The following is a 144,179-nucleotide window of genomic DNA, read 5'->3' as shown; positions in this document are numbered from 1 at the left end:
CCGTGTAGATTTCCAGGCAAGAATACTGGAGTGAGTTGCCATATCCTTTTCCAGGAGACCTTCCTAGATCAGGGATTGAATTATGTCTCCTGCATTGACAGGCAGATTCTTTACCACTGAGCCACCAGGGAAGCCCTTAACTCATTCTCAGTGACCCACCATCTTCTTTCAAAGACAGGTCTTCTTTCAAAAATGTCACAAAACATTTTTTTCATAATATATTCTAGAACTTTGCCATGATCAGTTTCATTATCGGTCTATACTTGGCAATATCTTTGCTCTGCCATATTTGCCTATCTTTTGCTTTCTAGCATCAATTTCTTTTCATAATTCTTTAGCCAGAACTGATACAGTTTCCATGATTAAGTGGATTCGAGAATATGGCTTCAGAAATACACAAGATCTAGAAAAAACACCCTGGGTCCTGCTTTCTTCGCTTCCCACCCCCTGAAACTTCCACCTGCCCCCATCAGCTCAAAGAACACACATGTCACTTCACAGACAACTCTCACAAAAGCTCCTCAGCTGCTCCCTCCTAACATTAAATGCATTCATGTGAAACCCAAACCAAGAGAATCTGGGCAAATTCTGTTACTTGGTTTTATCCATTGCCTGCCTTCCCAGTTTCGTGAGCTCCACTGCCTGGCTTTTAAATGGGGTCCACTCTGACTATTTTTAGGCATATGGGGCCAGGGCTGATTTTCTGAAGTTGTTTTCAGCACAATAGGGCATTCTCACTTCAAACAAACAAACAAAAAAAAAACCCATCATGCTTCTTCACCTGCTCAAAGATGCAGCCCCACCATCCGCATCTCCCTAAAAGCTTTCTGCAGCCCACTAAAAATATCCAGTGTTGACAGATGCAAGCTATCAATACAGAGACTCAAGATCCCAGGGTGAGAAGGGGCCAGAGGCGAAGTCTTGATAAACAGCTCAAATTGGCTCTTACTCCACAGGTGATGCCTAGTTTATCTGGGTAATTGTAAAGGGCATTTTACAGCAAATCAATTAAATGAAAATCTTTTAAACCCTTTTTAAATGGGGGACAAGGGGGAGGGTGGAAAGGGCCAACCTTTGTAAGCTAACAGGTGATTTTAATTGGAACCAGCAGTGTTATACCATGGTTTTGACCCATTCGGTAAAGGCAGAAAAAGAAATCAATAAATTTCCATCAGCATTTGCCCTCCTGGAGTCTTATAAGTAGAATGGAGACACGAACCCCAGTTAATGGCTTCATCAAGCACCTCACTGATTCTCTAACAGAATTAAATAGGTTGCAGGTCTCTCGCCATTGTCCTCTACCAGTGAGACTCAAAGACCCCAGTGGGCTGGGTGCTGCTCGGTGACACATCAGGGACCATCCTCCTCTTCATGAGCTCAGGGCCCCCTTCGCTCTGCCAGGCCCAGTCATGGCAGAACCTGCTAAAGCAGCCCTGTGTCAGGGATGTGACATCAACATTCTGACCCTTTATTAAAACCAAAATCCTGGAGTTCCAAATTTCACTCCTGGAAATATATCCATAGAGAATCTACCCGGCCGGACAGTTAGGGGTGTGACTTCAGTTACACATTAGCTGTGTAACCTTGGGTAAATTACTTACCCTCTCTAACCTGCCGTTTTTCTCATCTTTATAATGATAAAGTAATGATACCAGTCCCTTACCTCACTGGCTGTTCTGACATTATTATTGTATGATAATATACTGGGTTGGCCATAAAGTTCCTTCAGGCTAAAATGTTATGGAAAAACCCAAACGAACCTTTTGGCCAACTCAATACTTAAAAGTCCATGCAAAGATCTGAACAGGCAGAAAAATCAACACTGTCATCGATACACAGTAAGATTCACTACAATGAGACATGGCTTTATATCTATCAGATTGGCAAAACCCTCAAAGTTGGAGAGTATATTCTATTGATGAAGTTGTAGAGAAATAGGTACTCATCTGTTGTTACTGGGGACTCAAAAAGGCATCACTATATTATTAGAAGGAGATTTGTAAACATGTAGAAAAATATGTGCATTGACCCTTTGACCCAGAAATCTCACTACTAGGAATCTACCCTAAAGATACATTAGCAAACATTTCAAATGACTTACACAAAGTTCATCTTTGCAGTATTATTTGATGGTGTTATTTATTCACTAAATTGTGTCTGACTCTTGTGATCCTGTGGACTGTAGCCTGCCAGGATCCTCTGTCCATGGGATTTCCCAGGCGAGAATACTGGAGTGGGTTGCCATTTCCTTCTCCAGGGGATCTTCCTGACTCAGGGATTGAACCCTCATCTCCTGCACTGCAGGAGAATTCTTTTAGGCTGAACCACCAGGGAGGCCCTTACAGTACTACTTATCGTTACAAATGATCAGAAATGATTCAAATGTCTATTAATGCCTGGTTGAATAAGTATGGCACATGCATGCAATGGACTACAGAGAAGCTGTAAAGAGTAATGAGATAGATCTGTATATGCTGATGCAGAGAGAGCTTCAGGATAAACCAAGTGAAAAAAGCAAGATGTGGAACATATATATATATATATATATATGTGTGTGTGTGTGTGTGTGTATATATATAAATGCTACCTTTTGTGTGAAAAAAACTTTCCATTTACAAATTCCACTAGAAGTTTTTTGAGGGGAGACAGTATTGCATAGTGTTTAATATTATGGATATTAAAGAGCTAGTATTCTCATTTATAAAATGGGAATAAAGTGTATTACCTAAGGGAGAAGGCAATGGCACCCCACTCCACTACTCTTGCCTGGAAAATCCCATGGATGGAGGAGCCTGGTGGGCCGCAGTCCATGGGGTCGCTAAGAGTTGGACAAGACTCAGCGACTTCACTTTCACTTTTCACTTTCCTGCATTGGAGAAGGCAATGGCAACCCACTCCAGTGTTCTTGCCTGGAGAATCCCAGGGATGGGGGAGCCTCGTGGGCTGCCGTCTATGGGGTTGCACAGAGTCGGACACGACTGAAGCGACTTAGCAGCAGCAGTAGCAGTATTACCTAAGATTCCAGGGCAAACTAAAATAAAAAAGCACATACAGCCATCCCGCGGTATCTGTGTGAGACTGGTTCCAACACCCCCGTAGGTACCAAAATTCACGGATGCTCAAGTCTCTTATGAGCTTCCCTGATGGCCCACTGGATAAACAATCTGCCTGCAGTGCAGGGGACACAGGAGACTCGTGTTCAGTTCCTGAGTCGGGAAGATCCCCTGGAGAAGGAGGTGGTAACCTACTCCAGTGCTCTTGCCTGGAAAGTTCCATGGACAGAGACTTATGGGCTACATTCCAAAGGTCACAAAGAGTCGGACACGACTGATGACTAAGCACAGCACAGCAAGTCCCTTATATAGAATAGCCTAGTACAGCCGGCCCTCCACACCCGGGATGCAGAATCTCTGGCAAGGAAGGGCTGACTCAAACAGTGTTTAGCTTAGCTGGCAAACAGAAAGTGCTCAATAAATGTTTACTGCTAACAATAAACTGGGAACAGCTTTAAGCACAGGGACTTGCTCATCATCCATCTTGGTATCCTCAGCATATCCGAGGCGTTCAATAAGTGTTCACTGAATGAGTCACTATATCTGGGGGTCGGGGTGCACACACAAGGACTTCCAGCAATAGAGTCATTTGCTCAAGGTCACCAGGCCACATGGCCACTTCAAAGCAGAGCTTATCAATCTCTCCAGTGTGGGTTTCCCTTTAAGTTTCTTGCTTCTTGCGTGTTTAGATCGTACCTGACTGGGCATAAGTCTTGGAGAGAAAGATTCAATCAAGGTTCCAAGTCTGATTCCATTCCAGCCAGAGCTGAGTGTCTGTCTCTCCTTCTCCCTAGGCCTGCGACAATCTTGACAAATAGGCTTTTAAATTAAGTAGTGATTTGGAATGTAAGTGAGTGCATTTAAGATGATAAGAGATGGAGAGATCCTAATGGCTGAAATATTTGTCATATCACAAGTAAACGGAGTGTTTCGGGGAGTCACTAATATAACTAATTTCTCCAAACCCTCCTCTGCTCTGTGTGAGAAGATGAGGTCAGCGCAGGTTGAGCCAGCCGCAGTGAGCAGCTGTCGGGGGACTGAAGAGAATACTGATGGATGGCTGAGGGGGCCCGGACTGTTTTCCTTAGGAAACCAGAGCCCAATCGCTCAAATTAAGCTGCGGCTGCCCAACAACTAGCGGCAGGCTGCTGCAAATGAAAGGATGTGGGAATGATAGTGCAGCTCAGACAGCCGCCCCCAGAGAGCAGAGGTGCTGATGGTTTGGGCTCAGCCATGTGCTGTAGGGTCTGAAGGGCAGGTGGAAATAATTTCATGCAACTCCTTCCTCCTCACTCACACCCCCAACTCTTTTTTTAATTATGAAAATTTTCTTTTTTTTTTTTTTTTTTGGAAAGAAGAAAAGCTCTTTATTTGGGATATCAGCAATCTGGGAAGATAGTAAACTAGTATCTTAATACAGTCTTCAAGTTGCCAGTTAGGAAACAAAAATTTTGTACACAGTATCAACACATAGTATATAAGTGTCAAACCCAATCTCCCAATTCCTTCCACCCCTTCCCCCTTGGTATCCATATATTTGTTCTCTATGTCTGCGTCTCTATTTCTGCTTTGCAAATAAGGTCATCTGTACCGTTTTTCTAGATTTCACATATATGCATTCATATACAATATTTTGTTCTTCTGACTTACTTCATTCTGTATGACAGATTCTAGGTCCATCCGCGTCTCTGCAAATGTTCCAATTTCGTTCCTTTTTATGGCTGAGTAGTGTGTGTGTGTGTGTGTGTGTGTGTGTGTGTGTGTGTGTGTGTACACCATCCTGCTCTTGATTTTCCTCTGTTCTGCAAACCTCTTCTTGACTGCTCCGAGAGCCTGAGGTCTCAATACCTCCAAGACAGCCCATTTCAACCAGCATGCTCAGCAGAAACCAGCAGCACCCTTTACAGCAAGCAACCTTATTAACATCTACTGTGCTGTCGTGAACCCAAACATGGACAGCCCTGGTCAGTTAGGCTTGGCGCTTGGAGTGTTTAGGCTCTGAGCTCAGGTCTGAGTTCAGGTCTTGACCCTACCACCGAATTTGCTGTCATATCGTCAAGTATGAACCATGTTTCCTGACACTCTTCCAGTCTGTAAAAACGGGGATGACATCTCCCCCATGGACTTTCCCAACAGGAAGGGTTGGAAAAGAGAAAAGGTCATTTCACCTGAGCATCACATGAAAGATGTGCTCCACATTTAGATCCTGACATTATCTCAAAATGAACATACATTCAACTGCAGAGAAATGCTATCAAGAGGAAAATGTTCATCCTCCACTTTGAAGCTGATGTGTAATTTCTGTGCCACCTTCCGTGGCACATTCTAGAAGATTTTTAAAAATAAATTTTGTCTGGGCCAAGCACAGGGCATTGCATTTTTAAAAGCATTCATTTATTCTATGTTATAAAAATTTAAATATACCACAACTGTTATAATCTTGGTTTTTCATTTCTTAGTATCTGCAGAGCCTAAAAAAAAAAAATGGAAATGGTCCAGGCCTCTCTCTAAAAGGCTCTGTCATACCTGCTTATAAGATTACTGTTGTAGTCAAATAGGATTAATAATGTAAAATTAGTTAGTTATGCAAAGTCATATATATTATATGAGGTTTCTAGAAGAGTCATTCTTAGAAACAAAAAGTAGACTAGTATATCTATTTCCCAGGGGCTGGAGGGAGTGGGAAACAGGGAGCTATTCCTTCATGGACGCAGAGTTTCAGTTTTGTAAAGTGGAAAATTTCCGCAGGCTGGGTGCACAACACCAGGAATATACTTAACACTGCTGCACTGTACACTTCAAAACGGTTAAGATGGTAACATTTGTTATATGCATTTTATCCTAATTAAAAATATTTTAAATGTTAAAATCTTTTTAATGATTAATATAAATATTAGTTGTTGCTGCTACTATGATTACTAACAGTAATTACATACTCAGCCTCTCTTTAAATGCATCTTGGAGTAGCCACTCTGCACAGTGCCAGACACCAGGCAAGGCCCTGGGGAACCTTTAACTACAGGTAGTAAATGAATATAACATAGTACTTCTTGAGGTAGGTGACAGGAAGTTTATAAAAACATAATATGAATTAGCATCCACATGTTGGCAGGCTCGCCAAATGTGAATCCAGCCTAGAGTGGCAATCTGCGCTCCCTTCAGCATGGTAGGAGGGGAACGCTAGAACGTAGTCAGCTGTCCTAGACTCTTGTCTGGGCACTGCTGCTAGTCATAGCAACAGAGAGAAAATGGGCGAAAGTAGGAACTCAAGCCAGAAGTGTTTGGTCCAAAGCGTAGGTCTGAATTTACTATCTGCGTGACTTCGGTTGGGGCTTCTCAGGTGACGTTAGTGGTAAGGAACCTGCCTGCAATGCAGGAGACATAATGAGAGGCAGGTTTGATCCCTTGGTCAGGAAGATCCCCGGGAGGAGGGCATGGCAACCCGCTCCAGTATTCTAGCCTGGAGCATCCCATGGACAGAGGAGCCTGGCGGGCTACAGTCCATGGGGTCACAAAGAGTCGGGCACAACTGAAGCAACTTAGCACACACACACGCACGCACACACCATCTTGGTCAAATTACCTAACCTGTCTGTATCTTGGTTTCCCACCAGTACCTGCCAGAGAATGTTGTCATGGTTTAAATGAGCTATTTATCAAAGAGTTCAAAACAATGTCTTCCACACAGTAAATAATATATGTAAGTATTAAATGAAACTTTCTTGATAGTAGCTAAGTCAGGGTCCAGTGAAAAAAACAGAATCCACACTAGGGGTTTCAATGGAAGGAGTTTCCCATAAGAAACTGGATAAATAGGTATCAGATAACTGTCAAAGCTAAAAGGGGACTCTGAGGTAGCACAGATAATAACCTCATGAAAGGCTGGGACACAAACGGAAAAGGAGGGGCTACTGAAGCCTAGAGGCTTAGATGATTCCCCAGTAAGCCCAGGACTGAGACCTCTGAGGAAGGAAGCCTGGCTGTCGCTGGGACTCCATGAGCTTGGAGGAGAGTCCTGTGGACCTGAGACTGAGATGTCTGAGGGGGCAGTGTCACCCAGTGCTGACAACCTCTGAAGGGCCGTATTTGCCCTGGGAGGGCTGGAAAAAGCTGGATGCTAGAACCAATTGCTACTGTCACGGTGGAGGGCCGCTGCTGCATGACGCTATCAGTAATGGTGAACCAGACTGCACGTCCCTATCCTTCCTCCTGCTCCCCAGGCTCCCTTCCATGCCCCCTGACAGAACTTAACAGGATCCCAATGGCAAAGGAGAAATATGGTTTTCAGAGTCCCAGACCCTTCATCAAAAGGCAGAGTCTAAAAGGATGGGTTTGGCATTAGCGAAAATAACTTCATAACTGACATGCACATATGCATATTCAGTCACTCAGTCATGTTTGACTCTTTGCAACCCCATGGACTGTAGCCTGCCAGGCTCCTCTGTCCATGGGATTCTCCAGGCAAGAATATTGGAGTGGGTAGCCATTTCCTCCTCCTGGGGATCTTCCGAACCCAGGGATTGAAACTGTGTCTCTTATGTCTCCTGCACTGGCAAGCAGATTCTTTACTACTGCACCATGTGGGAAGCTCTCATAACTGACATTGCTTTCCGTTATTTCAACTCAGGAAGACTGAACATCAACATTTTAGGAATCCATGAACTAAAATGGACCGAAATGGGCAAATTTAATTCAGATGACCATTATATCTACTACTGTGGGCAAGAATCCCTTAGAAGAAATGGAGTAGCCCTCATAGTCAACAAAAGAGTCTGAAATACAGTACTTGGGTGCAATCTCAAAAACAACAGAATGATCTTGGTTCGCTTCCAAGGCAAACCATTCAATATCACAGTAATCCAAGTCTATGCCCCAAACACTAATGCCAAAGAAGCTAAAGTTGAACAGTTCTATGAAGTCCTACAAGACCTTCTAGAACTAACACCCAAAAAAGATGTTCTTTTCATCATAGGGGACTGGAATGCAAAAGTGGCAAGTTAAGAGATACCTGGAGTAACAGGCAAGTTTGGCCTTGGAGTACAAAACGAAGCAGGGCAAAGGCTAACAGAGTTTTGCCAAGAGAACGCACTGGTCATAGTAAACACCTTCTTCCAAGAACACAAGAAATGACTCTACACATAGACATTACCAGATGGTCAATACTGAAATGAGATTGATTATATTCTTTGAAGCAAAAGTTGGAGAAGTTCTATACAATCAGAAAAAACAAGGCCAGGAGCTGACTATGGCTCAGAGCATGAACTCCTTATTGCAAAATTCAGACTTAAATTGAAAAAAGTAGGGAAAATCACTAGGCCATTCAGGTATGACCTAAATTAAATCCATTATAATTATACAGTGCAAGTGACAAATAGATTCAAGGAATTAGATCTGACAGAGTCCCTGAAGAACTATGGATGGAGGTTCATAATATTGTACAGTCGGTGGTGATCAAAACCATCCCCAAGAAAAAGAAATGCAAAAAGGCAAAATGGTTGTCTGAGGAGGCCTTACAAATAGCTGAGAAAAGAGGAGAAGTGAAAGGCAAAGGAGAAAAGGAAAGTTATACCTATCTGAATGCAGAGTTCCAAAGAATAGCAAAGAAAGATAAGAAAGCCTTCCTAAGTGAACAATGCAAAGAAATAGAGGAAAACAATAGAATGGGAAAGACTAGAGGTCTCTTCAAGAAAATTAGAGATACCAAGGAAATATTTCATGCAAAGATGGGCACAATAAAGGACACAAACAGTATGAACCTAACAGAAGCAGAAGACATTAGAAGAGATGGCAAGAATACACAGAAGAAATGTACAAAAAAGATCTTAATGATCCAGACAACCATGATGGTGTGATCACTCACCTAGAGCCAGACATCTTGGAGTGCGAAGTCAAGTGGGCCTTAGGAAGCATCACTACGAACAAAGCTAGTGGAGGTCATGGAATTCCAGCTGAGCTATTTCAAATTCTAAAAGATGCTGCTGTACTCAGTATGTCAGCAAATATGGAAAACTCAGCAGTGGCCACAGGACTGGAGAAGGTCAGTTTTCATCCCAATCCCAAAGAAAGGCAATACCAAAAAATGTTCAAACTACCCCATAAATTGCACTCATTTCACATGCTAGCAAAGTAACACTCAAAATTCTCCAAGCTAGGCCTCAAGAATATGTGAATGGAGAACTTCCAGATGTTCAAGCTGGATTTAGAAAAGGCAGAGGAACCAGAGATCAAATTGCCAATATCCACTGGATCATAGAAAAAAACAACAGAATTCCAGAAAAACATCTACTTCTGCTTCATTGACTATGATAAGGCCTTTGACTGTGTGGATCACAACAAACTGTGGAAAAATGTTAGAGATGGGAATACCAGACCACCTTACCTGCCTCCTGTGAAACCTGTACGCAGGTCAAGAAGCAACAGTTAGAACTGGACATGGAACAACAAACTGGTTCAAAATTGGGAAAGGAGAATGTCAAGGCTGTATATTGTCATCTTGCTTATTTAACTTATATGCAGAGTATATCATGCGAAGTACCAGGCTGGATGAAGCACAAGATGTCACCAAGATTGCTGGGAGAAATATCAATAACCTCAGATATGCGGATGACACTACCCTTATGGCAGAAAGTGAAGAGGAACTAAAGAGCCTCGTGATGAAAGTGAAAGAGGAGAGTGAAAAAGTTGGCTTAAAACTCAACATTCAGAAAACTAAGACCATGGCATCCGGTCCCATCACTTCATGGCAAATAGATGGGGAAACAATGGAAACAGTGACAGACTTTATATTCTTGGGCTACAAAATCACTGCAAACAGTGACTTCAGCCATGAAATTAAAAGATGCTTGCTCCTTGGAAGAAAAGCTATGACCAATCTAGACAGAGTATTAAAAAGCAGAGACATCATTTTGCCAGCAAAGGTCCTTCTAGTCAAAGCTATGGTTTTTCCAGTAGTCATGTATGGATGTGAGAGTTGTACCATAAAGAAGACTGAGCATGGAAAAATTGATGCTTTTGAACTGTGGTGTTGGAGAAGACTCTTGAGAGTTCCTTAGATAGCAAGGAGATCAAGCCAGTCAATCCTGGAGGAAATCAATCCTGAATATTCATTGGAAGGAATCATGCTAAAGCTGAAGCTCCAATACTTTGGCCACCTGATGCAAAGAGCAGACTCACTAGAAAAGCCCCTGATGCTGGGAAAGTTGAGCGCAGGAGGAGAAGGGGACGACAGAGGATGAGATGGTTGGATGGCATCACCGACTCAACGAACATGAGTTTCAGCAAACTCCAGGAGACGGTTAGGGATAGGGAAGCCTGGAGTGCTGCAGTCCATGAGATTGCGAAGAGTTGGACATGACTGAGCAACTGAACAACAGCAGCAACTTCAGCTCAGCTACAGATGCCAGTTCTAACCTCCAGAGTAATCCAGAGTAATCCTGGAATATATTCACACTCTTCAACTATCAAGGGTATGTAGCCCTCAGATTCACTGCAATCCCTATCAAATTACCAATGGCCTTTTTCAACAGAACTAGAACAAAAAAATTTTTAACTTTTTAAATTAAACACAAAGACCCTGAATAGCCAAAGCAATCTTGAGAAAGAAAAATGGAGCTGGAGGAATCAGGCTCCCTGACTTCAGACCATACTATAAAGCTACAGTATAAAACAGTATGGTACAGGCCCAAAAACAGAAATACAGATAAATGGAACAGAACAGAAAGCCCAGAAATAAACCCATGCACCTATGGTCAATTAATCTATGATAAAGGAGGCAAGAACATACAGTGGAGAAAAGACAGTCTCTTCAATAAATGGTGCTGGGAGAACTGGACAGCTACATGTAAAAGAATGAAATTACAACGTAAGAGTCTCAACACCAGACTCACAAATAAACTCAAAGTGAATTAAAAACATATATGTAAGACCATATACTATAAAACCCTTAGAGGAAAACATAGGTAGAACACTTTTTGACATAAATCACAGCATGGTTCAAAAGGATGCAGGCACCCCAATATGCATAGCAGCACCATTCAAATCAGCAAAGACATGGAAGCAACCTAAACGTCCACCAACGGATGAATGGATAAAGACGTCGTACACACTTACAATGGAATATTACTCAGCCATGACAGAGAATAGAAATAATGCCATTTGCAGTAACACGAATGGCCCTGGAGATCATCATACGAAGTGAAGTAAGTCAGACAGAGAAAGACCAACATCATATAATATTACTTATATGTGGAATCTAATAAAACAAAATGATACAAATGAACTTATTTACAAAACAGAAACAGACTCTCACACTTACTAACTTATGGTAATCAAAAGAGAAAAAAGGAGGTAGGTATAAATGGGGATTGAGTTTGGGACTGACATATACATACTGCTACATTTAACACACATAACAAATAAGGACCTACTGTATAGCACAGGAAACTCCATTCAATATTGTATAATAACCTAAATGGGAAAAGAATCTGAAAAAGAAATATGTACAACTGAATCACTTTGCTGTACACCTGAAATTCACACCACATTGTATATCGACTGTAGTCCAATATAGAATAAAATTTTTTAAAAAATAAGTTTTTAAAAATTAAAAAAGAGGAGGAGGGTTCAGGATGGGGAACACATGTATACCTGTGGCGGATTCATTTTGATATTTGACAAAACCAATACAATATTGTAAAGTTTAAAAATAAAATAAAATTTAAAATATATATATATGTTTAAATACAAGTATTATTATATTAGTGGATCCACATTTAACCACTGAATTTTGTCATTAAAGTAAAAGTAAAAAAGTAATTTTTAAAATATTTTTAAAAAAATTAAAAAGAAGAGTAGGTAGCCTAGCCACCCCAAGCTTTCCTTTTCCAGCCTAACAGAGCCTTACACTGATTTCTTCACCGGGGGCTCCTTAAAACGGAGAGTCTCTGGCTCATTTCTGTGCCCCCTTGGAGTCAGCATACCACCACAAACACACCTGGTGCTTTCTTGGCATTGATGTGAGTTGTCAGATAGCTGTCAATGTTGGGAAATTCTTTGTATTGAGCCCAAACCAGCCTGTCCTCAAAGCAAGTGACCTGTGCAACTCAGGACACCACCTCTCCCACTTGAGGCTGTGGCATGATTACAGCGAGGACCCCCCGGAGGAGAACTCTCCATCCCACCACATGCGGAGGAGGGAAGGGGGTTGGGAGGCAAATGCAGAGTGTGGGTGGGTGTGTCCTTTGCAACTTCCCCCATCACCTGGCCTAGCTGCCCTCTCCTCCTCAGGTCACCTGAGACCTCTAGAGCATTAGCTCGTGGAGATCCTTATAAGAGCAGTGAGCTTTCAGGAGGGATCAATCTTTCCCAACTGCAGGGATACAGCATTGCCTGGCACTGTTCATGGTACACTCAGTATAGCATGAAGAGGAACCAAACCAGCTTGGGAGTCACCTGTGGTCATACTTCTGCCGTGTCACTTCCTATGTGACCTAGGCAAGCAACTTGGGCCTCATTTACTCAATGGAAAATTAGAGTCAATAATGGCACTGAACTCAGAGGGTTGTTAGTACTCATGACACATAATGAATGTTCAATATATATTAGCTATTTCTGAGCACTGGTTACTTGACATTGTACAGAGTGTCATTGGCTACCCTGTCATTTAAACCTTTACACACCTTGTGACTGGGTATATCACCTGCTTTTTACACTGAAAATAAACTGGCCATGTAGACAAGAAGAGGCTATGCCAGGGTTTTTGAAACCAAGGCTAACTCCAGAGCCAGGGCTTAGGGATGCTACTGCCCCCTAAAGAGCACTGGGGAAATTGGTAGGAAGTTTTTGTTGCTGCTGTGATTGGAGGCACTGTGGCTTTCAGTGAGGGTGGGGTGGGAGGTGGGTTTGATTCTTTGCAATACTAAGGTGGTCAGTTCTACACACCAAAGAAATTTCCTTCCACATTCCCAGTGATTTCTGAATGCCTCCTGGATATTCACATAGGTGAAAAAGCTTTCTATGATGTTGTATAAAAAAAAAAAACACAAAGTCTTTTTTAATTTAAAAATAAACTGAATTTTTCCTGAATGTAAATACCATGTAAAAGGAGATGTGAAATGGCCTTCTTTCAGTTAGGAAAATATAAAGATTTGGTCAGCATTTCAGAAGAGCCTGTCTTGACAGCCATGCATTGATGTCTGAAGCATCAAAACAGTGGGCTGAATTCTGCTTTCACAAGGACTCTGCAGAAGGCATAACCCCACAGTTATGCCTTCCGGTTTAACTGAACTTGAGCATCTATTAAAACACACATCGATTTATTGCAAACAGTTTTTCTTTCACTTTTTCAGATTTATAATTAGAGTATTAAATGGGATATTTTGGTTTCCTATGAATTTCATTCCAGAAGAGTAAAGAGGATATTGCAGAATATTTGTTATAAAAAAGAAGTTCAAGCTCTAATTGGGTTAGTAACTCCACTGCATTGTAGTATATGCTTTTCAAAGACTAATAGGATTTAAGTAATCGAGTTTCCACTCAAATTCACACCCTGTGTCTGAGATCATGCAAGATTTTCCTTTTGTTCGTTTCTAAGCCACAACTAGAAACTATGTCCCTTGATTCAACACATACACACTAGGTGCCTACCCCCTAAAAAGAGCATGTAGCAACTACCTCTAAGATAGGTATTAAGTGAGAAAACGGAATCTCCCAGAAGTCAGAAACAACTTTGGTACAACTTCCTAGAGGGAAATTACATTTTAAAGTAAGCATTTTCAGGGACTTCCCTGGTGGTCCAGTGGCGGAGACTCCACACTCCCAATCCAGGATGCCCAGGTTCAATCCCTGGTCAGGGAACTAGATACCATATGTCGCAACTAAGACCCAGCAGAGCCAAATAAATAAATTTTAAAAAAAGAAAAGAAAAGCATTTTCAGGAGGAAAACTTACTGAGGTTTGCACATGGGGAGAACATGCTATGCAGACCCCAGAGCTCTGACTCTGCTCCCTGATTCCCAGGGAAGGAGGGTCTAGAAAGAGTGGGGGAGGAATGTGAAAATGAAGAAGCCATAGTCCATACCTCAGAGGATCTCACTGTTGAGGAGAGAGCGAGCCAGACACACAGACAGCTCCAAAATGTGTGCAAAGTACTCTACTGCAGGTGCGGGATGATTAGGGAGCACTGACTGAGGGAGTCACCCACTTTGCCCAGAAGAATCTGGAGAGGGAATATTTCAGCTTTTGAAAAATGAATAGATCACCAGGTGGAGAGGAAGAAGGAAGCTATTCTAAGCCCACAAGTCCCATCTTGATGACTTTCTTCTCTCTTGGCCCATTCTCCCCAAGCTATCTCTGAAAACCACATCTTACAACACTTCCTGCTTTTAGTTTCCTTTATATTGAGAGCACCTGTGTTTCTTGCACTAGTCTTCTTCCTCCATCTTGGTCTCTGCTGGCAGTTTTACATTGGAAAGATCGCCATGCTCAAATTTACCCTTAATACAAGCATGATACCAAAACTCAATTCATTAAAGAATATCTATGAAAAACCCAAAGTTAAGATGTCCATTGACAGATGAATGAATAAAGAAGTAGTGGACATATACACAATGGAATGTTACTTAGCTATGAAAAGGAACACGTTTGAGTCAATTCATTCTAATGAAGTGAATGAACCTAGAGCCTATTATACAGAGTGAAGTAACTCAGAAAGAGAAAGATAAATATTGCATATTAACACCATACATATGCTATCTAGAAAGATGGTACTGATGATCCTATTTGCAGGGCAGCAAAGGCGATGCAGACATAAAGGATAGGCTTTTGGACATGGGCAGGTGAAGGAGAAGGTGGAATGATTTGAGAGAGTACATTGAAACATACATATTACCATATGTAAAATAGATAGCCAGTGGGAATTTGCTGTATGATACAGGGAACCCAATCTGGTGCTCTGTGACAACCCAGGGATGGGGAGGGAGACTCAAGAGAAAGGGGCTATATGTATACCTATGGCTGAATCATGTTGATATATGGCAGAAACCATCACAGCACTGTAATTACCCTCCAATTAAAAATAAAACTAAAAAAAAACTTCAAAGTTAGTATCATACTTAATGGTGAAATATTAAGTGCTTTCCTCCTAAGATCAGAAACAAGGCAAAGGATGTCCACTCTCACCATTCAACATTTTATTGGTGGTCTCAGTCAAAGCAATAAGGAAAGAAAAAGAAGTAAACTTTTCATACTGGAAAGGAAGAAATAAATCATCTTTCCTTGCAGATAACATGATTGCTTATGAAAAGGAAACCTTAAGAAACTTGGCAAAACCAGTACTGGAATTAATAAGTGAATTTAGCAAGATCACACAATATGTGGTCAACATTTGAGTTCCACTTTATCCTTGCAAAATAGAAGCAATTAATTGGAAAATGAAATTTTGAAACTATTCTATTTACAATAGCATTAAAAAATGTAAACAGAAATCAATTTAACAAAAGGCAAAAGATTTCTTCATTCTAAACTACAAAACATTGCTGACAGAAATCAAAGAAGACCTAAATAAATGACAAGACATGCCATGTTCATGGATTGGTATTTAGTAATATTGTTTAGATATCAGCTTTACCCAATTTAAACTTTAATCATTAAAATACCAAGATCCCCTGGAGAAGGAAATGGCAAACTCCAATAGTCTTCCTAGAAATCCCCATGGACAGAGAAGCCCGGCAGGCTACAGTCCATGGAGTTGCAAAGAGTTGAAGACCACTGAGCAGCTAAATAACAACATTAAAATACCAATTATAATATAAGAAGGCAATTTTTTAAAAAGAAGTGAGTTGATTTTTAAAATATACATGGAAAATAAAAAGATCTAGAAGAGTCAAAACAAACTTGAAAAAGAAGAACAAAGTTGGGGAACTTAGACTGCCTGATTTGAAGACTTGTTATGGAGCTATAGTAATCAGACTTAACACAAACTTAACCAAGTTTAACTATTCCAATTATCTATCACCACATAACAGATCACCCTAAAACAGTATCTTAAAACAATAGCAATCATTGATTTTGCACATGGTTGACTGGGCTCAGCTGACCAATTCTCACTCAGGGGCTCTCTGAATGAAGATATAGTGGTTGATGGCTGGGGCCGAGTCATCTCCAAGGCCGCTTAATTCACATGTCTGGTGCCCAGACTACGACCATGCAACACCTGGGGCTCCTCAAGCTTCTCTCATAGTAGTCTTTCCACTTGGTGGACTCAGGATCAGACTTCCTACAGGGCAGCTGAAGAGTCTACAGTGAATGTCCAGAAAACCAGGTGGAAGCAGCAGAAATTTAATAATCTAGACTTGGAAGTTACTCAGAGTTACCTGCTCCTACCTTCTATCCATTAGAAGTCTGGATAGCCAGCCTGCATTCATGAGAAGAATTAAGACTCCATACCCTGATGAAAGGAGTGCTCCGCCCTCAAAAAAACCCAAAAAAACTGCAGACATGTTTTAAAACCACCACATAAACCAAATAAGGGCCTGAAATAAAAGTCACTCTTGGCCTAAAAAAAAGTACGGTAGAAATAAGAAAGCATCTGATAAAATGATGAGAAATACCATCTGGGACTATTTGAGTTTCCTCAAGCTCCTGATGAGTTTCATCAGCAATGACAGGCAGGTAGAAGACAAGAACCAGGGTGAGAAAGGGACCTGTCCCCATCATACAAAGTATGGTCTTACTCTACTACATGAGGTCCTCACCCTTCTTGGACCTGCTCTCTCTCTTATCCCGGGGCCTCTCCAACATACTGCTCCACTGACTAGCGTGCCTCTTTCCTGTGGCTACCTCTGACTTATTCTTCGGGTTCACTTTAGGCTTTTACCCCTCCAGGAAGCCTCCCTGACCCCCAAGCCTGGGTCAAGGCCCCTCCTGTGGAGTGCCATAACTTCTTCTACTTTGCCGGTTTTCAAGGATCATTAGTGTCTTGTTGCTACTTATTTACTTATTGATACCTCTACTAGAGGTGAAGTTCCCTGAGAGCAGAAGGGAAGGTTGATGAACAACTTCAGTGAGGGCATGTAATTTTCCTGAGCTACAACAAGACTCAAAGCCACACAAGCAAGTGGCTGCTTTGTCCCGAGATGGCGTGCACCACCTAGGTCCTTGCACAGGCAGACTAAAGCCGGGCAGAGCAGGTCTGACGAGTGATTAGCTCCACTGTGTGAATAGCCGACAATGCAATCTGCTCAACCGTGGCCTCCCCTCCAGCCTCCCCAAATCAGCAACACCCCTTCCCAGCTCCTCTCTGAGAGTAGATCGACCTGCTTCCCACTAAAACCATAGACGCGATAATAGGAGGAAAAAAATAGGGTTGAGGGCAGGACAATTGGTGGCAACGAGATGAACACAGATTAATGATGTGGGCCTCGCCCTGGCCACCCCAGCCTGGGCTGGCGAAGGTTCATAGTTGATACCCATTAAAGAGCTTAATGAAATAATTATAATTCACACCCCAGAGTATCAAAGAATCAATACCGGGGAACTTTGGGCCACTCTGGGGGTGGCATCCCACCGGCTTCACAGTTCAGCACAGCAGGCAGAGCCAGTGGAAGTAAATGCAGTTGACACGGAAGTTGCATTAAAGGAGGGCAATAATAGATTAAAAGCTGCCGGGATCCTGGCGACTGACCGTCAATATCCTTTATCCCCTACCTCGCCCCAATTCTGCCCCCTCCATGCACTATTAGTCCAAATCGATGGGCTGTCAATTGACATCACCAGCTCCAGCATTAATGCGAGCTCACAAAAGAAGCCCGGCCCTGCATTATCACTCCTCTCGCTTCCAAATTACCACATAATGCAGGCCACGGGCAGCTTGTGACATGTTAACACTATACACGATTTGTTGGGATTGGACTAAATATTTCATGGCTAAAGATTTCATCAGAGACTTGATGACAGAAATAAACTGCTGCCCATGGGGAAATCACTGGAAATAACAGAATTAGGCGTTGGTGGGAAATCCAGAGGGACCAAGGGGTAAAAGGATGCAAGGGAACACTGTCCACAGCTGGTGGCCTCCGGTGCGCCTGCTTCTGAGAGAGAGACTGCAAAGAAAGGCCTTTCGGTTGGTCCCCCATAAGAACAGGTATTCAGATTTCAGCTGCTTTACTTTCTATTCTTGCACAAAAGCTGGGGAGGGGATTCCTCTTCTGTGATGACCGGGAATGTGACTGTCATGGGGTGAATCGTGTCCCCTTCACCCCAATTAAAAAAAAAAAAAAGGTTAAAAGTCCTAATCCCCACAACCTCGGAATGTGACCTCGTTTGGAAACAGTCATTACAGAGGTAATTGGTTAAAATGAGGTCACTATGGTGGGTCCTAACCCAGTATGACTGCTGTCCTTATTTAAAAAAAAAAAAGAATTTGGACACAGAAACAGACATGCACAGAGGGAAAAAGACGTGAAGACATACAGGGAGAAGACAGTCACGTGACTGGACGGATGCATCTTTAAGCCCAAGGATGCAGGCAGCCATCAAAAGCCAGAAGGGACGAGCCGGACCACTCCCTCCCTGAGTACTCGAGAGCATGGCACAGCCAACACCTTGATTTCCAACTGCTAGCCTCCAAAACTGTGACAATACATCTCTGTTAAGTTTTTGGTACTTTGTAGGGGTTTCGGGGGGCAGGGAAGTAGGATTTATTGCTAGGCATGCATGAGTAAGGAGGGGACAGCCCAAGGCTCTCATGCGTACAGGGCCTGCCCTCTGTCTAGAGGACCACGGCTGGGCGAGTATCTGACCCCCAGCCACAGGGGAAGAACCACTCTTTGGCCACCGCGTTTCCAAATTTATCCACATTAAACTTTGAAGATCCCCACTTCTGGGGACCTTCTGGCGTCCAGGGACCTTGAACTTGGCCCTGCGGAGGGCCTCAATCACATGCTTCTTGTTCTGCAGCTTGGTGCAGATGGACATCGTCACTTGGCCAACGTGGACCCTGGCCACTGTGCCCTGGGGCTTTCCAGAGGCACCGCACATACCTGTCTGGAGCCTGTCAGCTCCAGGACAGGACAGAACACCTTGTTGATGAGGATGATGTGGAAGGGTGGAGCTGTACTTGGATGTAAAAGCCACCTTTGCCACACCTTTTCACCACTTTTTGTACTTGTTGGCACAAATACGGGCAGCCTCCACGGTTTCGGAAGAGAGCTGCTCATACTCATCTGACCCCATGTGGCCACAGAGAGGGAACTCATCCAGTTTTGCCTTCTTCCGCACCATGTCAAAGATGCATCTCGGCATCAGGGACACCTTGGCAGAAGTGAGACTCTGGGTACGGCTTGCTCTTACGATACCGGTAACGCTGGGCAGGGCAGTGGCCCATGATGACACCAAGATCTTCAGTGGCGTGCCAAAGGGAGAGTTACAGATTTTTGATGTGGACCATTTTTAAAGTCTTTATTTGTTACAATATTGCTTCTGTTTTGTTTTTTGGCCATGAGGCATGTGGGATCTTAGCTCCTGACCAGGAATCAAATCACCGCACACCCTGCATTAGAAGGTAAAGTGTTTAACCACTGGACCACCAGGGAAGTCCCCTAAGTTTTTGGTACTCTGTTATGGCAGCCTTAGGAAATGTTAATATTATCTAACTAATAGTTAATAATACTAGCTGTCCTAACGCTTACTCTATGAGTCACAGAGCTAACCACTCTACATACACTGGCTCATTTAACCCTCCTAACAAGCCTAATGGTTAATGACTATAATCCCCATTTCATAGGTAAAGATACGCAGTTTCAGAAAGAATAATTTTGCCCAAGGTCACAAACCCAGTAAACGGCAGAGCAGGTCCCAGACAGACATGTAAGAAACACTAAATCAACAAAAAGATTTCCGGTGAATATTTGCAGGGTCTCTCAAGTGGTTACCTGCCTGCGGGCTTGCTTTCTTTCAGCCCACCAACCTAACTGTTTCAGCTCCTGGGTTTGGAATCTGTATCTGCTTGGTTTGAGAGTCCACAATGTCTCAAAGGGAAGTGTAGGCACTAGAAAACAACAGCACAGGGCTTCCTTGGTGGTCCAGGTCCAGCAGTCAAGATTCTGTACTTCCGCTGCAGGGGGTGTGGGTTTGATCACTGGTCAGGGAACCAATATCCTGCATGCCGCAGGTGTGGCCAAAAAAACAGCACAGGGCATTAGGGAAATGGGAGAGTATGGCAAAAGGGTCTAAACTTTCAGTCACAAGATAAGTAAGTTCGAGGATCTAATGTACACCCCCATGACATATATGTACTGAATACTTAGAAATTGCTAAGAGAGTAAATGTTTGTTTTTTTAATTGGAGTATAACTGCTTTACAATACTGTTAGTTTCTGCTGTATAATGAAGTGAATCAGCTCTCTATACACCTACATCCCCTCCCTCTTGAGCCTCCCCACTAGGTCACTGCAGAGCACTGAATTGAGCTCCTTGTGCTATACACAAACTTTCTATTTTATACATGGTAGTATATATATATTCCAATCCCAAAGAAAGGCAATGCGAAAGAACGCTCAAACTACCACACAATTGCACTCATCTCACACACTAGCAAAGTAATGCTGAAAATTCTCCAATCCAGGCTTCAACAGTACGTGAACTGTGAACTTCCAGATGTTCAAGCTGGATTTAGAAAAAACAGAGGAACCAGAGATCAAATTGCCAACATCCGTTGGATCATCAAAAATCAAGAGTTTCAGAAAAACATCTGCTTTATTGACTAGGCCAAAGCCTTTGACTGTGTGGATCACAACAAATTGTGGAAAATTCTTCAAGAGATGGGAATACCAGACCACCTGACCTGCCTCCTGAGAAATCTGTATGCAGGTCAGGAAGCAACAGTTAGAACTGGACATGGAACAACAGACTGGTTCCAAATAGGGAAAGGAAGGTATATTCCTTTCAAGGCTGTATATTGTCACCCTGCTTATTTAACTTACATGCAGAGTACATCATGAGAAATGCTGGGCTGGATGAAGCACAAGCTGGAATCAAGATTGCCAGGAGAAATATTAATAACCTCAGATATGCAGATGACACCACCCTTATGGCAGAAAGTGAAGAAGAACTAACAAGCCTCTTGATGAAAGTGAGAGAGTGAAAAGTTGGCTTAAAACTCAACCTTCAGAAAACTAAGATCATGGCATCTGATCCCATCACTTCATGGCAAATAGATGGGGAAACAATGGAAACAGTGACAGACTCTGTTTTTTGGGGCTCCAAAATCACTGCAGACGGTGACTGCAGCCATGAAATTAAAAGATGCTTGCTCTTTGGAAGGAAAGCTATGACCAACCTAGATAGCACATTAAAAAGCAGAGACATTATTTTGCCAACAAAGGTCCATCTAGTCAAGGCTATGGTTTTTCCAGTAGTCATGTACGGATGTGAGAGTTGGACTATAAAGAAAGCTGAGCACTAAAGAATTGATGGTTCTGAACTGTGGTGTTGGAGAAGACTCTTGAGAGTCCCTTGGACTACAAGGAGATCCAACCAGTCCATCCTAAAGGAAATCAGTCCTGAATATTCATCGGAAGGACTGATGCTGAAGCTGAAGCTCCAATACACTGGCCACCTGATGGGAAGAACTGACTCATTGGAAAAGACCCTGATGCTGAGAAAGACTGAAGGCAAGAGAAGGGGACGACAGATGAGATGGCTGGATGGCATCACTGACTTGATGGACATGAGTTTGAGTAAACTCCGGGAGTTGGCCATGGACAGGGAGGCCTGGCGTGCTGCAGTCCACAGGGTCGCAAAGAGTTGGACACAACTGAGAGACTGAACTGAGTGTATTTATGTCAATGTTACTCTCTCAATTTATCTTACTCTACCTTTCCCCCCAACCCATGTCCACATGTCCATTCAAGAGAGTAAATCATACATGTTCTCACCATAAACAAAAAGTAAATGGCAATTATGTAAAGTGATGAAGGTGCTAACTAACCTTACTGTGGTAATCACTTCACAATATGAGTATCAAACAAACACATTGCACCCCTTAAACTGACACAATATTATATGACAATTATGTCAGTGAAGCTGGGGATAAAAAGGAAAACCAACGCACAGCCAACATTACTTGGTTCCTTGAGAGTAAAAATCTTATATTCACATACATCCTCTTTCTCCCTCCCCCCACTTCCCCTCTTTGTGGAAGCCAGCTCTGCAACTTCTTCTCCAACCCCTTCCAAATTTTTAAGTGCTTTGTTGAAATACTGTCATATTTGTACCACACAATTAATTTATCTATTTAAAGTACGCAATTCAGTATTTTAGCATATTCATAGAATTATACAACTGTTGCCACAACTAATTAGAATGATCTCATCATTCCAAAACAAAACCCCATACCTGTCTGCAATAACTCTGCATCTCTCCCCAACTGTCCTTTCCCCCAGCGATAAGAAAGCACCTATTTCTACTTCCTATCTCAAAAGATTTACCTATTCTGGACATTTCATATAATCAAGGATCATCTACGTTAGAGCATGTATCAATACTTCATTCCTTCTTATAGCTGAGTAATATTCCATTGTGTGGATATACTGTTTTATTTATCCATTCATTAGTTGAAGGACATTTGGGTTATGGTCTTTTTTGAAGTATTGTGTGTGTGTAAGTGCTTGTGTGGATGTATATTTTAATTTCTCTTGGGTACATAACTGGTAGAATGCCTGGGTCATATGTTAATTAATTCTAAGTTTAACTTTTGAGGAACTGCCAGACTGTTTTGCAAACAGGTTGCTGCATTTTACATTCATATTAGCAGTGTATGAGGGTTCCAGTTCCTGTACATCCTTGCCAACTGTTCCTGTCCAGACATCCTAGTGAGTCTGAACTTCTCACTGAGGTTTCGATTTTCAGTTCTCTGATCACTAATGATATTGAGCATCTTTCCCTGTGCTTATTAGCTATTGTGTATCTTCTTTGGAGACATACCTATTTAGATCAGTTGTCCCCTGTAAACACTGGTTTCTCTCTTTTGAGTTTACAAGAGATTTTTTTGGTACATTTTGGATAGCAGTACTTTATTAGGTACAATAGAGCCTGTCTGTGATACAGGAGATGCCAGAAATATGGGTTCAATTCCTGGGTTGGGAGGATTCCCTGGAAGAGGGCATGGCAACCCACTCCAGTATTCTTGCCTAGAGAATCCCATGGACAGAGGAGCCTGGTGGGCTACAGCCCACAGGTCACAGTTAGACATGACTGAAGCAACTGAGCACATACACACACAAGTATTTTCCCCAATTCTGTGGGTTGCCTTTCTTCACTATATTGATAGTGTCATTTTAAGCACATTTTTAATTTTTTGAAGTCCAACATATCTGTTTTCTTTGGTTGCTTGTTGTTTTGTGTCTAATCCAAGGTCAAGAAGATCCACAGCCTTTTCCTTAGGGCCCTGGGGTTGGCTGCATCCTATGAACTATAGCCCAGCTTATTAGGACAGGCCTCAGTCTTCCTGGCAAGCCCTGACTGTCCTCATACTGCTCAGCACACTCACTCCCCGTATCACCCAGATCTCAGGGGCAATCTAAAGAGAGCAAGTGGTCCCTCAGGCCAAAGACTGACAGCTCTGTTACCGCCAAGTCTCCTTTGGCTAGAGCTGCTCCAGGCTTGATCGTTTCCTCACCTCATGCAGCCCTAATGCGGTTCCCCAGCTCTGCAACGAGCAACTGTAGCAAAGATTTGTAGGGAGCCTGAACCCAGCCAGCCTCTCACCACTCCAAGAGCCATGACCAAACCATCATAAAGCTCAAAGAGAACATATTCTACCACTCACCTCTTGGGTACCTGCCCCACCCCTTCTCATTTGCCATTACATGCTTATATAATGTACCAGACATTATACAGGAGAGTATAGATATTCTTACATTCATTCATTCATGAGCTTGAGTTTAGTGAGGAATTCAAACATTTCATACAGGTACTGAGTCAAAGGAGTCAGAGTCAAGGGTGATGAAGGAAATAACATTAACAGTTTAAACTTGGAAAAATGGACCATGAAAGGATCAGGAGAGACGATTTTTCTCTTCCCACGGAGACGCCCCTTTTTTCCCTGCATCCCTGTACATTTCAAAGCTCTGTATCTGACTTACCTGTCTCAAGTTACCCTAAAATCTCTACTTAAACCCATACACCTCATCAGGGCACCTGTTCAACTTACTCAGCTGGGAATGCTTTGCCTGGAATGTGAATGTGAACATTTGAGGTGGACTTCCTCAGCATTTGCTGTGCTTCCAGTTAGGCAACTTGTGAAACGAACAAAAAGCAGGAACCTAAGTGAAAATGTTCCAGCAGCCACCCTCAGCTGTCATTTTCTAAGTTGCCTACCGCCATCTAGTGGATAAAGATGTCCTTACAGCCATCCACAGACTACTGAAAGGAAAGCCCTCAACCTTTCTAGTCTGTCCCAATCAATCATCACTCCAGTCCACCTGGTTGTCGTTCAGTTGCCCAGCAGTGTCTGCAACCCCATGGACTGCAGCACACCAGGACTCCCTCTCCTTCACCAACTCCATTCCATCTTAATAGAACTGAAAAGGCTATTTTTTCTATGAAGGTATATTGTAAAGCAATATTGTTGAAGCAAATACCCAGTATTGTTGGAGCAAGGCATTGTTTGCAGGCATCATTTTCTTTATAATACATTTTAAGTACACAAAGACTGCAGTTAATATTTTGGGGCATAAATATATGGCTTTGGCTTTTAAAGACAAAAATTATTCTTTGATAGTTTAGAAGTACAATTACTGTTACTCAATTAGAATACTAAAAACACATTTCTAAACACAACCATAACATTGTTAAGTGTTAGTAAGTCCAGCTGAAATGAGGGTGTAACTCTTAAAAGTGGACATGGAGATTGAGGGACCCTGAACTTTTTCTTCTCTTCCCAAGTCAATGGCACCCTGTGCAAAATTTAAATGCCAGGCATCCAGAAGCATGACTCTTTATAACCACATTACAATAATCCACACAGAAGTTGCTTTGGTCATCCTGTAGACTTACACATGCACAGCCAGACGACCCAACCCTTGTTCTATGGTTGTTAAAAGATAATCAAATAAGGTAAGATTAAATGGAAACCACTTAACTTCATTTAAACTGAATGGAAAAAATGCTGTTCTTATGGCCGCCTTCTCCACATTTTTTCCTAAGCTGTGATAAACAACCTAATTCAGACACATTGCTAGTGTCTTCCCACAATAAGGATGCCGCCTTGTAACTGTCTTCATCTTGTGCATGGCAGTCTCTCCTGCTACTCTAGACATTTATAAGGCTGGAACACATCTTTAGCAGCTTCTGCCTCTACTGCTGTCAGGGCTTAGCCCACAGCAAATTAAAAAACACTATCGCAAAAGTGGAAGACAAAAATTGACTTCAGTCATTGGGTTTCTTAAAACCCAATTACTTAAACTTAATGCAAAAGTTGTCTCCAAGTTTGAACACCAAAGACTGGGGTGAGCGGGCAAACACCTAACAGTGAACTTTTTAAGTATGATGAACATTGGGACCAAAATCATTAAGTGCATCCCAAGTCTATTCAGTGCTATCTTTTTGCAACCCTACAGACTGTAGCATGTCAGATTTTCCAGGCAAAAATACTGGAGTGGGTTGCCATGCCTTCCTCCAGACCTTCCTGACCCAGAGATCATTCCTGCATCTCTCCATCTCCCGCACTGGCAGGCAGATTATGACTAGTGCCACTTGGGTATATAACTCCAACTTTTCTCAGATAACAAACTCCCTTGCTTTAAAAAAAAAAAAAATTCCTCAGTAAATGTGAAGCCCAGCTCTACACTGAGATGAGCCAGTGCCGCTACACTGGTATGCAAGAGCAGAGTTCTAGAATAAAGTCTACCCAATACTTAAATGCCTGACTGGCTCTCCTCACCCAGCGTAATTGAAGTTTACTCAACCTCTCTTAACTTCTCAAGAATCCTCATACGCATTCTTTTCAGACTAAATACAGAAAAATCTGTGCAACTAGCAAATAGTTAATCCCTAACTTCTGCCAAACCCTATTATACAAGCCCTGCAATAATGCATTATTTCCATCTGTGTAAAGGAAATAGTGCATTTTACTTCAGTCTCATTGAAGAAACATGTATTTTGTTCAACTTGTAGTAATGGCTACCACCAATAACCTTTCATTGTGCTAGGTCTTGTGTTTCACTATTACATTTCATTTCAAATTTTCTCACCAAGATCACATACAAAAGTATTCAGTGGTCTCAAAAAAAACCAAACCAAAAATCCAAAAATGCTCCACAGGGTTTGCACCAGGTCACCTTCATGACCTGATGAAAAAATGACTTTCACTGCTGGCTCAAAACTTCCTGGAGCAATGTCAAACATTAACACCTAAGTCACAAAATAGGCAATGCACTACTGTTATATTTTACTGAATTCTTTATCTTACTAAACTTCAAATGTTTTACCAATGACAGCCTACTAGCTATACCCACTAACCTGAAAATAAAACTGTTTACTTAATGTAGAAACATTATTTTGAAATCCAATCTATGTTGGTTGGGTCACTGAAGAACCAAAAGCTACACAAAGTAGAGACCTAAAGCAGCCTGGGGTTATTGGTCACTCTGCACTGTCGCTTCAGTGTCCGACTCTGTGCGACTCCACAGACGGCAACCCAACAGGCTTCCCTGTCCCTGGAATTCTCCAGGCAAGAACACTGGAGTGGGTTGCCATTTCCTTCTCCAATGCACGAAAGTGAAAAGTCAAAGTTGCTCAGTTGTGTCCCACCCTCAGCGACCCCATGGACTGAAGCTTGCCAGGCTCCTCAGTCCACGAGATTTTCCAGCCAAGAGTACTGGAGTGAGGTGCCACTGCCATGGTCACTCTGCTATGAGCTTAAACTGACTTTATAGACCACCATCCCTGGCCTAGTTTTCCCTAAATGACCACTAGGTGGCAGACTGTCGTTAAGCAGGAATCACAAGCACATGGATGGTGCTAGAACCCACCTGCCAATGCAGGAGACCTGAAAGACACAGGTTCCATCCCTGGGCCAGTTCAGATACTCTAGGAAGGGCACTTAAGTCAACCCACTACAGTACTCTTGCCTGCAAAATCCCATGGACAGAGGACTCCTAGTCCATCGGGTTGCAAATGTGGAACACATATTATCTCACAAAGATGACTTTACAGGATTCACACTGCCAGATGCAAGACCTCTGACCCATAGCCCAACACTCCTTTGATTCTGTCAACTCAAGATTAAACAGCCAAGGTATACTGAGGTCTTTGTTCCCAAGAAAGCTTACCTAAAGGCAGTCCAGTGTAATTAGGCTTGATAAGCACAACTATTCAGAATCCTCTTCTGCCTCTCAAGTTCCTGAGTTAACGTCTATTGATTTAAAACGAAATCAGAATTAGATGCCCAATTTACCAAACTTAATTACATGATGGGCAAAGGCCCTCACTATGCCAACCTCAACAGCCACCTTCACAGCACCCAATTCCTAAGCCTCAAGTTAGGAAACAGAAAAGCCTCTGCCAGTGGATTAACAGGGCTTCAGAGTAAGATGGTCTAGTTGCAGATTGTAACCTGTTATCCATTTCCTTGCCCAATTTTTGCCTCAATGTCTTCTGAACTGTTTCAGTCAACCACAAGATTTACCGAGTATTTCAGATACCTGTTCCCAACCTATGACCCTGCAAAGCATCAGTATCTACAGTTCAAACTACACAGTAGTAACATAGACTTAGCACTATCAAGAGTATAGTGATAGAAATGTTTTCCCACTTTACCTTAATTCAAAGCCTTTAAGCATTCACTTAGGTTGAACAATCTGACAACTAAGATACTATTATAATATTTAGCCAGAGAAATAATTCCCAAACCCAAACACTTAACTACCCTTGTAAGCAGAGTCAGACAATTTGATGGTGCCAATTTTAAATACAATTTTATTTAAGACATTGCATTTTTCCACTTACAATACAGTGCTTGTAAAGTGCAATGTTTTTCCATGTGCACACACATTCCATGTTCAAGTATCAAGAATGCCCAGTTTATTTACTATAGCAGCTCAACTTCGTAACTGCCACGGAATTTGCTACAATTTGGGTCCTTCCATGTTTTGTGTGGAACAATGCTAAATCTATGCCAGGCTGGCTTAATCAACCTCTTCAATGGTGGGCCCAGAGGAGGCACCACCTGATGGAGGAGCTCCACCACCAGGGAAGCCCCCAGGCATTCCTCCTGGCATTCCCCCAGGCATGCCTCCTGCACTCTGGTACAGCTTGGTAATGATGGGGTTGCAGACTTTTTCCAGCTCCTTCTGCTGATGTTCAAATTCTTCCTTCTCTGCAGTCTAAAGGGAAATAAAAAACATTCTATGACCATAAATTCTTTAAATGGAAGGTTAACTTTGATGCAATCAACCTGACACTATAAACAGCATTTAGGTTACATTGGAGGTCTTGGGTCACTCAGACATCCAAGGAAGGAATTGCCAACATCTAGGGTTCTGGTGGAAACCGCGAATGTTTTGGACCATTCATCATTGTGACCTCAATTTAAAAAACCAACCTAAGTTTTTGCTAAAGCCCTTAACACACAAAACCCCATACCCTGAAGTTTCTAGCAATAAATACAAACCTGGTTCTTATCCAGCCAGTTGATTATTTCATTACACTTGTCAAGAATCTTCTGTTTGTCTTCATCATTAATCTTGCCCTGAAGTTTCTCATCCTCAACAGTAGCTTTCATGTTGAAGGCGTAGGATTCAAGCGAATTCTTTGAAGACACCTTGTCCCGCTGCTTCTCATCTTCAGCTTTGTACTTCTCTGCTTCTTGAACCATGCGTTCAATGTCTTCCTTGCTCAAGCGGCCTGTAAGATTAACCAGTGTTTTAGGTGCAACCTTTTATGCAAGAATGAACAATTACCCTGCAACTCCATTTAGCGATTAAGTGTGATCTCTTGGCTAAATGCTCTTAAGGAAGATGAAACACCTGGAAAATAAAACTCAAATCCCCAACGTCTTAAAAAACTAGATCTCACTATACACAATATGCAGCCCAAACTCACCCTTGTCATTAGTGATGGTAATCTTGTTCTCTTTTCCTGTGCTCTTATCCACAGCAGAAACATTGAGGATGCCATTGGCATCAATATCAAAAGTGACTTCAATCTGAGGAACACCACGGGGGGCAGGAGGTATGCCCGTGAGTTCAAACTTGCCAAGCAGGTTGTTATCCTTGGTCATGGCACGCTCACCTTCATAAACCTATAGAAATTACATTCAGTATTACAGAAATTCTACAAAAACAGAGGGGAAAACTCAGGGTTTCTCTGCTAGCTTAAATTTATATAAGCTTGATTAGGCAAGACTGATCGCTCAGACATCCAAGGAAGGAGTTGGCCAACACAGGACTTCTGGTGGAAACTACGAATGGTTTTGGAATCCATCATCACAGCAGAACAAATCCTGCCCAATTTTACAGCAGCTCAAACTGAGCCAGCTTACCTGAATGAGCACACCAGGCTGGTTGTCAGAGTAGGTGGTGAAAGTCTGCGTCTGCTTGGTAGGAATGGTGGTATTGCGCTTGATGAGGACAGTCATGACTCCACCAGCAGTTTCAATTCCAAGGGAAAGAGGAGTGACATCCAACAGCAGCAAGTCTTGAACATTTTCAGATTTGTCTCCAGACAAAATGGCTGCCTGGACAGCTACATTAAAAAGAAAATTATTTTTTTAAAGAAAACCACAGTTGAACTCATTATCTTACTAACAATTCTCAATCGCTCAGACATCCAAGGAAGTTTTGCCATCATTAACTAAAGCTTTTGGTGGAAACTACGAATGTTTAAAAATCATTCATCACAGCGAAATTTAGCTTAGGCCTCGTAACTGCTGTTTAGCTAAAGAGATTACCTGCACCATATGCAACAGCCTCATCAGGGTTGATGCTCTTATTCAGTTCTTTCCCGTTGAAGAAGTCCTGGAGAAGTTTCTGAATCTTGGGGATACGGGTTGAGCCACCAACCAAGACAATATCATGAATCTGAGACTTGTCCAGTTTGGCATCCCTAAGGGCTTTCTCCACAGGGTCCAGGGTGCCACGGAACAAGTCAGCATTCAATTCTTCAAATCGGGCACGGGTAATAGAGGTATAGAAGTCGATTCCTTCATAGAGGGAATCAATCTCAATACTGGCCTGGGTGCTGGAAGAGAGAGTGCGCTTAGCACGCTCACAAGCAGTACGGAGGCGACGGACAGCCCTCTTGTTTTCACTGATATCCTTCTTGTGTTTACGCTTGAACTCTGCAATAAAATGGTTAACCATGCGGTTGTCAAAGTCTTCTCCACCCAAGTGGGTATCTCCAGCTGTAGATTTGACCTCAAAGATTCCATCCTCAATAGTGAGGATTGACACATCAAAAGTGCCACCACCTAAATCAAAGATCAGCACATTTCTTTCTGCTCCAACCTGCAAGTTAAAATACAAATCATTTGTTTTCATGTTTGTGATAAATCAGTTTTGACTCAGACATATATAGAACATATATGTACCTTTTTGTCTAAGCCATAGGCAATAGCAGCAGCAGTTGGCTCATTGATGATTCGAAGTACGTTGAGACCAGCAATAGTTCCAGCATCTTTGGTAGCCTGACGCTGAGAGTCATTAAAATAGGCAGGTACTGTGACGACAGCGTTGGTAACCGTCTAGCAAGAAAAAAGATTAAAACAAGTTGGATATGCAAAAATACATCTTCATCATTCTAGTTTTACCACTCACCCTTGAGTCAGCCAGAACCCCACACTACCAAGAAATCTGGTAACCTCCACATCCTCCTGCACTATGGTACTCACCTTCCCAAGGTAGGCTTCTGCGATTTCCTTCATCTTTGTCAGGACCATGGATGACACCTCCTCTGGGTAAAAACTCTTTGTCTCTCCCTTGTATTCTACTTGAACCTTAGGCCTGCCAGCATCATTCACCACCATGAAGGGCCAATGTTTCATATCAGACTGGACAACAGCATCATCAAATCTTCGTCCAATAAGTCGTTTGGCATCTATCAAAGATATCAAACACTGTTACCTTGGATTTCATTATACATCATCTTTTCACTAAGAACTTAAACTCACCTTCCTACTGACTAAATGCTGTCAATGCAAGTTCATACAACTAAATGGATTCAACTTCTGAGTAACCATGATACTACAATTAGATTTTGAAAGGATAATTAAGTTTCCTACAGGTTTATCTTTTCTTATTCTCAAGGATTTCATGGCCGCCTCACACTTAACAGCTTCTCAAATTACACACTGCCTAAATCCCTCAAATTCACAATACAATTAAGGCTTACCAAAAACCGTGTTGGTGGGATTCATTGCGACTTGGTTCTTTGCTGCATCACCGATTAACCGTTCGGTATCAGTAAAGGCGACATAGCTTGGGGTGGTTCGGTTCCCCTGATCATTGGCAATTATTTCCACCTTTCCGTGCTGGAAGACACCCACACAAGAATAGGTGGTGCCAAGATCAATGCCAACTGCAGGTCCTTTAGACATGGTTGCTAAAGGCGGAAAAAAGGGGGGTAAAAAACCGGATTAAACACCAAGACATTTACCAAGTCAACGCAAACTGGTACGACCACTCTGAAAATTCTACTTAGCACCTCACCCAAGAAACTCTGTCCTTGTCGGAAATAATCACGCGGGAGGATCACAGCAAGCGTGTAAAGCGCTGCAGTAAGGTTGCCTTGCCAACCGCGGAGGCCGCCGCAGACAGAAAAACCGGCAAGGAGGGTCTGTTCTGCGGCATAGCTGAACACGTGGTCCCGTGCCCCGGGCTGAACCTTAGCCCTGCCCCCTACCCGTACTCAAAGCCGCAAGGCCTGCAAATGCCCTGAAGCCCCCTCCCCCATCTTGGAGCCGCGCCAATGACGGCTTCCTCTTTTAAGAACACTGGATCTTAAAAGGAGGAAACAGAGCCGCCGACTCTTTAAGCCGCTGGCTCCACGCCCTGTAGACGAGTGCAGCCCCTTTCTCACCGCATGGCCTCCCACGCCGCCTTCCCTCCGTGCCCCGCTCCTCGGTCGCGATTGGACCCCTGGGCTGCCGCTTCCCCTCAACAAAGCCCCCCAATCCAGGCAAAAGAATTGCCAGACACCACCCCCCGCCTGAGATGTTCAGAAAGTCCCAGGCGGCCGCAAACCCATGCAGCCTGCAGAGACCTTTATGCTCCCGACAAACCATCGAAGGCTGAAATATGTAGGCCTTACTTACCAAAAGCGTAGGCCCGGCTCTGCTGAAAGAGTCAGCAATCTGGAATGCTGCCGGTGCGTCCAATGAGACCGGTTTCCGCCCGCCGCCCCGTCTCTTATACCCTGCCTCAGAACCTTCCAGAAGGAGCCCGCCCCTGCCGGTGCCCATCATATCTCCCTCAGCCAATGGGGGCGCGGCCACATCCGCAAGACCCAATGACGAACCCGGTTCTACCGCTCGGGCCTGCCTCTCCTGGCCGCAGCCCGCCCCGCCTCCCGATGACGCACTCACCGCAGCGTTCTGGAACTTTCATTCTCGCCCCCGCTCTCCGAATGGCCCCGGGGAAAGGGAGGGTGGGGCCGACGGAGCCCGCGCGCGGGAGTCCTCAGTCACCCCTGGCGGAGGGCTGCGGGGGGGGGAGGAAGGGCGCGTCTGCCGCGCATGCGTCCCCAGAAAGCTCAGGCGGGAGGGACGGAAAGAGAGGGAGGAAGCGGGGCGGGCCAATCTGGAACCAGCCAATAACAGCAGCGCGACCCGCAATCCTGCCCATGCGGAACCCCAGGAGCTAGAGCTCAGGGCCTGCGGGGAGGGGTCCGGCCGCGGGAGCCGGGGAGAGAAGACGGAAGTGGAGCGAGGACAAAATGGCGGCTAAGGTTGCGCCCCTCCCCCACAATTCTCTTGCCCGACTCCCACCCTGGCCTTATAGGTGATTTTCTAGGACCTCCCGGAGGCCACGCACCCACATAGCCAGCGCGGCTCTAGTCTAGAGCTGATCCAGAGCGGCGGAGTCGAACGTTCCTACCCCAGGGCGCTGGGAGGGTAATTTGTCCAGTGGCACCCAGATGTAGGGATGGAAGAAGCCGGCCAGCCGCCGTGGCGGAAAGAAGGGAGGTTTGGGGGTCTCGCCTCTGCGCAGGGTGCGACAGGTTAGCCGGACAGGCCCCTAGCACCTCATGTCATGGAAACTGGAGGCCGGCTGACCCCCACGCAGAGATTGGGGGGGGGGGCGGGTTCGACTTCTCAACCTCCGGGGTGGGATGCTGTGTCGACCCTCAGCGAAATAGATGGCCAAACTCGGTTTTTGGAGCGCTGATGCCTCCGCCGCCCCTAATCTCCCGCCGAAAATAGATGGGGCTTCTTGGCTTGGCCCCTCCTCCACCGGCCCGGGTCCCCGCACTTTTCAGTTTTGTGTTTTTAAAGAAAAACTAGGGAGTTCTTCGGAGAAGGCAATGGCAACCCACTCCAGTACTCTTGCCTGGAAAATCCCATGGGCGGAGGAGCCTGGTGGGCTGCAGTCCATGGGGTCGCTAAGAGTCGGACACGACTGAGCGACTTCACTTTCATGCATTGGAGAAGGAAATGGCAACCCACTCCAGTGTTCTTGCCTGGAGAATCCCAGGGACGGGGGAGCCTGGTGGGCTGCCGTCTGTGGGGTCGCACAGAGTCGGACACGACTGAAGCGACTTAGCAGCAGCAGCAGGAAGTTCTTTCCTTGTAAATGATCCAGGCGTTAGGAACCTGGCTTCCGGTAGCCCGATGTCCTTGTGTTTAGACTTCCTGAGCCTCCTGTTCTCAGTAATATGAGGTAATACATTTCCTGCCTTGACTTTCGTCAAAAACTAACCGAGCGACCTGGCAGAGAGGCGTTGAAAATGTTACTGAACGAGTGGAGTGCGTAAAACAGGGTACCTAGAATTTCAAATTGTGGTGCATGGCGTGGTGTTCGGGGCCTTGTTAAGCCTTTCTCACCACGTTGAATGCTTTCCAGTGTGCTCTTTCAAACAGACTGTAGTGTTCCTGTTTAGTAGATGAATGGGCACAAATAGGTGAAAGGGGTTTTTAAGAGTACCTAGCAGAACTTTCAGTAGTGTGGCTGGAATTAGAAACGTCTCCAGACTGAGAGAGAAGCTGACAGAAAGGGGTTACCGTTCCCTTGTCAAAGCCAGTAAAGCCTAGAGACAGAGTCGAATATTGGATCAAAGGATTTTCTTTCTGTATTTGCCTTCTGGAGGGAAATGTGGGCTTGAGTCCATGGAGCTACACACCTAATTTCTCGCCATTTTTCAAGGAGCTCGTTTTATATGATGCTTTCATGGGGTACAATGTGCTTTCATTTGTTATTTCATTATCATCAAGACAGTTCTCTGAGACATAGCATTCATTCCTGTGTTGGGAGAGAAATGAGGTTTAGAGATGTTACTTGTGGGAAGTTAAGCAGCTGGCTGAGCTAGAGTAGCCTAGCTGTTAATTCCAGATTCTTTGGTGTTTTAAAATTAGTTATTTCCTTCCTGGAAACTCATGTAACTCGAACTGCAGAAAGCGAAAGATGTGTGCTGAGGCAGGCTTTTTTCAATTTTCTTTATCATCTGCAGACTTCCTCTCCCCACCCAACTTATCAAGTACAATGTGAACCACACCCTACGTTTTGCAAGTTTTTAAACTTAGCTCTGAACTACCTACAATATATGAAGCAGTGGAAAGTAGAACGAAGGCTCAAATACACGGGTTTGGGGAACTGCACCTAATAGCAGTGATTGCAGAAAGCTGAGCAGATAAGCTTCCTTTATGGTCTCTGGTCACTTTCAGAACATGTTCTAGGATTCAAAGACTCTTCTTTTTAACTAGAATTTATCTTGTATTTAAAGTTCAGATTATGATAAATGCCCTGTCTCCACCTCTTTTAAATGCACAAGGTTTTAAGGGCTACAGTACTGGAATCTGAACCCTAGGGCTTCTGGCTGGGAAAGAGGGTCATGATTTACATTTTTTGAGTGCCTGTCACAGGCCAAGCATTCTAAGGGCTTTGCATATATTACCTCATTTAATTTGGTAACTTTTTCCCCCAGATTTGTTTGAACCCGTTAGTGTGTACTTTTTTATTGGTACTTCACCTTGGCATAAAATATTGCTTAATAAATATTATTTGTTATTTTGATTAAGTCCTTAATGGCAGAAACTGTTATGAACTTTGTCATCCCTTTGTATGTCCAGGACTACTTAGTATCTTGCCTTGTGAGAAAAAAGTGCTTGATATATTTGTGACTAAAATCAATAAATAATACATCATATGCAGTCTGAGTTTTTTTCTTCACTTGGCAGCAAGCTAATAAATAAATCTCCAGTGCAGATTATATGAGCTTCAGCCTCTCCTGTAGTGTCACCTTCACTTATTTATTTTTAAATTGCTGACACAGATGCATCTGTAATAAATATTTGGTTTTTGTGATCAAACACAGTCCCATTGACAAGGCAACTTGAAGTTAAAATTGAAATATAAACAGCTTAACACCAGAAATCAGACAAAATTATGTCTTTTTGCAATGGCAGTTTTGAAATTCTTTTTATACAGTGTAACAAGAAAGGCATCACTTCATTATTTTACAATTTTAAGTTTAGTGTATATATATTTTATTGAAATGGCTATTCTCTAAACATCCAGATCATTCCATCTGTATCTTCTTTCTACAAATACCTTTTCTTCTACCATCTATTTTATCCTTTTTTGTTTTTTATTAAAGAATCAAATGTATTTGACTTGCAAGGTTAATGGAATATGGTTTGACACAAGTAATGGTTCAAACTTTATTTTAACCCCAGAGCCTGTCATATCTGAACCCAAAAGCCTGACTGAAAGAGAAGCAAGCACACCATCACTATTAAGACTTCAGTATCTCATCTCAGAATCTTCAATTTCTAGAATTTCTGATTTCAGGTAATAATTTGTGGCATTTCTGTAGATCTCCAGTGTGAACAGATTTCCAAAATACAAATATTCAACTAGTATTTTAGTCTTCTAATAACTAACCTGTTTAAACCTTTTCATGCAAAGGGGACTGACTCCTGCCTGTGGAGGCATAGGCAGGAAACCTTAGGTTCAAAGGTAATAAATAATGATAAGAGCAAATTGCTAGTGATGGCACTGCCGCAGCTGCCACAGAATACTCAGTTTGGCTCAGATACTCCTGGAATGAGAATTCTCTGAATTACACAGCAGAATTGATATGTTGCCTGGACACCACACAACTAGAAGAATAAGTTGGTGAAGTAAATAAGAAATTTATATCTTACAAGGAGGCAGTGTTAGTATAAGAAGCATTCCAAATATGCTAACCCTCTTAAACTAATGGCAGACATTCTTTGCTTCCTCAGTGTCTCATTTCCCAACTTTTTTTTGGCGGAGCTGTGCTGCTTGTGGGCTCTTAGTTCCCTGACCAGGGACTGAATCAGCACCCTTGGCAGTGAAAGCATAGAGCCCTAACCACTAGACTGCAGGCAATTGCCCCCAACTTTTTTTTTAGAGGAAGACAAAACTCAAAATGAAACTTTCAGTCAAGGGTAAAACCTGCTTCTTAAAGGACTTTAGAAATGCATTTATAGTATGTGATAATTAGAGGTAAAAATGAAAACAAAAAACGGGACAAAATCCTAGGTCAACTTTTCCCCTTTAAGCACCTGATTCCCATTTTAGAAACAGGGCTTTCGTCGGGACTTTCCTGGTGGTCCAGTGGTTAAGACTCCTTGCTCACAGTGCAGGGGGTACAGATTTGATCCCTGGTTGGGGAACTTAGATTCCCAAAACAAACAGGGATTTCATCACCACATTTAGCACTACTTTTCCTTTCTCATAGCCTGCTGCCTTTTTAACAATGTTTAATTAATTACTTTTGGCTGCCCCACTCACCTATCAGGACTGTAGTTCCCTGACCAGTGACTGAAACTGCACCCTTAGCAGTGAAAGCAGAGTCCTAACCACTGCCCTGCCAGGGACTTCTTGGCCTTTTAATAATAATAAACATTTTGTTCTACCAATGGTGACCTGTTGACATTTGCTTTAGAGTTTGAAGGGCTATTTCAGGTTTGGCATTCTTGCTAAACAATGAATTGTAGGATGAATTTGACTAGCAGAGTAGTCAAAACTATTAAAAAAGCAAGTTATTGTATGGGAGGCTGCTTTCTTTTTATTTCGCAGACCCCACCTTTCTTCTCCCATGAGTCAGCTCTTGTGAGAGCTATCCTGGTGAATCATTTCCGCAAATCTTTCCAAAATGCTGACAATATTTAACAGGCACTAACCCTGATCCCCCCGCCACCCACTAGTTATCCTCACCATCTCTTGCCTAAATGTTCATTTCCTTTCCTTCCAGCCTAGAGCTAGGCTTCCTTACAGGCTAAACTGAGAAAGTACTGAATTTCTGTCTGTCTCAGCCTCTCAGGAGGGAATGTTATGATGTCCATGCAGTGCCACCAGAAAATGTTGGCAATCCCTGATCTGTTTGATTATTTAAGGCCTAGAATCAATACAAGTCCCACGTTCACATCCTCCTGAAAGGAAAGAAGTGGAGGAAACTCCTAAGTTTGGTGCAATACTGAACTTCTGATATCACTCCTTGACATACTAAGAGAAAACTGATGTAATCTCCCTTTCTGGTCTAGTCAGTCTTGAAATTCTGACTTCATATGTTCACAGAAAGAAGAGACTGTAATGGTTTGTTGGATGATCTTCCAGCATCCTGAAAAGACCTTTTCTCTCAAAGATTTCCATCTAAGGAGACTGTTAAATGTTAAAACACCTATTTTCTTGCTCCACAGATACCCAGCAGAAAATCCTTAGAGACATCCACTTTGAGGGAAAATCCACAATTATTCCAGCATATATTTCTGATATTTGTCAGTGGCCCTCTGAACATCAAAATGGAAAGTTATTCACAGTCCCTCATTACACGTTTTGAACTCCTTTTTTATTTCTTTTATGGTTCAATATAAGTAGGAAGATTGATAGTGGATTATTGGTATTCAACCAATAAGTCGTGGAAAAGTTCAATCATTCTCCATCTCCCACTATTTCAACTCCTCTTGAAATACCCAAATTTTGTGGTAAATGAAGTCAAGTCAGGATAGAAGAGATGTGTTTCCTTTTTTGGAGTTTCTCATGGTGCAAATAGGTGTAATATAAGGCTGTAGGTTCTGCTTGACTCTGAATAGTCATAATAATCCAGTAGGTTTGCAGAAATGCATAGAAAATTTATGAATAACACCTCGTTTCTTGACAATGGTGAGTCAACGTGATACAAAACTGCAAGTGAGAAGTTCTAAGTGTGTTCATTTCCCCTTTCCCCAACTCTTTCACCATGGCTCCCGGTCCCCAAACACCCAGATTTGGGCCCCCATTTCCCACCCACCCTGGTCTAAAGGCACAGTGAGGTGCCTTTTTGGAGATGATCAGCTTACATCCTTTTCCTCGTTTGGTGTCATGTAAGAAAAGTGTTCATTTGAATCTGTTCCGTGCAGTGGTTGCTGCTACTTAAATGACCCCTTATTGGGCTCGAGGAGGGTCGTGTGGCTGGTGATTGAGAGTTGATGACCAGAAGAGCCCTGACGCCTGGGAAAAGCTGGCGAGTCAAGTCCACTCTAACTCAAACAGTTTGGAAGGCTCTGCTCTGGCTGGGGATCGTGCTGGGGGTGTTTTCTGCTTTGGTCAGGGTAGCATGGGGGGCTTTCTTTGGTTCAGAACTTCTGGCCTCGGGCCCCACCGGGCCGTAGGTGTGGGCGGCCAGCCCCTGCCGCCGCGCCGCCTCGGCGCATGGGGTCCGCTGGCTGCGGGAGCCGCTGTTGGCGGTGGAGCGCGTGGAGGAGGAGCCGGAGCGAGAGCTTCGAGAGCCCGAGGAAGAGGAGCTGGGCTTCACCAGGCGGGCCTTCGGGGCTTCCGCATCTTCTCTGAAGGGGAAAAACACCGAAGATAGATTTTAGGATCACAGGATTGTGAAAGCTTCCGCTCTGGCTGAGGCTTTCGGAGGCTGCCCCATCCATCAACTCCTCAAGCTGGAAACCTGGAGTTACCACTTAAGGAAATACGGACTCCCCCTGCGTCCTGAGCCCTCTCGTGGGCGCAGGCGGATGTGCATCCCCAAGGTCAACCCTGTGACTGGGGCGCGGGGTGGGGGGGACCAGGCACGCCCCACCGGGTGTTCACATAGCACTCCCCTCGACTTGGAGTCGGTCTGTGGAAACTCTTTAAAGGCCCATGGATGAGCTAGGCCCATTCTTTACTGTATAGCTTTTATAAGTGGAAGGTAATCAGAAGTAGTGTAAAGTTTATCTATTAAGTCTCTGTTGCAGATAGTTTCACAAGACAGTCAAGGTCAACTGTCCTTCTTCCCCTGGGCTGCAAGTCCTTACCTACCGGAATAATCCTTGTAACAGATTCAAGGTTATGAGGAAATGGGACAGTTTGGTTGGCTGGGCATTATGGAGCTGGCCCTAGAAAGGTAGCCTAGGTGAGGAAGGGGATTCTGTGGGAAGTTTACCGAATTTCATTTGGTCTCTCTTCTTCCTCATATCTCTTTTTGTCTTTCCTTCGGATCAACAGCCACACCAAGAGGAAAATCAGCAGGGCTCCGGCCACCATACCTGTCACTGCTCCTGCAATCATGCCCACGCTCTGTACATCTGTTTTCTCGGAAACAAAGCAAAACCAAACATAAGCTATGCAATGCATAGACTTAAAATACATAAAGCTCTGGATGAGTATTTCCAGATCTTCATATATGTCTCCCTGAGTTCCCCATTTACCCTCTCTGGGTGTGTATGACTGTCCCTCCTGATATCGATGGGGAGCAGGAGAGCCACCCTAAAATATGCCTTGTTGACATTAGGATTATTTGGGGCTGATTAGGTTTTTAAATATTTGTTGTTTATTTGGTGGTGCCGGATCCCAGTTGCAGCATGCAGAATCTATTAAATAGTTCCCTCACCAGGGATAGAACCTGTGCCCCCTGCATTGGGAGCACAGAGTCTTAGCCACTGGGCCTCCAGGGAAGTCCCTAAGCTGATTATTTTTGAGCAACAGCAGACATCAGAGAAGCTCTGAAAACAGTAGAAGTTATCCTCTGTAAGGGAAATTTGCATTTATAAAGGAAACCTCCATTTGGTTCCCTCCTGGATAAAAAATTTCTTTAGGGGGCCGTAAAATTCACACATACTTGTAAATTTAGAGTGAGCTGCAACTGTTGAATAGTCCTTGGCAACTACTGAATTTATTTCAGTGATAACCATGTCCTTCTGGAGATGAAGCTTTTGACCATACTCTTACCTGCGATTAAAAATGTTTTACACTGAACCACAGTGCGCGGGCAAAACCACAGCAACACTTTGGGTACTTACACTGTACGGTCACTCGCACCACACAGCTCTCCTTCCCAGCCTCATTGCCTGCTGTGCACTGGTAGAGCCCAGAGGAGGACATGGTGAGATTCTGCAGCAGGACACGTCCAGGGTGGTTGTAGTCTACACAAGCAGAAAGATGACCGTGATCCCCCAGTGACAGGTCTATATTTATTGCTTACTTTATTGTGTCACTGACCTAAGATCCTATGATACCGTTTGCTAAGGATGAGGTGATAGAATGGATCCAGAATGTGGGAAGAAAGGTGGTGAACATTCTTTTAAACTGCAGTGCACCCTCAAAAGTCACAAAAGATTCTGAACATTTAAGGGATACTAAACACAATAATTTTCCACAGTTTATTGTGATCCACACAGTCAAAGGCTTTGGCATAGTCAATAAAGCAGAAATAGATGTTTTTCTGGAACTCTCTTGCTTTTTCCATGATCAGCAGATGTTGGCAATTTGATCTCTGGTTCTCCTGCCTTTTCTAAATCCAGCTTGAACATCTGGAAGTTCACAGTTCACATATTGCTGAAGCCTGGCTTGGAGAATTTTGAGCATTATTTTACTAGCGTGTGAGATGAGTGCAATTGTGTGGTAGTTTGAGCATTCTTTGGCATTGCCTTTCTTTGGGATTGGAATGAAAACTGACCTTTTCCAGTCCTGTGGCCACAGCTGAGTTTTCCAAATTTGCTGGCATATTGAGTGCAGCACTTTCACAGCATCATCTTTCAGGATTTGAAATAGCTCAATTGGGATTCTATCACCTCCACTAGCTTTGTTGGTAGTGTTGCTTTCTAAGGTCCACTTGACTTCACATTCCAGGATTCTGGCTCTAGGTGAGTGATCACACCATCGTGATTATCTGGGTCATGAAGATCTTTTTTGTACAGTTCTTCTGTGTATTCTTGCCACCTCTTCTTAATATCTTCTGCTTCTGTTAGGTCCATACCATTTCTGTCCTTTATCAAGCCCATCTTTGCATGAAGTGTTCCCTTGGAATCTCTGATTTTCTTGAAGAGGTCTCTAGTCTTTCCCATTCTGTTGTTTTCCTCTATTTCTTTGCATTGATCACTGAGGAAGGCTTTCTTATCTCTCCTTGCTAATCTTTGGAACTCTGCATTCAAATGCTTATATCTTTCCTTTTCTCCTTTGCTTTTCGCTTCTCTTCTTTTCACAGCTATTTGTAAGGCCTCCTCAGACAGCCATTTTGCTTTTTTGCATTTCTTTTCCATGAGGATAGTCTTGATCCCTGTCTCCTGTACAATGTCACGAACCTCCGTCCATAGTTCTTCAGGTACTCTGTCTATCAGATCTAGTCCCTTAAATCTATTTCTTGCTTCCACTGTATAATCATAAGGGATTTGATTTAGGTCATACCTGAATGGTCTAGTGGTTTTCTCTACTTTCTTCAATTTAAGTCTGAATTTGGCAATAAGGAGCCATAGTCAGCACCTGGTCTTGTTTTTGCTGACTGTATAGAGCTTCTCCATCTTTGGCTGCAAAGAATACACTCAATCTGATTTTGGTGTTGACCGTCTGGTGATGTCCACATGTAGAGTCTTCTCTTGTGTTGTTGGAAGAGGGTGTTTGCTATGACCAGTGCATTCTCTTGGCAAAACTCTATTAGCCTTTGCCCTGCTTCATTACATACTCCAAGGCCAAATTTGCCTGTTACTCCAGGTGTTTCTTGACTTCCTACTTTTGCATTCCAGTCCCCTATAATGAAAAGGACATCTGTTTTGGGTGTTGTAGGAAACTTCTGAAAGAGACGGGAATACCAGACCACCTGACCTGCCTCTTGAGAAACCTATATGCAGGTCAGAAAGCAACAGTTAGAACTAGACATGGAACAACAGACTGGTTCCAAATAGGAAAAGGAGTACGTCAAAGCTGTGTATTGTCACCCTGCTTATTTAACTTCTATGCAGAGTACATCATGAGAAACGCTGGGCTGGAAGAAGCACAAGCTGGAATCAAGATTGCCGGGAGAAATATCAATAACCTCAGATATGCAGATGACACCACCCTTATGGCAGAAAGTGAAGAGGAACTAAAAAGCCTCTTGATGAAAGTGAAAGAGGAGAGTGAAAAAGTTGGCTTAAAGCTCAACATTCTTAGAAAACTAAGATCATGGCATCTGGTCCCATCACTTCATGGGAAATAGATGGGGAAACAGTGGAAACAGTGTCAGACTTTATTTTTCTGGGCTCCAAAGTCAGTGCAGATGGTAATTGCAGCAATGGAATTAAAAGACGCTTACTCCTTGGAAGGAAAGTTATGACCAACCTAGATAGCATATTCAAAAGGAGAGACATTACTTTGCCAACAAAGGTTCATCTAGTCATGGCTATGGTTTTTCCAGTGGTCATGTATGGATATGAGAGTTGGACTGTGAAGAAAGCTGAGCACCGAAGAATTGATGCTTTTGAACTGTGGTGCTGGAGAAGACTCTTGAGAGTCCCTTGGACTGCAAGGAGATCCAACCAGTCCATCCTAAAGGAGACAAGTCCTGGGTGTTCATTGGAAGGACTGATGCTAAAGCTCAAACTCCAATACTTTGGCCACCTGATGCGAAGAGTTGACTCATTGGAAAAGACCCTGATGCTGGGAGGGATTGGGGGCAGGAGGAGAAGGGGACAACAGAGGATGAGATGGCTGGATGGCATCACCAACTCGATGGACATGAGTTTGAGTGAACTCCGGGAGTTGGTGATGGACAGGGAGGACTGGCGTGCGATTCATGGGGTTGCAAAGAGTCGGACAGGACTGAGTGACTGAACTGAACTGAAACACAATAATTAGAATAGATTTATAGAGTACATTTATTCTTAATCTCCTTACCACTTTTATTTTTGCCATTTAGGGAAAGAAAAGACATATTTTTCTGTTCCCAGTTAAGTGTGAAAAATAGAAACAGTGAGGTTCAGTAGTGTATTCAAGATCCTTGTGAGGTGCTCACCAAACCAGATTCAGAATTCATTGAGAGAAGACTGACTGGCCTGTTGTCTCCATGGACCAGTAAAAAAGATGACTTACCAATCTTAGATTTGGGAGGCAGACGTTCATCCTCTCCCTCCTTCTCCTGGACTCGCTGCCAGGAATACACAATGGGCTCTGTGCCAGAGGATGACTCACACTGCAAAGTCAGGTCGCTTCCTTCTGTCAGCTCTCCTTCCAATTCACACTTGGGCTTTGATGGTCTCACTGGCAAAAAAAAAAAAAGAAGTCAAAGATCCCCTGACACCCGTGAACAATATCCTGTTGACTTGTTTTTCCTCATATGGTCAACTTTTGAGTGTGAATTTAACATTAATAGTCCTTTGTTACCTCGCCATGCTTTACATCTCACTCCCCAAAATATACCCACTTCCATCCCCTGCACACATACACACCCAATTCCAGCTGTTTCCAGTGGTGCTGATGTAATTTAGAGAGGTTGCCTCGGAAACGCCCTCATCACTTCTCAAAGAAAAAAATGTTTTGGTCTTTTTTCCTAATTCCTAGGGCCCTACTTGGACTCGGTGGGACTCACTGAGGGCCCAGGAATCTGCATTATTTTGGGGGTGGCCATGCTGCCAGGCTTGTGGGATCTTAGTTCCCTGACCAGGATTGAACATGCTCGGAGTCCTAACCACTGGACCAATGGAGAATTCCCAAAAACCTTTTATAATTGGAAATTTTAGAAAAGTTGAGTGTGATTTTCCTTTTTTTTTTTTAATATTTATATATTTGGCTGTGCTGGGTCTTAGTTGCGGCACATAGGATTTAGTTCCCTGACCAGGGATCAAAGCCAGGCCCCTGCACTGGGAGCAAGAAGTCTTAACCACTGGACCATCAGGAAAGTGCCAGTGTGATTTGATTAACACTGAAACAGGGACAGAAGTTCATGAACTTGGAAGCAATTAAGAAGAAGTTAGGAACTCTTGCTGTGTCATAAAACAAATGAATGGATTTGAATCAGATCTGAGAGATTTGCTTCACTAGGAGGATACTACTTAAACTTGAGAGGACATTAACTTTTGTAATGAGCTACCTCAGTGGCTCAGCGGATAAGGAATCTGCCTGCAACACAGGAGACACAGGAGATGTAGGTTTAATTCCTGGGTCAGGAAGATCCTCTGGAGGAGGAAATGGCAACCCACTCCAGTATTCTTGCCTAAAAAATCCCAAGGACAGAGGAGCCTGGCGGGTTACAGTGCGTGGGGTCACAAAGAATCAGGTACAACTGAATGACTAAGCATAGCACAATGAGCTACCATGGAAAATTGATTCTCTTCTATCATTATGGCTAAAATACAAAACATACACACTTTTCCCCAGGGAACTGGACTAGGTGATGTCTGTACAATATGATATATTGGGGGCTTCCCTGGTGGCTCAGTGGTAAAGAATCCTCCTAACAATGCAAGAGGCATGGCTTCACCTGATCCGGGAAGATCCCACATGCCTCAGATCAACAAGCCGTGTGCCACAACTACTGAGCCTGTGCTCTAGAACCCAGGAGCGGCAGGTACTGAAGCCCTCGTGCCCTAGAGTCCGTGCTCTACAGCAAAAGAAGGCACTGCAATGAGAAGGCCGCACACCGAAACTAGAGAGTAGCCCCTATTCGCTGCAACTGTAGAAAAATCCACAGAGCAACAAAGACCCAGCACAGCCAAAAATAAACAAAGAAAATTATTTTTAAAAAGTATGAAGTATTGAAGATGTTTCGTACCACTGTGATACATTTGCCTATCCCTTGTTAATAAGATATAGGTACTTACTGGGGCACTCTGTCTTACCTAAAACTTTTAAGATGACGTAGCTCCACACATAGCGGCCTGAGTTCTTCACCTTGCAGGTGTACCGGCCCTCATCACTGGGCTTCAGAGGCTCAATCTGCAGGGAGGCATCTCCTGCCAGGAAATTGGAAGCGAAGGCCACTCGGCCCTTCTGTTCCTCAGTCAAGTTATTGTAGACGTGATGGCTGGAGTAAGTGATCACCTGTGGGACAGACAGAGGCAGATTCACGCTTTGTGGCTCTCAGCCTCCCCTCCTGCTGCGGGCAAGATGAGGAAAGGAAGTGGAGCAGAGCAGTCAAGCCCGGGGCTGAGTCCAGGAGACCTCTGCTCTAGACAAAATTAAATACACTGTGTTTGTCTAGGCCTTCCTTCTCCTGAGAATAACAGCTCCTCATAATTTGTGTAGCCTTTTAACAAGTAGTAATTGTTCCATTAAATGCTCAGAACATTTCCATTTTAGAGGTAAGGAATTTTATTTTTAAAATTTCATATGTATTTTTTTTATTGAAGTATAATTCATTTACAATATCATGTTAGTTTCAGGTAGTACAGCACAGTGATTTTATATAATACATAAATTTAATATATAGATTTATATAATATATATATTCAGTGATTTTATATATATAATTATATATATTATATCTATTTTATATATAATTGTGTGTGTGTGTTCAGTCGCTTCAGTCATGTTCGACTCTGTGTGATGCTATGGACTGTAGCCCACCATGCTCTTCTGTCCATGGGGATTCTCCAGGCAAGAGTACTGGAGTGGGTTGCCATGCCCTCCTCCAGGGGGTCTTCCCGACCCAGGATCGAACCCAGGTCTCTTATGTCTCCTGCATCGGCAGGCAGGTGTTTACCACTAGCACCACCTGGGAAGCCCATATTTTATATATATAAAATATATATTTGTATAACTTAATAAATATATATAGTGTGGGCTTATATATATGATATACTTATATATATATAAAATCTCCTTCAGATCTCCCTGTAGGTTATTACAAAATATTCAGTATAGTTCCCTGTGCAGTAAGGGATTTTAAATTTGAATTCCAAACTCTAGTTCTCACAGTGGAGCCCAGGAAAGAAGAAAATGCACAGAATGGTCTCCAGAGTTGATTCTGAGGGACGTGGAGAGAAGGGAAGCTAGGGAGGGGAGGAGTCTTACCTTTCCCCCGCATACCTTTCTTCTGCACTTTGCATTTCCTACTTCACTAAATCCCATGCATTTCCACTTGCACGTGATCTGGTCAAGGTACAGACACTCCTTGCGCTGAGTGCTTTTACATCTAGTTTATTTCTCACACAGTGTTTCCAAGCAGGCGTCATCTGTCCCCATTTCACAGGCAGGTAGCAGAACCAGGGTTTGAACGTGGCCATCTGAAGCCATCCTGTTCACTGTTCTGGTTACCATGGTTACCTCTCCTTTCCCCACCCGCATTCATCTCACTGCTCATAAACTGCTCTTCCAGAAAGTTTGGAAATGAGGGAGAAAATGTGAAACAAAAAGATGTGTTTGCCTTTATGAAAGTTCAGAGTCCAGCTGAAGTTAAGGAATAGAAGTTAATGTTACAGTCCAGATCTGATACTGAGGGAATCATTGGTGACTTTCCTTCTTTTTGACTTCACTGTGGATTAGTAAGAGTAAGCTAGGTGGGAAGAAACTGTGTCTTTTCTTTCCATAAAATACACATGTGCTTCATGTCATTGTTTTCACTGCTAGAGAGACCAAACTTTAGATTTCCCCGACAGAAAAAAATAATCATGATTTTCCCTGAATTTTCATCTGCCTGCATCATGACCCGTACGAGGGCTTCCCTTGTAGCTCAGTCAGTAAAGAGTCTGCCTGCAATTCAGGAGACCTGGGTTGGATTCCTGGGTCAGGAAGATTTCCCCTGGAGAAGGAAATGGCAACCTACTCCAGTATTCTTGCCTAGAGAATCCCATGGACAGAGGAGCCTGGCAGGCTACAGTCCATGGGCTCACAAGAGTCGGACACGACTGAGTGAAGAAGCACACAGCATCATGACCTGTAGTTCTTGAAACTTTTCCTGGTTCTGTTATCCATCACCTCCTGGCTTGTTTTTATTGCTGGTTTTTTTTTTTTTTTTTTTTAAGCCAAGCTGTGCAGCATGTGGGATCTTAGGCCTCTAACCAGGGATCAAACCCATGCCCCCTGCATTGAGAGCACGAAGTCTTAACCACTGTACCACCAGGGGAGTCCCCATCACCTCCTACTAATCACAAAAACCATGCTGATCTTGTCTTCCAAGACTGATAACTTCAGTTATCCCTTGCTGCCACTTAGCAATCATATTCCTAAACGTACTTGATTTAAACATCAGCAAACATTTATGGAATGACTGTTCCCCACCAGGTCAGGAGGAGGCTATTCAGATGAAATAAAACTCTCTTCTGATCTTCAAGTAATTTATAATCTAGTGGGATTAACAAGGATAGAAGTGTACACATAGAAAAAGGAATGACTAACTTGAAATAGTATCAAGAGAGAATGTTCCCAGAAAAGTCGGTGGCATTTGAGTTAGGCTTTGAAAGATGAGTAGGCCAAGTAAGAGATGAGAGAGGCAGGACAAAGATTGCCAGAGGGAGCATTCCAGACACATGGAACAGCACTTAAAAAAAAAAAAAAAAAAGCAAGCACATGGGAGTCCCCTAGCACATTTCTGGCTTCAGCTGTTCTAAACTGTTTCACTCTAAGCCCTAACCCTGTTGTTAATCACGTGACACTCTGCAGCTCAGGAAATGCCTTCCTGAAAAGACCAGGAGCCATCCAATCAAATGGCCATAAATTCTCTCACCATTATGTTAGAACGGTTCAGCATCATCCATTTTGCCCTTACCACATCTCTGAAAAAAAAGTGTTTTCTCCTTTCTCTGTATGTTCTTTTTCTTCACCAAATATTTACTGAGTGCCCACATCAGGTACTTTGCCAGGCTCTGGAAAACAATCATGAATAAGATATAGTTCCTACCCCGAGGGCCTCACGGTCTTTTGAGGGACAAAATGCTGGAGAATCAAATAAAAGAAAATTAAGGTAACAGATAATATGACTTAAAATGTTTTCAGTATTTGATTTTGTCCCCTCACTTCAACCAATACAACTATTGTGATAATTCTGACATCTTTCTATCGCTAACACATTTTTTAAAAATATGTATTTTTATTTATTTCTTTGGCTGTACCAGGTCTTAGCTGCAGCATGTGAACACTCAGCTGTGGCATGTGGGATCCAGTTCCCTGATCAGGGATCCAACCTGGGCCCCCTATATTGGGAGCGTGGAGGCTTAGCCACTGGATCACAGGGAAGTCCGGACACCAACACATTTTTGAGCTCCATTTATATACTTCCAGCTGTCTGGCCACTATAAATGTCTGTCCTCTCCAAACTACCCTACATAATAATGTATTAATAAGCTTTTTGTTGTTGTTTAGTCACTCAGTCATGTCCAACTCTTTGCAACCCCTTGGACTACAGTCCGCCAGACTCTTCTGCCTGTGGGGATTCTCTGGGCAAGAATACTGGAGTGGGTTGCCATTCTCTCCTCCTGGGGATCTTCCCGACTCAGGGATCGAACCCACGTCTCCTGCTTGGCAGGCAGATTCTTTACCGCTGAGCCCCCTGGGAAGCCCCAAATAATCCCTATTTATTCATTATTTTAAACCCCAAGGTAATGTTAAGTTTCCTTATGAAACCTTCCCTGATATGACACAAGGTTAGAATGGTCTCTGCTGTCATCCATAGCATGTCTTGGCACCATTTTTATGGGAGGAAAAATTGTGAAAGTCAAGATGCTAGGCAGACAGTTTGCTGGACCCCTTTCTGTAATTCTGGGCATTGTCTGGGAGATCCTTCAGGCCATTCTGATTTTATTTATTTATTTAATTTAAGAATAAGTGTATTATTTATTTAGTTTTGCCTGTGCTGGGTCTTTGTTGCTATGTGGGCTCTAACTCTAGTTGTGGAGTGAGGGCTGCCCTCCAGTTGCTTCCCATTGTGAATGCCTTCTCTTGATGCAGAGCCTGGCCTCTAGGGTGCTCAGCCTTCAGTAGTTGTGGCTCTCCAGCTCTAGAGCACGGGCTCAGTAGTTGTGGCGCACGGGCCCAGTTGCTCCTCAGCATGTGGGATCTTTCCAGCCCAGGAGTCAAACCCGTATCTCCTGCACTGGCAGGTGGATTCTTTACCACTGAGCCACCAGGGAAGCCTCATACTGATTTTATGTATGTCTGTTGTCCAGTTTTGCAACCCTGCAAACTTTTATTTAATAAACACTAATTGAAACATACTCTACACTTGGCATTATTCTAGAGATGATAACAATACAAAGAAATGAGTTTTATAATTTTGGGGACCAGGACATGCCACCTCCAAATATGTCACTTTGTATATGCATAAGGATTAATTTCAGCTGAAGGCACTTGAGTTCCTGAAATCCTTTATTTGCCTAAAACAGGGCCTCCCCAAAGAATCTGAGTGTCCCTAAATCCCCTTTCCCAGGGCAACTCTAGTCTTCCCTTCTGGGAGAGCAGAGGTGGACATCTCACTCAGACGATATCACAAACCAGCATATCTCCCATCTGTTCTTCTAAGTGTTCATTTGCTCCTCCATAAGTGCCCTTTCTACTCCTCCCTTCCCCTACTAAATTAGGTAAACATACCGAGCCCTAGTTCTAACCACCTCTTTCAGTTACTCATCACTGGGTATGCCCAGGTGTTATTTACACAATACTATTTGTTTTTTCTTGTTAACCTGCGTTTTTTCAGTCTGACAGTGCCCCAGCCTGAACACTTAGGTGAGGAGAGGGAAAAAGATAATTTTTCCTGCCCTAGTTTTCCCCGGTGCCTCAGCAGTAAAGAATTTGCCCACAATGTGGGAGATGCCGGTTCAGTCCCTGGGTGGGGAAGATCCCTGGAGGAGGAAATGGCAACCCACTCCAGTATTCTTGCCTGGGAAACCCCATGGACAGAGGAGCCTGGCGGGCTACAGTCCTTGAGGTCGCAAAAGAGTCAATCACACCTTAGTGACTAAACAACAACAGTTTTAAGGACAACTTTCTCTTTTTTCAAAAAAAAAAAGCTAAAATCATGATGCTCGTATATAAAGAGAATAAACACATATCAAAAAGTTTAACTCATTCATTCATGATGGAACCAGAAAGCTGTCACAAACAAGTTCAAAGGAGAATTGGACTAAAGAGATTTACATTCTCCTTTGGACAAAATTCATTTACATCTCTATAAACAGGAACCATCTGCATCCTATGGATGGGAAACTTGGCATCACTATCAGCATTCCACAAGGTAATTTCTATTTCTACAGAAGTTAATACATGAGGAAAATTAGACCTTAATTCATCTCCAGAAAACTTGGACTCTAAGCATAAAGCTGACGTTCAGGAGACACTTCCCTATGGTGTATTACAGGGAAGGGGCAGGTTTTCAGGCTAGGGCAGGGAGAATTCACTTCAGTATGACAATAAAGGGAATTAGATCCCCTGAAGGCTGTTTCCTGTTTCGGTGCATTCCCTGTCCGCCTACAGCTGCTTCCCTTAGGGTGTGGTCTCCAGGTTCAACGTGCTGAGTCTCTACATTAGAGAATCTGAAAGGCTACTGAGAACAGCACCGTGGGACTGTCTCCTTCTTGTTGGAATGAGGGTGGAGGAGGAATCGGGACAGCTTCATTAGGACAGCACCATCCAGCTTCTCCCTAAGGCTGAGGCGAACTCTGCAAAGACCTTTTAAAGCAAACTGGGAGAATTCCCTGGCGGTCCAGAGGTTAAGGCTCCAAGTTTCCACGGCAGAAGACATGGGCTTGATCCCTGCTTGGGGAACTAAGATCCTGCAAGCCAAGCAGCAAAGCCAAAAAAGCATAAAGCAAGTTGGCAAGCATGGCCAGGTAGAGAATATTTAGGAGAGTGAAGAGAGGGTAGGAGGAAGAAGAGTTGCATCCATGGGTAGGGCTGGGCCTGTGACAAGAGACTCAGTGAGTCACTGGTGAACTCAGGGTGGCCACAGACCTGGAGGAGGCCATGGAGCACTGGGGCAGGGAACTGCCTACAGGAGAGCTAATTTTCATTCTCACTCCAGGAGAGGCTGTCTCCCCACCCCAACCCCACAGCTTACCCCCTAGGGAGGGGTCTCCTGAACACTGTCTTCAAGCTGAGGAACCTTCTGGAAAGTATGGGAACTGCATGATTTCCATCAAAAGTCTGGTATTTACTCCCAGGCAGAGGTTTTATCTTGAATGCCTACATTCTTTTCCACAGAAGCTGCAAGCCATGGGGGTGGGGCAGAGGGCTTTAACTCTGGGAAGCTTGGGTTCAGATCTGAACTCTGAAATCCATCTTGGGCAAAGCCTTGACTGTTGAAAGTCTGAAAGGTTTAGAATCCAAGTTTTCTAGAGATGGAGGTCTAATTTTCTTCACGCATTAAAAGAACTATTGTAACAATCCTTACCTTATCGACCTCCCAGGCTTATAACAAGATTTAAATTTAAAAGACAGTTTTTGAGCAAGGGCACAGTTCCTTCTGACGATGATCATTTAGATTTATAGCACAAATTGGGCTTCCCTGGTGGCTCAGATGGTAAAGAATCTACCTGCAATGCAGGAGCCACAGGTTCGATCCCTGGGTCGGGAAGATCCCCTGGAGAAGGAAATGGCAACCCACTCCAGTATTCTTGCCTGGGAAACCCCATGGACAGAGGAGCCTGGCGGGCTATAACCCCACCAGTGGTTAAGAATCTGCCTGCCAATGCAGGGAACATGGGTTCGATCCCCGGTCTGGGAAGATTCCACATGTCTGGGAGCAACTAAGCCTGTGTGCCACAACTACTGAGCCTGGGCTCTAGAGCCCAAGTGCTGCAACTACTGAAGATGTGCGCCTAGAGCCTGTGGTCCGCAACAAAGAAGCCACTGCACTGAGAAGCCCATGCATCACAACAAAGAGTAACCCCCAGTCGTCTCAACTAGAGAAAGCCTGCGTACAGCCATGAAGACCCAGTGTAACCAAAAGTTAAAAAAAAAAAATCTGATTGCTTATGATCCCCTGCTGCTGCTGCTGCTGCTAAGTCGCTTCAGTTGTGTCCGACTCTGTGCAATCCCATAGACGGCAGCCCACCAGGTTTCCCCATCCCTGGGGTTCTCCAGGCAATAACACTGGAGTAGGTTGCCATTTCCTTCTCCCCCAAAAAATGCGTGAAAGTGAAAAGTGAAAGTGAAGTTGCTCAGTCGTGTCTGACTCTTAGTGACCCCATGGACTGCAGCCTACCAGGCTCCTCCGTCCTAATTTTGAAAAATGCTATACCAGGGACAGTGATGGAGAAAGCTGGCTGGGAAGTCAGTAGTCTTCTGTACTCAAAAGGGAGCTCCTCCACTTGCTGTGTGTCTTGGTTCAGCTAATGAACTTGGCTAATCCCTAAGGTCTCCAGCTGTCACACGGGGACAAGCTACTTCACAGGATTTTGGGCGGAATGAGATAGTAAGCCCTCATGATCATTTTTATCAGATGGATTCTGGGTTCTAGGAAGCCCCTAAGGTTTCCAAGTTTTTCAGCCCATGCATTCTATTCATTTGTATAGGGAAACTCCCCTGGCTAAAAACCTCCACTGGTTCCCTCACCTGTGGTCTGTTTCAAGCTGTGGTCCACAGCTTGACCCTCTGAATGTGGCCCCTAAGGCCACTGCAGGCTGGACCACATCTGAGCTTTGGCCCCTGCCCTCAGATCTCTGAATAGCCTAATCCCCAAACTCGAGTCCTGTGCTCTGAACAGTGTCCTCTGATGTGTCTTTGTCTTGGATCATAAAGTTTTCTCCTTCTGAAATGCGTTTCCTTTTATTTTAATCTAAACACCACCTCTACAGGTCTCAAGATCAAGCATGAGGGTCACCTTCTGTGTATACGGGCTTTTCTGGTGTATTGCTTTTCCCTCCCTTTCCCCTAGTTCCTATCATATAAGTCATGTATATATCAGATCAGATCAGATCAGTCGCTCAGTCGTGTCCGACTCTTTGTGACCCCATGAATCGCAGCACGCCAGGCCTCCCTGTCCATCACCAACTCCCAGAGTTCACTCAGACTCACGTCCATCGAGTCAGTGATGCCATCCAGCCATCTCATCCTCTGTCGTCCCCTTCTCCTCTTGCCCCCAATCCCTCCCAGCATCAGAGTCTTTTCCAATGAGTCAACTCTTCGCATGAGGTGGCCAAAGTACTAGAGTTTCAGCTTTAGCATCAGTCCTTCCAAGGAAATCCCAGGGCTGATCTCCTTCAGAATGGACTGGTTGGATCTCCTTACAGTCCAAAGGACTCTCAAGAGTCTTCTCCAACACCACAGTTCAAAAGCATCAATTCTTTGGCACTCAGCCTTCTTCACAGTCCAACTCTCACATCCATATATGACCACAGGAAAAACCATAGCCTTGACTAGACAGACCTTTGTTGGCAAAGTAATGTCTCTGCTTTTGAATATGCTATCTAGGTTGGTCATAACTTTCCTTCCAAGGAGTAAGCGTCTTTTAATTCCATGGCTGCAATTACCATCTGCACTGACTTTGGAGCCCAAAAAAATAAAGTCTGACACCGTTTCCACTGTTTCCCCATGTATTTCCCATAAAGTGATGGGACCGGATGCCATGATCTTCGTTTTCTGAATGTTGAGCTTTAAGCCAACTTTTTCACTCTCCTCTTTCACTTTCATCAAGAGGCTTTTTAGTTCCTCTTCACTTTCTGCCATAAGGGTGGTGTCATCTGCATATCTGAGGTTATTGATATTTCTCCTGGCAATCTTGATTCCAGCTTGTGTTTCTTCCAGTCCAGCATTTCTCATGATGTACTCTGCATATAAGTTAAATAAACAGGGTGACAATATACAGCCTTGACAGCCTTTTCCTATTTGGAACCATTCTGTTGTTCCATGTCCAGTTCTAACTGTTGCTTCCTGACCTGCATACAAATTTCTCAAGAGGCAGGTCAGGTGGTCTGATATTCCCATCTCTTTCAGAATTTTCCACAGTTTCTTGTGATCCACACAGTCAAAGGCTTTGGCATAGTCAATAAAGCAGAAATAGACGTTTTTCTGGAACTCTCTTGCTTTTTCCATGATCAGCGGATGTTGGCAATTTGATCTCTGGTTCCTCTGCCTTTTCTAAAACCAGCTTGAACATCAGGAAGTTCATGGTTCACATATTGCTGAAGCCTGGCTTGGAGAATTTTGAGCATTATTTAACTAGCATGTGAGATGAGTGCAATTGTGCAGTAGTTTGAGCATTCTTTGGCATTGCCTTTCTTTGGGATTGGAATGAAAACTGAACTTTTCCAGTCTTGTGGCCACTGCTGAGTTTTCCAACTTTGCTGGCATATTGAGTGCAGCACTTTCACAGCATCATCTTTCAGGATTTGGAATAGCTCAACTGGAATTCTATCACCTCCACTAGCTTTGTTCGTAGTGATGCTTTCTAAGGCCCACTTGACTTCACATTCCAGGATGTCTGGCTCTAGGACAGTGATCACACCATCGTGATTATCTGGGTCATTACATATATATATGACATATAGGCTTCCCCAGTGGCTCAGCAGTAAAGAATCCACCTGCAATGCAGGAGCCACAGGAGACTCAGGTTCGATCCCTGGGTCAGGAAGATCCCCTGGAGGAGAGTATGGCAACCCACTCCAGTGTTCTTGCCTGGAGAATCTCATGGACTGAGGACCCTGGCAGGCTACAGTCCATAGGGTCACAAAGAGTCGGACATGAATGAAGCGACTGAGCACAAATATATATTTGATCACAAACTGCAGCATATGGGATCTTCCACAACCGGGGCTTGAATCCATGCCCCCTGCAGTGGGAGCATTGATTCTTAACCACTGGACTACTGGGGAAGTTCCTGTCCTAATATTAAATGAAGAAAAAAGAGATAACTACAGGTAAATATTTAACATCTTTGGAAAGCAGAGTGTATACAACTTCAAAATAACCTTAATATAATTAAATGACCCTTATTTAATACGAGAATTTCAAAACACTTTTGACAGGGTTGGGGTTCAGCTACAGCCTTGCAATTTGGCTTTTTTCTCCCCCCAGACATACCTTGAATATTAGATGCTTGAGTGCCTCTGTTTTATTTTGTTTTTAAGTCTAAGGAACGTAATGCTGAGACTAAGCCAAGGGTCAATGGGAGTGTGATGGGGGAACAGTGAATATAAATCTAATTCTTCTGCAAACAGATTAAATATATGAATTGCAGCTGTTGTGGGACTGTGTCTCATGACATTCCTGGTGTCCTGCTCCGGATGTGTTTTTAGGGAGACGAGGCAGGACAATTTGTTAGGACTCAGATGGAACAGATGGATCAGCTCAACCTTCTGGCAGTTGCTCTGCTGCGCCAGGTCCTACGTAGCAGTTGTGAAATTGCCCTGAAGGAGATGGATGTAAGTCCCTCTCTCTGTATTTTAGATCAAGATTTTTCTTGCTCAAAGCCAAAGAGAAAGGGGAAAGGGTAAAAGAGTGGCCAAGATAGTTGGCATGGAAAATTGAGCATCTCTGTCCTAATTATTCCATCTGAAAAATACAGGAGAAAAGTGTGTTGTGAGTTCCTGACTCTTCTTCTGAGCACTCTTACTTTGGAAATTCAACCAAGTTTCCATCCTAGAACCAGGAGGAATGTTCCAGAATCCTAGTGACCCTACTGTCTAGGCTGAAATTCAAATATTCCTGAGGCTGCCTGCTGCTGCTGCTGCTGCTGCTAAGTTGCTTCAGTCGTGTCCGACTCTGTGCAACCCCATAGACGGCAGCCCACCAGGCTCCCCCGTCCCTGGGATCCTCCAGGCAAGAACACTGGAGTGGGTTGCCATTTCCTTCTCCAATGCGTGAAAGTGAAAAGTGAAAGTGAAGTCGCTCAGTCGTGTCCGACTCTTAGTGACCCCATGGACTGCAGCCCACCAGGCTCCTCCATCCATGGGATTCTCCAGGCAAGAGTACTGGAGTGGGGCGCCATTGCCTTCTCCCACCCCTAAATGTTTCCTGCATATCTGAGGGTCCTAGACAAGGGGGATGCAACATTTCTGCTCAGATTAAAGAGCAAAGCTGACCTTGGGATCTAGGTCATTGGCTAGCCTATTTTAAGCACCTCATCCAGGTCTTCTCTGGCAGTTCAGTGGTTAGGACCTCGAGCTTCCACTGCAGGGGGCACGGGTTTGATCTCTCATTGGGGAACTAAGATCCCATAAGCTGAGAGGCATGATGGAAGGAAAAGAAAAACAAGCAACACATCTGTTCCAACCCTTCCTGTATTTTCTTTCTCAGTTCCCCTCACTCTCACTCCCAATACCCTGGCAATTAACCAGCTCAGGAAGCTTCACCCATTGCTTGGCATCCCAGCCACCCACGACTGTACTTTAAACCCTTATTGTATAGCTGGAAACTATTCAACGAATCTTGATTCTTCTACTTGCTAAATTGCTTCAGTCGTGTCTGACTCTGCGACCCCATAGACGGCAGCCCACCAGGCTCCCCCGTCCCTGGGATTCTCCAGGCAAGAACACTGGAGTGGGTTGCCATTTCCTTCTCCATTCTTCTACTTGAGTCCTCTTTAAATCAGTGTGCCTCACAGAGTGCCAGAGTGCTTGCTCTAAGATGCAAAGATGCCCTTTTCACTCTGAAAATCCTTCAAGCACACCATGACGTTATAAGAAGAATTCTCAGCTCCCTGGTATGATAGACAAGACCTTTCAGTTTCTGGTCCTGCAACCCCACAAGCTGAAACTTGCATTCTGTTTGGATCAGCCACTTAGAAGTTCCCAGAATGGGCCCGCCTATGTCTTTGCTCTTGTGATTTCCTGAGGGCAGTGCCTTCTATAAACATGCAAATCAACTGTGCCTTCTTACCAGAAGCACACCTCGACCTCTCCCCAAGGACTCTCAGTCAGCGGCTCCTCCTCTGCTTTCCTCTAGAACATTCTGCTTATCTCAGTCTTGATATGTATCTCTTCAAGTAGCTCCTTTATGAGAGAGTGTGTGTGTACACTGGAAATCCAATATTTGTTAAATTTAACTAAATCAATTTTATAAAATATTGATTTATTTACGTGGCTGCTTCAGGTTCTTAGTTTCAGCATGCAGCATTTCTTTAGTTGTGGCACTGGGGATCTTTAGTTGCAGCATGTGGGATCTAGTTCCCTGACTAGGAATGGAACCCGGGCCCCCTGCCTTGGGAGGGCAGAGTCTTAGCCACTGGACCAACAGGGAGGTCCCAACTAAATTGATTTTTAATCTTTCAGAACTTCCGATAGTGCCAAGCTTTTTCCAGCATCAGGGTCTTTGCATAATTAATCTGCTGGAATAATTTTTCTCCCCATGTTTTCCTTATTTCCAATATAGCAGCACTAATTGTCTAATTTCTAATTATTTATGAAGACAACACAGCTAGTGCTTAATAGTTTAGCTACCAATATCAGAGTGCTCAATTTCAAAAATGGGTGACTTTGGGACTTCCCTGGTGGCCCAGCGGCTAAGACTCTGAGCTCCCAGTGTAGGGGGCCCAGGTTCGATCCCTGGTCAGGGAGCTAGATCCCACATGCTACAACTAAGACCCAGAGTGGCCAAATAAATAAATAAAATTTAAAAAAAAATGGGTGACTTTAAGCAATTTTCCCACTTTGTGTATGTACATGCCTCAGTTCCTTATCTGTAAAATGGTACCAATAACCCCGGTTATGAGCAGTAAGTTAAATGAGACAATATGTGCTAAACAGATTTGTGCCTGGCCTGCAGCTGGTATTTATTGTTCTGTACTTAAATTTTTTAAAAAAAATTATTAAATGTCATTTTATTTAAGCTCCTAGAAGGCAGAGATTCTGATTTTTTCTTCACTGCTATACCCCAGCGCCTACCATGGAATACAGTAAGTGCAAAATAAATTCATGCCATCTGGACTTCCCTGGTGGTTCAGTGGTTAAGATTACAGGCTCCCAGTGCAGGAAGCATGGGTTCAACCCAATGGTGGAGGAACTAAGATCCCTCATGCCACATGGCTCGGCGGGGGCGGGGCGGGGGTAAAAAAAAAAATCGTGCCTTCTGAATGAGTGAATAAACTGCAATCCTTTCTTTAGAGCATTCACTGAAGATAAGTAGGGAGCTGTGCCTGCTTATTAGGGTGAGGACAGAAGCTGTATCAGTGACCTTCTTTATTTTATTTAGTTTTTGGCTGCACCCCATTGCACCTTAGTTCCTGGACTCGGGATTGAACCCGAAGCCCCTGCATTGGAAGGGGGAGTCTTAACCATTGGACCACCAGGCAAGTCCCTCAGAAGCCTTTTTAAATCAATCCTTATATCCACCTGGCTATAAAACCAAGTAACTTTTTTTTCCTTTAGTTTAAATGAAACCACTTGGGTGAAAGTTAGACAAAAATGTCATTCTTGGATTTTATTAGAGGAACATGGGCACTTATTCATTCAGAACTGAGAGTATCAGGTCTAGGACTGACTATGAAACTGCTGGAATAAACATGCTCAGGTTAAGGTGACCTTGCTCTGGAGAGAACAGACTGAGTCTTGGGATGGTGCACTAGGAGAAGAGAATGACAAGCATATCAAAATAACAAGGTGATGTAGGCAGCTCTGTAAGCAAGTTCAATTCCAACTGTGATTTTGAATTTTATTTTCAGTGAAAACCTTAGCTTCCCTCTGCATAAACCACCTTATAAAATTAGTAGCATAGACATCGGAGAGGAAAGGACAACTTTATCCTTTTTAGTAGGGAACGAAGTAAAGTTCTGAAAAAGAAGGAAAGTCTAAAATCAGCTTCCGTAGGATGTAGTTTGTTTTTTTAACCACGAAACTTTCAACAAAGAGTTTTAAAAATAAGTCAATAGAGGGGAAGGGTGGAGAGAGGAATAGTTAGCGGGTTTGGGATGGGCATGTACACCTTGTTAAATTTAATATAGTTAACCAACAAGACCTACTGTATAGCACAGGGAAATCTGCTCAATAGTCTGAAACAGCGTAATTGGGAAAAGAATTTGAAAAAGAATAGATACATGTGTATGGATAACTGAATCACTTCATTGTACACCTGAATCTAATACATTATTGTTAATCAACTGTACTCCAATATAATATAAAAGTTTAAGAATCTATAAATAAATAAAACACTTGTGTAAAAAAATACAACAAAATAAAAGCCAGCCTATGATGTTGGGGGAAAAAAAAGTCAATGGGTAAAGGCTGTTAATTCAATCTCTGGACTGGGAAGATCCCTTGGAGTAAGAAATGGCAACCCACTTCATGGACAGAGGATTCTGGTGGGCTTCAGTCCAATGGGGTCACAAAGAGTTAGATACAACTGAGCACGCACAAACATGCCCAAAGGCTACTGAAGAACAGTTATGCCAGAAAACCTAGGCTGAGCCAAGGTGCAGTGGTCGAGTGCAGCCAAGGCAGAAAGGATGGTAACAGAAGATCACCTAGTCCTCATTCTCTAATGAATGTCATGCCAGGAGGTCATCAGGAGCAGAGTGTGACAAATCTGTTTATGCTGCCAGTTCAGTTCAGTCGCTCAGTTGTGTCTGACTCTTTGCAACCCCATGGACTGCAGCATGCCAGGACTCCCTGTGCATCACCAGCTCCCGGAGCTTACTCAAACTCATGTGCATTGAGTCAGTGATGCTATCCAACCATCTCATCCTCTGTCACCGCCTTCTCCTCCTGCCCTCACTCTTTCCCAGCATCAGAGTCTTTTCAGAAAAGTCAGTTCTTCACATCAGGTGACCAAAGTATTGGAGTTTCAGCTTCAGCATCAGTCCTTCCAATGAATATTTAGGACTGATTTCCTTTAGGATGGACTGGTTGGATCTCCTTGCTGTCCAAGGGACTCTTAAGAGTCTTCCAGGTGTGGTTCTGGCCCACTAGACTATGCGATCCGGAGAAGGCAATGGCACCCCACTCCAGTACTCTTGCCTGGAAAATCCCATGGATGGAGGAGCCTGGTAGGCTGCAGTCCATGGGGTTGCTAAGAGTCGGACACGACTGAACGACTTCACTTTCACTTTTCACGTTCATGCAATGGAGAAGGAAATGGCAGCCCACTCCAGTGTTCTTGCCTGGAGAATCCCAGGGACGGGGGAGCCTGGTGGGCTGCCATCTATGGGGTCGAACAGAGTCGGACACGACTGAAGTGACTTAGCAGCAGCACCAGCAGACTATGCAATCAAGCTACTGCATCCTTGTCCCTCTCATAGGAAAGACGCCACTAGTGTAGATACTCTTCTTGGGCAAATGATAGATTCTTGTAGTTCTTGCTCACCCCCAAACAGAATTAGGGTTAGGGTTAGGTTTATACTGCTAGAAGCTTATAAAAACCAACGGGCCATCCTGGTGACCCTTCCAAACCTCAGCACTGCAGACCCAGGGCCAGCTCCTTATTTCCCAACTGTAGAATCAGTATCAGTTCTTTTGCTCATCCAATTATACGTTTTAACCGTTTCCATTCACCTCCTCTTTGTTTCTCTGTATTCTATGTTGTTTATCACTTTGCACAATCGTAGAGTTCAGAAGTCATGACCATGCAAAGTTTAAGCACCAGCAGGTGGTGATGGTTTCAGAGGAGGAAGAGGAGCAGACTTCTCAGGACAGGTATGGTTCTGGCCCACTAGGCTAGGCGATCAAGCTACTGCATCCTTGCCCCCTCATAGGAAAGATGCTACTAGTGTAGATTCCCTCCTTGGAAAAATGATAGATTCTTGTAGCTGTTGCTTGCCCCCAAACAGAATCTCTTATCCCCACAACCCAGTACCCTTTCTTGTTATAGTATTGTATCTAGAGTTTTCCAACTGTAAACCAGATCAAAAAGCAATTCTAGAACTTTCTTACACAGTGAGGAAAATGCAGGACTAAGGCAAGGTCGGGGGAGGACAAGGGAAAAGGAGGCAGGACTCCAGTCAGACACACACTCACCACTTTTTGGTTCCCTTCACGATCGGTGAGCAGCCATTCGATATCCAGGGTGTCTTTTTCTGGGAGCCCCAGTTGATGGTGACAGGGCAGAGTGACCTTCTCCTCTGCCACTTTCTTGATCTCAGTGTGAGTCCCCAAGGTTCCAACGTAGTAGGAGACTGGAAGAGGAAAACCTCCAATGAGTCGTGCAGAAACCGGACAACAGGGTGCAGGAAACAAATACTACAACTAATCATTACTGGACGTTTCTGTGGGCAAGAAGCACATCAAGGTGTTGGAGGAACCCTGGTCCAGAAGTACTGGAAGTCCCTGGTCTCACACTGGCTCCTCCATTAACTGAATTCATCATATCTTCCATACGCCCCCAAATTACACTCCTGGTAATGCCCACCTTTCCTACCCGCCAGGGTTTTTAGAAACAATGAAATCACTCAAGTTAAAAACAGCTTTGTTTTTTGACCTTTCTCTCCCCTGCTAACAAAGGCTTCTGAAAGAACGGAAACTAGCAAGGAGGACAGGGCTAGCCTCCTCCCAGCACAGGCTCCAGATACGGTTCACTCCTCAGAGCCTTGAAGTCTGGCCGCCCTCACAAAACTCTCAGGAAGTGCGGCCGTTCCTCCAGGAGCAAGCGGGCTCTTGGGCAGCCCCTGCTCCCTTAAGGGACACACAGTCTCCTACTCCCCCAGCTTCCATCTTCATTCTCCATAGTTTCATATCATATGGCTGCAAAATAGGAAGCAGCACTTTCTACCCAAAGCAAAATCCAAGTGACCACATTTGGATCCTGTCCCTTCATCCGTCCAATATTCCTTTGGCCAATAGGAATTCAGTTCTACTTTCTTTAACTTTCATCTTTTCCCAGAAATGGTATTGTGTCAGCAACGAATTTTTTTTGTTTTTTGGCTGGGTAGCTTGTAGGATCTCAGTTCCCTGACCAGGAATGGAAGGAACCAAGGCCCCCAGCAGTGGAAGTGTGGAGTCCAAACTGCTAGATCACCAGGAATTCCATCAACTTGCCCAGTATCACACAGCTAGGAAGTGTCAGCACAAGGCTCTACCCAGATCTGTCCCCTGAGAAGCTCACTTTAACAGCCATGCTAAACTACTTATGCCCTTGCTTTTATGTGGCTTCCTGAGTGTCTGGTTCTCCCAGTTGCCTCTAAGCACCTTGAGATTAAGTTCCATTACCACTGCATGCCCAGAGCACTCAGTCAGGGTCTCACATGCTGCAGATGCTCAATAATATGTATTGGATGGATTTGAATCTAACCCATGCACTGAGTTTACTAATGAGAAAACTGAGGTCTGGGGATAAAGGGGTTGGCCCAAGGTCCTACAACTCATTTAGTGGCAGAACTAACCCATATAAAACCCATCCTCCTTCAGTTCCCATAAAGCTGAGCCGGTTTTCCCTGTACTAAGCTAATACCGGTTTGCCCTGTACTCAGTTAATACCGGTTTGCCCTGTACTAAGCTAAGTTTCTATGGAGGAGCTCTGGCTTCCATCTCTGATCACTTCCCACTGGACAGGACAGTGTTCAGATGAAGCACCCCTGGCAAAGCTAGAGAACCCAGCACCAATTTGGTGCATACAGTAGGCACTCAATATATATTGAATAATTAAATGCAAAGAATCAGCTAGGAGAGTTGCTGATTTGAGCCACTAGAGGGAATCAGAGGCTCAGATTTGGTTGATGTCCTCAAAGGAAAGGAACACAGTAGTGGGTGGTGTGCTTTGCCAGAGCACCAAGTTCTATTTATACCACACCCAGAATTAACACAGCAGTGCAGGGCCAGGCCACTCCGTGAATCACAGATGGTTTTACCAAGGCAAGGAGCCTCAGGATCAGGGTGCATGCACCTCTAGTCTTCCCTGAACCTCAGGTCCCTAGAATCCCTGCAGAATTCTCAGGTACTTCTGTGCTTTTAAACTCAAACTCCTGAAGTCTACATGCAAAGTGCCTGGGCTCTCCTTACAACCTCCAGGCTTGGCAATGCTCATGGGGGCTGCTGAATATGTGTCTGCTGCTTGGCAGGTGAGCAAGAAGGGCAATTTAACCCCCAGGGGCCAGCCTTGGGTTCCCTAGGCACTGAAGGGTTCACTTTTCATTGAGAAAGACCTTGCTGCTGCTGCTGCTGCTTAATCATTCACTCATGTCCAACTCTTTGCAGCTCATGGACTATAGCCTGCCAGGCTCCTCTGTCCATGGGATTTCCCAGGCAAGAATTCTGGAGTGGGTTGCCATTTCCTTCTCCAGGAGATCTTCCTAACCTAGGAATCAAACTCAAGTCTCCTGCTTGGCAGGCAGATTCTTTACCACTGAGTCACCTGGGAAGCTGGAGAAAGACTTGTTCAGTGACTAAGTTGTGTCTGACTCTTTGTGACCCCGTGGACTGCAGCATGCCAGGCTTCTCTGTTCTTCCCCATCTCCCAGAGTTTGCTCAAACTCATGTCCATTGGGTCAGTGATGCCATCCAACCATCTCATCCTCTGTTGTCCCCATCTCTTCCTGCCCTCAATCTTTCCCAGCATCAGGGTCTTTTCCAATGAGTTGGCTCTTTGCATCAAGTGGCCAAAGTATTGGAGCTTCAGTTTCAGCATCAGTCTTTCCAATGAGTATTCAGGGTTGATTTCTTTTAGGACTGCCTGATTCTATCTCCTTGTAGTTGAAGGGACTCTCAAGAGTCTTCTCCAGCACCACAATTCAAAAGCATCAATTCTTTGGGGCTCAGCATTCTTTATGGTCCAACTCTTACATCTGTACATGACTGCTAGAAAAACCATAGCTTTGACTCTACAGACATTTGTCAGTAAAGCAATGTCTCTGCTTTTTAATATGCTGTCTACATTTCTCATAAAACATTCATAGTTGAAGTCTTTCTAAAAAAGAATTGGCGTTGTTTTAGTGGTCAAATAGACACCTTGGATGACCCTTTCATGGAGGCTCACTTAGTCCAAATAAGTGAGACCTATAATTTTTGTGCACTGACTTTCCCTCACATATTGAGGCCCAATTTTCGGATCAGACTGTCAGTTCGAGCAGATGTGGCAGGATCGAGAATCCTGGCTGAGTTTTTTAAGATGGCTCCTTCCCCTAGGGCTACTGGTAACCTAGCTTGCTTTTATGGAGGCAGAAAGACAAATGGCCCAGAGTAACTTTTTCAAAAAATATATTTATTTCTATTTATTTATGTATTTTAATGGGCTTCCCAGGTGGTGCAGTGGTAAACAATCCACCTGCCAAATGCAGGAGATGCAAGAAACATGGGTTAAGAACCCTGCATTGGGAAAATCCCTTGGAGGAGGAAAAGGCAACTCACCCCAGTATTCTTGCCTGGAGAATGCCATGGACAGGAGCCTGGTGGGCTACAGTACTGCTGCTGCTGCTGCTAAGTCACTTCAGTCGTGTCCGACTCTGTGCGACCCCATAGACGGCAGCCCACCAGGCTCCCCTGTCCCTGGGATTCTCCAGGCAAGAACACTGGAGTGGGTTGCCATTTCCTTCTCCAATGCATGAAAGTGAAAAGTGAAAGGGAAGTTGCTCAGTTGCGTCCGACCCTCAGCGACCCCATGGACTGCAGCCTTCCAGGCTCCTCCATCCATGGGATTTTCCAGGCAAGAGTACTGGAGTGGGGTGCCGTTGCCTTCTCCGGGGCTACAGTACAAGCAGTCACAAAGAGCTGGACACGACTGAGCACAGCACACAATTTATTTGGCTGTGCTGGGTTTTAGTTGTGGCCTTTGAACTCTTAGTTGTGGCGCGTGGGATCTGGTTTCCTGATCAGGGATCAAACCAAGGTCCCCTGCACTGGAAGGGCAGAGTCTTAGCCACGATTCCACCAAAGAAGTCTGCCCAGGGTAACTTTTAATAGAAACTAGGATCTGCATATAACATATCTTATTTCTCTCTTATTTCCCTAGCAGAGAATTTTCTCCTTCTCAAATATTTACTGAATGCCTATGAGGCACAAGTTGCCCAGGGTCTGCTATTCCCTCCAAAGAATGGATCCTCTAGTGCTGCCATCATTAACTCTGACACCCCACATTCCCCCAGGGCCCCTAGGAGAGGCCATCGTGCTTTCTGGGTCCTGTTTTAGAACTGAGTTGTTGATTATCAGGCTGTGTAGACATACTGTTTACAAGTAACATAGACAGCCATAGCAGTTACTGTCTGAAGTCACGTGCAGGAGCTGCGCCATTGCCACTATTTAATGTGCAGTGGGGCACCCGTGAAGGGCGATGGAGGGGTGCAAGCACCCGCCTTCTACTCAGTGGTTACTCTCTTTTCAATGGACCTGTTCAATTTCCTAAGTGGGAGGAAAGTTTCCTTGTGTTTTGCTTTACAGAGAATACTCGAGAAGGCCTCAGGAAAACCAAAATCATCATGTCATTCAGAAAAATAAAAAGGATTTTGGAAATTTTGTTTTTTAAAATAATGTATTTTTGGCTGTGCTGGGTCTTCACTGCTTCGCTCAGACTTTCTCTAGTTGTGGAGAGAAATGGCAGCTACTCTCTGGTTGTGGTCCGCGGGCTTCTCATTGCTCTGGCTTCTCTTGTTTCACAGCACGGACTCAGTCTCTGTGTGGACTTCAGTAGTTGTGGCTCATGGGCTTAGCTCATCCTTGGTATCTGGAATCTTCCCTTCATTGGCAGGCAGATTCTTATCCACTGTGCCACCAGGGAAGTCCAGATTTTGGAAATTTTAAACTTCTCTTATAGATCAAGAAATCAAGGCTTGGAGAAAAGTGACTCACCCAAAGGCTTTCCAATTTCTAGACTAATATATATGTAAAATTCTGTAGGTGTAGGGGTGTGTGTGTGTGTGTGCATGCGCAGGAATGTATTTTCCAGACTGTTTCTGGAACACTGTATGTAGTTCAAGATTTAATAGAAAGACCATGAGTTTGGAATCAGATAGATGTAGTGTGGACTTAATTTGCTCTAAGACCAATTAATTCCCTGACTTCTCTGAGTCTTTTCTCTGAATGAGTATAAAAACATCAATCATGAAAGATGATTATAAGGATTATTAAGATGTATATAAAGAGGAGAGTGAAAAAGTTGGCTTAAAGCTCAACATTCAGAAAACTAAGATCATGGCATCTGGTCCCATCATTTCATGGGAAATAGATGCAGAAACAGTGGAAACAGGGGCTGACTTTATTTTGGGGGGCTCCAAAATCACTACAGATTGTGATTGCAACCATGAAATTAAAAGATGCTTACTCCTTGGAAGACAAGTTATGACCAACCTAGATAGCATATTCAAAAACAGAGACATTACTTTGCCAACAAAGGTCTGGCTAGTCAAGGCTATGGTTTTTCCTGTGGTCATGTATGGATGTGAGAGTTGGACTGTGAAGAAAGCTGAGCGCCAAAGAATTGATGCTTTTGAACCGTGGTGTTGGAGAAGGCTCTTGAGAGTCCCTTGGACTGCAAGGAGATCCAACCAGTCCATTCTAAAGGAGATTGGTCCTGGGTGTTCATTGGAAGGACTGATGCTAAAGCTCAAACTCCAATACTTTGGCCACCTCATACAAAGAGTTGACTCATTGGAAAAGACTCTGATGCTGGCAGGGATTGGAAGCAGGAGGAGAAGGGGACGACAGAGGATTAGATGGCTGGATGGCATCACCAACTCAATGGATGTAAGTTTGAGTGAACTCCGGGGGTTGGTGATGGACAGGGAGGCCTGGTGTGCTGCGATTCATGGGGTCGCAAAGAGTCGGACACGACTGAGCGACTGAACTGAACTGAACTGAAAGTGTCTGACACTGGCACAGGATATACAGTACATACTCAACAAATGGTCATTATTAATAGTTGTACACACCGTACGAAAAGGAAAACGAGAAAAACATGCTAAGGAGGTAAAGCAGAATTGTGAGGAGTTTGAAAGTCATTTTGCTAGATGGCTTAACGCTTGGCCATATCTGTTCACTCTCTCTCCATACATATGTATGTATATGTACAGATGGGCTTCCCAGGTGGTGCTAGTGGTGAAGAACCCGGCTGCCAATGCAGGGGATGCTGGAGACAGATCCCTGAGTTGGGAAGATCCCCTGGAGAAGGAAATGGCAACCCACTCCAGTATTTTTGCCTGGAGAATCCCATGGACAGAGGAGCCTGGTGGTTTGCAGTCCATAGGATCTCAAAGAGTAGGACATGACTGAAGCGACTTAGCATGCATGCACACTAGTCTTTATTTTTTTGGTGGAGGGGAGAGGGGTGCTTCCCTGTTGGTTCAGATGGTGAAGAATCTGCCTGCAATGCAGGAGACCCGGAATCGATATATATATATTCAGTTATATTTTGTCACATATTTTTGCTGCTATATTTCAACATCATGATCACACCCAGGAAAAGTAACCACATTGCGTGATTACTGGAAAATCAATCATTTCTGACCAGAGTGGTTAAGGAAGACTCCGAGGAGTAAGTGAGACTAAGCTAGTTCTGGAGACAGACAGGTTTTTCCTGCAGACATGAGGGAAGGCGGAGAGCGCCCTGACTGGGGAGCAGCTGCAGTGGAGGCAGAGGCAGCCCCTCCCCCACCCCATCAGCCCCTCAGGCGCCCTGGCTGTAAACCAGGGGAGTTTTCTATTTTGCCTTCCCATACAAGCCTGACCCCAGAATCTCTCCAGCCAACAGCCTTTATGAGGTCTTTGGAAAAGGAAAGCCAAATTCACTCTGAGCTGCTAAATGATTCATTTCGCTGTCTTCTCAGAGACAAACGTATATTTGATATTTAGAAAAAGACTGGAGCTGAAGGAACACAGCTGTGGTTATCAGTGGAATTTCAGGCATCTGGGAATCAGTGTGGTGCCTGTTATCTTTTCCCCCAAGGAGGTGAATATTTGTTCCTGAAATCCTAAAATGAATGATGTAGGTGCAAGGACCGAGGTGGAAGCCTTGGCTTCAGTGCTGGTGGCGGCGGTGGGTCGGGGGAGGCAGGGGGTGTATAGAGCTTCCTCCTGATTTCCAATCTGAGGATTGGTTTTAGAGGAGGTGAAGGAAGGGCAAAGCAGGGAGAAAGATGGAATAAAGGAGGAGGAGGGGGGAGAGTGGGACAGAGGAGGGGGGGAGGAGGAGGAGGGGAGAGGGGAGGGAGGGAGTCAGATTAGACAAAGAGGAGAAGAGAGGGGGAAAAGGGAGAGATGCTGATAGAAGATAGTTGAAGAAGTTTCCAGACTAAACACAGGCTGATTAAAAACTATGAACTCACCTCCCTTCCCCTCTGTGAAAAACTGTCTCAATATGTACTTCATGTGTATTTATCCACATTAAAAAATCATAAGGCGCTTTTCACCTAACAGGTAGAAAAGAGATACAAAAGACGATAACAGTTTCTCCTCCTCCTCAAACCATTTGAAAGCTAATGATTAATAATACTTTACATTTATTTAGCAATTAACACTTAAGTCAGCCTGTCCAACTGCATTTTTTCATGTGAGCCCTAGGAGCACATGAAAGCTCATGTTATCACCTCTGTTTCAGAGAAGAGAAACTGGAAGACCACACAGCTGAGGCCACATGGCTGATGGGTAGCCCTTCAGCGACATGGGCCTACCTCCAATGTTTTCTAATCTCTTTTCTGAATCAAAGCTTCTACCTTGAAATTGGTTGGAAACACAGAGATCATGTTTATTAAATGTGGATGGCACAGAGCAGGTAGCAGAACTAAATCTGAGTAGACACATTAAGATATACAATTATCTGGGACTTCCCTGGTGGTCCAGTGGCTAAGACTCTGTGCTCCCAATGCAGGGGACCCGAGTTCAAAATCTGGTTAGGGAACTAGGTCCCACATGCCACACCTAGGAGCTCACACGCCACAGCCAGACATCCCGCAAATTAAGATAGAAGATTGTGCTGCAACCAAGACCTGGCACAGCCAAATAAATAAATATATTTTTAAAAGATATAATTATCTTGCTAGCTGAGATTCTGAGGCAAAAGCAAGATGAAATTTAATAGCAACAATTGTTAAAAGTTATAGCCAGGCAAAAGTACAGGGTTGGGAAAGATCTGGAGGACCTGGCGGGTTACAAGATTTATACTGACCAGTAGTATGATACAATTGCTGAAAAATCCCAATGAGCTTGGGCTGCGTTAAAAGAGGTTTAATGTCCTAAGGCATAACCACTTCATTGTTTTCTATCCTAGACAAAGGAGCACATCCAGACATCTGTGTTCAGTTCTAGAAGCTGCACATGGGAGCGATGCTCACAACAAAGCTGGCATCCAGGGTTGTAACTGGGAGATGGTGGGTTCTAAAAACACGTCATATGAGGAATAGTCGACAATTATCGGTGAAAAGTGGGCAGGATGGAACTTACTGAGTGTTGTTCCAGAGAGCAGAATTAGGTCCAGATGGTGATTCAACCATAAAAGGATAAACTGGGAGATCTCCAACACCTCTTTCCAGTTCTGAAATGATATGATTCTCTTACAAAGGATTTATTCCATTTTGGTTTTATATATATATATATATATATATATATATATATATATATATATATTTTTGTTGTTGTTTGTTTTTTAAATTGTAGTGGGCTTCCCAAGTGGCTCAGTGGTAAAGAATCTGCCTGCCAAGCAGGAGGGTTTGATCCCTGGGTTGGGAAGATCCCCTGGAGAAGAAAATGGCAACCGACTCCAGTATTCTTGCTTGTTAAATCCCATGGAGAGAGAAGCCTGGCAGGCTTCTCCATGGGGTCGCAAAGAGTCGGACAAGATTGAGTGACTAAACCACCGCCACCACCAGAGTTGAATTACAATGTTGTGTTCATCACTGCTACACAGGAAAATGACTCAGTTATACACACATACATTTTTTTTCATACTCTTTTCCATTATGGTTTATCACAGGATATTGAGTATAGTTCCCTGTGCTGTACACTAGGACCATATTGTTTATCCATACTTTGGCTTAATATGCTGATAGACATTCTAACAGTTAATCCCTGCCTGACGGAAGAACAAGCTGTTATCATTTAATGCATTTTCCATTCTTGGAGTCACTTGAGTGGGGGTGTATCAGGAGCTATGAAAGGAATTCTTCTATGTGGATGTTAAACCCAATATTTCATGTTTCTCCTAACATTCTATGAATATTTATCCAGTACTTGGTATAGTCAAGACATGGTCCTAATATACAAATTGTAAGAACAGAGGTATACTATTCGCTGTCAGTATATTTTGTCATCATCAATCAGCTCTTACACAATGCATACAAATAGTCTAATTTTGTTCCACTGTATATTATTTGTAAAGATCATTGAAGGGCTATTTGATAGAACTAAAAGGAACTGGCCCCATGCAACTAGTTGTGGATATTTTAATCCACAAGGGGGCAGAATTTACTTAGGATTAGCCATGCCTCATATTAGTAAAATGGATTATTAACACTGATAAAGAATTATATATTACCTTGGATTTAAGTACCTGGCTGCCATTTGTGGTTGTATGCTAACTTTCAAACTGTACGCATTTAGTTTCCAGGGGTCATGGGAAAAAAATCCGTTAAATAAATAGAAACACTTTTTAAAATAACTTAAGGCTGAAATGGATGTTTATTTTGTCTGAGACCAAAAAAACTTATTTTCATCGCAGAATTTCTTATGAAACAAGTTGATTACTCAGGTGTTGTGAACTGAGTCGATAAAGAAAGGTAGGGACTTCCCTGGTAGTCCAGTGGTTAAGACTCCGAGCTTCCAATGCAGGATGCCCAGGTTCCATCCCTGGTCAGGGAACTAGATTCCACATGCTGCAACTGAGTGTTCACATGGTACTAAAGATCCTGCCTGCTGCAATAAAGATCAAAGATTCCAAGTGCTGCAACTAAGACCTGGTACAGCAAATAAATAAATAGATGGCATCACCGACTCAATGCACATGAGTTTGCACAAACTCAGGGAGATAGTAGATGACAGGGAAGCCTGGTGTGCTGCAGTCCATGGGGTTGCAAAGAGTTGGATGTGATTGAGTGACTGAAAAACAACAAAAAAAGAAAGGCAAAGAGTGAAGGAATAAATATCCATTCGAGGTATTTTAGAGGGGAGGAATTAGCAGAAGAATCCTTAGGGTCCTTTTAATCTTGATGTTTAGCTTTTGTTCTAGGCCAGTAATTTACTGAATTACAAAACCCTGGAATGGGCTGGTTCTCTGCAATGTAGAATCTCAAACTTGAGAAGGCCCAGAAGGTCATTTTGATTATTATCTTACCTTCAGGTAAATTTCATATTTAAAACTAATCTGCTAAAACATATCAAATTGTTCATAGTCTCTTATTATCACTAAATCTGAAACCACAGCAAAACTGTTACCCGATCCTGACAGGTTTGTTACTGTGTGTATGCCTAGTTGTGTCGACTCTTTGCAACCCCATGGAGTGTAGCTCACCAGGCTCCTCTGTCCAGTAGATTTCCCAGGCAAGAATCCTGCAGTGGGTTGCCATTTCCTTCTCCAGGGCATCTTCCCAACCCAGGGATCGAAGCTTCGTCTCCTGCATTGGCAGGTGGATTCTTTACCACTAGCGCCACCTGGGAAGCCCACTGTAGTTTTAAAATATATTGAGTGACAAATTTGTACTATAATTTTGTTGGTTTCATGGCTCTTCTGTCTGTCCCTAGAGAGGGTGGTGGAGGGTGAAACAGATGAAGTTCAGGACAGTCATCTTCTCTTTGTCATTAGCTTTGATGGGAAGGTGGAGGATGAAGGATAAAGTCAAAGGCTGAACTGAGGCTTTAACTTATTAGTGGATTTTAATTATCAACATAATCTCAAAATGCCATGAACCCCTAAAAATTGATTGCTGCTCTCTCAATAGCCAGTCTGTATCTATTTTTAATTTCCCCTCTCTGGTTGAATCTCTGCTGAAGGTGATAAAAGATTTAGGTTTAGAAAGAGACTTAGCTTTTGGAATGAGATAGAAGCTATAAATAGGCATGTCAATGAAATAGGTTAGTTCTTGGAGTGTCAGCATCAAAGGCATACATTCTCATCTGATCTGCATACAGACATGGGCAGGCTTGTAGGGGTCTCTAGACAGGTTCGTGTATTTGTATTTTCCTGCATATGTGAACACAAATACACGCGTGGAACATGTACAAGCAAGCATACTACTGAGAACAGAATTCTGAGGAATAACTGGGGTCTGTCCGAGTCCAGAGTGATCCCTGGGTTTGTAGCCTTCCCCTGACCCGGATAAACCATTACTCTCAGATAGCCAGCCCCCAGGTGCAGGACAGTGGTAGAGCTCACATGCTGGTATGTGATACTAGTGACCAGCGTGTGAGACCTCACCAGGACTGAGGGTCCACAGTGATGGTCCGATCTGCCAAACACTGAGGTCAGCTTGGCAACTCATTTCCTAAGCAGTCAGATTGCCGTTCCCAGTCTTTGGAATGTCATTACCTATCAATCAGAGCTGCTCAAAGTCCAGCCTATTCTTCAGGCCCAAGTTCAATATTCAATATTTCCTTTCCTTCTTTTTTTTTTTTCAATGTTCTTGTTTTTGGCCATGCCCCATGCAGGATCTTAGTTACCTGACCAAGAATTGAACCTGTATCTGTGCCCCCTGCATTGGGAAAGCAGAGTCTCAACCACTGGACCACCATATGAAGCCATCCCTGATCACCTTGGTGATCTTCCTCTTTTAAATTCTTGGAGCACATTCTGACCCTCACCTTCATGTTTATCACACATTGCCTTGAGATAGATTTGTTGGGTGCTTGTATTGTTTCTCTGTTATTGGGGTGTCTGCATAGACAAAAAGACAATGTCATTCATTTTTGTAGCCTGACACCACTTAGGGTGGGAACAGGAGGGCAGCTCATATTCGTCCAACAACTATCCACTCCTGGTTACCACTGTCATCTTAAAAAATACTCACAACCTAAAAGCTGAGTGCATGCGTGCTCAGAGCCACCTGAGAAGCCCTTAAAAACTGAGTTATGTTTTAATCTGTGGGAATTTTTAGGACTTCAAGCCCTGAAGACAGCATCACAAGTAACTCTGAGAGAACTGCTCTGAGGAGGCAAGGGGAGGAGCCAGGTTATACAGAAGTTTTCCTGCAAAGGGCAGGTAGTTTGAACATCAAAAGATTATTGTTAATTAAAGGAAGCCAGTATCCCAAGTTAAGGAATTTGGTGCTTTTCTGTGTATAGGAAGATGCAAGAGTCTGGGCGCACTGAAATCATTCCTTTCATACGCATCTCAGCTTTCCTAGGCCAGTATCTCCTATTTTTCACATCCTGAGCTCCCTTAGGGCTCACCCTGGGGCGAGGCCACAGCCTACTGGCTGTTAGATTGCAGATATTATTCTCCTTCCTGAGTGCCCTGAGGGCTTACCAGCTCACACTGGAGGGCGGGAATCCCTGATGACTGTGACATCCTTGTTTATTGATATGGCAGGAAATATTTCATTTCTCACCCACCTCTGTGTGCCAACTATTCTGTTAATGTTGTTGTTAGTTTGTGACACCCAGAATCTGAACCATCCTGGATAAGGTGTTAGTTTAAGGAAATGCTATAGACATCAGTTGGAGAAGGAAATGGCAACCCACTCCAGTATTCTTGCCTGGGAAATTCCATGGACAGAGAAGCCTGGAGGGCTACAGTCTACGCAGTAGCAAAGAGTCAGACACGACTGAGCGAATAAGCACAAGAATACTATCAATGCTCAGAGTGGTGCCAGACCTTGCTGCAAATGCTTTTGTATTTGCTTGAAGAGAGACAGCACGGCATAATGAAAAGTGCATAGGTTTGGTCTGAATCAGTCAGTCAGTTCAGTCACTCAGTCATAACCAACTCTTTGTGACCCCATGGACTGCAGCACACCAGGCCTCCCTGCCCATCACCAACTCCCAGAGTTTACTCAAACTCATGTCCATCGAGTTGGTAATGCCATCCAACCATCTCATCCTCTGTCATCCCCTTCTCCTCCTGCCTTCAATCTTTCCCAGCATCCCAGTTTTCCAATGAGTCGGTTCTTTACATCACGTGGCCAAAGTATTGAAGTTTCAGCTTCAGCATCAGTCTTTCCAATGAATAGTCAGGACTGATTTCCTTTAGGATGGACTGGTTGGATCTCCTTGCAGTCCAAGGGACTCTCAAGAGTCTTCTCCAACACCACAGTTCAAAAGCATCAATTCTTTGGTGCTTAGCTTTCTTTATAGTTCAACTGTCACATCCATACATGACTACTGGAAAAACCATAGCTTTGACCAGACGGACCTTTGTTGGCAAAGTAATGTCTCTGCTTTTTAGTATGCTGTCTAGGCTTATCATAACTTTTCTTCCAAGGAGCAAGCGTTTTTTAATTTCATGGCTGCAGTCACCATCTGCAGTGATTTTGGAGCCCCCAAAGATAAAGTCTGTCACTGTTTCCATTGTTTCCCCATCTATTTGCCATGAAGTGATGGGACTGGATGCCATGATCTTAGTTTTCCAAATATTGAATTTTAAGCCAACTTGTTCACTCTCCTTTTTCCCTTTATCTTTATCCTTTCTTTTCTTTCCCTCTATCCTTTTCTTTCCTTTTATCCTTTTTCTCCTTTTTCCCTTTGTTTTTCCCTTTATGATAAAGAGGCTCTTTATCTTATGATATATTATATTATATAATATATTATATATTATATTATAATATATATATTATATATATTATATCATATTATATTTATATTATTATAAACAATTTGATATTAACAGACCTGTCAAGATCGTGTAACTGATTTTGCTGTGGTTTCAGTAGGCTTCGGGGGTGACTCAACTGGTAAAGAACCTGCCTGCCAATGCAGGATTCACAAGAGACAAAGGGTCCAGCCCACACTCAAGCATAAGGGAATACTAGGAGGCAGGAATTCTCGGGATAATCTTAGAGGCTGCCAACCACATCCTTTAATAATAAAGTTTAAAAATTTATATATTAGCTTCTTCTGCCTCCCCACTCACAATGATAATCACTATCATAGAACTAAAAATACTTTCACAAGTTTTTTTTGCAAACACAGTATCCCTAGGAGTTGGTTATGATATGAATTCTTTATTTTGTTTTATAGAAATGCAATAATTAGCTCAACAGTATGACTTTTATGTTTGCATAGCACTTTTTAGATTTCACAATTCTTTCCCATACATATTTTGAGTTTTATTATGCAGAATAAGTAGTTTTTAGTATTAGCTTATCTAAAAGTACTCTGCAAATGATAAAATGCTTTATAATATTAACAATAGTAACATTCATTGAGTGCTTACTATATGCTAGTTACTGTATAAGGAATATATATATAACATATGTGTGTATATATATATATACATATTATATGTAGTATATTTATATTCCAGTAGTCATGTGAGAGTTGGACCATAAAGAAAGTTGAGTGCCAAAGAACTGATGGTTGCAAATTGTTGTGCTGGAGAAGACTTTTGAGAGTCCCTTCAACTGCAAGAAGACCAAACCAGTCAGTCCTAAAAGAAATCAACCCTGAATATTCATTGGAAGGACTGATGCTTAAGATCCAACATTTTGGCCACCTGATTCGAAGTGCTGAAAAGAAAGTGAAAGTGAAGTCGCTCAGTCATGTCCGACTCTTTGCGACCCCATGGACTGTAGCCCACCAGGCTCCTCCATCCATGGAATTTTCCAGTCAAGAGTACTGGAGTGGGTTGCCATTTCCTTCTCCAGGGAATCTTCCTGACCCAGGGATCGAACCCAGCTCTCCTGCATTGAAGACAGATGCTTTACTGTGTGAGCCACCAGGAGCTGACTCATTGGAAAAGACCCTGATGCTGGGAAAGATTGAAGGTAAAAGGAGAAGGGAGCAGCAGAAGATGAGATGGTTAGATAGCAGCACCATCAATGGACATGAGTTTGAGCAAACTCTGGGAGATAGTGGACAGGATAGCCTGGTGTGCTGCAGTCCAAGAGTCAGACACGACTTAGTGACTGAACAACAACAAAATATGAATAAATTCATTTAATCACTTAACCCTGTGAAACAGGGTTTGCCTCATCTCAGGTCAGGTAATTTGCTAAGACCTCAGAGCTAATAATGTCAATTCAGTCTGACTTCAGACCGTCTATGCTCTACAAATGATATAAACTATACTCTTCAAATCATTCTGGTAATACATTTTCCTGGAATAGGTCATGGAGAAATTTTTAGAGAAGCTGTGCCATCCTAATGTCAAGGAGGAAAAAAAAAATCTTCAGTTAAAATGTGAAAGACAGTAATTCCCCTCAAACACTATTTGTATCTAACATTTAAGGATACAGTCTTTCTTCAAGAGGCTGATGCTATTGACCTATTAACATTTGGATAAATTGTCTTAATACACCCTTAGTAATATGTTCATTCATTCATAGTATTCATTTAACACAGACTTTTTAAAAGGGTTTAAACATAATTAGCATATCAGATAAGTTCTTAAGGACTGCAATAAGCTTTAATATGCTTCCTACATCAAATGTGTGAACAGAACTATAATCAGGCTTAGCTCAAGCTTCACAAGAAACATCTCAGAGCTTCTCTTCTCCCAGAGACAGAGAATGGCAATTAGAAATGCGGACCTTGCTCTGCATGCTGCTTAATGATGGTATGCAGCCAAATCAGCTAAATCAGACTTCAGTTTATCATGTTAAGGTGGCAGGAAGAGACCCAGCATGGCAATTTGGCTCCCTGCACCCAGGATACATCCCTGCAGAAAATGGCAGGTCTCAGCAAGGGAGGATTTACAATGCCAAAGAATTTCCCCTAATTTTACTTCCTTCCTGTCACTTACCCACACCCAAATGACTCAAATGACTGCTTCATGCTCATTTATCCTTTCATTCAATCATGTATTTATTCCAATGACCTAATGATGAGTCTTGCCTTTGGCTTGCCAGAGGATTGCCTTCCAGAGAATTTTTGCATGTTCATCATGCAGCAAATAGGTTCTGGTGGACCTCCCTTTCTCCCTGCCTACTTCATGTTTACAAGAAAGACGTAGAGAACTGGAAATCACCCAAGGGCTTTTGGTGGTTCCCAAATCTAATTAATTATTGGCATTACTTAAGTGATTTTTTGGTTCTAAACTTTTTGGAATAAGGTGATATAAGCATATGGTAAAGATTCAAAGAGAACAAAATGGTCTACTGAGAAAGGTGTCTCCCCTACACCTGGCCCTCAGTTTCTCTCCAACAGGGAACACTTGCTACCAGTTGCTGTGCACTCAGTATCTCACACCTGACTCCTGGATTGGCTGCTATGAAATATTAGGTTGGATACAGTTTTCACTCAAATTCCAGAAGACATTGCTCCACTGACTTCTAGTTTACAGAGTTACTATTAAGAAGTCTGCTGCTATTTAGTTGCTAAGTCTGATGCCAACTTTAATTTTTATCTTTCATAAATGACCTCTTCCCCCTGCCCCCGGATGTTTTTAGGGTCCTATCTTCATCCCTGGAGTTGGAAAATTTTGCTAAGATGGGTTTGGGGTTGTAGGTCTTCCTCCCCCTTCAACCCCATTCATTTATGGCTAGTAATCTGAAAGCTCATTTCATTTAAATGTCAAGAAATGTTATTAGACTACTTAAATATATAATCATATAATTCCTTCCATTTTCACTTCTTCCTCTTTGTATGCATATATGTTAGATATTGGATTTCCTGGGTTGATCCTCTCATTTTCTTATCTTTTTCTCATATTGTTTGAGTTGCTCAAGAGTTTTTGTGTTTTTGACTGCACAGCATGGTTTCCGGGATCTTAGTTTCTCACCAGGGATGGAATCTGCACCCCCTACAGTGGACCTTAATCCCTGGACCGTCAGGGAACTCCCCCCAACGTTTTTTTTTTTTTTTCCCCCCAAAGGATCTCTTAGATATTGTTAAAATCAGCAATTCAAATACTTTTAGTACACACTCCTTTCTGGTTGATAACCTCAGCCTCTCTGGGCCTCACTTTTTTCGTCTATAAAATGGGGGAAATAATTGTACCTCACTCATGGGCATTGGAGAAGGCAATGGCACCCCACGCCATTACTCTTGCCTGGAAAATCCCATTGATGGAGGAGCCTGGTGGGCTACAGTCCATGGGGTCGCTAAGAGTCAGACACGACTGAGTGACTTCACTTTCACTTTTCACTTTCATGCATTGGAGAAGGAAATGGCAACCCAGTCCAGTGTTCTTGCCTCGAGAATCCCAGGGACAGGGGAGCCTGGTGGGCTGCTGTCTATGGGGCTGCACAGAGTCGGACACAACTGAAGTGACTTAGCAGCAGTAGCAGCATGGGCATTAAATGAGGATTAAAAGCATGTTATGAGGATTCAGTGCAGTTCAGTTCAGTTCAGTCCCTCAGTCGTGTCCGACTGTTTGCGACCCCATGAATCGCAGCACGCCAGGCCTCCCTGTTCATCACCAACTCCTGGAGTTCACTCAAACTCACGTTCCCTTTTCCTCCTGCCCCCAATCCCTCCCAGCATCAGAGTCTTTTCCAATGAGTCAACTCTTCGCATGAGGTGGCCAAAGTACTGGAGTTTCAGCTTTAGCATCATTCCTTCCAAAGAACACCCAGGGGGCTGATCTCCTTTAGAATGGACTGGTTGGATCTCCTTGAGGATTAAGTTAATTTAAATACATACCAGGTACAGAGCAAATGTTCAATAAATATTGCTATTATTATCATTCATCTGTTCCTTTTGCCTAACATTCCTCAATTTCTTCCCTTATGTCCCTTAGGATATTGATCATAGGGTTCCTTGCAGAGTCTCTGTTTCTGTTTGTTTTCCGCTTACTTTTCTCAAGTGTGCCATATTGGAGGGAGAGATACAAAAAAGCTCTTTGGAAGGATCGAGAGTGAGCAGGGCTTTTTGCACCACAGATTTCTCTGCGCGCTTTTTCATCCTGGGATTCCCAAATGTCAGTGTTCAGAGGCTTTTTCTCTGTAGCTCTTCTCTTTCTCCGAAGAATTCTCAAGTCACCCATCCATTAGTGGGAGGCGGGTAATGGCTGCCAGTGATCTCTAAGCTGGGGGCCGGAGTGGGGGTGGGGGCCAGGAGAGTCCCATTCAGAATGCAAATCCAACAGCCTCAGACAAGAGGGCTCCAGACCGGGACTTTGGGAAGCCCCGTGTTTCCAGTTTGGCCCTTTGCTCTCTTCTGGGTCTGATGTCTCTAGGTTTGGTCCGCCAGACTCCCTTCTCCTGTGGGGTGGGGTGAATTGGGGCGTTTCTGCAGAGGGTCCGGGAGGAGACATGTAGGTCTTTTAAAACAGATTGTCACCTGAGGCCCAGCTTTAACAACATGCCCCAGTTCATCTTTTTGCTGCACTTGAGGACCTGCTTTCAGCTCCTGAGCCTTTCCTCTGTGAGCAGCGCATTTCAGTCCCTGGGACATGGTGAAGCAGTTCTCTCCTCGTCCGCTTCCCTTCATCCAAACGTTTGTCGACATTTCTCTTTCCCCTCAATTTCCTCCCATGTTCTCTAGTCCTTGGTGGATTTGCAGCCCTTTTATTCCTTCACTTCCATCTTAATGGGATTGCAAAACACCTGTGTTCAACCCAGTACGTGACAGGGGGTGGAGAGCAGGCATTGTCTTCGATGTCCTAGATACTGTCTCTGCTCCCTGTTTGAGAACAATTAACATCTTGAGAGTCCCTTGGACTGCAAGAAGATCCAACCAGTCCATTCTAAAGGACATCAGCCCTGGGTTTTCTTTGGAAGGAATGATGCTAAAGCTGAAACTCCAGTAATTTGGCCACCTCATGCGAAGAGTTGACTCATTGGAAAAGACTCTGATGCTGGGAGGGATTAGGGGTAGGAGGAGAAGGGGATGACAGAGGATGAGATGGCTGGATGGCATAACCGACTCAATGGACGTGAGTTTGAGTGAACTCTGGGAGATGGTGATGGACAGGGAGGCCTGGCGTGCTGCGATTCATGGGGTCGCAAAGAGTCGGACACGACTGAGCGACTGAACTGAACTGAACTGAACAACTTGATAACACGTGTGGCTTTCTATCCTCTCACTTCTCCTGTTCAACAGGTAGTCATCTTTGCAGGGTGAGCTCCACAGCTGTGACACTGCCCCGTAGGACAGTCTTTCAGGACCAGAGCTGTATCTTCTTGTCCTCAGGTTGCTCACAGCCCTGCTGGAAAGCATTTCTGCTGCAACCTCCTTTGTTCAGCCGATAGGAAAGGAGAAAGGACGGTTCTGTCTTCTCCATAGGAACTTGCCTGAGAGCAGGGTACCAGAAAGATGTGAAAGCAAGTCTCATCTGGAGTGAGGAAACTGTGATCACTTGGCTAGTTGTGACCTATGGAACCCAGAGAGAAAAAGTGTGTGGGATTTTTTTTTTTAATGTCTTGTCTTCTCTCTCCTTCCTTTCTTCCCTCCTTCCTGTTCACCAGAATGTTGTATTTCAGCTATGTTGGCTCAGATTGGGGAAAAATGAATCAAGGTTTTGAGAACACATTGAAGCAGTCCAGAAACCCTGGGGACCGAGCCATCCTGCCCTGTTCTGCCCAGCACCCATTTTCATCCACCCTCACCTCTTTTGCTGCATCTGCAGCTTAGAAACCCTACAAAAGAGCGATGTCTTCCTAGGAAAAATATTTGTTTAAATAAAGCTTTCATTTTCTCTGTGGTCTTTAAAAGCCACTGTGGTTCTTAGTCCCGGAATCAGCTTTTCTGGGCATATTACTGGCCTCCAACTGTGATTTGAGGGCATGAACTCTACAGAATTCTAGTAGAGATCTGCAGATTTTTGTCCAGGAGAAATTGGTGGTGAGTCCTGTGAGGAGCTGCGTGGGACATGCAAGCAGATTTCCTTGACTGCTAGCTCCTGGATCAACGAGGGAACCAACAGTGTGAACATGAATTATGTCCCCGCTGCACACTGGGATTCTATGAGAAATATGAGAGGAGGATTAACACAGGATTCCTGATTCCTGTGCTCACAAAGGACCCAATATAGTTGTAAGTGGTGTGACAGAATGAGAATACTATGCTGCTGCTGCTGCTGCTAAGTCACTTCAGTTGTGTCTGACTCTGTGCGACCTCATAGACAGCAGCCCACCAGGCTCCTCCATCCCTGGGATTCTCCAGGCAGGAATACTGGAGTGGGTTGCCATTTCCTTCTCCAACGCATGCATGCATGCATGCTAAGTTGCCTCAGTCGTGTCTGACTCTGTGTGACGCTATGGACAGCAGCCCACTAGGCTCCTCCATCCACAGGATTTTCCAGGCAAGAATACTGGAGTGGGCTGCCATTTATGAGACATACAAAATGGGCAAATCCTGTGAAATTTCAGGAGCTCAGAGGAAATGGTAAAGACCCAGGGATGATGACAACCTGTGGAGGAAGTAATCCCTGTGGTCTGAGTGGTCACAGCATTTCAGTAGGTAGGATGGGTGACCGGTAGACAGGAACTTTGCCGGGCAGACTGTTGGGAGTGGGGCTGGATGTTTTGGCAGGAATGACATAATCACTCAAGCTTGCAAGGGAAAGACAAGAGGAGCAGTGAGGGGGAAGCAAATCACTCGAGGTGAGATTCAGGATACAGAAGCTTCTAGAGAAATACTATTTAAACAGGTCCTAAGAGAACAGCTCTAATTTTTCTTTTGGTTGTTTTTAGTGTAACAATAGTCTTGGTTTTTTATCTACAGTTTTCCCACCTGATCTGATTTACCATTCTTTGAGATTAATTCAGAAGCAGATGGAGAATTAATTTTGTGAGCGCCCCACTCTGCCAACCCCTTTTGAATCTCCAGGCTTTTGGTGGGTGGGCTATAGTGTCACCAATGGGTTTCCCTGGTGGTGCAGATGATAAAGAATCTGCCTACAACATAGGAGACCCGGGTTTGATCCCTGGGTCAGGAAGATCCCCTGGAGAATGGAATGGCAACCCATTCTAGAATTCTTACCTGGAGTATTCCATGGACAGAAGAGCCTGGTGGGCTACAGTCCATGGGGTTGCAAAGAATTGGACATGACTGAGTGACTAACACTTTCAGTGTCACAGATGAGTAAATCTAGATAAAAAGGAATTTAGATATATTTCCTTCAGCACACAGGCCTATCTGGCAGCAGAGGCCTAAGGCTTTTCTGGCTTGTGTCTCTGAGATTATCTAATAGGCATCTGTCCATGTCACGTTTTAGAATATCTGACCATGTCATTTCAGGCACATCAGTCATTCATTCAATAACTACTTTCTGAGCACTTGCTAAGACACATTTTGAGATCCTAGGGCTATAGCAGTGGACAGAATGGATATTCCCTTTTTGCTTCTCAAAAAGATATGCTCCTCTCTTGGGGCTCACGCACAGTGTGACAGGACCACATAGAATTATAGAATAACCACATGATCAGTATCTTCTCAGACTGTCATTTTACTAAATTGTAAGTAATTGAAAATAATCCCCTGTATTTTAAAAAATATTTGGAGTAGAAGATTACATTCATATGCATTTTGGAGGAGCTTTTTATTTTGTATGGGGGTATAACCAATTAACAGTGTTGTGATAGTTTCAGGTGAACAGGGAAGGGACTCAGCCATACATATACCTGTATCCATTCTCCCCCAAACCCCCTCCCATCCAGGCTGCCACATAACACTGAGCAGAGTTCCCTGTGCTATATAGTAGGTTCTTGTTGTTATCTGTTGTAAATACAGCATTGTGTACATGACCATCCCAAATTCCCTGACCATCCTTTCCCCCTGGCAACCATAAGTTCATTTTCTAAGTCTATGACTCTCCTGTTTTGTAAGTTCATTTGTATCATTTCTTTTTAGAGTCCACATATAGGGGATGTCATATGATATTTTTCCTTCTCTGTCTGACTTACTTCACTCAGTATGACAATCTCTAGGTCCATTCATATTGCTGCAAATGGCCTTATTTCATTCTTGTTAATGGCCGAGTAATATTCCATTGTATGTATGTGCCATGTCTTCTTTATCCATTCCTCTGTCAGTGGACATTTAAGCTGCTTCCGTGTCTTGGCTATTGTAAACAGTACTGCAAAAATTCATATGCAGTTTTAAGTTGAAGAAAGACTTCAAAGAAATGTCTCACGTGTGACAGATTGTTCTGGGCTGTGTTCTCAGGTCCCCAGAGGTGCACATGTGCACTCCCCCACCTTCAGGAGCACTTCGGTGGAAACATTTGCAAGCACTGCCCTACGTGAAAACCCCTAGGGGACTTGGCCTGGCCTACAGGATCTTGTGAAGTTCAACGTTCTCCAGGATGAGGTCCAAGTCCTCTCTGCTTGTAACTTACACTCCTTGCTTCCTCTGCCTCTTCCTTTGGCAGGAGAGACTGTTCCTTCTTTTTTTTTTTTAAATATATATGTATTTTTTATGTGGACCATTTTTAAAGTCTTTATTGAATTTGTTACTGTATTGTTTCTGTTGTTATTATATTCTGGATTTTTGGCCTCAAGGCATGTGGGATCCTAGCTCCCCAACCAGGGATAGAATCTGCACACCCTGTATTGGAAGGTGAAATCATAATCACTACCAGGGAAGTCACAAGACTCGTTCCTAAATGCATCAATTACATATGACACACATATTCAATATCCACCAGGCTTGGCGCTGGGGTAGGGATCTGTGCATGACAAAATACATTCTTGACCATGACCCACAGGAAGTTGGTCACATTTGGGAATTCCCTGGTGGTCCAGTGGTTAAGACTCTGACACAATTCCCCTGCCAGGGGCCTGGGTTCAATCCCTGGTCAGGGAACTAAGATCCTGCAAGCTGCCTGCTGAGGGGGTAAAAAAAAGAAAGAGAGAAAAGTTGTTTATACTCTTTCGTCTCACCTCCCCTGTCTGGAAAACCTCTCTCCCTCTTTCATGGAAGCAGCCCAAGTATGTGGCTTTGCCTCAAAAGCATGACTTTCTCTTATTCCCTTCCCTGTAGTACTCAACAGACACCTGTCAAGAGTCTTTGCGTTGTGCCTATTTGCTCAGCTTTTCTCCCACTGGACATTCAGCTTCCTAAGCAAGGACGGTTTTGCACTCATCTTCATAGTCATACCATGCTTGTTACCAGTCCTCAGTGAAAGGAAGCTGAACTAATTAAATTTTCAGAAAGTGAAAATGAAAGTCACTCAGTCATGTCTGACTCTTTGAGACCCCATTGACTATACAGTCCATGGAATTCTCCAGGCCAGAATACTGGAGTGGGTAGCCTTTCCCTTCTCCAGGGGATCTTCCAAACCCAGGGATCGAACCCAGGTCTCCTACATTGCAGGCGGATTCTTTACCAGCTGAGCCACAAGGAAGCCCTAAGTTTTCAGAGGGACATGCAAATTCTCTGGGAAGCTCATCTGAAAGAATTAATTAATTTATTCATCATCTACACATTCATTAATTACTTGCCAGCTTTCTACTATTGAGCCAGGTTTATGAAGATAGTAGTAAAAAAAAAAACAGAATTAGTCTCTTCTCTCATTAAGCTTATAATTGTGTGATGAAGACACAGAAATAAAAGAAAAATACTTAATCATCAGTGTTGTTATATAAAATGTGATCAATTAAATCTAACTAAAATCTGTAAAAGTAAAGAGATGTTTTAAAGGAAAAGTACAGGAAACTATGAACATATATGATTCCATCTTGAAAAATTATACTTTGAGTACTTAATATTCCACACAATTATATTGTTTGGATTATAGCAGAATTCTTCATTTTAAAACCTTATCCTAATTTGCTCAAGCCTTTCCCCTTTTTTTAAGAATTTTTTCTTTTCTTTTTTTTCCCCAAACTTTAAACTTTTTATTTTATATTGGGGTATAGCCAATTAACAATGTTGTGGTAGTTTCAGGTAAACAGCAAAGGGACTCAGCCATACATGTACATGTATCCATTCTCCTCTCAACCCCCCTCCCATCCAGGCTGCCACATGACACTGAGTAGAGTTCCATGTATGTTCAAGCCCTTTTTGAACTGTATTTTTAGACTGTTCTGCATCTTGAGGTAATGACTTCTTTTCCATTTTTATATAGGGAAGGGGAGAATTGAAAAGAATAGTCTTTTTCACATTTAAAAACCAGAGCTAGGGTTTCCCTGGCAGTCCAGGGGTTAAGACTCTATGCTTTTTGATCCCTGGTTGGGGAAGTTCAGCATGCAGCTAAAAAGGAAAAAAAAAAAAAAACAGGGGAAAAAAAAAAAGAGCTAAACTTTCCTGGAGAGGAGGAGTGATAGTTATTCTATACAAACTGTTTCAGAAAACAGAGAAGGAGGGAACACTTCCCAACACATTTTAAGTATTACTGTGGTCCTAAACACCAGAGAAAGGTATACATGCAAAAGAAAGAAAATCAGACCAGTATCCCCCAGGAGCATAGATGCAGTCAGCTCTTCACAAAATCAGATCACACAATAAATGCAAAGAATAATGCGTTAGACCAAGTGCGTTTTTTCCTCAGAACATAAGGTTGATTTAACATTAAAAATTAATCACAGCAAGCACCCATATGTATAGCCAAGGAGAAAAGAAATATCATTTCAGTAGATGAAAAAGAATTTTAACAAGTTCAACACCCACTTATGATTAAAACAGGAAAAAGGAAACTTCTTAAAAAAGAAAAAGCAAGGGACTTTGCAGGTGGTCCAGTGGTTAAGACTCTGCGCTCCTGGTGCAGGGCCAGGGTCAGGGAACTAGCTCCCTCATGTTGCAACTAAAAAAGATCCCGCATGCAGCAGCAAAGATAGCAGAGCCAAATAAAAAGCAAAACAGAACTACAAGTGAACATTACTTAAAAATTTAATAATCAATGACTTTTTTGCAAATAGACTCACAAAATGCAGAGATAGGAGGAAACTTGTGGAACTTCTATGCTAATAGCTTATTTGAGCGCTTGCTAAGAATTCTATGAACGTTATTTTATTTAATCCTTAAAACTACTCTATAAAATAGTTTCAACTTTTATTCCCATTTTACAGATGATGAAACCGAGGCTTAGAAAAATCAAATAAATTGCCTAAGGAAATACAACTAGTAAATGGCGCAGCCAATAATTGAACTACGATCTGTTGTTTGGAGTTAGTGGTCACTACTACTTCTCACTTCGCCACTTTACCTTATAAATTAGGCAACTGAGCATCAGGTCACACTGATTAAGGTGAATGGCAAATTTAGGACTAGAATTCAGGCTCTCTGACTCCAGGGACACAATGTATTACTTTCACATCTAATCCTCCCACCCCTGCCTTTTCAACAAAACACCCATTATTCCTCCTTGGGAGCTCCAGGCCCAAAATACGAGAGAAATAAATATAATTTAGAGAGCCAAGGATTGCATTTCGTCTCCTGCTTTGTTTAGCATTCAAAACCACGAAGCCACATAGAAGACACTGCCTACTCTCAGAAAAGAGTCATCTTAAAGCAGGATTGAGTGGAACTCTCCCTTTATAGGAATGCAGATGGTGAGAAAGGAAGTGTATTAAAGGGAAAAGGAGGCAAAGAAGGTTAGGGTGAGGGAGAGGATGACCATGGTTTTCATGTCTTAGAGATTTGAAACTCTGGAGTCCAAGCAAAAGAATGCAGGCGAGGGACTTCCCTGGTGGTCCAGTGGTTAATACTGTGCCCTAGCAATTCAGGGGGCCCAGGTTCAATCCCTTTCAGGGAACTAGATCCTGCATGCCACCACTAAGAGTTCACATAAAGCAACTTTAAAAAAAAGGATCTTGAATCTCGCACCACAACTAAGACCCAGTGTGCCAAAATAAATAAATATATATTTTAAAAGCTGCTTTAAAAAAAAGGAATGCAGGTGATGTAAGTGTCCCAGGAGACTTCAAACTGCCCTTTTGTGACAAAGATCAGTTCCTATCTTCCTACTCACAGCCCCCAGGGCTTCTTAGAGCCACTTGAGAGGTGCTGGGAAGTGGATCCAAGGACATCAAGACTGGAGTTTTGCCCTGCCCTCTGGAAAAGTTTGGTAAAGTTAAAATGAAAAAAATGTGTTGCAACTCGAGCAATGTTAATTAAGAAGAGAAACAGTATGGACTGGATAGCCTCGAAGCAGGTCAGGAGGGAGAAGAGCAGTGTGGGCCCCTTCCTTTCAAACAGGCCTAGGTCCCCTAACGGATGTTCTCATCCAGACAGAAAGAAGCCCATCTTCCTTGGTTGGCACTCACCGTGACTGGCATCATTCCTATGGCCTGCCCCAGGTCGAGGAATGTGGAGCAAGCATTTTGAATGATGAACATTGAGCTGTTGAAAATGGTTGCAGGAAAAACAAACTAGTTCAGGAGTCAGAAAATGTGCACAAATCTAAAGCTTGGTTGAAAGTTTTTCTAAACACATCATGGTACACATGTGTGTACCATCTTCACACAGAGACAAAAAAGTGGACCTAAGATTTGCAAAATACACCCCAGGTGTATTTCAAAACTAATATACATCATTCCAAAGTAGGATGGAAGTACATGATTGTTTTTCCTTCCTCCAAATTATAGACCCCATGGACTATATAGCCCACCAGGCTCCTCTGTTCATGGGATGTCCAAGGCAAGAATATTGGAGTGGGTTGCTATGTCCTTCTCCAGGGGACCATACCGACCCAGGGATCAAACTCAACGTCTCCTGCCTTGGCAGATGGATTCTTTACTGCTGAGCTATCAGGGAAGACTAAGCAAAACAAAACAAAGGACAGTAACAATGAAACAAGCCTGCAACTTTCTCCCTCCAGAATCTTAAAATAATAAGTATAAAAACAGTGTGGAGAGTGGTCACCTGAGCAGGCTTAGGTCAGGTTGAGTCCTGATTCTGCCTTTTATTGATACTATGTGGCTTTAAGATCCTTAAACTTGTCTAGACCTTGTTTTATAATCTGTAAATTATATAGTAGCAGTCCCTTTTCCATAGGGTTTTTGTAAGGATTAAACAAAGGGATGCTTGTTTTAAAGCACATTGTATGAACTATGTTTTAGCTGTTATTATAAGGAGTACAAAAGTGGAAAGAAAGTAGTCATTCTAGGGAGAGCGAGGACATATAGGTAAGCAACCTCTAAGGAAGGAGGGGAACTAAGCAAAGCCTCTGCTAGGACAAACAACATCTTTTTTTTGAGCAAATTGCAGAAAAATATGATTTATATCTTCCTCTGTGCTGATCCACTCTGATGCCAGGGCAATTTGACAGTTTGATGCGATCAAGCAGGCGGCAGCTCTTATTAAGGAACTCATCAAAGGAATTATTAGCAAATTGTCAAAGATAAATACTTCACGATCCCACTTATTTGTGGATTAGGGGAAGCTTTTTGGAGGGTCGATGTGGAGAAGGCTATTTCCTAAATAACAGCTTCTCCAGGGTTTCCTACTTCTCTGTGCTCTCTGGTTATCATTGAGGACCAAGGAATGCCAGAGTTGTTGGGATGACCTGGAAATACGTTCAGGGTAAGATGAGAAATTTCCAGGAACTTAAGCATAGAGTTGACACGGATCTAGTGACTGGAAATGAGCTGGAAAAGTAAGATCAGGCCAGACCAGGAAAAGTTTGCCTGATTTACTAAGAAGACTAGAGTTTATACTTGATGCATAAGTAATAGGCAGCCATAAGGGTTTTTAAGCAGGGATGTTACATGCTTAAATTTTTACTCTAGCATGAGAACTCTGTTTACCTGTGTGACAAATGCAAGGGGAGAGCTTGATTCATGGAAGCCAGATGCGATAAACCCAGTAGCATCAATAAATAAATACTTTTGACCTCGTGAAAATTTTCCTTTCTCCTATTTGCCTCGAGGCCAACAGAATATCTGAGAAATGTGTCAAGCATCCTTGTAATGTTTGTGCTGACATTCTCAAAAGTAAAGTATTTCTATGCAAATGGCCAGTCTGACTTATAGAGCTGGTAACCTATATGTATGTAAGGTCAAGGCTAAAGACTGAAAGTTAATATCCCAAGAGGGAAGTACAGTGGAAAACAAAACAAAACCGAACGTGGACAAAAAAACTGAATGAAGTGTCTCTCAAAGGTATTTTTCAGGGATGCAGGCTGGATATTGAATTGTTTGAAGTAAGACGACTGCCCATGGGTTTTCATTTCCAGTATAACAGTTCGTGGCTGGAACCTAGCTTATGACTTTTAAGCAATGCATCTGAAATGTAGGTCCAAAGTTTAACTGTTTAACAAGTGACTAGCCCTAAGTGGAATCTTACTTATGGGCTGTCTGGCTAACGACTTCTGGTTTTAGGTGCAACAAGTTGTCAACACAGACTGATAGGGTTTGTCTCCGGGTTTGTCTCCTCATTCCAAACTGGGTAAGTAAACCTCCCGTGCCTACTTCCCTGATCCCAAGAGAAGTTTCCAGCAACTCTTCTTTATCCTAGAGCATCAAATTCGAATTGATGAACTTGGAATGCTGGATTTTCCTTGCAGTCCCTTGTTTTAAAGCTCACCAAGTGGTATCAAATTCAGAGGACGGGATCTCAGTGGGAGGAAGGGAGGGAGGGAGGCGGAAGTGAGAGAGGAGGAAGGCTGGCGGACCGGCAGAGTCCCAGAGGGGAGATGGCCATCTCCTAAGAATAAACAGTTTCACCAGAGGTCGCGCTGGGGACATCTGCTGGTTGTTTGCTTTGGACAGCGGCGGCCAAGAGGTCTCAGGGTTAGTGGTCCCCAGAGATCCCGAGCGGCCCCAACCCAGCAGCCTGGCTCCCCGAGCAGCTGCTGGAGCCTGCAGTGGGTCGCCTGGGGCTGCCCTGCGATTTCCGGAATTTCACAGAAGGGGGTTAAGCCAAACCCCAGGGCAGCCACCCGCTAGGGGCCCAGCTCCTCGCAAACAAAAGAAATCAAAATCGGCTGGAGCTGCCGGGCTTCTGTTCGGGGATTGAACAGACCCTGAAGGACGCCCCGTCCCACCCCTCCCCCAGCCTTACTCCGTCTGTTTCCACAGTCAGATGCTCTAAGGACCCTAGACCCCCCAGTCTCCCAGCAGAAAAGCAGAAAGAGCAGTAAGTTGCTTTTCCCTTTAAAGAAAAAAAAAAGTTATGAATGTAATTCCACCCCCACCTCCATCCCAAATGACCAGAAACACCCAGGCCCCGGTCCTCTCCTAGATTTCTTTACCTACAAGAGACCTCAATTTCCTCACAAGACAGACAGGAGGGGTAATTTTTTTTTTTTTTGGTGTGGGAGGGGGTGGTGAGGCATTTTTATCTATATAATATAAGATACACAGTAACCTTTTTAAATTTTAAAACTTCATGAAGTTCAAAGATTAATCCATAACTATAGTCTCATTTTAAAAAAAGGAAACCCTTCTAGATCTCCCTCAAACCCTTTCTCCTTAATCCTCCCCCTCTCCCCCATGTCATTCATAAAAGTTATTAATTTTGGGTCTTCCCTGATGGCTCAGTGGATAAGAATTCACCTGCCAATGCAGAAGACAGGGGTTCGGTCCCTGATCCAGGAAGATCCCACATGCCACGGAGCAACAGAGCCCACACAGCAACAAAGACCCAGCACAGCCAAAAATAAATTTAAAAAAATTTTAAGTTATTAATTTGGGAACCCCCTGGCAGTCCAGTGGTTAAAACTCCACCCTTCCACTGCAGGTGGCGTGGGTTTGATCCCTGGTTGGGGAACTAAGATCCTATATGACATGCAGCACAGCCCCCCCAACCCCAAAAGTTAGTAATTTTATGACTATTCTAGATTTCTTCTTTCAAGGCTGCTGTCCACATCTCATCGTTGTGGTCTCTGCAGATCCAGGGAGGGGCATGTCAAGAAACCAGCAGAGGCTTCTGACAACCTATTCCCTGTGTGGGGGCACAACTGAGTTCCAGTTCCTACTCCCCAATTTTTTTTGCAAGCTGCTTAAGTGCTGTTGTTGCTCAGTCACTAAGTTGTATCTGACTCTTTGTGACTCCATAGACTGCAGCACACTAGGTTGCCTTGTCCTTCACTATCTCCTGGAGTTTGTTCAAACTCATGTCCATTGAGGCAGTGATGCCATCCAACCATCTTATCTTCTTTTGCCCACTTCTCCTCTTTTCCTCAAGCAACATCAGGGTCTTTTTGAATGAGTCATCTCTTCACATCATGTGGCCAAAGCATCCATTCTTCAGGACTTAGCCTACTTTATGGTCCAGCTCTCACGTCTGTACGTGACTGCTGGAAAAACCATATTCTGTATATTTAGGGCTAAATAAAACATATATTAAAATTATTTCATCTGTTTCTCAATGCTTTGACAAGACTACTAGAAAATGTTAAATTACAAGTGGGCTCACATTCTTCCATATTTTCTATTGGATAGCATTGCTTTTCAGTAACATTAACTTTGAGACTTCCCTGATGGTCCTGTGGCTAAGACTCCGAGCTTCCAATACAGGGGGCCCAGGATAGATCACTGGATAGATCACAGGACTTCCCTGGTAGCTCAGCTAGTAAAGAATCTGCTTGCAATACAGGAGACCCCGGTTCAACTCCTGAGTCAGGAAGATCCGCTAGAGAAGGGACAGGTTACCCACTCCAGTGTTCTTGGAATTCCACAGACTGTACAGTCCATGGGGTCGCAAAGAGTCATACACGACTGAGTGACTTTCACTTTCACAGAACTAGATCCCACATGCTGCAACTACGAGTTCTCATGCTGCAGCTAAAGGTCCCAAGAGCCGGACTTCCCTGGTGATGAAGCGAGCTGTGCTCCTGACCATGTGATGCAGAACGACATGCAGCTTCCGCTTCTGAGCCCTAGTGAGCCTGATGAACGCACCTGGAGGAGCACCTACTGCATCGCCCTGTCACACTGCATATCCCCTCCTGCCTGACAACTCACACCTGCTGCCCTCCCAGGGGAAGAAGATTCTCCACCCCCACAAGCCTGGTTCTGGGCCAAGCTCAGGGAGCTTCCAGCTGCCTCAGTATCTTCTGCTCCTTAAATACACGCTCACTACCCTAGGGGAGGCTCTCAGCAGACCCCTAGCATTATTTTCTCTCAGTTCTAATAGTGAGGCTATAATTCTAGACATTCATAAAGGCACACATATCCCATGGAGGATTAGAAGAGGGCAGTGGGAAAGGAGTATGTCAAGGCTGTGTATTGTCACCTTGCTTATTTAACTTACATGCAAAATACATCATGCAAAATGCCAGGCTGGATGCAGTGCAAGCTGGAATCAAGATGGCCGGGAGAAATCAATAACCTCAGATATGCAGATGACGCCACCATTATGGTAGAAAGCAAAGAAGAACTAAAGAGCCTCTTGATGAAAGTAAAAGAGGAGAGTGAAAATGTTGGCTTAAAACTCAACATTCAGAAAACTAAGTCATGGCATCTGGCCCCATCACTTCATGGCAAATAGATGGGGAAACAATGGAAACAGTGACAGGCTTTATTTTGGGGGGCTCCAAAATCACTGCAGATGGGGACTGCAGCCATGAAATTAAAAGACACTTGCTCCTTGGAAGAAAAGCTATGACCAAGCTAGACAGCATGTTAAAATGCAGAGACATCACTTTGCTGACAAAGGCCCACATAGTCAAACCTATGGTTTTTCTAGTAGTCATGTACGCATGTGAGAGTTGGGCCATAAAGAAGGCTGAGTGACAAAGAATTGATGCTTTTGAACTGTGGTGTTGGAGAAGACTCTTGAGAGTCCCTTGGACTGCAAAGGAGACCCAACCAGTCCATCCTAAAGGAAATCAGTCCTGAACATTCATTGGAAGCACTGATGCTGAAACTGAAGGCCACCTGATATGAAGAGCTGACTCACTGGAAAAGATCCCCATGCTGGGAAAGATTGAGGCAGGAGGAGAAGGGGATGACAGAGGATGAGATGGTTTGATGGTATCATCAACTCAATGGACATGAGTTTGAGAAAACTCTGGGAGATAGTGAAGACAGGGAAGCCTGGCGCGCTGCAGTCCATGGGGTCGCAGAGTTGGACATGACTAAGCGACTGAACAACAAGGCGTGGCTGTCTGGTTCCCGTCTTTGTCATTTTCACAAGATCTATGTGTTCACACAAACTGATTTATATCACAGTTATACCCTGGGGATATAAAAAGGAAGGTCAGGTGTTCCAGTCCACTTGGACGTCTCAATAGACACTGAGAGGAGAACAAGTCATGCTGAAGTGTTTGGATCCTCCCCTCTCATCGCGTCCTCTTTCTTTCTTTTAATTAAAATATAGCTGATGTACAATAACATGCTAGTCAGATGTGTTACATAGTGGTTTGACATTTGCATCCCCTATGAAATGACCACCATGGTAAGTCTACTAACCAGTGGTCCCCACATAAAGTTATTGCGATATTATTGATCATATTCTGTATGCTGCATATTACATCCCTGTGGCTTATTTATTATATAACCAGAGGTTTGTACCTCTCACCACCTTTCTTTAAAAGTGGATTTGTTCATTTAGCAGGTGTTCTGGGGGCTCTGCTGAGATGTAGCTGGAGTGAGTGCAAGAGATGGGAGAGGAGGTCATCCAGGAGCTTGTGGGGAAGGACCCTGGAGAACTGGTGGGCTGAGACCTTGGAAAGGAAACTACTGGTTTCTGCTTATAAATCTGGTCTTTGAAATAAGCCATCCCATCACTGGTGCCATCTCCCCAGCAATTTTGTACAAAAAAGTCCATACATGAAAAAAGCTGATGCCTGCAGTGACCTAGTGTGCAAAGCACTTCCTTGAAGTCCCCTGGTTTTACAGAGATGTCTGTTAGGTATATTAGTGTTTGCCCTCTTCAGAGCAAGCTGTTCTGGGGACACCTGTGAAGTCACTGACACTCGTCCTCAAGGCTCCTCGCCTTTGCTTTTTATGCCCTTTCCCTCCTCTGCGTTGGTGTCCCCACCGGGTCACTCTCATTCATTCATTCAAAAAGTGGTCACTGACCTTCTAACTACAGAAGCCTTTTACTAGGTACTGAGTATGCCTGCAAAGATGAATAAAATATCGTCACTTTCCTGGAGGACCTCACGATCTGGCGAGGGAGGAGATATATGATTATAATTATAGTGCAACACACTAAGTGCTTGTGAGAGACACACAGGAACAGAGCTGCACTTACGTTCTCCTTGCTCCTACTTACCCAAGTCAGGGAGGAATCTGATCAATTAATTCCTGCTGAGGTACAGAAGCCTGGTGAGAACCTAATGTGTTACCTTTCCCAAGGGCATTTTTGCTAATTTCACAGCATCTTCATTCTTAGCATATTTATTAATCAGAACCAACATAGTATGCCTGTTTAAATCTCTACACTTCTGGTACCACTCCCCTCATTCATGCGTTCATCAACTTTACTCCTGTGCTGATTTCTAACAGTTCCCTGCCCCCTGCCTCTCTGCTTTCTAAAGCCTTCTTCACAGCCTGTCAGATTAATCTGCCCACAGCACAGTTCTGATTGTAGCCCTTACATCTCCTGGTCAAGCAATTTAAACTCTCACCACTTCAACTTACTCATTTGTAGGATGGTTGTAATGACGCCCTGCTGATTTCGTTAAGTGTCTGTGGTGAGGAAATGGGATAATGTTTATGAAAAATCTTAATAATCATAAGAGGCTGTTCACATACATTATTATTGTTCTCATTTTACTATGCGGTTTAAAAGCCTTCAGTGGGAGACACACTCTCTGCAGCCTAGCCCTCCAGACTTGAGTTTCAGCACTTGAGTTTCAGCTTACATCCTCAAACTCTTTACCTCTCCTTTCCTACAAAATGGATGCTCCATTCTTACAAGGTCAGTGTAGTCAGCACCCTCTGAGCACATCTTCTTACAGCCCCATCTGGACCATTTCCCATGCTATTCCTCCCATCTGGAATGCCCTGTCCTCCACCAGACTCCCTCTACTTTCATCCAAGCCTTACTTTCCTGTCTTTCCTTACTTAGCTTTCCTTACTTAGCTGTCTCAGATGAATGGATAAAAAAGATGTGGTATATATATATATAGGCTTCCCAGGTGGCACTAGTGGTAAAGAACCCGCCTGCCAATGCAGGAGACATAAGAGACACGGGTTCAATCCCTGAGTCAGGAAGATCCCCTGGAGGAGAGCATGGTAACCCATTCCAGTATTCTTGCCTGGAGAATCCCCACGGGCAGAGGAGCCTGGTAGGCTACTATCCATGGGTTGCAAAGAGTCGGACACAACTGAAGCAACTGAGCACACACACACACAGACACACATACACACAATGGCATATTACTCAGCCATCAAAAATAATGAAATAATGCCATTTTCAGCAATATAGATGGACCTAGAGCCTGACATACTGAGTGAAGTAAGTCAGACAAAGACAAACATCATCAGAGATTACTTACATGTGGAATCTAAAAAAATGATACGAATGAACCTATTTACAAAACAGAAGCAGACTCATAGACTTAGAGAACAAACTTATGGTTACCAGCAGGGAAGGAGAGGGAAGGGACAGTTAGGGAGTTTGGGATGGACATGTACACACTGCTATATTTAAAATGAATCATCAACAAGGACCGACTGTATAGCACAGGGAACTCAGCTCAATGTTATGGATAACAATCTAAATGGGAAAAGAATAGATACATTTGTATGTATAACTGAATCTCTTTGCTGTACACCTGAAGCTAACAACATTGTTCATCACCTATAGACTCCAATATAAAATAAAAACTTAAAAAAACAGAAGCCTCTTCAAACCACTCAGGGTCATGGCAATTTCTCCATCTCCTGAGTTCCTTCCTGTAAGAGTACACATGTGACTTGGAGCACAGCCGCCTAATTGACAGACTTACATAACTTATCAGATGGATGTGAACTGTCCCCTCTTCTAAACTAGACAGCCCCTCTCATGGGCTGAATTCTGTCCTACCCAATTCGTATGCTGAGGTCCTAACCCTCAGTACCTCAGAATGTTAAGGTACTTGGAGATAGGGTCTTTACAGAGGTAACTGACTTAAAACAAGGTCATTAGGATGGGCCTTAATCCAATACTATAGGTGTCTTTTTAAGAAGACGAGGGGTCTTCCCTAGTGGTCCAGTGATTAAGAATCTGCCTCTGTTACAGGGGACACAGGTTCTATCTCTGGTCCTGGAACATCCCACATGCCCAGTGGAGCAACTAAGCTGGTGCACCGCAACTACCGAGGCCGCGCCTACACAACACGAGAAGCCCACCTCTGCAATTAGAGGGCAGCCTCTGCTCGCCGCAGCCGGAGCAAGCCTGAGTGTAGCAACGAAGACCTAAGCAGTCAAAAACAAATAAACAAATAAATTCTTCATAAAGAACCTGAAAAAATCAAACCAAAAGATAGATTACAGACTGTGTCAGGGGTTCCCAAGAGCATTAAAAAAAAAAAGAAAAAGAAGAAGAAGAAGAAAAACAAGAGAAGGATAGAAGCTAGACAGGTACAGAGGGAAGACCAGATGAGGACAGAGGGAGAAGGCAGCCGTTTACAAGGCCAGGAGAGATGCTTCAGAAGAACTCAGTCCTGCAGATATCTTAGTCTTGGGCTTCCAGCTTTCCAGAACTGTGAGAAAATCAATTTCTGTTGTTTTCATCACCCAGTATGTGGTACTTTGTTAGGACAGGCCTAGCACAATAATCCTCCCATGATGGAGCCCCTGAAGGGCAGCCACTTTTGATTTTCTCCAAAGCTCTAACTAGGGAATTATTTGCCAAGTCATTTCCCCCTTTCCCTCCATCTTTCCCTCTGTATCTTTTCATGTTGTATATCACTTACGTCCCCACCAGACGGTGCATTCTGAAAGTTCAGGACCACATCTTCTGTTACCCATACTGGGGAGTCCAATAAGGGACTTGGAGCACAGAGGTTGTATAAGAAATGCCCGAAGGGGAAGCATGTTGAAAAAAGTGTTTCAGCCATTGGGCTGACACAGATTGCCCTCAAAGGAAGTTGACTGAGGACATTTGTTCTTTTTGCTAAAGGTTTTCTCTAGGAAACGAGATCTCTTGCCTTGAAACGCATCTGGCTGAGAGAGTACAGAGCAATGACATTAACTGTAATTGACATTAAAGCATCTCCCTGGACCGATGTTGATGGGGCTCCCAAGGTTTCCGGGCTCGTGTTGCAGGAAGCACTGACATTCAAGCTTGCCCATCGTCTGGAACACTGAACGCCTCTCCTCTCCCCAGGCACAGAGCTGCCTCCAGGGTTTGAGCAAATAAGAGTTTCAGCTATTTTCTCTTTACAGAGGAAGGCACAAGTGAAAACTTTTATCTGATCTTCTTTGAAGTTCCTTTTTTCTCCTGCCAGCTTTTCTCCTTTGAGTCCTATTGCTGTGACCACATCTGTCCCCAGAGATCTACCTCGCCCACTTAAAATTTTGCCCCAAGTATGGAAAATAGAACGTCCTCTCTCCTTATACCAGCTAATAAATCAGAGGAACATTCAAAAAGAACTTTACTGTGAACTAAAGGAGGACTGAACATATATGTTTATATATAATGCATATATGAAATAGCCTATTTGTGCATGTGAGCATAACAATATTTATAAAGTATTTGTTTTTAAACAATTGGCCCACTTAAATTGCTCACAAGCACTATTATTTCCATCTCTAGGCTGAGAAAAATCTTCTTTAATTCCTTGCCTTTTCTTCCTTTGCTTCTTTTTCTTTTCAGAGATGGTACTGGAATTAAACAGTTGTCATATACCGACCCGGAGAAGGCAACGGCACCCCACTCCAGTACTCTTGCCTGGAAAATCCCATGGACAGAGGAGCCTGGTAGGCTGCAGTCCATGAGGTCGCTAAGAGTCAGACACAACTGAGTGACTTCACTTTCACTTTTCACTTGCATGCACTGGAGAAGGAAATGGCAACCCACTCCAGTGTTCTTGCCTGGAGAATCCCAGGGACAGAGGAGCCTGGTAGAAGGCCGTCTATGGGGTTGCACAGAGTCAGACACGACTGAAGCGACTTAGCAGCAGCAGCAGCATATACCTACCTTCTGGGCAAAAAGTGGGTCTTGGGAATTCCCTGGCAATCCAGTGGTTAGGGCTCCACACTTTTACTGCTGAGGGCCCAGGTTCAATCCCTGGTGGGGGACCTAAGATCCCAAAAGCCCTCGAAGTATGGCAATGGGTTTGCTGGCCCACCTCAGATGAATACGGAGCCCTTACTCTCCTCAGCTCTCAGTCTCCGCAGGAAGACAGAGATCATGCAGACCCATGAGCATGCAGTCCTCCCACCCCTCCTCCACATAGTGGTGTTGGGGACGATGTCACTGCTCTATCCCGACTTGACTTCTGTTTGTCAGTGAGAAGCTAGTTTCTCTTTATGATTGGAGTATGAACAGCAAACCTGAAGACAGAAAACTAGCTCCCTATCCGAAAGCTCTGACTACATAGCCCTAGATCTTACAGGCATATGGGTTAGTGGGCCAGCCCTCCACGGAGGCCACACAAACAATGGCCTGTCCTGTGCTGTTAATGGGCCCACACTGGTAGGTTTGGAGGTCTCGCACATTTGTGCTATTCATGGAACTAGAGCCTCGAGAAGGTGGATATTTTATCCTGGATTTTTATGTTAGTCTGAAAGGCACCACAGTTTTTTATCATGTCAGATATCATGAGGTAGAGCATAGCACATCAGATAAATAAGGTAACAACTCAGATTTAAGGGATGATCATTGGTTTGGAATTTGGAGGTCCAGGTTTGAGTCCTAGTTCTATCATTAACTAATCTAAATGACCTTTCATCTTTCTGGGCTTCTAAGATGAGAATGGCTTTGCTTTTCACTGACATTATCACAACTCAGTATGGAAACACTGATGGTCTCTCACTGATCAGAAGTTCTGATGGGCAGTTATATATGCCTTTGATAAATTTAATGGAAATGAATTATGTCGTTAGCCTAATTTGGAGGATCAAAAGTATCCCAAATATGGGTCTCACTGGGAGAAAGACAACAGAAAGAACTTTGGTGGTTTAAAAAGTTGGGGATTATTAGATAGATGATACAGAAATCCTCCTAACTCTGAAATTCTAGAATCCTGATTGTGTCTGTATTGTCATTGTACAAGGAAAGTATGTGAAACCTGGGCAAGTGAAAGTGGGACTAGCAAGGTGGTAAGAGATTAGAGAAGACTGGGGAGGGGAAGCGTATTTAGTCGATGATCATGATTTGTGACTCAGCAAATCTATTCTCTCATTTAATACAATCTTCCTATGAGGAGGCTTCCCTGGTGGCTCAGAGGGTAAAGCGTCTGCCTGTTTATTTAATTTATATGCAGAGTACATCATGAGAAACGCTGGGCTGGAAGAAACACAAGCTGGAATCAAGATTGCCGGGAGAAATATCAATAACCTCAGATATGCAGATGACACCACCCTTATGGCAGAAAGTGAAGAGAAACTCAAAAGCCTCTTGATGAAGGTGAAAGTGGAGAGTGAAAAAGTTGGCTTAAAGCTCAACATTCAGAAAATGAAGATCATGACATCCGGTCCCATCACTTCATGGGAAATAGATGGGGAAACAGTGGAAACAGTGTCAGACTTTATTTTTCTGGGCTCCAAAATCACTGCAGATGGTGACTGCAGCCATGAAATTAAAAGACGCTTACTCCTTGGAAGGAAAGTTATGACCAACTTAGATAGCATACTCAAAAGCAGAGACATTACTTTGCCAACAAAGGTTCGTCTAGTCAAGGCTATGGTTTTTCCTGTGGTCATGTATGGATGTGAGAGTTGGACTGTGAAGAAGGCTAAGCGCCAAAGAATTGATTATTTTGAACTGTGGTGTTGGAGAGACTCTTGAGAGTCCCTTGGACTACAAGGAGATCCAACCAGTCCATTCTGAAGGAGATCAGCCCTGGGATTTCTTTGGAAGGAATGATGCTAAAGCTGAAACTCCAGGACTTTGGCCACCTCGTGTGAAGAGTTGACTCATTGGAAAAGACTCTGATGCTGGGAGGGAGAAGGGGACGACAGAGGATGAGATGGCTGGATGGCATCACTGACTCAATGGACGTGAGTCTGAGTGAACTCCGGGAGTTGGTGATGGACAGGGAGGCCTGGCGTGCTGCGATTCATGGGGTCGCAAAGAGTCAGACACGACTGAGTGACTGATCTGATCTGATCTGCAATGCAGGAGACAGGGGTTCAATCCCTGGATCGGGAAGATCCCCTGGAGAAGGAAATGGCACCCCACTCCAGTACTCTTGCCTGGAAAATCCCATAGACTGAGAAGCCTGGTAAGCTACAGTCCATGGGGTCGCAAAGAGTCGGACGCTACTGAGCAACTTCACTTCTTCACTTCACTTCCTATGAGGAAGGTATTATTAGCCTATTGATGGAGAAACAGACTCAGAGAGGTTTGTGTTTGCAGAACTCACAAGTGTGGAGCTAGGATTTGACTTTAGCTTCAAGTTCTGTGGGTTTTAAAAACATATGTCCTTTTTTGATACCATCTCATCATGTCTTTTCATTCAGAGACATGGCAGCCAGCCTCCCTGCTCTGCCCTCAATGACTGGCCTCCTGGCATTCACATGTCTCTGTATAGTTTCTTCCTACACTGAATAGACCCAGTCTTTGTAGGCAACAGGGTTTTGCAGAAATGATGGTGTGAGACTTCTGAGAGTGGGTCATCAACATGTTGTGCCTTCTATCTTGCTTTCTTGGATTGCTCTCTTTCAGCAACACAGGCATCATGGCATGAGGATGATAAAGCAGTGCATGGAAAAGCCCACGATGGGAGAAACTAAGCCTTCTGCCTATAACCAGCATCATGTAAATATGCCATCTTGGAAGCTATTGTGGACTGAAGGTTTGTGTCCCCCAAATTCACATACCGAAGCCCTAACTCCCCTCACAGCATGGCCATATTTGGAGATGAAACCTCTAAGGAAGTAATTAAGGTTAAGTGAGGTCACAGGGTCGGGGTGGGGGGCTAATGATTAGCGTTCTTAAAAGAAGAGAAGCAGAGAGCATGCACACCACATCTCCCTCCTTCTCTCTCCATCTCCCCCTGTCTCCCTCCCTGTACCCATGTACCAAAGAAAGGCCATGTGAAGTCATAGTAAGGAGCTGCCATCTGCAAGCAAGGAAGAGAGCCTTCAGAAGAAATCCATTTGCTGGCACCTTGATCATGAATTTCCAGCCTCCAGAACCACGAAAAAATAAATGTGTTTCTTAGCCAAAATATCAAGCCACTCAGTCGGTGATATTTTGTTATCACATTAGCCTGAGCTAACTCATACCAAAGAAGCAGATGGATCCTTCAGCCCCAGCCAAGCCTTCAGATGATTATAGCCTCAGCTTGACTGCAAACTCAGGATCCTAAACCAGAACCAGCTGGTAAGCCTCTTCTGAATCCCTAACCCACAGAAACTGTGAAATAAGAAATGTGTGTTGTTTTAGTCACTTAATTGGAGAGCGGATGCTTCTATATGCAGCAATAGTGACTGATGCAAGAAGTAAGGGAGAGGGCTGTTTAGGGCCAGGCAGTACCCGAAGGGCATTTTGCATAACTGAAGGAAAGACACATCATTTGTGAGACTTCACCTGTGGGACAGAGCCCAGCTATGTTTCATCCCACAGGTGAACTTCCTGGGTGGTCCAGTGGTTGGGGCTCTGACCATCTTATGCAAGAGGCACAGATTTGATTGGCCAGAGAACTAAGGGGCTTCCCAGCTAACTCAGTGGTAAAGAATCTGCCTGCCAATCAAATCCCAAAAGATGCTTCCTTCCTCCCAGAAATAATTGCTTAGCATTCCCAGCAGCAGTGCATATGGCTTATTGTATATGGCTCCAGGGGAAATCTCCTCAGCTATCACTACTTGGACACTCTCTTTCCTGATCTCTGTCTTTTACTTTGCTAACAAATTATTCTGGTTAATATTTCTATTGAATGTTGAAGTTTATGACCAAGTTAATGTTTAAGAATTTTAGGAGTGGGATTTCCCTGATAGTCCAGTAGTGAAGAATCCACCTACCAATGCAGGCGACAGGTGTTCAATCCTTGGTCTGGGAAGATTCCACATGTCACAGAGCAACTAAGCATGTGTACCACAACTACTGAGCTGGTGCTCTAGGGCCTGTGAGTCGCAACTACTGTAGAGCTCACGCACTGCAACTAGAGAAAGCCTGTGTACAGCAACGAAGACCCAGTGCAGCCAGGAGAACATTGGAATCACAGATGTTAAATACCTTGGACCAATTTATCAGCTGGCTCCTTATTCTAAAATAAAATTACGAGGAACTGGGAGAGGAGGTGACAATGTCTGAGAAGGTTTAGGACAGGAGCCTAACCTTAAATAATCCTAGTTCAGGAGAATCTGGGAACATTAGAGCTAGGATGTCTCAGAAGTGCCGCAGGACAAGCTCTTTCTCAGGATAAAGAAGAAACGAGGGCCCAGAGGCTAAGTCACTTCCCCGAGTGTACATGATGTGCGTGTGAATGATGGAGCAGAGCCTGGAGCTCTGACTTTTGGATTCAGTGCAGACTGTCTTATCTCGGGGATGGGGAGAGAACGCCAAGCCAGTGCTTCTTCTGCAGGGGATCCTGACCTCTCCCAGCTCTGCACTACTTCCTTCCCCGCAGCCATTTCTTCCTTAAATGATTTTTTTCCCTGCTCCTTCCTACGTGGTCCCTCCTACACAGCCAGCCCTCTCCCCAGGGCTGCTCTGGCAGGTTTCCATCACTCAGCCCACTTGAAAGCACCCTCTGCCACTTTGCTAGAACCCTGATATCCAGCCAGGCTTTATCAGGTAGGAAAGTGGGGGAAGGGAGAGTGCCCTCGGTGACGGGGTGAGGCGACTGGGGCTCTAATATCGATCGGCTACCAAAGATCTGCCCTGGAATCTTAGGCAAGTCACGTACTGCTTCTCAGCCTTGGAGTGCCCTTCCAATTACAGTCCGCCGCCCCATCAATCAGAGAGAGCCGTCTCTTTTAATGGGTGAGCTAGCTAACTCTCAGCATGCCTACATAATGGAATGCTGCAGTCTTAATAAAATGCTTCTCTCCTGGAGGAGACTAAGAGCGAGAACAATGGTGGAGAATTCAGACACTCTGGACGCTGCTGGAAATCAGCCTTGGGGACTTCAGGGACAGTGCCAGCTCAGCCTGCCTGTTTTGGTAGGACCCAGTCTCTTAGCTGGGCCTCACCATCTCCCTTTTTAAGGCACTATTCATTATTCTCATATATGTTATGCCATCAGATATATGATTTTAGTTTTGCAATAAATCACAAAGCCAATAGAGTACCTGAATATTTCAGTCTCTAAAACCAGGATTAGGGCTTCTCTGGTGGTCCAGTGGAAAAGAATCTGCCTGCCAATGTAGGAGATGTGGGTTTGATCCCTGGGTCAGGAAGATCCCCTGGAGAAGGAAATGGCAGCCCACTCCAGTAGTCTTGCCTGGGAAACCCCATGGACAGAGGAGCCTGGCGGGCTACAGTGCATGGGGTCACAAAAGAGTCAGACATGACTTACCGACTGAAAAACAAAATCAAGATTAGTTTCACTCTTGTCCTCATACTGTGCAAGGTCGAACACAGGGGCTTTGGAGCTAGACAGACCTGGATTCAAAATTGGCTTTACCACTTCCTGGCTGTTGGACCTGAACAAGTTACTTCCCTCTCTGAGCCCCATGCTGTTTCCATCTACCAGGTGTGGGGCTAGTAATCCTCAGCCCCTGGGGTAGTTGTGAGGGTCACAGTGAGATCATCACATAAAGGGCTTCACAGTGTATGGCACAGAGGAAATGCTCAGTGAGTATAAGCTATGACTATTGCTATCTGTATTTAATTCTCTGAGCTCCTTTATGTGCCAGGAATTATACTAGTCACTGGGGATTCAAATATAAAAGACAGTTGTTCCCTCAAGAAGTTCATGAAGTAGTTGCCATGCAAGCCTGGTTCTAAGACATTTGTAAAATGTGGAAGGAACAAAGATCTGTCAAAGCATTAAAGAAATGAATGTGCTGAAATATGGATGGGTGTGTGTTATTTTAAAAAATGAGAACCACAAAGCAGACACTGGTGGTAAGAATTTATTTCGACAGTCCAGCTATACCCTCATGAACTTAATTTTTCCTTGCCTGTGAAGGTAAATAAATACTGACATTTTGGGAAGGACAGTCCTTAGAAGCAGATTTTGCTGAGTGGCTTCTCTATAGGTTTTTATAATGTCCTAAGTGGTGGTTCAGGGCTTCCCAGGTGGCTCAGTGGCAAAGAATCTGCCTGCCAGTGCAGGAGATGTGGGTTTGATCCTTGGATCAGGAAGATCCCCTGGAGGATGAAATGGCAACTCACTCCAGTATTCTTGCCAGGGAAATCCCATGGACAGAGAAGTCTGGTGGGCTACAGTCCATGGGGTCAAGAAGTCAGACATGATTTAGCGACTAAGCAACAACAGCAACACAGTGCTGGCTCACGTGACACTGACTGTTTATTTTAAGGGAAATCAGAGCACAGCAGACACGCAACACCAGAGCCTAGGGAATGGGTGGCTGAATGGTGCTGAGTTATTTGGGATGGTTTGGTTAGAGACAGGGCTTTGATGTACTGATTTCCCAGTGCAGAGAATGGCGGGGACTTGCTGTGGTTCTCCTGTTTAGAAGCCTCCTCGCCTTATAAACACCCGAGGCATGAATGTTTCAAGAAGCTGACAAAGAGCTTGCCAACTTTGTGTGGCAAATACAAAGTTGTATTTGAGCTCAAATACCTTGAGCTTGCCTGTATCAATTGTTTGAGACGGGTAGCTTGAGGTTGCTTGGCTTTCCTATGACAGCGATATCAAAAAGGGGCAGGAAAGGCTGCTACTCACTCAAAGGTCTATTTGAGGGCAAACATGGTGCCCAGCCCTGGGCTCTGCATGATGGAATTTGTAAGGGAAGTAGTTGAAAACCTTGGTCTCCAACTGCAAGTGACAGATAATCTATTTGGGAAGGTAAGGACTAAGCTGGATACAGCAAAGAATATATATATATATATATATAAAAACTTCTTTGGGATCTTCAGTCATTTATTTATTTTTGGCTGTGCTCGGTCTTCTTTGCTGTGCACAGGCTTTCTTCAGTTGCAGTGAGCGGGAGCTACTCTAGTTGTGGTACATGGGCTTCTCATTGCAGTGGTTTCTCTGTTGTGGAGCATGGTTTCTAGGGCACAGGCTCAGTAGTTGTGGCACACGGGATTAGTTGTCCCATGGCATGTGGGATCTTCCAAAACCAGGGACGGAACTGGTATGCCTTGCATTGGCAGGCAGGTTCTTAACCACTGGCCCATCAGGGAAGCCCGGGAGCAAAGAATTTAATCCATTGGTGGTGGTTTAGTCAATAAGTTGTGTCTGACTCTTGGGACCCCATGGACTGTAGCCTGACAGGCTCCTTTGTCCATGATATTCTCCAGGCAAGAATACGGGAGTGGGTTGCCATTTCCTTCTCCAGGGGAAATCTTCCCAACCCAGGGGGTCTCCTCCATTGCAGGTAGACTCTTTACTGAGCTATGAGGGAAGCCCTTAATCCATTAAATATTTACAAAGACCCTGCTGCTGCTCCTGCTGCTGCTAAGTCGCTTCAGTCGTGTCCAACTCTGTGCGGACCCCATAGATGGCAGCCCACCAGGCTCCCCTGTCCCTGGGATTCTCCAGGCAAGAACACTGCCCTACCGTGTGCTAAACCAGTCACACTTAGTCCATAAGAGGCTCTATGGTTTCTTTTCTTTTCTTTGTTCTCTTTTGCAGAATCTCAGTTTCCTGACCAAGGATCAAACCCACACACTCTCAGTGGGAAAGTGTCTTAACCGCTGGACCACCAAGAAAGTCCCTGTGGTTTCTTTTCTTTAGATACAGAATGACTGGGGCTTATCTGCAGAGCAGTGATCCAAGAGTCATTTTCAGAGCAGCATCAACATTATCTGGGGACGTTACAAATGCAAATTCTTGGTCCCCTTCCCACAGTCTCTGGGGTGGGACCCAGCAACCTACATTTTAACAAGCCCACCAGGCGCTTATCACACACATACATACACACACACAAGAATCTGAGAACCATCTGATTCAATAGGCTTGGTGTGGGATGCAGGGGACAGATGTGTTTTGCACATTTAGAGGGACAGATGTGCAAAAGGGCCAGAGGCAGGAAGGAGTGGGAAGAGCAGACAGTAGCCCGCTCTTTTCTCGGCCCTGAAGTAAGCACCCATTTATTCATTTAACACATATTTCCTGAATGTCTACTCTTGCAGCTGATTATTTCTGATTTCTAGCTTACCAATTTCCAAACATGGGCATGGAACAACAGACTGGTTCCAAATTGGGAAAGGAGTACGTCAAGGCTGTATATTGTCACCCTGCTTATTTAATTTATATGCAGAGTACATCATTCGAAATGCTGGGCTGGATGAAGCACAAGCTGGAATCAAGATTGCTGGAAGAAATATCAATAACCTCAGATACGTAGATGACACCACCCTTATGGTAGAAAGCAAAGAAGAACTAAAGAGCCTCTTGATGAAAGCGAAAGAGGAGACTGAAAAAGTTGGCTTAAAACTCAAGGAGGGAGGAGGGTTCAGGATGGGGAACACATGTATACCTGTGGCGGATTCATTTCAATATTTGGCAAAACCAATACAATATTGTAAAGTTTAAAAATAAAAGTAAAAAAAAAACAACTCAACATTCAGAAAACTAAGATCATGGCATCTGCTCCCATCAGTTCAGTTCAAGTTCAGTTTAATTCAGTCGCTCAGTTGTGTCCAACTCTTTGCGATCCCATGAACCGCAGCACATGAGGCCTCCCTGTCCATCACCAACTCCCAGAGTTTACCCAAACTCATGTCCATTGAGTCAGTGATGCCATCTAACCATCTCATCCTCTGCTGTCCCCTTCTCCTCCTGCCTTCAATCATTCCCAACATCAGGGTCTTTTCAAATGAGTCAGCTCTTTGCATCAGGTGGCCAAAATATTGGAGTTTCAGCTTCAACATCAGTCCTTCCAATGAACACCCAGGACTGATTTCCTTTTGGATGGACTGGTTGGATCTCCTTGCTGTCCATGGGACTCTCAAGAGTCTTCCACAACACCATAATTCAAAAGCATCAGTTCTTCGGCGCTCAGCTTTCTTCACAGTCCAACTCTCACATCCATACACAACTATTGGAAAAACCATAGCCTTGACTAGATGGACCTTTGTTGGCAAAGTAATGTCTCTGCTTTTGAATATGCTATCTAGGTTGGTCATAACTTTCCTTCCAAGGAGTAAGCATCTTTTATTTTTATTTATTTATTTTTTTAGCGTCTTTTAATTTCATGGCTGCAGTCACCATCTGCAATGATTTTGGAAGCCAGAAAAATAAAGTTAGCCACTGTTTCCACTGTTTTCCCATCTATTTGCCATGAAGTGATGGGACCGGATGCCATGATCTTAGTTTTCTGAATGTTGAGCTTTAAGCCAACTTTTTCACTCTCTTCTTTCACTTTCATCAAGAGGTCCCATCACTTCATGGCAAATAGATGGAGAAACAATGACAGACTTTATTTTGGGGGGCTCCAAAATCACTGCAGATGGTGACTGCAGCCATGAAATTAAAAGATTCTTGCTCTTTGGAAGGAAAGCTATGACCAACCTAGACAGCACATTAAAAAGCAGAGAAATTACTTTGCCAATAAAGGTCCATCTGGTCAAAGCTATGGTTTTTCCAGTACTCATGAATGGATGTGAGAGTTGGATTGTAAAGAAAGCTGAGCGCCAAAGAACTGATGCTTTTGAACTGGGGTGTTGGAGAAGACTCTTGAGAGTCCCTTGGACTGCAAGGAGATCCAACCAGTCAGTCATAAAGGAAATCAGTCCTGAATATTCATTGGAAGGACTGATGCTGAAGCTGAAACTCCAATACTTTGGCCACCTGACGCAAAGAACTGACCCGCTGGAAAAGACCCTGATGCTGGGAAAGATTGAAGGCAGGAAGAGAAGGAGACGACAGAGGATGAGATGGTTGGATGGCATCATTGACTTAATGAACATGAGTTTGAGTAAGCTCCAGGAGTTGGTATGGGACAGGGAAGCCTGACGTGCTGAGGTCCATGGGGTCGCAAAGAGTTGGACATGACTGAGCAATTGAACTGAACTGAACAATTTCCAAACAGGATTTGAGGTGGTTTACCACCATGAACAGTGTCAGAATTTATTTTTGGGGGCTCCAAAATCATCGCAGATGGTGACTGCAGCCATGAAATTAAAAGACACTTACTCTTTGGAAGGAAAGATATGACCAACCTAGATAGCATATTCAAAAGCAGAGACATTACTTTGCCAACAAAGGTCCATCTAGTCAAGGCTATGGTTTTTCCAGTGGTCATGTATGGATGTGAGAGTTGGACTGTGAAGAAAGCTGAGTGCCGAAGAATTGATGCTTTTGAACTGTGGTGTTGGAGAAGACTCCTGAGAGTCCCTTGGACTGCAAGGAGACCCAACCAGTCCATTCTAAAGGAGATCAGTCCTGGGTGTTCTTTGGAAGGACTGATGCTAAAGCTGAAACTCCAATATTTTGGCCAACTCAAGCGAAGAGTTGACTCACTGGAAAAGACTCTGATGCTGGGAGGGATTGGGGGCAGGAGGAGAAGGGGACGACAGAAGATGAGATGGCTGGGTGGCATCACCGACTCGATGGACATGAGTTTGAGTGAACTCCGGGAGTTGGTGATGGACAGGGAGGCCTGGCATGCTGCAATTCATGGGGTTGCAAAGAGTCGGACACGACTGAGTGACTGAACTGAACTGAACCACTATGAAAATTCATCTAACACAGGAGCATAAATAATGCAAATAGAACAGAGTCCCGTTAAAAGAAACTGGGAAACAGATCTCTCAGGCACTGGGATGAGAGGACTGAGGGCTGGCTGGGAGCAAGGCCCTGTGAGAAACGCTGTGAGGTTTGTTGAGAGAGATGGGGGACCCCACCAGGGAAAATGAAAATGCATTTATTTATTTATTTATGGCTCCACGGTATGTGGGATCTTAGTTTCCAACCATAGGTCAAACCCGTGCCCCCTGCAGTGGAAGCTTGGAGTCTTAACCACTGGACCACCTGCAAAGTCCCATAAATGACCATATTTGAGCCCAGAGTTGTAGCACTTTCCAGATCATTTTGAGTTGGGGAAGTGGGTGTCCATGTGCCTTGAAGGAGGGAGCGGGTTTGGGGGCTAAGATTAAAGCCAAGGTTAGAAGTGGGAAGGGACACCAGTCGGAGGAAGAGAATCCACCAAGTCCCTGAGGCAAAGAAGCGGTAGAGAGAAGGAGTAGGAGAAATCAATGGGAATCCTGAGATTTCTCACACCGAAGAGGCAGAGGTAAATTCAAGAGGGTCTTCACTGTAGCTGGAGAAATCTGTGTTCCGTTTGCTAGTGAGTCACGGAAGGCATTTGGAGGGGAGTAGGCTGGGGGCAGTCATGTCTTGAGAAGATGAGTTTTTAAGACGCACATAGGATGGGGTGGAAGTAGCATGTATGGGTGGGGAGACCACTGAGGAGGCTGGGTCTAACCTAGAGGACGGGAGGAGGGCCCGAGCAAGAGAAGGGAAGGTCACTGACAGAGAGGTTTTGAGATTATAGCAGACAGCTCGCTACTCAAAGTGTGACCCAGGGACCTGCAGCGCCAGCCTCAACAGGAGCTTGTTAGAAAGGCAGGACCCTAGACCGAGTCTGACCCCTACAGAGTCAGAATCTGCTTTTTATTAAAAAAAAAAATAATCTGCATTTCAACAAGAGCTCCAGGTGATCTGCATGCATAGAGTGTTAGAGAAGAATGGGTATTCTGTCTCCTTGCTGCTGCTGCTAAGTCGTGGTGTCCGACTCTTAGTGACCCCATGGACTGCAGCCCACCAGGCTCCTCCATCCATGGGATTTTCCAGGCAAGAGTACTGGAGTGGGGTGCCATTGCCTTCTCCGTTTGTCTCCTTAGGGAGGTTTATTACTAGTTATTTTATTCTTTTTGATGCTATGGTAGATGGGATTGTTTCCTTGACTTCTCTTTCTGGTCTTTCATTGGCAGTGTAGAGCTACCACATGATCCATCAATCCCACTCCTGGGTGTATGTCCAGAAAAGATGAAAACTCTTAATTCAAAAAGATGCATGTACCCCAATGTTCATTGCACCACTGTTTATAATAGCCAGAATGTGGATGCAACCTAAATGTCCATCAACAGAGGAATGCAAAAGAAGATGTGATATATATATATACATTAGAATATTACTCAGCCATAAAAAAAGATCAAAATAATGCCATTTGCAGCTACCTGGAAGGACTTAGAGATTGTCATACTAAATGAAATAAGTCAGACAGAGAAAGATAAATATTGCTTATATGTGGAATCTAGAAAAGGGCATAAATAAATCTATATGCTAAACAGAAATAGAGTTACAGATGTAGAAAACAAACTATGGTTACCAGATGGTAAGAGGGGGGAGGGATAAATTGGGAGTTTGCGACTGACATATACACACTACCATATACAAAGCAGATAACTAATGAGGACCTACTGTACAGCACAGGGAACTCTACTCAATATTCTGTTATGACCTATATGGGAAAAAAATCTAAAAAAGAGTGGAGATATATATATGTATAACTGAAATACTTTGCTGTACACTTGAAACTAACGCAACATTGTAAATCAACTATACTCCAATAAGATTTTTAAAAATAAACCTTTCTGTGACTGCCAGATTGAGAAGTAACTGGCAGAAGGTCTGGTGAGGTGCTGCCCATAAGAATGAAGGCTATATTAGCAGAAGATGGTATCAGCCGTAAAAAAAAAACCCAACAGTTTATGAGGACCCAGCAACTTCCCAAATAAAGGAAGAAGGAAAAGATTTGACAATAACATCAGATGTTTTGAAGGCTGGACCATAAAGGGTTGAGGGTAGAGTCAGAATCAGTTTTCATTAAGGCTGAGTGGACCAGACTACTGACTAGCTGGGGGTTCCAGGGCCCATAGCTAGAAGGATATGTCAGGAACCAGAATATTTGCTTAATTTTTGTATACTATATATCATTGTATGGTGGAGCCACTTAAATCATATTTTTGTAAAATTTTCTTTGTAAAATGGAGAGATAACAATATTGCCCAGATATAAATTTTATAAAAAAAATTCACATTAATTCACCAAATGCTTGCTAACAAGAACAATAATAGTGATGATAATAACAGCAACATATATTCCCGTTTATTAAGTGCTCACTCTGTTGCATGGACAGTACTAAGTCATTTACTTCTAGGCAAATCAATAGTAACATGCCAACCAAAAACTTCCCTTAATTGTTACAGACTTTTATCCCCCTTTGTATCATATAATTAATCTATTTATTCATCTGTTTCCCCCATTTGACTCTTCATAATTTTTCCCTTACTTAACATAGTGCCTCACAGCAAACTCATTTATTTTTTTTAAATGAATGAAAAATCAATTGAGTGAGAATAGCTATTTGTACAATGCTTTGTTTTAATGTTTTGGCATATACTAATATATCTGCCTCAAATAGGAAGACACAAATGAGTCATTCTCCTGTTCCCAGTATTGAACCAGTGTCAGGCATATAGCAATGACTCAATAAACTTGGATGAATGAATGAATTTGTAGTTTGCACTAAAAAAAGGTTTTTAGAATGTGATAACAAACTCCTCAATTTAATAAAAACAGGACCTCAGAATCCTCGGATTTGAAGCTAACCAAAGAATGTTGAAACATAACCAAGTATGTTTTCATTTAGCCAAGGAATAAAGGATGTCATCACAGAAAGGTCATGATCTTTACAAAGTTCCAGAAAAAGAACCAGAAGAATGAAACTGTGACAGTGTCATTCCACCCTGTGCAGGGAACAAGCTGTTCTGATAAGAACAGGTACTTCTTCAGACTGGAGCACTTCATCAGCATCTCAGATCCTTCAGCCTGATGGAAGGATCCTCATATTCACCGCAGCCACTTCTGGTCTGTCATCTGGCCTCCCGAGCACATGTACCTCTCACCCGCTCTATGGGAGTGTCCTGAACAAGTAACTAACCTTCAGCTGCTAAAAAGTCCTGACAGAATATTGAGAAGTTTGAATCCCAGTTCCATCATATGGTAAGTCTGAAACCTTGAACAAGTTACTTGGCCTCTATGATAGTCTTAGAAGGGCTTCCCAGGTGGCAGAGAGGTAAAGAATCCACCCACCAATGCAGAAGATGCAGGAGACTCAGGTTGGATCCCTGGGTCAGGAAGATCCCCTGGAGGAGGGCACGGGAACCTACTCCAGTATTCTTGCCTGGAATTCCAAGGACAGGGGAGCTCGGCAGGCTACAGTCCCTGGGGTCGCAGAGAGTCAGACATGACTGAGCCTGCACACAATACAGCCAATAAGCCTTAGTTTCTTCATCTGTAAAATATGATTAAACCTGACCTCTCAAGGTTCAGTTCAGTTGCTCAGTTGTGTCCAACTCTTTGCCACCCCATGGACCACAGCACGCCAGGCTTCCCTGTCCATCACCAACTCCCAGAACTTACTCAAACTCATGTCCATCGAGTCAGTGATGCCATCCAACTATCTCATCCTCTGTCGTCCCCTTCTTCTCCAGCCTTCAATCTTTCCCAGCATCAGGGGCTTTTCCAGTGAGTCAGTTCTTTGCATTGGGTGGCCAAAGTATTGGAATTTCAGCTTCAGCATCAGTCCTTCCAATGAATATTCAGGACTGATTTCCTTTAGGATAGACTGGTTGAATCTCCTTGCAGTCTAAGGGACTCTCAAGAGTCTTTTCCAACACCACAGTTCAAAAGCATCAGTTCTTTGGTGCTCAGCTTTCTTTATAATCCAACTCTCAAATACATGCATGACTTCTGGAAAAACCATAGCTTTGACTAGACAGACCTTTGTTGGCAAAATAACGTCTCTGCTTTTTTTGTTTGTTTTTTATTTTTTATTTTTATTTATTTTTTAAATTTTTTAATTGAAGGATAATTGCTTTACAGAATTTTGTTGTTTTCTGTCAAACCTGAACATAAATCAGCCATAGGTATACATATATCCTCTCCCTTTAGAACCTCACTCCCATCTCCCTCCGCATCCCACCCGTCTAGGTTGATACAGAGCCTGTTTGAGTTTCCTGAGCCATACAGCAAATTCCCATTGGCTATCTATTTTACATATGGTAATGTAAATTTCCATGTTACTCTTTTTTTTTTTTTTTCAAAAATCTTCCAGCAAACAAAAGCCCAGGTCCAGACGGCTTCACAGCTGAACTCTACCAAAAATTTAGAGAAGAGCTAACACCTATCCTGCTCAAACTCTTCCAGAAAATTGCAGAGGAAGGTAAACTTCCAAACTCATTCTATGAGGCCACCATCACCCTAATACCAAAACCTGACAAAGATCCCACAAAAAAAGAAAACTACAGGCCAATATCACTGATGAACATAGATGCAAAAATCCTAAACAAAATTCTAGCAATCAGAATCCAACAACACATTAAAAAGATCATACACCATGACCAAGTGGGCTTTATCCCAGGGATGCAAGGATTCTTCAATATCCGCAAATCAATCAATGTAATACACCATACTAACAAATTGAAAAACAAAAACCATATGATTATCTCAATAGATGCAGAGAAAGCCTTTGACAAAATTCAACACCCATTTATGATAAAAACTCTCCAGAAAGCAGGAATAGAAGGAACATACCTCAACATATTTTTTATTTTTATTTTTATTTTTTCATCTCTGCTTTTTAATATGTTGTCTAGGTTGGTCATAGCTTTCCTTCCAAAGAGCAAGCATCTTTTAATTTCATGGCTGCAGTCACCATCTGCAGTGATTTTGGAGCCCCCCAAAATAAAGTCTGTCACTGTTTCCATTGTTTCTCCATCTATTTGCCATGAAGTGATGGGATCAGATGTCATGATCTTAGTTTTCTGAATGTTGAGCTTTAAGCCAACTTTTTCACTCTCCTCTTTCACTTTCATCAAGAAGCTCTTTAGTTCTTCTTCGCTTTCTCCCGTAAGTGTGGTGTCATCCTCATATCTGAGGTTATTGATATTCCTCCTGGCAATCTTGATTGCAGCTTGTGCTTCATCTAGGCCAGCATTTCACATGATATACTATGTATATAAATTAAATAAGCAGGGTGACAATATACAGCATTGACATACTCCTTTCCCGATTTGGAACCAGTCTGTTGTTCCATGTCCACTTCTAACTGTTGCTTCTTGACCTGCATACAGATTTCTCAGGAGGCAAGTCAGGTGGTCTGGTATGCCCATCTCTTTCAGAATTTTCTAGTTTGTTGTGATCCACACAGTCAAAGGCTTTGGCATAGTCAATAAAGCAGAAGTAGATGTTTTTCTGGAACTCTCTTGTTTTTTCGATGATCCAACAGATGTTGGCAATTTGATCTCTGGTTCTTCTGCCTTTTCTAAAAGCAGCTTGAACATTTGGAAGTTCACAGTTCACATATTGCTGAAGCCTGGCTTGGAGAATTTTGAGCATAACTTTACTAGAATGTGAGATGAGTGCAATTGTGTGGTAGTTTGAACATTCTTTGACATTGCCTTTCTTTGGGATTGGAATGAAAACTGACCTTTTCTAGTCTGTGGCCCCTACTGAGTTTTCCAAATTTGCTGGCATATTAAGTGCAGCACTTTAACAGCATCATCTTTTAGGATTCGAAATAGCTCAACTGGAATTCCATCACCTCCACTAGTTTTGTTCGTAGTGATGTTTCCTAAGGCCCACTTGATTTCATTATAGACCTTAAAAAATTAATTAATGTAGGGACTTCTCTGGTGGTTCAGTGGCTAAGACTCTGAGCTCCCAAAGCAGGAAGCCCGGGTTTTATCCCTGTTCAGGGAACTAGATTCGGCACACTGCAACTAAAAGAAGATTGAAGATCCCACATGCTGCAGCTAAGACCTGATGCAGCCAAATAAATAAATAAAATAAATATTAAAAAAAATTTTAAGTAAATAAGCAATAAATTAGTGTATATAAAGCTCCCAACCCAGCATCTGGTATCAAGGACAAAACTATCAATGCTTCCTTCTACCCCTTGTCTCTGCCCATCCCTCCCTACCCACCCATACCCCTATCATGGTTAACAAGGTCATTATTATCATTCTGCATTCTGACACATGCATGTAGGCCCATGGTGACCACCTTACAGTACTGGTTTTCTTTGGTCTCAGCAGCCAGCAAGCCTCCATTACATGGAGTTTCCATCTTTCGAGCAATTCACTCGCTGGCTTTGAGGACAGTGTCCTTGTTACTCAACCTTGACTCTGCAGGACTGTTTCCAAACCCACCTCTTAATCTTTCACCATCAGAGTCACCAGGAGAGCATGGGGTCTACCTAAGACCCATGTAATCTAGTGCCCTCTCTGAAGCAGACACCATGGAAATCACAGCAACAAGTCACAGGTTACCAACCAGACTGGACTGTGGACACTGTCAAGCCATCTTTCTCTTTCTTGAGCAAGGTTAAAGGTGCCCTACTCCCAATATTATTAAAAAAAAAAAAAAAAGAATCTTAAATTACATTTTAAGGGAAAATCAGAGAAAACTTCAAGGGGTGTAGGGGCTGAAATTCCTACCACAAAACCATATGGGCTTGTCATACATCAAAACTCTCTAGGGACTTCCCTGGAGGCCTTGTGGTTAGACTCTGCATTTACAACGCAGGGGGTGTGGGTTCGATCCCTGATCAGGGAACTAAGATCCCACATGCCACCAAGCACAGCCAAAACAAACAAACAAGACATTTCTCTACAAATCCATGATTTGTGGCCTCAATCCATCCAAACCCTTCAACTCCCTTTCAGCACTGGCTTGCTCTTACATCTCAGGCCTAAAGGGGGAGCAGCTGAGGCCAGGTTCTGGGACCATGTAGCATGTGGAGGTAGGCAGGTGGCCCCATCCCCCGGCCCACCCCACTCCTGCCTTCCCTCGGCCAGGTGCCTCTCCTCCAGCTTCATCACTTTTGCCCAACTCCAGGGCTTCACTCGCTTCAGAGGGATTGACTATAAATGGTCATCACGGGGAAGCAGCCAGAATGCCAAGAGCTACAAGCCTGACAGAGCTTGTGTATCAGCCTGACAGCTTCAATAGCCCAGAGTCTACATGGAATCCCAAACAGCCCTTGTTTCTTCCTCCCCGACCACAGGCCTTCTGCCTGCCTCCGTGGCCTTGTTTAAATAAGATGAGGGCAGGCTGTGTTTGGACCAGAAGGCCGGGGACCTTCCCCCAGTGCCAGAGGACGGGTCAGCAAGTCAGGGCTCAGACTGAATGCAAACTGCTCTCCTGAGGCCCTCTGACCTCCAGAAACTGGGCACTGAAGGAGTTCTATCATCTCAGAAGCAAAGGAGAGGCCTGTCTATGACCAGCACCAGTGACTGGTGTCTGTGTGTGGTCACAATTACAGGTAAATGACCCTCTCCGGGGCACAGTGCCGGGCTTGGTGGAGTGACATCCACACAGCAGGGGCACAGAGTACTCAGTAAGTGAGTGCTCTTATCATCAATAATCATGCAGGTCATTCTACAAAGGTGAATTATTATTCACTACTATATTCTTTTTTTTCTTTTTGGTAGCTGAGGAAACAGACCCTTAGATACGTTCAAAAACTCATTCCAGGTTTCATCACATTCAAGTCAGAAAGAAGGGGTGTAAAGTCAGACATGGTGCTATAGCCTCCCTTCTGTGCCACCTCTTACCGTGGTGACAAGGAGATGACCACGGATTACAGCCCAGTCAACTCTTTACTCTGATCTTGAGGTGTGACTTAAAATTAACAACCCTAAGGATTCCTCCAATGTTACCTGCTGTGACTTCAAGTTGAAGATCTCAGAGTCAGGAAAGCGCCTCCCTACTTGTGAAACCTGCCTCCCTCCCTGTCCAGGAGAGTCTGCTGTGGATGGGCAGGCTGATTGTGGTCCATGAGAAACAGATGCAGAGCCTGGGCTCTCTTAGGCCCAAGGAAGAAAGACGGATAGATGACTAGGGTGAAAGATGCCTCAGAAAGCAGGATGCCTGTTCTTAGCCTCACTGGGGCCATCAGGTCAGCAAAGGGAGTGGGACTGGAGAAACCTCGTCCAAAGAATCTGAGCTGACAGAGTTATGTGGCAGTCTGGATGGGAGGGGAGTTTGGGGGAGAATGGATACAGGTATGCATGGCTGATTCTCTTCTCTGTTGACCTGAAACTATCACAACATTGTTAATCGGCTATACTCCAATAGAAAATAAAAAGTTTAAAAAAAGGAGAAGAGGACGAAAGATATTAGAAGTGAAGTAACTAAAATATGAAGTGAAGCCCTAAAATATGAAAACAAAGTAAAAACACGAACCTAACTGTATATCAAGTTAGAGACACATGCAAACACTCAAAAATTGTTTTCCACATAGTTTTCTGACTTTTCATATTTAGTGGAATATATTTTGTGAAGAAATAGAGTTTTAAAGAAATCTTAACAGTAGTCTACGTATTGGTAATAATACTGGTAATTTTATTTTGAAATTATGTGTATTAAATATGTAATTAAATTTAATAGTATCACATAGTAAGATACTTCATGTAAGAGAAAAAAATCCAAAAAAGAATCTGAGCTGAAAATGCTGTCAGAGGCTGGAAACCTGCCACCAAAATGTCCCCCTCCTACTTTGTCCCCTGCCCTCCTCTAGTCCTCTACAGCATATGTGTGCTTTCCATGCAGAGCAAGCTGCAGAAGCAGAGTCATGCATTTGACCAGGGCAGAGCTGCAGCAGTTCCACACCCTGTAGCTGGGCAGAAAGCACTGAGGGACAGCCACCCACTCCAGGCTCTCCCCATATACATAGGGATTCCACTGACTTCACTCCCTGGCTTTCCTCTGAAAGCCCTTCTTTCCTTCCAGACTTGGAAACAACTGTGGTAGTCAGGCTAGTTACTTGGGAATGAGAGGAAGTTATTCCTGGGAGTCTGTGAACTGGAGCTGCTTTCTCCCTGCCATTCCGATTGCCCTGCAAGGCCCCTGGGTGTGGGGGGAGGCAATCAGCTGTCCCCACGCAGTAGTCAGTTCCCTTCCCAACTCCATCCTTCTCCTGTCAAAATTCACCCCCTCCAAGAAGCTCTGAGGTTGGATGGAGCCAGACTTCCTTCCTGGGAGTTTACAGGCTTCTCACACTGCTGATTATCTTCTCCATTTTCATCTCTCTGCGGTTGTACTGTGCCTCAGCTTTCTGGCTTCTGATTTTCCTTCTCTTTTTTGCATATTCCATTAGACTGGGGGCCATTTAAGGACAAAAAGCCCCAAGTGTCTTGACTCCCGCAGCCCTACATTTTGCAACATCCAGTCTGGGCTATCCTGCAGGCATTTTGTGGGTTCACTTTGCCGTCTAGTGTCCAGAATCTGTGTTGAGAGAGGAACAGCGGGAAAACCCCTGGTCTTTAGAGATTCTGGACCACCACAAGGAGGGGAGGGGCAGAACAGAGCTAGTCTCCCAAAGGACCAAACGTCTAGTTTTGTACCCTGAAAATGAGCTGTAGTGCTCCTTGCAGAGAATAGCCACACCACACTGGGCTCCAGGAGTCAGCTGGGCTCAGAAGACACAGGAGGAGGTGCAAAGAGGGAGAGATTTCACTTTGGCTGCGAGGGCCTCTGGGACTCCCAGGGGAGGCCTCACATATGTTTATGTGAACTTAAGATGCTAATGAGTATTGTGGAGCCAAGAGCCCTGCTGGGCTCTGTGAGCAATTGGCCTCACTCTGAGCACAGTCTTCTTCATCTGATGGCCTTTAGGTTCAAAGAAGTGCAGCTGACATGGAAACCCACCCGGCCTATAGCAGAATCACAGTGGGCTGGGGAGATGGAGAGAGCCCTCCACCCTGCTTACTCGGACAATTCGCTGAAGCTTGGGTCTGGCAGAGGTTCCCTTGTCCACCCTGCAGTCTCCAAGAAGGACAGCGTCTAACCCTTATTACACAGGGAGGTATCTCCCCTCTTCTGAAGCCATCCTCCTATCCCAAACATTCATCTACTCCAGTGATAGGAAACTGTGCAAATTTTCTGGCTAACTTAAGTCTGTTTGCCTGCAATGGAATCAAAGTCAGTTCACCACCATCTTACACAGATTGTGACTTTGAACCACACAAGCCAGACTCTCTGAGAGTTGGACCATAAAGGTTGAGCACCAAAGAAATAATGCTTTTGAACTGTGGTGTTGGAGAAGACTCTTGAGAGTCCCTTGGACAGCAAGGAGATCAAACCAGTCAATCCTAAAGGAAATCAGTCCTGAATATTCATTGGAAGGACTGGTGCTGAAGCTGAAGCTCAAATACTTTGGCCACCTGATGTGAAGAACTGATTCATTAGAAAAGACCCTGATGCTGGGAAAGACTGAAGGCGGAATGAGAAGGGGACAACAGAGGATGAGATAGTTGGATGGCATCACCAACTCGATGGATATGAGTTTGAACAAACTCCAGGAGATAATGAAGGACAGGAAAGCCTGGCGTGCTGTAGTCCATGGGGTCACAAAGACTAAGCAACTGGACATGACTGAGCAACTGAACAACAACCCCTTAGCTTTAGGACTCCCTCCTGCCTCCTCTGGTCTAGCTCAGTCCCACCAGTTTCTTTATCTATCCATCACCAGACAAGTACTCTGTACCAGGCACCAGGCATACCAAGATAAATGAGTCTCAGACTTCATCCTCACAGTCATATGGTCTTACACGGGGAGGAAGTTAAAGGGGCAGCAAGAGATATTAAAATATATTTATTACAATAAATTATATTTGCTAAAACAGAGCTATGGGCTAAGTCTTTGGGAGCAGAGCCAACAGTAACCAGCTCTGCTTGGGATTCACGGGTAAGATTTTTCCAGAGAGGCTCACTTCTGAACTTGCCATTCAAAGCAAATAAGGCTTTCCCAGGCAGAGAAGGAGGGAAAAGGGTGTTCTATGCAGAGGGAAGACCATGCTTGAGGCCAGAAGACCTGAGAGTCTGGCCTATGTGGTTGAACAGCAAACCATACAAAGGAATTTGGACCAACCTTCCAGTCTAAAGGCAACAGGTAGCCAGGGCCTGTATTGGACCAAGAGTACTCAATTAATCAGCTTGGAAGACAACCCTGGAGACAGTACAGACTGGGCTGGGAATCCAGTGGAAGGGAGTGGGGGCAGAGGGGCAGCTGGGAGGCTCCTGTAGTTACTCAAGCAAAGGAGAAGCCTGTTAAAGACAAGTAGCACTTAGACATTTCAGTAATTTTAAAAGTAACATTTTTAAAAAATAGACTTGATACATACTTATTATACAAAATTGGAAAACAGGGACAAAAATAACCCAGAAAAAAATGAATATCTGTAAAATTTCCTTTTAGTCTTTTATATATATATGTGTGTGTGTGTATATACAATCCACTCCGGTATTCTTGCCTGAGAAACTCCCCAGACAGAGTCTGAGCTTGGTGGGCTACAGTCTGTGGGTTGAAAGAGTTGGACATGACTTAGTGACTGAGCACATATATGTGTGTATATATATATATATATGTATGTAGGTGTGCACACACAGAGTTTTTACTATATACATAGTTCTGTAGTCTTTTTACTTTTTATATCAAGAGCATTTATCCAAGTCATAAAAGCGCTTTGTAACCTATTTTACTAACAGCATTATATTTCAACTGTATGGATTCATGAATTGTAATTTAATTAGTCACTTTCCTATTCTGGGACATTTAGTTTGTGCCAGCGTTTTAACTGCAGTGAACATCTTCGTATGTGAATACATTCTAATACATAAACTTTCGGTCATTCTATCTGATCATCTCTTTAGCATAGGTTCCTAACAATGGAAGTGTTGGTCCCAGGCTATGAATGGCTTTTCAATTCCTTTAAATTGCTCTTTAAAATGATTTGTGTTATCAGCACTCCACTAATAATGCATGAGCATTGCCCCGATGGGTATAGATCAGGAGTTCACCCCGTCTTTATCAGTTCCTCAAAGTCAACGCTCTTTTCCCAGACCTCCCCAGAGGAATGTCCAGTCAGAGCAGACATGGTTTGCTTTAACGTCTTAGAAAAAACTCATTTCTGAGGCAGGATGGTTGGACTAGGCTTTTCCCAGAGTGACGTGAATGTCACCCCTGCTGGAAAGATCAGAACTGGCATTAGAGGGACTTCCTTGGTGGTCCAGGGGTTAAGAATTCACCTTCCAATGCAGGGGACATAGGTTCAATCCTTGGTCAGGGAACTAAGATCCCATATGCGGCATGCCAACCACTGAGCCTGAGCACTCTGGAGTCGCGAGCCCGACAGCCACAACTAGAGAGAAGCCTGCTCACTGCAACAAAAGACCCCTTGTGCTGCAAATAAGACCCAGTGAAGCCAAATAAATAACCAGATAAATACATAAATATTCTTAAAAAGAACTGGCATTAGAGCATGAACAATTGTCCATGACCCACGATTGCTTTTCCTATGGCTGGAGCTATTGCAAAGCCTGGATTTACAGGAGAGTCCCTGGGCTTGTCCGTTTATTCCTGCCGTATTCTCATGCTGGTCAGAGTAGGAACTTGCTTCTATTTGTAAAGCACTGTCTGGTGTGAGTGTCTTCGTGGACATGTGAAGAAGTAGGCGGACATGTCTGTTTGCAGATGCCAGATGGACGTCTGTACCTAATAGCCACCAGGGACAACTCCACAGCGCCTGGCTCATTATAAGCATTTCAGTGCCTATGAGCTCATCTTGGTGTGGTTAAGTCGCTTCAGCCGTGTACGACTCTGTGCTACCCCATAGACGGCAGCCCACTAGGCTCCCCCGTCCCTGGGATTCTCCAGGCAAGAATACTGGAGTGGGTTGCCATTTCCTCCTCCAATGCATGAAAGTGAAAAGTGAAAGTGAAGTCGCTCAGTCGTGTCCGACTCTTAGTGACCCCATGGACTGCAGCCTACCAGGCTCCTCCATCCATGGGATTTTCCAGGCAAGAGTACTAGAGTGGGTTGCCACTGCCTTCTCCAGGGAGAAGAGCACAGGCTTGCAATAAGATATCTACTGGACTGTGACTTTGGCCAAGTTGCTGAATCCTTAAGATCTTATCTTCCTTCTTTGTAAAGTGGGACTTGTTCAGTTGCTCAGTCGTGTCCGGCTCTTTGCAACTCCATGGACTCCAGCACTCATGTCCATTGAGTCAGTGATGCCATCCAACCATCTCATCCTCTTTGTCCCCTTCTCCTTCCGCCCTCAATCTTTCCCAGCATCAGGGTCTTTTCTAATGATTGGGAATCCTCATTTGGCAGATAAGGAAACTGAGACTCAGGGAAAAGTGACTTACCCAAGGTTCACAGAGCTGATAGAAAATGGAGTTTTTGCTCTCCAGGGCTCCCCACCCCCTCCAGAGTTTACACATTCCAGCCCCATGAGTCTAAACGTCCATGACGTAGAGGCTAGGACTCTTCTTCTTACATTTACGTAAATGCTCTTTCTACTACGTTATGCTTCTTCATGTTTCCCTCCAAATCTGGTTCTTTGGGAATAAGAAGTAGTTTGAAATTTTTTTTGTGGCATCCTATGTATAATAGGAAGTTTCAACTGCATCTTTCTTTCCTATTCAGGGAAGCAAGGTAGTTGAGGGGAAGGAACGGCATAGGTTTGCCTGGACTCAAACCACATGCTATCCTGAATCTGGCTCCTTTTCCATTTGGATATTAAAACACTATCTCCCGAAACGCAGTATTTCACGTCTAGGCCTGACATTGGGTTTCCTAGAGCTGATTTGTTAAGCACTGGAAAAATAAACAAGAGTGCCTCCCACTCGCTTCCTCCTCTTGAAGATGTGTCTGATCTCTGGGGAGACTTAGCAATGGATGACCTTGCTGGCTGCCCATCTGAAGAAGGGCCTTCTGTCTAGAGGCAGTGTCCACAGTGAGTGCCCAGTGGTGTCCAACTCTGTGACCCCATGGACTGTAGCCTGCCAGGCTCCTTTGTCCATGGGATTTCCCAGGCAAGAATATTGGAATGGGTTGCCATTTCCTACTCCAGAGGATCTTCCCAACCAGGGATCAAGCCCACATCTCTTATGGGGGGATTTGCAAGAAGATTCTTTATCACTGAGCGGGCTGGGAAGCCCCCACCCATGCCGTGTCCTAAGGTCCTTTATATTCTCTTTCAATTTCAGGCCTCCTTTAATCCAGAAATTAGGAAACACTTAGGAATTTTTTTACATGGCTGTTTAAGAGTTATTTAATTCATACCCTGTTACTCAACCCAGCATTTTTTCCTTTGGCTTCAGCCATCTGGTTTGTGTTCATTGTGAAACATGATAGCGGAACATTAAGCTTTTCAAACTACAGGCAGGGAAGGGAGAAAAGGACCTATCTTGCAAAAGTGGTAGCTTTTCCTTCATCTTTCATGACCCAAAAATGTAGTTGGAAGCATTTTATCTTTGGCTGGATGGCGAATTACTTGGGTCATCGCATTTGTCGATAAAAGCTACAAGCTTGCAAGTCTCGGTTGCAACTGGGAACAGAACTCGCTGGGTCCCACGTCTTAAAGAAAACGTCAGAGGGAGGTCTTTGTGATCCTATTTCAAGAATTTACCCTGAAAGATCGTGTCCTGGCCTCTGCACCAGGCAGAAGCTTGAAGGTTCAAAGGAGTTTGACTCCTAGGGCTGTAAGTTACCCCTAAAAGTTCTTTCAGCTAGAGATTTCTGAACTCTCGGGTATAATCTGGTGCCACTGGCCCATGACGAAATTTTTCTTTTGTAGGGAAGGAAAAATGTAAATGACGTAATATGTACGGTGTCAAATGAGCTGAAAATAAAATATTTAGAATGTTGCCTAGCATACTGGTAGCACTCCGTAAATGTTAGCTGAGATAGACAGCTGTCCGTGCATGGCTGTCAACTGTCTTTTTGTTTCTATTATTGTTGTTCTTGCCATTTCTTTTTAGGAATAATTGTAAAAGGATGATAGTTTACATTTTTGTATAACATCAATAATCAGCAATATTTTAAAAGTGGACACCTGATTTTGTGTCCAAATTTATTTATGCGTTAATCATTTTCTAAAAAATTATTTATGTATTTGGCTACCACGGGTCTTCGTTTCACTGTGCGGGATCCTTTCTTGTGGCGCTTGGATTCTCTAGTCGTGGCGCACGGGCTTAGTTGCTCCACACATGTGGGATCTTAGTTCCCTGACCAGGGACTGAACGCACGTCCCCTGCACTGCAAGGTAGATTCTTAATTACCGGACCACTAGGGAAGTCCCCAAATTTATTTTTGAAATTTCATTGATCCCTGAAATCTAAAACTCTGAGAAACCATAATCTAGTCATGCCTATACTTCAAACTAAATTTTGCCTAATCCATGAATGAATTCCTTTCCAGTGACCTAAGGCACCTAATCACTTGGGTCTTTCCCTATCCATCTCTGGATGGGGAATCGGACTGGTGGCCCACAGTACCAGGACTCTGTAGACTTCTTTCCAAATGGGACCCTAGTTGCTGAGCCCCCTGCACCCCCCTCATCCCCTTGCTCAGAACTATTCTCTCCCACTTCAGCTACCTATTCTCCCCTGGCTCATTAGCATCCACTGGAACCACGGGAGTGGGGAGCCACATCTCCTTGGAGACAGTCTCACCAGCTATGGCAGTCTCTGGACAGCAGTCACATAAGTGACTGCAGTACATTTCCTTCTGTGAGCCAAGCCTGTCAAGCTAAGCTTCACCTTTGCTGAGGATGAACAGAGTGTGCAAAGACGGTGTGTGTATCTTTCTGGCTCTATTTATATCATCTGAGTGAGAATCACATTTGGGGTGTAACATACTGATACTCGTGTGTCATCTGGTGTGAGAGACACTGGGGTAACGCTAGGCTCAGCTCTGAGTCCTGTATAAGCACAGCTCTTCCCTGAGGTTTAGGACAAGGTGGGCCATTCATTCATTTGTTCAACAACCACCATGTGTACCACTACAATGCATGGGATGCAAAGAGAGACCAAACCAGGACCACGCCTGAGAAAGCGTACAACCCAGAAAGTGAATAATTATATTTCAAAGAGTAGAAGGAGACTGGTGACATATGGATAGTTTCTGGGAGTTTAGAGGAGGCAGAAATGATTTCAACCAGAGGGGGAAGGTGGAAGGTCTTAGAGTGAAGAGGGATTTAGGCCATTCATCTATCTTACAGTAAGACTCTGCAATCAGTCCTTCAATCAGAATCCACAAGACTTAGGGTCCCTTTAACACAGTGTGTATTTAGCGATGGGGCTTCAGGAGGCAAGGATGAGGAAAGATGGGCAGCGGGAAGATGGGAAGTAGACACCGGCCCAGTGCCTCTTATCTCCTGGGTGTCCTCTTGGAGACTCGGATGGGCCACCTTATCCTTACTGAATCCAAAACCCTGCAAGGACAGGCCACTGAGCTGGAGCACCAGCCACGTTGGGTTCCATTTTACTTGATTTTTCAACCCCAAGAACTTGATAGTTAACGTCCTCTTGAAAGGTTCACAGGAATCCAGAGAAGTCAAACACAGCTGGAGCCATGGGCTCTGGCCTCAAGGTCAAAATAAGTCAGAAAACTGCCAAGCAGCACAAACATTTAGAAGCAGAGAGAGGCTGGAGATCTGTCCTACAGGTCTGGACAACAGCTGACCTTAGGTCTAAGGCTACTCATGACTTTCCAGGGTTTGGAGATAGTTTACACTCTTCCTGAGTCCTTATACTGGACCCACCATTAAGTTCAGAACCCTCAACATTCATTACTGGGGATGCCGTCCTTCTGGATTTATGACATATATTTAAAATATCTTGATTGTGGTGATGGTTTCATGGGTATATTTATATGCCAAAACCCAACAAATTATATACCTTAAATAGATACAGTTTATTATACGTCAATTACATCTCAATAAAGCTGTTTTTTAAGTACTTAGAATTAGTGTGAAGGTGGCTCAACAGTAAAGAACCTACCTACCAATGCAGGAGATGCAGGCTTGAACCCTGGGTTGGGAAGATTTCCTGGAGAAGGGAAATGGCAACTCACTCCAGTATTCTTGCCTGGAAAATCCCATGGACAGAGGAGCCTGGTGGGCTATAGTCCATGGGGTCGAAAAGAGTCAGACACGACTTAGTGATTAAACAAAAACAACCTTCTCACCAACAAAGCCTTCAATAACTCAAGTCCCTCCTCCCCGCACCTTCAGTTCCCCTGAAGATCTATTTAGTGTGAGGTTATTCAGTAAGGGAGGCCACGCCTGACAACACAACAGTTACGATGGGAGAACTTCGAAGTTTGCATCATTTCTCACTTGATTCCCACTGTTCTCCTACCATCCAAACATTTTTCTCATTTTCAGTCTACAAAGCCAAGGCTCAAATCCTCACTGTTACTTACTAACAAGTGAATTTGGACAAATTACTTTTCTTAGTTCCAATATTTTGCTCATCTATAAAATGGAGATGTCTTAGGGTTTTTACGGAAATGAATTCAGTCTCCATATTGGATGCCTGGCTCACAGCATGGCTTCAATTAATGAAAAATGAAAGTGTTAGTCGCTCAGTTACGTCTGACTCTTTGTGACCCTATGGACTGTAGCCTGCCAGGCTCCTCTGTCCATGGAATTCTCCAGGTAAGAATACTCGAATGGGTTGCCATGCCGCCCCCTCCCCCAGGGGATCTTCCCAACCCAGGGTCAAACCCAGGTCTCCTGCATTGAAATGGACTCTTTATCACCTGAGCCACCAGGGAATTTGGTTGCAATAACTGGGGAGAAAGACTAAAGGAAACAGGAGTATTTAGTTTGTAAAATGGAAAAGCAGGACAGGAGACAACCATGAAAGAATGTTCTTCAACTATCTATTGGGCTTTGGGATAGAATGCGGATGGGCAGCTAGGACGTAATAGCAATGACATTAGCTGTCTCCCTTGAGCCTAGTCCCTTAATCTCTTCCTGAGTCTCAGTGTCTTTATACAAAAGGGGGATTGATCACTACACACTTCAGGCTGTGCTTGTAATATTATACAAGGTGACGTGTATGTGAAAATGTCTAGCACAGTACCCATCACAGATAAATGTTTTTAAAACATCACTTTACAAACTGGTGGGCCCTTCACTTTTAAGGCCATTATGGCTTTTCCTAATCTTTGTAGCCTTGGTGGGTGACATTTTCCTGGAAAAGTGACTCCAGCTCAGAGCATAAAGTCCCTCCCAGGGTAAGAGCTGTCCTAGAGTGGACAGGGCTCTGCAGGTCCTGAGTACCCTGTGGTGTGTTCCACTGGAAGATGGATGACCATCTTCCAGAAGGGACTTCTGCTGGGTGGGAAGGGGAACAGATGGACGAATGAAAGTCTTCAGGAACTGAATCCTCTATGTCAGGAAGACAGGAAGCAGGGGAAGGCAGGGGAAGGGTAGAGGCAGCCCCGAATGACCTGATGTTACCTGTAATAAATACTATTTCAGCAAACCCTAAAACAGCCAGAGAAAACTTGATAAACCCAAGATAGCAGCACTTTCTGTCTTGGCATGACAGTTTTTGTTTTGAGAGATAAAGAGTGGTCTCCCAGAATTTCCAAACCTCCTTTGAGCACATACACTCAGGGTGCTGAAGTGTGTGATCTCCACATACCCCTTCTGCCCCCAATGTCCTCTGCCTTGGGAGGGAAAGAAGCCCAGCTGCAATCAAATACCCTGGTCATGATCAGCAGGGGGCACAGGCCATCATCATGGGCCCCTCTGCAATCTCTAATTCAGGTGACTATGTTCTCTGCACAGGGTCTTTGAAGATGTGTACATGCTTTAAAATCCTTAGCATTTCTGAGTTGCTTGAAGAGCTTTGGACTAGGAGCCAGGATACTGGGCTGGCCATGAACTGGCTGCATGATCTAAGGAAAGCCACCTGACCTTTCTGAGTCTCAGTTTCTCTCCATCTCTCCCTTCCTTCCTGAAAGGTGTTTTCCATGGACGAGCAGCACTGGCTGGAAACTTGTTGGAGACATGGAATCTCAGGTCCCCATCCCAGACCTGCTAAATCAGATCTTGCATTTTAACAAGATCCCCAGGTGATTCATGAGCACCTTAACGTCTGAGAAGCACTGGCTTAGGTGACTGACTAGCACATGAACTTACGGCACCAGCTCTGCAATCAGACTGCCTAGGTTCAAACCCAGGCTTCATGGCTCAGAAGCTGCGTAACCTTCAGCAAGGACTTCACCTCTATAATGATCCACGCCCTCCTCTGTAAAAGAGATCCTAATAGTATCTACATAGTAGAGTTGTCATGAGGATTAAATGATTACTGAAATAATATATACAAAGAGCGCTGTACAAACAAGGGCTCATTACATAACTTTTTTTCATTTATAAAATGTCTCAGTTGCTATGCAGGCCATAGAGGGTAAAAAGCAGATGTGTTTATTCATCATGTGTTATTTGAGCATCATGTTATTCATCATGATGCTCTTTCCTGAGCATCTACCTCTGTGTAGATGCACTGTGGGGATCCAGAAGTTGGTATACAAAGTCCAACACTCTTGTGGAAACAGACAAGAGACAAGGGGTTGAGCAGCAGTAAAAAGAAGACTTCAGATTGTGATAAATGTTAGGAAAAAAATATAGCAGGGTAATGTGATGTGACCAGATCGAGGCTGGGTGGAGCTCAGGAAGGGTCTCATGGAGGTAATGTTTGTTAGTGAAAACTGTAAGGCAAGAGGAGCCTTTAAAGACCAGGGAAAGAGCGCACCAGGTGAGGGACCTGCTGCTGCTGCTGCTAAGTCACTTCAGTCGTGTCCGACTCTGTGCGACCCCATAGACGGCAGCCCACCAGGCTCCCCGTCCCTGGGATTCTCCAGGCAAGAACATTGGAAGACACGTGCAAAGGTCCTGGGACTGAAGCAGCTTCGGCATCTTCAGGGCAGACTGTGTGGGTCTATTCTTGTGCCAGGGAAAGCAGTGGGGGCAGAGCTGGGGCCTCAGGGAGCAGGGAGACCTGGGCAGGGGTGGGGGGGCACAGGTAAGGCATCAGCTCACACTGTCTGCCTGGGAAGGACAGCAAGGGATCACTGGGGTCTGCAGTCTCCTGCTAAGGAACCCTGCAGAGCCCACCTGCTGCAGAGCTGGAAGGACCTGGATCTTCTCCCCTCCAACCTCGGCTTGTGCAGAGTGACAACTGAGACCCAGAGAATGAGATAGATGCCCAAGGTCCTTCTCCACACCGCGTGGGGTAGGTCCGCAAACTGGCTTGAAAGCTTCGAGTATGTGTTATTTCCAGAATGAGGCTGAGTATTTGCACACTCCCCCATGTGTCCTCCCCGCCCCCTGCATGCCCCAGCTGTGCGTCTCCTCCTGCCTTCTCACCCACCCTCTGACGCAACGTCTTCACCTCACATGACACATACTCTTGCTCCACCATTAGCTGAAGTAAGATCTTACACCTTAATGACTCTCCTTTTCCAAAACCCACATTTCACTTCCTGTCTCTGCCAAGCATTTTGGCCTTTAACCACATTGTCTGACCTTTCTCACCATTTCCTTTTCCCTCTAGTCAGTCTGGTCCCCAACCGGAACTTTGATGAGCAAGTAATCCAGGACACAGGAGTTGCTTCATAATGGAAATGTGAATCCTCTGATAAAATCCACCCACAGTCAAGCCCTTGGAGATCCCAGGGAAAACAACACACACAGACAAAACTAGTTACAAAACCATCCTAGGTCAGAGACATCTCTCCCTATTACAAGAAAAGTGATGGCTTGATTTCTCAGTGTCAGGGTGGGATTAAAATCACAGTAGAGGGACTCCCTTGGTGATCCACTGGTTTAGAATCCGCCTGCCAGCGCACAGGACGTGGATTCTATCCCTGGTCCAGGAAGATTTCACGTGCCGTGGAGCAACTAAGCCTGTGGGTCACAACTTCTGAGTCCATGCTCTAGAGTCCGTGCTCTGCAGTAAGAAGCCACTACAATGAGAAGCCCTCGAACCACAACTAGAGAGTCGCCCCCTGCTCACAACTAGAGAAAACCTGCACGCAGCAATGAAGACCCAGCAGAGCCAAAAAAAAGTTTTTTTAATTTAAAATCACAGCAGAAATCAGCTTTGTCTGAAGCAGCTCTAACTGAGGGCATGAACACATCCATCTCCAGGCTTGCCTGTCACCCGCTCCTTTGGGCTGTTCTTATTTGAGAGTCCCTGCTGGGCATGTGACTTGGAGCAGAGAGAAAGTAGACAAATGTGGGTTATGCTTCTTTTACTTTGAGGCTGCCCCGCCACCCTAGACATGCAAGTGTCTTTTCCTACCTTGCCTTGTGCCTGTGATTTTCACAAGCGACAGTCAGGTCTGAGAGCAAAAAGAAGATGACACGCCACCATCACTCAGAGGACAGAACACCTGCTTTGACCCAGGTTCACGCTGAGATAAGCCCAGACCTCCAGGAGCTGGTGAAGCATGGAGGAGTTGGCCAACCACCTCCTCACTGAGCACAGGTTCATGATGACTCCTATTTACATCCCAGTGAAGTGCTTCCCATGAAGGGCTGGGTAACCACAGCCAGCTTGCTTGCAAAGCTGGGTCAGGTTCCTGCAGCAAGAAGCAGGCATCAGACAGGATTGCTTGCATAGGCTTGCACTGTTCCTTCAACTACTAATCATGGAAGTCTACTCCTTGACAATAATGGGTCTATTAGACCCTCTGTCTTCTCACTTCCCATGTCCCCAGGTCCCAGAGGCATGGCCCCATGCACACCTGGGTAATTTGCTGTCGGCCACTGCCTACTCCAGCCTCACTCCAATAAAAGGGAAGGAGATCCAGGAAACTTCAGAACCTTTGTATCATCATTCCAAGGACAGATGGAAAAGCTTAACCACGACTCACGCCCACCCACACAGCACCAAGACGCCTTCCAGCCTCTCACTGCCATGGAGTCAAATCTGGGACCTTGACTGCTTTTCCCCTCAGCCTTTAAACCTACATCTTATGTGTCAGTGGGCATCACTTGAGGTGACAGCAGGTGATGGTGCCAGATCAGGGAACTAAGGTGTGTGTCTTCCATTCCCCAGTTCTGCCAAAGGTGCCTGATGTTCCCTCTGGAGCTTCTCAGATGTTTCTGATGTTCTGTGGGAATCCTGAAGATTCTGTTTCAGTGGGTGCAGGTGGGACCTGAGATGCTACACTTCTAGCAAGCTCCCTGTGCTACCCCTGCCGCTCGTCTGAGGATCACACCTGAAATGCCGACATAGTCTACAGCGTGGGTGACCAACCAAATGGTTTTTTCAGGATTGTCCTGATTTTAGCACTGAAAATCCTGTATTCCAAATTCTAGGAACCACCCTCCAGTCCTGGGCAAATCAGGACAGTTGGTCACTGTACGTATTAGACAAACCTCAAGTCCTCCCAGGGTAGAGAGCAGTCACAACGGGCTACGATCTTTCAAAGGAAGCTCGTTCACTCCCCGCTCCACGAGCTGGCAATGAGACAGCAGAGGTGGGAACGTGCGAGGGGGCCCTGCTCAGTGCTGGGGGTGTTGCTGCCATGGATAGGGGTTCTCATGGTCCCGTGGAGGAGGGAGATGAGCAATCGTTTGGGAGTTGGAAGACCTGCTTTCTCCTTTTGATTCTGCTAGTAATTAGCTATGTAACACCAGGAAAATGTCTTAACTTCTCTGATCCTTTTTGATTAAACAGAGACTGACAATACCTGTCTCACAAAGCTGTCATGAAGATTATATGGGCTAACATACACGTAAGCCCTAAGCCTGGAAATAATGTTTTTTTTAAATTCCACCAACACATTCTATAATCACTGACTTGTGCTTCCTCTGCTCACCCTACCTCAGATACCCCAGTGGAGTTAGTGATATGCAGGGTGAATCCACCAAGACAGAGGAGAAGAGAGAAAAAGGAAGAGGACCTTTGACTGCATATGACAGGTGACACAGGAAAGATGAGCTTTACGGAGGACACGACTGCTCTTCGAGTGTGTGTGTGTGTGTGTGTCTCTGTGTGTCTCTGTGTGTCTCTGTGTGTATGTCTATTTCTCTGTTTTTTTTTTTCCTGTCTCATTCTGTCTCTCTTGTTTCTTTCTTTGTCTGTCTTTTCTCTGTTTTTCTGTCTCACTCTCGTTTATCTCTCTCCATCTCTGTCTCCCTCTCATTACCTACCAGACCTGACAGCAGCCATCCTGGGTCCAGAGCAGGAAGGGCAGAGTGAGGGGAAGGGCAGGCTCAGGTGGCAGGCGTGTGAGGGACGGTCATCTGGATCAGCCATCCTGGGTCCAGAGCAGGAAGGGCAGAGTGAGGGGAAGGGCAGGCTCAGGTGGCAGGCGTGTGAGGGACGGTCATCTGGATCCCTCGGGGCTTGGGAAACTGCAGGACTCCAGGAACAGGGAGAGAGAGGCGGTGGAACAGAGATGGATGCTGTGAAGAGGGGGGGGTCCCGTTTATAGCTCTCCTCCTTTGAGGGTGACAGGCCAAGAGGCGGGAGCCCATACTTCGCCATTGTCTGAAGGGCTGGGGGATGGACCTCCAGCCAAAGAAAGCAGATGGAGACCAAGCCTCTGCTGGACACCCAGCCTCTACCCACCTGGCCCAGGAATCCACTCTGAGTGGGAATTCTAGGTCTGCAGAAATCTGGGACACCCAGTTTAGCCCTCTTGAAGGGGAGGGAATCACACTCTTTGCTCTCTTTGCTGTTCAGGTCAGTGGAAAAAAACAAGACATTTTCCTTCCCACCTTGAGGTTTTCCTTTCCTCCCAAATTTAAACAGGAAATACAATTCAACATGTGGAGTGTGGGTGTTGAGCTCACTGGATCTAATTTTGGTCAGGACGAAAGTGGAGGATGCAGGGCCCTGCAGCTGCTTCTCAGGCCAGATTCTCAAGGACCAGGTGGTGGCCGCTCGGTCCCTGAGTGGCCTCCCATCTGTGTGTCCCCAGAGGGGTGTCATCCATCTATCCTTCCCCTCCCATCTTCCCCAGGTTAGCAAAGAAGCAGGAGGCAAACTCAGATCCAGTCTGTACAGCTTTGCAGCCTAAGTCACTCTCTTCTGACCCCAAACAGGGATGATGATAATACCAGCCTCACGTGTTGTGATGAGGTTACCAGAAATTTCTTGTATGAAAGTCCCTAGCATGATGCCTGCTACATAACAGGTGCTCAATAAAACACTGCCTCAGAGTGAAAGCAGAAATGAACCAAACTGTGTTTGCTAAGGCTGGATAGCTCAAGTGGGCATGGGCCTCGGGGAGCTTGTGTCGGGCAGGGCAGAGCCGGCCCCCTGTGATCTGGCTTCAGTGGACAGTAAGCAGAGCAGGCGTTTCTTGCTCGGGACTGAGTAACGCAAAAAATTACTCTCTCAGAGCAGTTACAGAAACTGTGGTGCAGACGGAGTCTATGCACCTCCTGGGGTCATGGGGCAGGGTGACATTCCCCAAAGGACATCTGGGGACTCATCTGCCTGATGGAGGGGCAGCAGTGGTCAGAACCCTGAAGGCCGGCATACTGGCCTGGTGTTGGCTGATTTCAAGCAAACCCTCCAATCCCCCTGGGCTGAGCCTCTCCCAGCAGGGATAGTCATTTATTAGCTTATTATGTACTGAGCAGGATGATAAATTCTTTGTATGCACTGACTCATTTAATTCTCACAACAAACCTATGCATTATTAGTTGTGGTCACTGGTGAGAAAACCAAGGTCAGGAAGGGGCAATGCCCAAGGTCACACGGTCATAGCGAGGCCCAGCCAGGACCCCGGGGCCGGGTGCTCAGAGGCGGGCTACCCTGCTGGTCCACATGGCCATCCCTGTGCCTGCCCCGACTCTTCCCTTGAAGAGTGATTGGAAATAATTGGAACTGTCACTGGAAGTAATGAGAAGTGACAGAAGCTGGGTTGGAAGGCTTATTGCTCCGAGTCAGAATGACCCCCACAAACGCAAGCCTAAATTTAAACAATGAACTCGCAAAGCAATCTCCCTCTCCAGGATTTGACACCCCCTCACCCCCAACACCCCAACAAGAAAAGTAAGGGTATGTCAGGGGCTTAGACTGTTCAGTACAAATGGACTTCTTCTGGAACAAAAAATTTCTTCTTGGCTTGATCCTGTTTGCTTTCCGTGTGGATAAATGCTATTAAAACCTCAGGTGAACAGACTATCGTTCTTAACTAAGAGATCCAAATTCACTGATGTATTTCTCTTTTTCTTTTCTTTTTAACGTCCCATGAGGGACAGGGAACCAGAGGCACCTATGGAACTGGCAGGCTGAGATGGAGAATGACCCATAACTTTCAATAGGTGAGGACTTGGGAGGTCCGATCCCTCCAGGAAGCACTGGGCTGAATGCCAAGGACTCACACCGCTGAATCCATCCCTTCTGATAGCGATGAGGGTGATCCATCAACTCACCAGCTGTTTATTTAGCACCTGCCCCACTAATGTGCAAGTGCTGCTGGCGACCGATGAACATCAGCCACCAGCAAACATCAGCCACCAGCCTGAAGATCCACGTAGGAACATACAGCCCATCTCATAAGACAGCACAGGATTGAGTTGCTTCCTCCCTGGGACACCTAGAAACCCTGGTGCTTTCCTCAATGACAGTCTTGTTTATGACTGTGTTGCCCCACTGGGCTGACTTCTTAGATGGTGGGAACTGCATTTTGTATTACTGGCACCTGGGAGCCTAGCACAGAGCCTGAACTATAGAAGGAGCACCCTGCCCCGCCTTCTCTAATTGTTTTGTGAGTGTGGGTGTATGAATGAAGTAAAAAATGTTATGGGACACACATAAGAGCTCCTGGAAGCTCCCAAAAGTTGTGGCCACCCTTCTTCTGTGCAATAGAAAGAGCTCAGAGAAGCTGCTCTGTAAAGCCAGAAAGGCTGGCTTTTAGCTTTGGCATCCTCTGCTCTTGCTTTTTCTATGCCTTCCTCTTCCGCCTGCTCCTCCTTCATCTCCCCTGTTGTAATGGCCTGAGCTCTTCAGATCTCCTTGCTGCCTGGCTTCAGAAAAAGCTCCCATATTCCACACGGGAGTCTGAAAATGGCTGCCCATGTTCCCATCTCAGTGTGGTCACAAAGGCAGTGGCTTCTCTCCCCGCCTTCTGCAAAGACAAAGCAGACCTCAGTCTTATCACCAGCAGACTCTGGCTGGGGCTCCACACCACTGTCACTAGCAAAATCAAGACTGTTTGATTTCAGCCTTCTTCCCCATTCTGGTCTATTCAGTGCCAAAGGAAACAAACTTTTATTTTCCCAGGATCTAGACGGTTAAGAAGCTCAGATAACCAGAATTTTTTTTTTCTTTTCTTTTTGGTATAGTCTGCATTCTTCTTTGGGGAAGGGAAACAAAGAAGTCAAAACTGCTGAAAAGAGGAATTTAACTAGAAAAGGCAATATATAGGGCAAGTCATAGCCAAACGTACACCATCATCACCCAGTCCCAGTACCAACAAGCAGCTTGAGCTCACGCATCCTTCTCAAAAGCACAGTAAGGTCTCCACAACAATGACCTTGAGGACTAGGAGAGTCTTCTGATTCATTAGCGTATGTAACCTCATTCATTGGCAAACGTAATCTTTGTATGTCATATGCAGTAATTCTGGATCGTAAACAATAAACATTAACCCAAACATTTCTTAACCATCTGAATGGAGTACAGGGTAGGGGGTGATAATGTTCTAACTGAACTTTCCACTGTGGGATTTATGGTTTAGAATTCTTTAAATGAAGCCTTGCTTCAACCTGACCCTCTCTTCTTGGTAACACAGAAGCCTTGACTTCAGAATAACTACGTACCTCCTGAAAATTGGAAAGCAAATTGTTTTTAGGATCTAAAATGCTTGCTTGGTGTCCTGGCTCAGCTGTTTACTAAGATGGTAATCTTGAGAAACTCACCTTATTTCTCTAGACCTTAGTTTATTTGTGAAGTGGCATAATGATGACATTTACCCTCAACGAGTGATTTGAGAATGAGATAAGGTATGTAAACTGTGGAACTCTGTACAAAGGTTAGCAATAAATTCTGCTGTCATAACAATCCCACCCACATAGTCCTTTCTCAGGTACTATGAGGAAGCTAAAAATACACAGTTCATATTTCAAAACCCAACCACAAGTTCAAATCCATGCAGGGAAACTACTAAGCTACATACTTAGTAGGTATACTTTATCATATGTAAATTATGCCTCAATTTTAAAAACTGAAGGAAATGCTTAATCCTTGTAAACAGTTCCATAAACAGACCTGCTACTCAGAAGTCTACCCTGGGTGTCCATACTTCGGGTTGTTTTATAGGTAACTCTGCTCAGGACGAGGCCCTTTGATGAGTATTTCAGGTACTAAACTTCCAGGGCTGAGTTCTGTGGCCATCTACCCTGACCTTGAATGATGCTGCCTGGCTAACAGCGCCCCAGGGCAGACGCAGGGTGGAGTTACAACTGCTCTCTTCACATTAGGCAGCCAGCCCTTCTGGATTCATAATCACATGCTACCGATTCCCATGAGTGGGCAATGCCTGAAAAAAAAGAAATCAAACAAGCATGGTAACTAACACCCATGTGTTCTGACCACACCCATGTCTGGACCAGCTGACAAATTCTCAGAATTATAAAACAAACCAGAGAATGTTAGTGGCATAAGGAAACTTAGAGATAACCTGAGTCTAGTAACCTCATTTCACAGAGAAAGAAACTGAGGCTCAGAATGATAATGACTTGCCCAGAATAAACCAGCGAAACCATGAAGTTGCAGCTAGAGCTGTTGATTCCCTGCTTGGTTCCTTGAAGGCACACCTACATCTTTAGGACTTCGGGTATAATCCCTTTCCCCCCAGATACACCAGACATTATATAAGGCACTGCAGAAGTTTCCGAGATTTCCAGTTAAGATGGTTAAATTGAAATGCTATGACATCTGCCCTATTTTTCAGGCAATTTCTCAACATAAAAACCAAATGGCAATTATTCAGTGCTTAGCTCATTTAAATGGAGCATCTGAAGAGCAACTGTGATCTTGGATCTCAACTAATGAGCTAAAGTGGAGAGAGAGAGATTTTCTACCTTGAGAATGTGTGCTAGGATAGATTATGGAGTTAGGGGGTCTTGTCTTGGCCCTTCTATTAAGCTACTTGTTTAAGTTTAGCCATATCTCTCTGAACTTTGATTCTTTCTTCATCACAAAAGAAGGGGTGGGTTTAGATTAAGGATTTAGTTGGGTTCCAAGGAATGGTATTAGGAGGTCACTGAACCCCTAGAAGTTACAGGAAGATTTGATGTGTAAATGTCTTTTTCTAAGAAGTGGATTCAGGGTTTTCACTGGAATTCTCAGAGCGGCCTGGAATTCAAAATTTTAAGAACCACTGTACTGATTTAGATAGTGTCTTATCTTTTGCCCATGTCTGATAATCTTTGACTCTACCTTTTAAAAATGTCTGTCTAATTCATCATTAGTTATATTTATGAAATATACTCATGCATACTTTGCCCAGTTGAACACGAGACAAAAATTGAATGAGACAAGATATGAGCCAAATGGGAACATATCTTTATTATGACCATCACCATTAATGTGGGAAGATGAGGGAAGGACATGGAAGCCTACTGAGACCGATCATCAAGCTATGGGCCAGTAGGCTGTTCAAGCATTCCTCAAACTCATTTTCTCAGAAGCAAAGCTCCTTCCCCATCCTGGCAAAAGTTTCAATGAAGTATATTGTTAATCTGGTGCTAACAGGATTTCCGGGGTGGTCCAGTGGTTAAGAATCCACCTGCCAATCCATGGGACACAAGTATGATCCCTGCCCTAATGATCCTACATGCTGCGGGGCAATTAAGCCCATTAGCCACAGCTTCTGAGCCCGAGCGCTCTACAGCCCGTGTTCCACAACAAGAGAAGCACTGAAAAGAGAAGTCCGAGCACCACAACTAGAGGAAGGCTACTCACAGCAACAAAGGCCCAGTGCAGCCAAAAATTAATTAATTAATTAATGAGTAATAGGAGAAGAAAAATTTTTTAAGTCTATTAAAAAAATCTGGTACTATCGATACAACCAGTTTGTATAACAGATGTATTGTCTGGTCCCTGTCCATGTAATGTTCTATGTATAATTTTTGTACACAATTAAAATAAAACAGTACAGGTTGTATTTGCATTAATGGACAAGGAAGCACAAAAGCAAACAGTTAAAACTAGGCTCCTCACAGTTGTGTTGTTCCACAGTCAAAGAGTAATCATATTCCAAAGCTTTCACTTCTCTTGACCTTAAGTGTTCCAAATGTTTCAAAAATCCAACCATTCTAACAGATAGTTTCCACTCTTTCAGTTTACGCAAGGTACTGAAAGTGATACCCAGATGAATGAGGCATGGAGCTTACACTCTAAACATTCAGGTCACTATAACACAAAGCGGCACAACAGAAAGGCTGCTGAGATTCAAGGAAGGAAAGAAAGTATATTCTGTTGGCAAAATCATGGATGGGTATATGGAGGAAGTGGTATTTGAGGTGAGACTTAAAGGGTGAGCAGGATTTTGATCTGAAGTCAACCATCTGTAGGGGTGGAGAGTAAGAGGGTATTTTTGGTGGAGGAATTATAAACAAAAGCAGAGAACCAGAAAGAAGCACGTGGCATAATGTGAATACAGGAAGTATTCCAGGTTTATTGAAGAGTTACGTGTGTGTGTGGGGGGGAAGGCGGTGAGTTGCGAATGATACTGTGTAATATCTTTAACATTTGTACTTGACATTATAGGCAATGGAGACTACTCCAGGTTTATGGAAGAGCAGTACAAGATCAAGGAATCAGAGAAAATTTGAATTTAAAATCCCCCCACCCTCATTCTACAGTCAAGGGAGTCAGAACAAGAACCCAGAATGCTTGCCAGATCCCTAATCCAAATTCTTTGCCTTATAACAGCTGTTTCATGAGATTACTGGGGTAGCAGTGTGTAGGATGAAGGAGAGAGAGCTCAAGCCAGAGGCCATGTGGCTGCTATTACAGAAGTCTAGGAAGAAGTTCAGATGGGATAATGAGACTTGAGCAACAGGGGCGAAGGAAGGGTGGCAGGCAGAGGAGGAGCTGGGAGAGCCCACAAAGTCCCCCTTCTTTCTCCTCCATGGAGATCAGAGCACTTCTTGTTCATTCACATCAGAGAGGTGGGACATTTGATTTCACTCACTGGTGGGTCTAGAAAGGAAGGAGTCATTAGGTCCACGTTTGTGCAGATTATGAATGCTTAGCCCTTAGGACTCCCCTTCAATACTGAACTTTCTCCAGAAAAGAGGCCAGAAATCACACTAGCAGTGGCCAGAAGCCACCCCAGAACTGCTCCTTTCAGGGCCCAGAGATGATTTTAGGATTCAGGCAACTCTGAGGGCTTTCCTCCTGGCTTTGCTCGAGTGCCCTGCCAGGCATCCCAGGGCTCAAAACCTCAGCTTTACAATGTTGTGTTGGTTTCTGCCAACATGAATCAGCCATAAGTATATATATATGTCCCCTCCCTCTTGAGCCTCCCTCCCACCACCACCCCTCACCATACCACCCCTCTAGGCTGTCCCTCTGTGACTATTCATACTTGAATAGTTTATTTAATTTGAGATTTGGGATGTCATGAGTCTGTGCATTTCTAACAAAGGTGTCCAGTTCAGTTCAGTCGCTCAGTCGTGTCCGAGTCTTTGAGACCCTATGAATCGCAGCACGCCAGGCCTCCCTGTCCATCACCAACTCCCGGAGTTCACTCAGACTCACGTCCATCGAGTCAGTGATGCCATCCAGCCATCTCATCCTCTGTTGCCCCCTTCTCCTCCTGCCCCCAATCCCTCCCAGCATCAGAGTCTTTTCCAATGAGTTAACTCTTCACATGAGGTGGCCAAAGTACTGGAGTTTCAGCTTTAGCATCATTATATGGCAAAAGCTTAATAGTAGGTGATCATCCTCTCAGGTGACCAGTAGATGAGCATCCAGTTATGCACAATTCTATGTCAGCAGCCCACTTGCTCTCTTCTACATGGCCTTTGGTATACAAAGACCAAACCCCCATCCTCCCAAAAAAAGACATCACGAAGAGAGACAATTTCTATGAGAAAGAGCATCAACCCAACAGATGATATTCTCACCAGAGGAATGATTACACACAGTAGGCACTCAATAAAAAAGAGCCAGGGAATCAACATTATCTTTTGATCCATGTCTTAGTCTGTTTTCTCCTTCTCATGATACCAAGAGGCAGACCATCATCAAAGCCGGCTGATTTCAACTGACCATGTGGGCCAAAGTCACTTTCCATCAGAAATTGTGCCCAAAGCAGGCTGGAGTAGAGCAGGGGCTCAAATACCCTTGTTTTATTTCCCTTCCCCAGGCTCCTCCCACGGGCAGGATCACACTGACATTTCCTGCTCCATGAAAAGGGCTGAACAGGATCTCACTGAAGAAAACATCTTTAAGAGTCCTTCTGTGGAGCTGGAAGGCTGTATTCATGGCAGGTTAGTGAGAAAACAACCTAGATTCAAATGCCACCTCTGCTAATCAGGAGCTTACGGCTTTGAGTGTTATTATATTTGAACTCTTTACATCTTGTTTTCTTCATCTGTAAAATGGGGATCATAATAGTGGGCGGCCAATAAGGTTGGTGTGAAGAATAAATAAGTTAAGAAGATGGCCCATGTAACGTGTTCAGCATAATGAGTACTCAGTGAATTTCAGTTGTTTTGAATAAGACTGATCTGACGTTTGGGCCTACTGACTGCTGGTGATTGGTGGCTTAGGGGTAGAGGCCATTAAAGGTGACAAAGGTGCCATCCAGACATGCCAGCTGTGCCCAGGAGTGATATTGCAATACTTGGCTGGTATTTAAAAGAGATGAGAAGAAGCATGGCTCCTTACATGCCCTACTTGAGCAATAGTTCAGGTTGATCCACCTCTTTTATTCTCTTAACCTGGGTGATGGGTTATTGTTGGCCTGAGGCTGGCCTACCGTTTGTAAGGTTTCAAAAAGAGACAGCCTTAAACATCTATTTCAGAGGGACTTGTTAGTGCCTCTTCGCTTTGGTTTGGGGGGGGGGGGGCGGTTTCTATCCATTAGGCCCCAAGCAAACTCCTGGTGTTTAAGGCTGTCAGAGACAGGGGGGACTTAGGAACTGTCTGGTTTGCTTGTTTTGGAGCTATGGGAACCGAAGGCCTGGGTAGTGGGTACATGGTCCGAGGTCAACCAGGTGGTCAGTTCAAAACCGGGGGGCATTCTCCCCTGGCCTAGTGTCCAGGGCAGCAGCCACGCTCCACACCTGCTGGCTCTCTGAACTCTGGCTCACTTTCGGTCCTGGGTCAGCTGTAGCCCACACTTCCCTGGTGCCTGTGGTGACTTTTCTTCAGCTCCCCAGCCACCTTCCCTGACCCAGAGCATCCCATTGTCAGCTCTTGCCCATACATCCTTGATGGGCATTGTCCTGCAGACCCGCCTGCTTCCTGCCTGGGGTGAGTCTGTGCCTTAGGGCCTCCCAGGCCTCAGGAGTCCTGCCTGGGTGACACCTGGAAGGGGCACGCAGGCAGCACTTCTCTGCTTCCCTGTCTACCCTCCTGTGCTCCATTTTTCTTCAGGTCTTGCTCGGCCTCCCTCAGTCTTGTTCTGCCTCACTATCCTCCTTTTTTCTCCTGCTTCCAGCCCTTTCCCTTCCCCTCTCTTCTTCCCAGGCTCTCCGCACCTTCCTGGTCCTCCTGGTGCTCGGCCCTTTCCCTTCGGCTATCCTCTCCCCACCTCCTCCCCTACGCCTTTTCATTTACCCTCCAACACATCTGTTTCTAATCTGCGCCCTCCAGGCGCCTGCTTGAAACGAAAAAGCTCCCCCCACCCTCAGGAACCTGGCACAAAACATTCCTGAATAAACCTTCCTTCCCCTAATTCTCCACTTTCCCCAGATACCCCTGAAACTAAATACCGCCCCCCAAAGGACCCTCCACACTGAGCGGTTCGCGGCCCAGCTCTACCGGGAAAGCCCGCACCCCAAAGCCTGCTCCAGGCCCAGATGTTCGATGGCCGACCGGGCGGCCCTCCGCTGCCAGATGTGCTCAGAGTGGCCCGGGAGGCAGGCACAAAGGCGCCCGGCTCACTCTGGGGCCGCGGGGACGAACGTTCGGAGCCCGCGTCGCCGCCCGGGTGCGGGACAGTGTGTTCCCCGGGGCCACTCGCCTTTCCGTCCTACCCAGGCACTCACCTAGCCCCAGCAGAACGAGGAGGGTCATCCCGATGCCCGGGCGCGGGCTCCTCCCCGCTCAGCCGCTGCCTGGCTCCGGTGGCGGCGGGGCGCAGCAGAGCGCAGCCGACGGACCTCTGGCGAGCTGGGCGCGGCGACTCGGGGTGCGCGCGGGGCGGCTGCAGCCATGTGCCGGCGCGGGAACGGCCCCACGCCCCGCGCCCGGCTCCGGGGTCCCCGCGCCCCGCTCAGAGGGGCTTCCAGTGCTCGCCCCACCAGCTCGCACCCGGACGGGAGCGGGGACCCGAGTCAGCGAGGAAAAGACGAGACGGAAAAACGCTACCGCTTCGTGGAACACTTTTCCCTGTTTGGAAAGAAAAAGGAGTGAAGAAAGAGAGGGGAAAAAAAAAAAGAGTGAGCTGGAACCACATGGTTGCCTCCCACCGGCAGCCCCTCCCTCGCTCGCTCGCTCGCTCGCTGCTCCCTCCCTCCCAGCGCTCCCGGCGCGCGGGGCGCCGGCCGGGCAGCCGCGGGGGTCGGCGGGGGTCGGCCCGCGGCGGGGCGCTCTGTCGGCGGCCGCGGGGAGGAGAGGGCGTGCGGCCGCACGGGGGCCGGTGTGGGATCGACCCTGTAGGAGAGAACCGGGGACACTTGGGCCATGAGCGGGGATGAGGCCTTGTCAGTCTCCTCTGTCTGCGTCCTCACTTCGTCCTTATCTCTCTACTTCTCTCGCGCATCCTTTTCTCGCTCACACACAGTCTGGCTTCCGCACAAGTCTGCGCTGTCTCGGCTTCCACCTATCTCCATTTCTCTCGCGTTTGCATTCTCCTTGCCTCTCCCACCTCCTCGCTCCTCTCTCCCTTCCTTCCTCCCTTCTTGTCCTCTCCTCAGCCCTCCCTGCCACGTTGAGTCGGGGTAAAACTCCACCGTTCTGCACGGCTCAGCCTGAAACTGACGGTCAGGGCTGTCAAGTGCGGGTCTGGCCGCGCGCTCCTGACTTCCCCGTCTTCCTTTCGGCCTTTGGCCCTCGCTCTTCCACTCTCGGCGATGATCCCAGCAGCCCACCCTCGGATCGGGCCGACCTAAGCGGACGGGGGTTCAGAACTCGGTGTAAAGGGGTCCGTTGTTGGGACGCCCTGGTGCAGACCACCCTGCACGTGGCCCTGGGCAAAACAGGTGTAATCCTGTTTCAGAAAAGAAGGCAGAGGATTCTGCACGGATTACCTCCTCTGTGCGAGGGACCCCGTCAAGGAAGCCCTGGGGGCGCCGCCGCGCGCTCCCAGGTGCCTGGGGCTCTGCCCACCAGGACCCCTGGCGGCGGGAGGAGACCGCAGTGACTGCCACACTCAGGTCTCAACTGCACTGGGGCTCTGAGAAAGCCTGGACCTGACTCTCTGGTCCCCGGCCTCTGGATGTCCCCGGGGATGTGGCAGCTCCTTCAGCCGTAGGAGGCACGACCTCACCCGTGCTCGCAGAGTGGAGCTGGGGCCAGCCTCCGACGGGCGGCGGCGTCTGCCCTGTGCGCAGCAGAGGTTCACCCCTGGGCCTGGCAGGCTGCTCCATCACACTTTGAGCCAGTTCTCTCTCCCCGCGCCTTTAGAAGCCAGGAGATGTACAGTCCTCCCTAATTAGCTTGTCTTTTCCGATTGCCATGAGCCAACCCCATTTCACAAATGAGAAGAGCACAGACCTGGAGAGGTTATGGCGCTCCCACCAGGCCCTTCAGAAGGGAAGGAGAAAGCGAGGGCTGCTCTTGGGGCTTTGGGATCAGCTCTGAGAGTTGCACCAGTAAAATTCCAGCATTCCCCACCCTCCCCCTTTCCTCACCCATCCTTTACCCCCCCACACCTTCTTCAATAACTATTTATTATG

The 144,179-nt window shown here is 44.5% G+C and overlaps 2 protein-coding genes, 2 non-coding genes and 1 pseudogene across 5 annotated transcripts; all 5 read right to left on the bottom strand.

Moving 5' to 3' along the window:
* Nucleotides 1–18,793: 18,793 nt before the first annotated feature.
* Nucleotides 18,794–19,758, bottom strand: LOC102274186 (large ribosomal subunit protein uL16-like; annotated as a pseudogene).
* An 8,249-nt stretch (nucleotides 19,759–28,007) lies between these two features.
* HSPA8 (heat shock protein family A (Hsp70) member 8) lies at nucleotides 28,008–32,515 on the bottom strand. The gene is made up of 9 exons (XM_070384060.1): nucleotides 32,361–32,515; nucleotides 31,439–31,648; nucleotides 30,939–31,144; nucleotides 30,639–30,791; nucleotides 30,000–30,555; nucleotides 29,592–29,794; nucleotides 29,153–29,351; nucleotides 28,722–28,954; nucleotides 28,008–28,434 (listed from the first exon to the last, which is right to left on the bottom strand). Exons 2-9 carry the CDS (start codon nucleotides 31,641–31,643, stop codon nucleotides 28,237–28,239), a joined length of 1,953 nt encoding a protein of 650 aa, XP_070240161.1. The 5' UTR covers nucleotides 31,644–31,648; nucleotides 32,361–32,515; the 3' UTR covers nucleotides 28,008–28,236.
* LOC138991034 (small nucleolar RNA SNORD14) lies at nucleotides 28,549–28,632 on the bottom strand. Its single transcript, XR_011467081.1, has one exon. It is a non-coding gene; the product is annotated as a small nucleolar RNA SNORD14 (small nucleolar RNA).
* LOC138991033 (small nucleolar RNA SNORD14) lies at nucleotides 29,867–29,954 on the bottom strand. The gene has a single exon (XR_011467080.1). It is a non-coding gene; the product is annotated as a small nucleolar RNA SNORD14 (small nucleolar RNA).
* Nucleotides 32,516–38,059: 5,544 nt separating the features above from the next.
* Nucleotides 38,060–142,701, bottom strand: CLMP (CXADR like membrane protein). Of its 2 annotated transcripts, XM_070384061.1 has the most exons (9): nucleotides 142,329–142,701; nucleotides 69,603–69,693; nucleotides 68,489–68,572; nucleotides 61,263–61,420; nucleotides 45,288–45,489; nucleotides 43,543–43,710; nucleotides 40,500–40,622; nucleotides 39,644–39,785; nucleotides 38,060–39,053 (listed from the first exon to the last, which is right to left on the bottom strand). In XM_070384061.1, exons 3-9 carry the CDS (start codon nucleotides 68,529–68,531, stop codon nucleotides 38,753–38,755), a joined length of 1,137 nt encoding a protein of 378 aa, XP_070240162.1. In that variant the 5' UTR covers nucleotides 68,532–68,572; nucleotides 69,603–69,693; nucleotides 142,329–142,701; the 3' UTR covers nucleotides 38,060–38,752. The 2 variants fall into 2 exon arrangements, with proteins under 2 accessions (XP_070240162.1, XP_070240163.1); XM_070384062.1 differs by lacking the exons at nucleotides 68,489–68,572; nucleotides 69,603–69,693 and having other exon boundaries at nucleotides 142,329–142,700.
* Nucleotides 142,702–144,179: the final 1,478 nt, after the last annotated feature.

Source organism: Bos mutus, chromosome 15, assembly GCF_027580195.1.
Source record: "Bos mutus isolate GX-2022 chromosome 15, NWIPB_WYAK_1.1, whole genome shotgun sequence".
NCBI lineage: Eukaryota > Metazoa > Chordata > Mammalia > Artiodactyla > Bovidae > Bos > Bos mutus.
This window is presented reverse-complemented; position numbering and strand designations above follow the sequence as displayed.

Coding starts and splice junctions, on each gene's coding strand:
- HSPA8 (XM_070384060.1), bottom strand. CDS start 31,643: ATGTCTAAAGGACCTGCAGTTGGCATTGATCTTGGCACCACCTATTCT. Junction 29,795..29,999: donor GGCTGTTGCATATGGTGCAG/GTAATCTCTTTA, acceptor TTTTTAATGTAG/CTGTCCAGGCAGCCATTTTG. Junction 28,435..28,721: donor ACTGGCTGGATAAGAACCAG/GTTTGTATTTAT, acceptor ATTTCCCTTTAG/ACTGCAGAGAAGGAAGAATT.
- CLMP (XM_070384061.1), bottom strand. CDS start 68,531: ATGAAGTACATATTGAGACAGTTTTTCACAGAGGGGAAGGGAG. Junction 43,711..45,287: donor CGTCATCTTAAAAGTTTTAG/GTAAGACAGAGT, acceptor TTTTTTTGCCAG/TGAGACCATCAAAGCCCAAG. Junction 39,054..39,643: donor GAGAGACCAAATGAAATTCG/GTAAACTTCCCA, acceptor TTTCCCCTTCAG/AGAAGATGCGGAAGCCCCGA.